Here is a 144179-nt window from a genome sequence, read left to right on the forward strand (position 1 = left end):
GTTATGTTAGGCCTTGGAAGCCTGTCTGCGGTCACTCCTTCCACTAGACTTCCACTGACCAGACCACTGCTGCCCGTGTACCCCTGGAACCAATTTAAAAGTGCCTACAGCCAGCCCAAGTTTGTTATGTTAGGCCTTGGAAGCCTGTCTGCGGTCACTCCTTCCACTAGACTTCCACTGACCAGACCACTGCTGCCCGTGTACCCCTGGAACCAATTTAAAAGTGCCTACAGCCAGCCCAAGTTTGTTATGTTAGGCCTTCTAAGCCTGTCTGCGGTCCATTCTTTCAACTACTACTACACTGACCAGGTCACTGCTGCCCGTGTACCCCTGGAACCAATTTAAAATTGCCTACAGCCAGCCCAATTTTTTTATTTTAGGCCTTCGATGCCTGTCTGCGGTCCATTCTTTCAACTACTACTACACTGACCAGGTCACTGCTGTCCGTGTACCCCTGGAACCAATTTAAAATTGCCTACAGCCATGTGTTATTATTTTAGGCCTTCGATGCCTGTCTGCGGTCACTCCTTCCACTAGGCCTCCACTGACCACACCACTGCTGTCCGTGTACCCCTGGAACCAATTTAAAATTGCCTACAGCCAGCCCAATTTTTTTATTTTAGGCCTTCGATGCCTGTCTGCGGTCCATTCTTTCAACTACTACTACACTGACCAGGTCACTGCTGTCCGTGTACCCCTGTAACCAATTTAAAATTGCCTACAGCCATGTGTTATTATTTTAGGCATTCGATGCCTGTCTGCGGTCCATTTTTTCAACTACTACTACACTGACCAGGTCACTGCTGCCCGTGTACCCCTGGAACCAATTTAAAATTGCCTACAGCCATGTGTTATTATTTTAGGCCTTCGATGCCTGTCTGCGGTCACTCCTTCCACTAGGCCTCCACTGACCACACCACTGCTGCCCGTGTACCCCTGGAACCAATTTAAAATTGCCTACAGCCAGCCCAATTTTTTTATTTTAGGCCTTCGATGCCTGTCTGCGGTCCATTCTTTCAACTACTACTACACTGACCAGGTCACTGCTGCCCGTGTACCCCTGGAACCAATTTAAAATTGCCTACAGCCATGTGTTATTATTTTAGGCCTTCGATGCCTGTCTGCGGTCACTCCTTCCACTAGGCCTCCACTGACCACACCACTGCTGTCCGTGTACCCCTGGAACCAATTTAAAATTGCCTACAGCCATGTGTTATTATTTTAGGCCTTCGATGCCTGTCTGCGGTCACTCCTTCCACTAGGCCTCCACTGACCACACCACTGCTGTCCGTGTACCCCTGGAACCAATTTAAAATTGCCTACAGCCATGTGTTATTATTTTAGGCCTTCGATGCCTGTCTGCGGTCACTCCTTCCACTAGGCCTCCACTGACCACACCACTGCTGTCCGTGTACCCCTGGAACCAATTTAAAATTGCCTACAGCCAGCCCAATTTTTTTATTTTAGGCCTTCGATGCCTGTCTGCGGTCCATTCTTTCAACTACTACTACACTGACCAGGTCACTGCTGCCCGTGTACCCCTGGAACCAATTTAAAATTGCCTACAGCCATGTGTTATTATTTTAGGCATTCGATGCCTGTCTGCGGTCCATTTTTTCAACTACTACTACACTGACCAGGTCACTGCTGCCCGTGTACCCCTGGAACCAATTTAAAATTGCCTACAGCCATGTGTTATTATTTTAGGCCTTCGATGCCTGTCTGCGGTCACTCCTTCCACTAGGCCTCCACTGACCACACCACTGCTGTCCGTGTACCCCTGGAACCAATTTAAAATTGCCTACAGCCATGTGTTATTATTTTAGGCCTTCGATGCCTGTCTGCGGTCACTCCTTCCACTAGGCCTCCACTGACCACACCACTGCTGCCCGTGTACCCCTGGAACCAATTTAAAATTGCCTACAGCCAGCCCAATTTTTTTATTTTAGGCCTTCGATGCCTGTCTGCGGTCCATTCTTTCAACTACTACTACACTGACCAGGTCACTGCTGTCCGTGTACCCCTGGAACCAATTTAAAATTGCCTACAGCCATGTGTTATTATTTTAGGCCTTCGATGCCTGTCTGCGGTCACTCCTTCCACTAGGCCTCCACTGACCACACCACTGCTGTCCGTGTACCCCTGGAACCAATTTAAAATTGCCTACAGCCATGTGTTATTATTTTAGGCCTTCGATGCCTGTCTGCGGTCACTCCTTCCACTAGGCCTCCACTGACCACACCACTGCTGTCCGTGTACCCCTGGAACCAATTTAAAATTGCCTACAGCCAGCCCAATTTTTTTATTTTAGGCCTTCGATGCCTGTCTGCGGTCCATTCTTTCAACTACTACTACACTGACCAGGTCACTGCTGTCCGTGTACCCCTGGAACCAATTTAAAATTGCCTACAGCCATGTGTTATTATTTTAGGCCTTCGATGCCTGTCTGCGGTCACTCCTTCCACTAGGCCTCCACTGACCACACCACTGCTGTCCGTGTACCCCTGGAACCAATTTAAAATTGCCTACAGCCATGTGTTATTATTTTAGGCCTTCGATGCCTGTCTGCGGTCACTCCTTCCACTAGGCCTCCACTGACCACACCACTGCTGTCCGTGTACCCCTGGAACCAATTTAAAATTGCCTACAGCCAGCCCAATTTTTTTATTTTAGGCCTTCGATGCCTGTCTGCGGTCCATTCTTTCAACTACTACTACACTGACCAGGTCACTGCTGTCCGTGTACCCCTGGAACCAATTTAAAATTGCCTACAGCCATGTGTTATTATTTTAGGCCTTCGATGCCTGTCTGCGGTCACTCCTTCCACTAGGCCTCCACTGACCACACCACTGCTGTCCGTGTACCCCTGGAACCAATTTAAAATTGCCTACAGCCATGTGTTATTATTTTAGGCCTTCGATGCCTGTCTGCGGTCACTCCTTCCACTAGGCCTCCACTGACCACACCACTGCTGTCCGTGTACCCCTGGAACCAATTTAAAATTGCCTACAGCCAGCCCAATTTTTTTATTTTAGGCCTTCGATGCCTGTCTGCGGTCCATTCTTTCAACTACTACTACACTGACCAGGTCACTGCTGTCCGTGTACCCCTGGAACCAATTTAAAATTGCCTACAGCCATGTGTTATTATTTTAGGCCTTCGATGCCTGTCTGCGGTCACTCCTTCCACTAGGCCTCCACTGACCACACCACTGCTGTCCGTGTACCCCTGGAACCAATTTAAAATTGCCTACAGCCATGTGTTATTATTTTAGGCCTTCGATGCCTGTCTGCGGTCACTCCTTCCACTAGGCCTCCACTGACCACACCACTGCTGCCCGTGTACCCCTGGAACCAATTTAAAATTGCCTACAGCCAGCCCAATTTTTTTATTTTAGGCCTTCGATGCCTGTCTGCGGTCCATTCTTTCAACTACTACTACACTGACCAGGTCACTGCTGTCCGTGTACCCCTGGAACCAATTTAAAATTGCCTACAGCCATGTGTTATTATTTTAGGCCTTCGATGCCTGTCTGCGGTCACTCCTTCCACTAGGCCTCCACTGACCACACCACTGCTGTCCGTGTACCCCTGGAACCAATTTAAAATTGCCTACAGCCATGTGTTATTATTTTAGGCCTTCGATGCCTGTCTGCGGTCACTCCTTCCACTAGGCCTCCACTGACCACACCACTGCTGTCCGTGTACCCCTGGAACCAATTTAAAATTGCCTACAGCCAGCCCAATTTTTTTATTTTAGGCCTTCGATGCCTGTCTGCGGTCCATTCTTTCAACTACTACTACACTGACCAGGTCACTGCTGTCCGTGTACCCCTGTAACCAATTTAAAATTGCCTACAGCCATGTGTTATTATTTTAGGCATTCGATGCCTGTCTGCGGTCCATTTTTTCAACTACTACTACACTGACCAGGTCACTGCTGCCCGTGTACCCCTGGAACCAATTTAAAATTGCCTACAGCCATGTGTTATTATTTTAGGCCTTCGATGCCTGTCTGCGGTCACTCCTTCCACTAGGCCTCCACTGACCACACCACTGCTGCCCGTGTACCCCTGGAACCAATTTAAAATTGCCTACAGCCAGCCCAATTTTTTTATTTTAGGCCTTCGATGCCTGTCTGCGGTCCATTCTTTCAACTACTACTACACTGACCAGGTCACTGCTGCCCGTGTACCCCTGGAACCAATTTAAAATTGCCTACAGCCATGTGTTATTATTTTAGGCCTTCGATGCCTGTCTGCGGTCACTCCTTCCACTAGGCCTCCACTGACCACACCACTGCTGTCCGTGTACCCCTGGAACCAATTTAAAATTGCCTACAGCCATGTGTTATTATTTTAGGCCTTCGATGCCTGTCTGCGGTCCATTCTTTCAACTACTACTACACTGACCAGGGCACTGCTGGCCGTGTACCCCTGGAACCAACATCAGAAAATATAAAAATAAGTATTTTGCTTATAAAAAAGAAAATACTGGTGAGATATCAAATGCAGACATTTTAACATTAAAAACAAACACACAACTCTAATCTGGTACAGTACTAAAAATGGCCACCAGCTACAATTACTTTCTCCTGCAAGTAGTTAACTGAAAGTTTTTTTAAATTGAAAACACACATATGGCATCCACCGAGTGTTGTCCTGTCGCGTCTTCTTTATATTATTGCCGAGAAGATGCAAAATAATGAAAATAATAAAATCATTAATTACCAAAATAATAGAGAAAGTCAACACCACATTGCAAATAAACATTCATTCCAAATAAAGAAGCAGGGCGCGTCCGAGGGTGAGTATATACCTAATAAGAATATAATCACCCTCGGACGCGCAATGCTTATTTCCAACAGCCTTCCTTCCTAAGAATCAGCCCTTCCGTCGTGTAGAGAGACGTTGTGTTACACTCCAAGGTGTTCCCCAGGTTGCCTTTCCTGAGCTTCGATCTTCCGGCTCTCGTTTAGTAGTTCTTGGAAACTACTCTGCATTAGGCCTTCAAATTGGGTATGGGGTGTAGAGAGATGGTGTGTTCCACTCCAAGGTGTTCCCCAGGTTGCCTTTCCTGAGCTTCGATCTTCCGGCTCTCGTTTAGTAGTTGTTGGAAACTACGCTGCATTAGGCCTTCAAATTGGGTATGGGGTGTAGCGAGAGGGTGTGTTACACTCCAAGGTGTTCCCCAGGTTGCCTTTCCTGAGCTTCGATCTTCCGGCTCTCGTTTAGTAGTTCTTGGAAACTACACTGCATTAGGCCTTCAAATTGGGTATGGGGTGTAGAGAGAGGGTGTGTTACACTCCAAGGTGTTCCCCAGGTTGCCTTTCCTGAGCTTCGATATTCCGGCTCTCGTTTAGTAGTTGTCGGAAACTACGCTGCATTAGGCCTACAAATTGGGTATGGGGCGTAGAGAGAGGGTGTGTTACACTCCAAGGTGTTCCCCAGGTTGCCTTTCCTGAGCTTCGATATTCCGGCTCTCGTTTAGTAGTTGTCGGAAACTACGCTGCATTAGGCCTACAAATTGGGTATGGGGTGTAGAGAGAGGGTGTGTTACACTCCAAGGTGTTCCCCAGGTTGCCTTTCCTGAGCTTCGATCTTCATGCTCTCGTTTAGTAGTTGTCGGAAACTACGCTGCATTAGGCCTACAAATTGGGTATGGGGTGTAGAGAGAGGGTTTGTTACACTCCAAGGTGTTCCCCAGGTTGCCTTTCCTGAGCTTCGATCTTCCGGCTCTCGTTTAGTAGTTGTTGGAAACTACGCTGCATTAGGCCTTCAAATTGGGTATGGGGTGTAGCGAGAGGGTGTGTTACACTCCAAGGTGTTCCCCAGGTTGCCTTTCCTGAGCTTCGATCTTCCGGCTCTCGTTTAGTAGTTCTTGGAAACTACACTGCATTAGGCCTTCAAATTGGGTATGGGGTGTAGAGAGAGGGTGTGTTACACTCTAAGGTGTTCCCCAGGTTTCCTTGCCATTGCTTCGGTCTTCCGACTCTCGTTTAGTAGTTGTAGAAAAGTACACTGCATTAGGCCATACAAATTGGGTATGGGGTGGAGAGAGATGGTGTGTTACACTCCAAGGTGTTCCCCAGGTTGCCTTTCCTGAGCTTCTATCTTCAGGCTCTCATTAAATTGTGGTTAAATGGAACAACTGCATTTGGCGTACTAGTTGGTTTGGGGCCTACTATCGGTGTCTGCCACTCCTTGCTGTTCTCCTCCACTGAACAAAGCTGTGCCGCCTGTTTACTACGGTTGCCAATTTTGAACTGCATTTCGACTACTTACTGATTTGGCCCTACTCTCTGTGTCAGCCTCTCATTCCAGTTGTCCTCCACTGCAATGCCCCCTGGTTATTCCTGTGTTACCAATTTTGAACTGCATTTAGCCCACTTTCTTCTTTGGGCCTATATCTGTGTTTCCACTTCATCGTGCCCATTGCCCAGCCAGTGATAGATGAGTCTGCTGGTACATTGACCCATAACGCAACATTCCCCGTGCACGCTACACAACAACATTGTGACCCTGCTGAAAGTCAGGTTGCTCTTCCCGCATACCATACCACCTTACACGGGGACAAAGAGGAAGGTGCAGATGAAAGTGCAGGTTCCTTCATCAGGTGGGGGGAGGAATACTAGTTGGCGACGTCACTGGCACAGGGCCTCTCATAGTACGCAAAAGTGTTGCTGCCGGTGGGAGGCGCCCCCGCCGTGCAAACACACCGCTGTACTTTGAGGGGCCCTGTGCCAGTGCCAATGCCAACGAGTGGGCCCCCCCTGCTTGCTCAGGTTCACAGCACTTGCAAAGTTGAAATACTTACCTCTCCCTGCTCCACTGCCGTGACGTGGTCCAGATTTCCTGGGCCCACTAATTACTTGAACCAGCCCTACCCCCCACAACTTTAGCCAAATGACCCCCAATTTCAAATGCCTTCCAATTATTATAAGGTAAATTACGCTTGACAAGCTTCATTAAGAAGAATGGATGGTTTTGACATTAAAATGGCCACTCTAGGTGTTTTCCTGGCCCCCACTCACTGCCGACTATGCTGCCCCATTGACTTGCATTGGGTTTCGTGTTTCGGTCGATCCCGACTTTACGTCATAATCGGCCGATTTCACTCGACCCGACTTTGGACATAGTCGGGTTTCGCAAAACCCGGCTCGACTCTAAAAAGGTCAAGGTCGCTCAACTCTAGTAGTTAGTATTAGGTTGGTAGTGAGGGTCAGTGAGGGACAGATAGGGGCAGGTAGGGAGAGATTGGTAGGGCTATAGGGACAGGATTTTCTCTTTTGTGTTGTTAGGGAGGGTCAGGGTGATGTGCGGTAGATTAGGGTGAGAGCCTCTGGTCTCCAGTTCCTGGTGGTGGGCTGTAACCCTCACTTACAGATTTTTGTTTTGTAATTGGTAACCTGGGTATAGGGCTTGCAAGCATTGAACTTGGGCCTGTTCTTTGGTCATGGTTAAGGTGTGTAGTGGTTATTATTATTATGTTATTATTGATATGTTATTATAAGGTTGTATATATATGTTACATGTGTATTATGATGCGTGTAGGGGGATTTAGTTTAGGTGGGGTGGGGGGTTTCTTGGGGGGTGGGGGGATGGGTTTTGGAGAATGGACGTCCGGCGGGATGCCAAGAAGAGGAAAAAAAGGCCATAAACTTTTATGGACCTTGCTGTATAGGAAAGGCCACAAACTTTGGTGGGACCTGGTGTGATAGGCCACAAACTCTCGTGGGACCTGGTGGGATAGGCCACAAACTTTCGTGGGACCTTTGGGGGAATGGTGGTGGTATAGTTTAGGAGGAAAAAAAAAAAAAATTATAAAAAAATATATAAAATAAAAAAATATATAAAAATATATGATTAAGTTCGGCCAGGTGGCCTATTTACTTTGTTTAGGGCAGTTGGCCGACTTGTTTATTTTTCTAGGGATGAATGCGTGGGTATGTGTGTATGAGGGGGAAAAAGGATATAGGTTGAGGTCTCTTCCCTTGCTGGGGGTATTAATGAAATGGAGGAACATTTTGTTTGTATAAATCTGCTGGACATTGGACTTTTTGGGGATTGTAAATAATTTGTTTTGTTATTGAGTTTGTCTGTAAGCTTTGTTTTGTACTTTTATAATAAAAAGAGATACAGGATGTAACTCAGGATCAGTAATGTATGTACACAGTGACTGCACCAGCAGAATAGTGAGTGCAGCTCTGGAGTATAATACTGGATGTATAAGATGTATACAGTGACTGGAGGCCATGTTACACGTTGTTAGTGATGCTCTGTGGTTATCAGACAGATGTCCGTGTGCCGCTATGAACTCTCCGCATAGCCCGGTCCCGACCTTGTGAATATACATTCGTGAATGGTGGTGCTGGAATATTCCGGCATGGCATCTTCCCAGGAGAGGAGCGCAGCTCAGTAATGTTCATGTTCAGAATGTGATGAATTCAATAAAGAAGCAATAACCTCAGTGAAGAGCAGAACTCCCTCCCTCCGCGCCGGAGACAAGTGGCGTGAGGCCTCCTGTATGGAGACATTCGCTGACCTCTGCTCCATTATTACCTCTTCCCATGTAAAGCACAATATAGCAGAATTATACTCCGGAGCAGGACTCCCCTGGGAGAAGTCAGCGCTGTGCCTGCACTGATGTAATAGAGACGAATGGCAGCTGTACATAGTGTGATGGGTAATCAGATCAAGGCTGCGCACGACGCACAGGAGGCGGCACATGCGCAGGGACCCTCACCGTGTGACACACATCTAATATATACGGTATATATACACAGCCATGGCCGTACATTGCCCGTGTCTCGCTACACATGATGTTTGTTTCCTCTGTGTTTATTGGAACGACACTATAAAAAAATAGAAAAAAGGACAAATTGGACATAATTTCACACAAAACCCCAGAAATGGGCCGACTCATTGCTGCCACTTCACTACTCGCCAGCGCTTTGTTTCCATCCATTTCTGGGGGCTTCTTGTACTGGGTCATTGTACTGCAACATACAGTGATGTAATAATACTGCCATAATAATGACTAAATAATACCGCCATAGTGACTGAATAACTGCAATACAGAATACCATAACTGAATGCCACCATACAGTAATAATACCACCATACAGTGATGTAATAATACTGCCATATGTTGATTAAATAATACTGCCATAATAATGACTAAATAATACTGCCATAGTGACTTAATAACTCCACTATGGAATATCGTAACTGAATACCACCATACAATAATAAAACCACCATACAGTAATTTAATAATACTGGCATATGGTGACAAAATAATGCTGCCATAATAATGACTAAATAATACCGCCATAGTGACTGAATAACTCCACTACAGAATATCGTAACTGAATGCCACCATGCAATAATAAAACCACCATACAGTGATGTAGTAATACTGCCATATGGTGACTAAATAATACTGCCATAATAATGACTAAATAATACCGCCATAGTGACTGAATAACTGCAATACAGAATACTGTAACTGAATGCCACCTTACAGTAATAATACCACCATACAGTGATGTAATAATACTGCCATATGTTGATTAAATAATACTGCCATAATAATGACTAAATAATACTGCCATAGTGACTTAATAACTCCACTATGGAATATCGTAACTGAATACCACCATACAATAATAAAACCACCATACAGTAATTTAATAATACTGGCATACGGTGACTAAATAATGCTGCCATAATAATGACTAAATAATACCGCCATAGTGACTGAATAACTCCACTACAGAATATCGTAACTGAATGCCACCATGCAATAATAAAACCACCATACAGTGATGTAGTAATACTGCCATATGGTGACTAAATAATACTGCCATAATAATGACTAAATAATACTGCCATAATAATGACTAAATAATACTGCCATAGTGACTTAATAACTCCACTACAGAATATCATAACTGAATGCCACCATGCAATAATAAAACCACCATAAAGTGATGTAATAATACTGCCATATGGAGACTAAATTATAGTGCTATAATAATAACTAAATAATACTGCCATAGTGACTGAATAACCCTACTACAGAATATCCTAACTGAATGCCACTATACAATAATAAAACCACCATACAGTGATCTAATAATACTGCCATATGGCGACTAAATTATACTGCTATAATAATAACTAAATAATACTGCCATAGTGACTTAATAACTCTACTATGGAATATCATAACTGAATGCCACCATACAATAATAACACCACCATACAGTAATTTAATAATACTGGCATACGGTGACTAAATAATGCTGCGATTATAATGACTAAATAATACCGCCATAGTGACTGAATAACCCTACTACAGAAAACCGTAACTGAATGCCACCATACAGTAATAATACCACCATACAGTGATGTAATAATACTACCATATGGTGGCTAAATACTGCCATAATAATGACTAAATAATACTGCCATAGTGACTGAATAACCCTACTGCAGAATACCGTAACTGAATGCCACCATACAGTAATAATACCACCATACAATGATGTAATAATACTGCCATATGGTGACTAAATAATACTGCCATGGTGACTGAATAACTCCACTACAGAATATCATAACTGAATGCCACCATGCAATGATAACACCAGTATACTGTGATGTAATAATACTGCCATATGGTGACTAAATAATACTGAAATAATAATTACTAAATAATACTGCCATAGTGACTGAATAACTCCACTATAAAATATCTGAATGCCACCATACAGTAATAGAACCACCATACAGTGATGTAATAATACAGTACTACTGTATGGTGACCAAATAATACTGCCATAATAATGACTACATAATACCGCCATAGTGACTGAATAACTCCACTACAGAATAACTGAATGTGACCATACAGTAATAATACCGCCATACAATGAATGAATAATTCCATTATACAAATATAAATAATGCTGCCACACAGTTAGTACTCCAATGTAATGACTGAATTATGCCACAACACAGTGATTGAATAATATGGCTAACTTGCTCATTTTAATAAAACTGCCATACAGTGACTAAAGAGTAAACCGTACAGTAAATGATTAAACATTGCTACTTTGTAATAATTAAATAATACAACCACATAGTAATTAAATAATAATGCTATACATTGCCTAAATACCACTATCATACAGTGATTTAATGACCCTGCCATGCCATACAGTGACTAAATAATACCACCATACAATAATTTAGTAATATGATTAATACACTGATTTAATAATACTGCCATACAGTGAATTATTAATATGGCAACAGAGTGTGTGCAAAAATCCACCATAGTGAGTAAATAATATGGCTATACAGCGATTAAATAATGTCAGCATACAGTACAATGAACGAATAACACTGCCATACCTTCATTTAATATTACTGCATTATGACAAATGAGTAATGCAGCCCTACAGTGTATGAATATTATGGCTATACAGAGACTGAGCAATACCGCCATATAGTGATAGAATCATACGACTATACACGTAATGAATTTCATTCCCATACAGTGATTTATTAATACTGCCATATCAAGACTGAATAATACCGTCATACAGTAATTAAATAGTAGATACATAAGTAGATAATACAGGAGTCACGTGCCCAGAATTTGACTTGTTTGTGCAGAAAAATAAAAAGCATCAACTCCAGACAATACAGAGCGAAGAAGACGAAGAAGAAGAAGAGGAAGAAGAAGGAGACGGAGAAGAAGAAGAAGAAAAAGAGCGCTGCTCCTGGATATAATGAGAAGCTAAATATAGACAAGGAAGAAAAGGAAAAACTCCATCAATGTGCAGCTCAATAATGAGACCAAGGACTCGGAGAAAACACAAGAGGAACGAGCCAGCGACTAAATGCGACCCGCCACTCACACGTTATATAGTACCGAGACTGAATCATATCAGCAACCGAACATCTGAGCCACGTGTAAGATATCGGAGCACTCACAGAGGCGATACTACTGCCAGAGTCATGTACATGGGAGCAGTATACTAGTAGTTATATTCTTGCACATAGGAGCAGTATTATAGTAGTTATATTCTTGTACATAGGGGCAGTATTATAGTAGTTATATTCTTGTACATAGGGGGCATTATTTATAGTTATATTCCTGTACATAGGAGCAGTATTATAGTAGTTATATTCTTGTATATATGAGCAGTATTATAGTAGTTATATTCTTGTACATAGGAGCAGTATTATAGTAGTTATATTCTTGTACATAGGGGCAGTATTATAGTAGTTATATTCTTGTACATAGGAGCAGTATTATAGTAGTTATATTCTTGTACATAGGGGCAGTATTATAGTAGTTATATTCTTGTACATAGGGGGCAATATTATAGTAGTTATATTCTTGTACATAGGGGGCAGTATTATAGTAGTTATATTCTTGTACATAGGGGCAGTATTATAGTAGTTATATTCTTGTACATAGGAGCAGTATTATAGTAGTTATATTCTTGTATATAGGCGCAGTATTATAGTAGTTATATTCTTGTACATAGGGGCAGTATTATAGCAGTTATATTCTTGTACATAGAGGCAGTATTATAGCAGTTATATTCTTGTACATAGGAGCAGTATTATAGCAGTTATATTCTTGTATATAGGGGGTAGTATTATAATAGTTATATTCTTGTACATAGAGGCAGTATTATAGCAGTTATATTCTTGTACATAGGGAGCAGTATTATAGTAGTTGTATTCTTGTACATAGAGGCAGTATTATAGTAGTTATATTCTTGTACATAGAGGCAGTATTATAGTAGTTATATTCTTGTACATAGGAGCAGTATTATAGTAGTTATATTCTTGTACATAGGGGCAGTATTATAGTAGTTATATTCTTGTATATAGGGGGTAGTATTATAATAGTTATATTCTTGTACATAGGAGCAGTATTATAGCAGTTATATTCTTGTACATAGGGAGCAGTATTATAGTAGTTGTATTCTTGTACATAGAGGCAGTATTATAGTAGTTATATTCTTGTACATAGAGGCAGTATTATAGTAGTTATATTTTTGTACATAGGGGGCAGTATTATAGTAGTTATATTCTTGTATATAGGAGCAGTATTATGGTAGTTATATTCTTGTACATAGGGGCAGTATTATAGTAGTTATATTCTTGTACATAGGGGCAGTATTATAGTAGTTATATTCTTGCACATAGGGGCAGTATTATAGTAGTTATATTCTTGTACATAGTGGCAGTATTATAGTAGTTATATTCTTGTACATAGGAGCAGTATTATAGTAGTTATATTCTTGTACATAGGAGCAGTATTATAGTAGTTATATTCTTGTACATAGGGGGCAGTATTATAGTAGTTATATTCTTGTACATAGGGGCAGTATTATAGTAGTTATATTCTTGTACATAGGGGCAGTATTATAGTAGTTATATTCTTGCACATAGGGGCAGTATTATAGTAGTTATATTCTTGTACATAGGAGCAGTATTATAGTAGTTATATTCTTGTACATAGGGGCAGTATTATAGTAGCTATATTATTGTACATAGGGGCAGTATTATGGTAGTGATATCCTTGTATGACAGATAACAGGACAGGCTGTGGCAGTGTTCCTCTCAGGAGTCTGTCCTGTTGCAGGTAGTTAGGTGCGGTGATTTGATGTTTCGGGCTGCGCACCCTCTCGCAGTTTTGCGCTGAGTATTCGCGTGCTCGGCTGTATCAGACATTACCTGAGATTTCACTTTGGTATCACGGAAACGTTCAGGTTGACATTCTCGACTCATGAATTTTCATATCTGCGCAGCTTGAACATCGGCTTGTAGAGAAAACAACATTAAGCCGCGCCGGCGGCCGTTACACGATGTCTCTGCTCCTGGTAAACCTGATTATATCGCTGCGTCGCTCGCACTATAACCCGGGTCCACTGCCTGTAACACGGAGAGGGGAGACGAGCTGGGGGCTGCGGAGGGAGAGGGCGGACATGACCGCGGTACAGCTGCCATATTACACGTGGCCGAAATCATAATAGGCCCTGGAAGAATACAGCCTGGACACCATCTACCTAGAGGACTACAACCCCCAGCATCACCCGACCAGCAAACATGAATGACCCTGGTGAGGGAGATTAACCACCAAACCTGAACCCAAACGTAATCCCAAGAATCCTCCTCCCGACCTGATGATCTTGATTTCTTAGGGTCACTCTCACTAAAGTATGAGAATGTCCTCTTTTCGCCGTCCTTCATTTTAACCCCATGGGTACCATTCTTTTCATCTATTATGCGGTATTTTACATTTGTAGACATCTCTTAGCAGCGAGCGGCTCCGCGACGTAATCCCACATAACAGAACAATTATCGCATCCAGCTGCGCTCATCCTCCATTATTTAGGAGACCGAGTCGCCAATTCTCACCACTTCAGGGTTACGCGGAGCACGCAGCGGCACAGGGTGACGGTCGCGGTCGCCCATATGGCAGCAGCCTCATAGATTTGACTACGTGTTTATGTGAGCCTGTTTTGTAAAGTCGTGGATCTCCGGAATATCTTCCCTCAGCCCCGGGAGGCCATTGTTAGTTCGACGGCTTCGTCAAAGCTTCTGATGAAATTATTCTGGTGCTGAAGGCTGAAAAACAAGAAACACAAAAGCCTCGGAAAGAAACAGAAAAACAAACATGGAAGCGTCTCGTCGTTATACGGCATAAAAATTGTTTTATCGCCCCCGTAAATCCTACTGTGCACACACAACCAAGCACCCACCCTCTGCGCACTCACCGACTGCGCAGTCACCCTCCACGCACTCACCCACTGCGCAGTCACCGACTGCGCACTCACCCTCCACGCACCCACCCACTGCGCACTCACCCTCCACGCACCCACCCACTGCGCACTCACCCTCCGCGCACTCACCGCGCACTCACCATCCGTGCACCCACCCACTGCGCACTCACCGACTGCACACTCACCCTCCACACTCACCCTCCGCGCACCCACCCTGCGCGCACTCACCCTCCGCGCATTCACCCACTGGGCACTCACCGACTGCGCACTCACCCTCCGCGCACTCACCGCGCACTCACCATCCGTGCACCCACCCACTGCGCACTCACCGACTGCGCACTCACCCTCCGCGCACCCACCCTCCGCGCACCCACCCTGCGCGCACTCACCCTCCGCGCACCCACCGACTGCGCACTCACCCGCCACGCACTCACCCACTGCGCACTCACCCTCCGCGCACCCACTGCGCACTCACCGACTGCGCACTCACCCTCCGCACTCACCCTCCGTGCACCCACCCTCCAAGCACTCACCCACTGCACACTCACCCTCCAAGCACTCACCCACTGCACACTCACCGACTGCGCACTCACCCTCCGCTCACTCACCCACTGTGCAGTCACCCTCCGCGCACCCACCCACTGCGCACTCACCCTCCGCGCACCCACCGCACACTCACCATCCGTGCACCCACCCACTGCGCACTCACCGACTGCGCACTCACCCTCCGCGCACCCACCCTGCGCGCACTCACCCTCCGCGCATTCACCCTCCGCGCACCCACCGACTGCGCACTCACCTGCCACGCACTCACCCACTGCGCACTCACCCTCCGCGCACCCACTGCGCACTCACCGACTGCGCACTCACCCTCCGCACTCACCCTCCGTGCACCCACCCTCCAAGCACTCACCCACTGCACACTCACCCTCAAAGCACTCACCCTCTGCACACTCACCGACTGCGCACTCACCCTCTGCTCACTCACCCACTGTGCAGTCACCCTCCGCGCACCCACCCACTGCGCACTCACCCTCCAAGCACTCACCCACTGCACACTCACCCACTGTGCACTCACCCTGCACGCACTCACCCTCTGTGCACCCACCCTCCAAGCACTCAGCCACTGCACACTCACCCTCCAAGCACTCACCCTCCATGCACCCACCCACTGCACTCACCCTCCACGCACTCACCCTCCGCACACTCACCCTCCACGCACCCACCCACTGCGCACTCACCCTCTAAGCACTCACCCACTGCGCCCTCACCCTCTGCACACCCACCCACTGCCACTCATCCTCCGCGCACCCACCCACTGCGCACTCACCCTCCGTGCACCCACCCACTGCGTACTCACCCTCCGCGCACCCAAACTCCACGCACCCTCTCACTGCGCACTCACCCTCCGTTCACCCACCCTCCACGCACCCACCCACTGCGCACTCACTCTCTGTGCACCCACCCACTGCGCACTTACCCTCCACGCGCCCACCCACTGCATACTCACCCTTTGCGCACCCATCCACTGCGCACTCACCCTCTGCGCACCCACCCTCGGTGCACCCACCCACTGCGCATCCACCCTCCGTGCACCCACCCACTGCGCACTCACCCTCCGTGCACCCACCCTCTGTGCACCTACCCACTGCGCACTCACCCTCTGGATATTCACCCTCCGCGCTCTCACCCGTCGCACACTCACCCTCCACGTATGCACCTCTCCAATCACTCACCTTCCGTACACTCTCATGCTGCGCACCAAAATAAAAGACAAATCTACAAACTTAACAAAAAACCTCCAAAATACAAGAATGTCGAAAAATAATTGAAAAAATATCCTCCGCGGGATAATTTTTTTCTTGGGACCGACCCTTGTACGTAAAGTGGCGCTAACCATGATCAGCCTGAATATGGTCACCAGCCGCAGTGTCTACTATAGAACCCAAGACCTCAGCACTTGTATTCAGATATGTTATTACTATAGCGCAGTATTATTTCCTCACTGTATGGACCTGGCATTCTGGAACCATGGTGGTCTTATTTGTATGCTTTATGGGGGTATAATCTGCATACACTATAGCACTGTTATGACCATATAGCAGCATTATTTAAGAACTGTATGGTGGTATAATTTGGGAATACTATAGAGCAGCTATTACTCTATGGCAGTATTATTTAGGCACTGTATGGCCCTTAGAATCATAGTGGTACTATTTCTATGCTGCATGGTGGTATAGCTTAGATGAACTATACCGTTGTTGCTACTGCATGGCAGTATTATTTAAGCTCTGTATGGCACTGACATTTCATTACCATGTTGGTATTATGGTGCATGGTATGGTGGTATAATTTGGAGACACTCTAGCACTGTTATTTCTATTGCGGTATTATTTAACCACTATAAGGACTTGATATTTTGGACCATGGTCGCGTATTATTAATTTTTCTTATGGCAGTATTATTTAGGCACTGCTTGGACCTGACATTTTGCAACTGTGGTGGTATTATTTTTGCACTGTTTGGTGGTATTAATTATCTACTGTGTGATGCTAAATTACTTTTGCACTGTATGTACTTTTGATGGTTTTATTTGGGAACTGTATGGTACTATATGTAGACTATGGCTGTTTTGTTTGTGCATTGCATGGTGATATTATCTGTGCCCTGTACGGTAGTAATTTTTAGTCACCGTATGGTCGTCTCGTTTGGGCATTGTTGGTATTTTTTGGGCATTGTATGAAGGTATAATTTAACCATTGCATGTTGTTCTTACCTAGGCACTATACAGTATAGTTTATTTTGTGCTCTTTATGGTGTTATTTGGTCACCTTATGGGCACAGTTTTTCACTATACGGTCGTAATTTTTGGGTACTGTGTACAGTTATATTTTCCTGTGTGGCGGTATCATTTGATATTTGTCATTATCTGGGCACTATATGGCATATTTTCTGCGCACCATATTGTTGTGTTTGGTCATTTTATGGGGTATAGTAATTGACGTTATAACTAGAGCACTGTATTATGTGGAATTATTTATGCATTGCACTGTATGGTGGAATTATATCAGCTCTGCATGGTAGAATTAATAGTGCACTTTATGGAGTTATTATTGAGGTATTTGCACTGGTGATATTGCTCTGTGTCCACTGTTTTGAGGTGTTATATATGCAGTTTACTGCAGTTTTATTTGTGCACTATATGTGTGTATTATATGTACACATTATAGTGGCATTATTTGCACCATTTTTGGTGGTATGTGTGCACTATATGAATGAAATATGTTTGTAGTTTATAGTGATTTTATTTTTACACTTTTTACACATCTACAATTTATGGCAGAATTATTTTTGCAGTGCATTATGTTATCCTGCGGAGTTTAAGGTGGTATTATTCATGAACTGTTTGGAGGTATTTTATGTGCAGTTCGTGGCAGTTTTATTTTTGCACTCTATAGCGGTATATTACAGTTCATTATGGTATGATGTGCGCATTGTATGGTAGTATTCTATATGAATTTTATGGTAGTATTATTTGTGCACTATTTGGTGGCTGTATATTGCAGTTTAATGTGGCATTATGTGTGCACTGTATAGTGGTCGTGTAAGTGACATTTATGGTGTCTTTATTTGTACACTGTGCGGTTACTATGTTTATAGTGGTATTATTCTGCACTGTATGTCTTAGTAAATGTGCAGTTTTTTGCTAATACTATATGTGTGCACTGTATGATTATTTTATGTGCTGTTCATGGTTGTATTATTTGTGCACTCTATGGTCGTATTATATGTGTACTTTCCACACAGACTTTCCTCTGCTCCTAGCATTCTCATGGTATGTTCATGCACCCAGCTCTCCAGCCTTGTCTGTCTATGAAGTGCACATAGTACATCACCCAACTTTCCACACAGACTTTCCTCTGCTCCTAGCATTCACATGGTATGCCTAACTCCTAACCCCAGCTTATCCCAGTGTTATTTATGACCTTGTTTACTCTGGCTTGATTGTCTGCATCTGGTCCACCCAGACCAAGATGAGCAGAGACCACTCCTGAATGCACTTAGTTGCACATATATTGCATAGCACAAGTCTGCAATGACTTTAGTCTGCTGTGTGATCCCTATAAGTGTGTCCTAGAAGTGTGAAGATTAATTTAGAATTGAATTGAACCAGAAGAGAACTGAAGGTAACTGGACACAGTCACTGTAAACAATGTTTCTGTTTGTTTTCACTTTCACCCCTATAATCCTTCACTTTCTGCTAACTCCTCTTCAGTCCTCCCCATCCATCTCACCTCCTCCTCTGAACTGTTCCTCAACATACAATCCTCTGTCTCGAAGCACAGACAGACCCCTCATGCCCTCTCCTGCTCCCACCTGCTAACACTTTCTCTGCTCCTTCTCACTGCTGGTGACATCTCTCCAAATCCTGGTCCTCACCACATCCCCACTGTCAGTTCTACCTCCCATCCACGCTGCATCACAAATTTCCGTAACCTCTCTAACCTTATACCCATTCGCCCAGCCCCCGCTTCCCCAGTCCATCAGGAGCTCTGTGGAACGCTCACTCTGTCTGCAACAAGCTTTCCTACATCCACGATCTTTTTGTTACTACCAAACTTTCCTTCCTCGCCATCACCGAAACCTGGCTCACCCCTTCTGACACAGCCTCTCCTGCTTCACTTTCGTATGGTGGCTTCCACCTTTCTCACACACCCCGCCCCAGCAGCAAGCATGGCGGAGGAGTTGGTTTTCTCCTGTCAGATAACTGCTCCTTCACCCCAATCACACTGCCACCCTCTGTTACCCTCCCTTCCTTTGAGGTGCACTCTGTGCGCATCTATGTCCCCATCAACCTCCAACTGGCTGTCATTTACCGCCCCCCAGGGCCAGCCACCATCTTCTTTGACCACTTCACCACCTGGCTACTTCATTTCCTTTCTGCGGACATCCCCACTATCATCATGGGTCGACTTCAACATCCCCATTGACACTTCCCCCTCAGTTGCCACTAAACTTCTATCTCTCACTTCCTCCTTCGGCCTCACTCAATGGTCTTCTGCAGCCACTCACAAAGACGGTCACACACTGGACCTCATCTTCACCCGCCTCTGCTCCCTATCTAACCTCTCTAACTCACCTCTTCCTCTTTCTGACCACAACCTACTCACATTCTCTTCCCTCTCCACTCCTTGTCTACAATCCCCACCCCACAAACTTGCACACCCTCGCAGAAATCTTAAACACCTTGATCTACACTCCCTCTCTGAATCCCTCCTCCCTCTCACAGACATAAGTTCCATACACAATGCGGATGATGCTGACGCTCTATATAGCACCACAATAGCTGCAGCTTTGGAATCTCTTGCCCCTCTCACACATACCAAAGCTTGCAAAATCAACAGACAACCCTGGCACACCAGCCTGACCAAAGAACTGAGGCGAGCTTCCAGGGCTGCAGAGCGCAGATGGAAAAGATCCCACTCCAACGAGCACTTCATCACATTCAAACAGTCCCTCACTACTTTCAAGACCACACTCGCCACAGCTAAACAAACCTACTTCTCATCTCTCATATCCTCCCTGTCTCACAACCCTAAACAGTTATTCAACACTTTTAACTCTCTCCTCTGTCCCCCAGCAACTCCTCCCTCCCCACTCATCTCAGCTGAAGACTTTTGCCTCATTTTTCAAGCAGAAGATTGACAACATCAGAGACAGTTTTAGTCGACAACCCCCAGAGCCCTTCCTCCCAACTACTCAGCCTTCCACTTCAAAAACCAACTTCTCCACCATTACAGAAGATCGACTCTCCACTCTACTCTCAAGATTGCATCTCACCACCTGTGCACTTGACCCACTCCCATCCCACTTCATCCCAAACCTCGCCACAGTCTTCATCTCAACTCTAACCCATCTCTTCAACCTATCACTAACAACTGGTGTTTTCCCCTCAAGCTTTAAACATGCCTCAATCACAACTATCCTCAGAAAGCCCTCTCTTGACCCATCCTCTGTATTTAAGTATCGCCCTATATCACTTCTCCCCTATGCCTCAAAACTACTGGAACAACACGTCCATCTTTGAACTGTCCTCCCAGCTATCTTTCTGCTCCCTCTTCGACCGCTTACAATCAGTCTTCCGGTCACACCACTCCACTGAAACTGCCCTAACTAAGGTCACCAATGACCTATTAACCACCAAGAGCAAGCGACACTACTCTGTCCTCCTCCTCCTCAACCTGTCCTCTGCCTTTGACACAGTGGACCATTCCCTATTATTACAAACCCTCTCATCCCTTGGCATCGCAGACTTGGCCCTATCCTGGATCTCGTCATACCTAACAGACCGGACATTCAGCGTCTCCCACTCACACACCACCTCCTCACCTCGCCCCCTATCTGTCGGAGTCCCACAAGGTTCAGTTCTAGGGCCCCTGCTCTTCTCCATTTACACCTTTGGCCGGGGACAGCTCATAGAATCTCATGGCTTTCAGGATCACCTCTATGCTGATGACACACAGATCTACATCTCTGGACCAGATATCACCTCCCTACTAACCAGAATCCCTCAATGTCTGTCCGTTATTTCATCCTTCTTCTCCGCTAGATTTCTGAAACTTAACATGGACAAAACCGAATTCATCATCTTTCCCCCATATCACTCGACCCCCCCAATGAACCTATCCATTACAGTAAACGGCTGCCCACTCTCCCCAGTCCCACAAGCTCGCTGCCTCTGGGTAATCTTTGATGCTGATCTCTCCTTCAAACCACATATCCAAGCCCTTTCCACTTCCTGCCGCCTTCAACTCAAAAATATTTCACGGATCCGTACATTCCTAAACCAAGAATCTGCAAAAATCCTAGTCCATGCCCTCATCATCTCCCGCCTCGACTACTGTAACCTCCTGCTCTGTGGCCTCCCCGCTAACACTCTCGCACCCCTCCAATCTATTCTAAACTCTGCTGCCCGACTAATCCACTTGTCCCCCCGCTATTCCCCGGCCTCTCCCCTCTGCCAATCCCTTCACTGGCTCCCCATTGCCCAGAGACTCCACTACAAAACCCTAACCATGACGTACAAAGCCATCCACAACCTGTCTCCTCCATACATCTGTGACCTCGTCTCCCGGTACTTACCTACATGCAACCTCCGTTCCTCACAAGATCTCCTTCTCTGCTCCCCTCTTATCTCCTCTTCCCACAATCGTATACAAGATTTCTCCCGTGCTTCCCCCCTACTCTGGAACCCTCTACCGCAACACATCAGACTCTCGTCTACCATCGAAACCTTCAAAAAGAACCTGAAGACCCACCTCTTCCGACAAGCCTACAACCTGCAGCCTACAACCTGCAGTAACCACCGATCGACCAAACCACTGCTCTATCCTCACCTACAGTATCCTCACCCGTCCCTTGTAGATTGTGAGCCCTCGCGGGCAGGGTCCTCTCTCCTCCTGTACCAGTGATGACTTGTATTGTTTAAGATTATTGTACTTGTTTTTATTATGTATACCCCTCCTCACATGTAAAGCGCCATGGAATAAATGGTGCTATCATAATAAATAATAATAATAATAATAATAAAGTTTCTGGTACTATTATTTGTGCAGTGTGGTGCTATTATATGCTTTTTGCTGGCATTACTGTTTGTGTTTGCTTTATGCTGGTGGTAATATATAAGTAGTTTATGACGGTATTATTTGTGCAGAGCGTGGTGTCAGTACAAGGGCAGGTTTTTGGTTGTACTACTGTATGTGGGTGGTAATATATAAATAGTTTATGGCAGTATTATTTGTGCACTGTATGGTGGTAGTATATGTACAGCTTTTGGCTGGCATTACTGTTTGTGTGTGCTCTATGCTGGTAACATATAAGTAGTTTATGATGGTATTATTTGTGCACTGTATGGTGGTAGTACAAGTGCAGGTTTTTTGTTGTACTACTGTATGTGGGTGCTATATGGTGGTAATATATAAATAGTTTATGGGTTTATTATATGTGCACGGTGTGGTTGTAATATATAAATAGTTTATGGCAGCATTATTTGTGTACTGTATGATGGCAGTACAAGTGCAGGTTTTTGGTTGTTCTACTGTATGTGGGTGCTATATGGTGGTAATATATAAATAGTTTATGGTGGTATTATTTGTGCACTATATGGTGGTAGTATATGTACAGCTTTTTGCTGGCATTACTGTTTGTGTGTGCTTTATGCTGGTAACATATAAGTAGTTTATGGCAGTATTATTTGTGCACGGTGTGGTGGCAGTACAAGTGCAGGTTTTTGGTTGTACTACTGTATGTAGGTGGTATATGGTGGTAATATATAAATAGTTTATGATTTTATCATTTGTGCACAGTGTGGTGGCAATATATAAGAAGTTTATGACGGTATTATTTGTGCACTGTGTGGTGGTAGTACATGGGCAGGCTTTTCTTGTATTGTTTTAAGGTGGTAATATATAAGTAGTTGGCGGTATTGTTTGTGCACAGTATGGCAGTTGTACACATGCAGTTCTTGGCGACATTGCTGTATGTTGTACAGTACGGCGGTATTATATGTGCAGCATATGGCAGTATTATTTAGATAATACATGTCTGCACTGCCACAAATAACTCTTCACATTGAGAACCGTGACTGTCAGGTAGAGACGGACATTATGTCTCTAGATTTGAGGGGGGGGGGGCAGTTTTTTTTTTTGCCTTCAATTTTGGAAAACGTTTTCCAATTTGTTGCAAAAATTGCTCTTAAAAAGCCGTAAGGAAATAAATCATCATCATGACCGAAATCGGGTAATTTAGTGATGATGGCCACAACGGCCCTAATACAAGCACGTAGAGCGGCGGTGTAACGGAGGGGGAACATAATGTGCCGCGAGTGATATAATGAGCCGTAATTTACCAGCTCTGGAGTTAAAGGGGAACCCCGCCGCTTATTGCGGAGCATTGCCGGGAGGATGAGATGTAACGCCGCCACTCACCGCACCTCATTACCGCTCACAGACGCCGCGGGAGATGGCTTTTAAGGGTCCAAAGAACTGTAAAAATGTCTCCTTTAAGGTGATTGAGCTTTCGAGGCAACGAGCAGCAATTTTCACGATGATCGCCAATCTTCCCGGATAAAGAAATGTCATCAAACAGAAAAAGTGGAAGAAACTGGAACAGTGAGAAAGTCCTTGACTCACCCTCTTAGTCAGCTGACGACCAATCTAGCAGCTTAACGACTTTCACTAAGGGTTAACTAAGTAAATAACTTGGCACTCAACAGATAATAAGTGATGAAATTAGAACAAAAGGTATTTATTACTTGAATTGCAGTCCAATTATTAAACGTTTCGGTCAAACTTTTGACCTTCTTCAGTAAGCCGACTGCTAGTTTCACGGTAGATTTAAGAAATCAAAAAAGGGGAAGGGGGCAGGTCCTATGTTGTAGTATTCTATAGACCTGTCCAACAATGGCGTAAGATCTAATAATTAGATTCAATTGTAGAACTTAGAAAGATAGTCTTATGTGCATAATTAGCAGAGGACTAAAGCGTATTTATATTATGGGAGAAAATGCCCAATGCAATACTGGTGGCGTGGAATGAATGCACTAAGATATACGCAGGCTAACAGAGCCAAAGTAGTAGTATAATGTCTAACATGGCAGACTATAAGGGAGTCTCCAAGAGAATAGGACAACTGGAAAGAATCACTCCAGTGTAGAAGAAATTGGTAGTGCGTATCAACGCGGTGTCCGCCGCTTGTTGAATTCAACAAGCGGCGGACACCGCGTTGATACGCACTACCAATTTCTTCTACACTGGAGTGATTCTTTCCAGTTGTCCTATTCTCTTGGAGACTCCCTTATAGTCTGCCATGTTAGACATTATACTACTACTTTGGCTCTGTTAGCCTGCGTATATCTTAGTGCATTCATTCCACGCCACCAGTATTGCATTGGGCATTTTCTCCCATAATATAAATACGCTTTAGTCCTCTGCTAATTATGCACATAAGACTATCTTTCTAAGTTCTACAATTGAATCTAATTATTAGATCTTACGCCATTGTTGGACAGGTCTATAGAATACTACAACATAGGACCTGCCCCCTTCCCCTTTTTTGATTTCTTAAATCTACCGTGAAACTAGCAGTCGGCTTACTGAAGAAGGTCAAAAGTTTGACCGAAACGTTTAATAATTGGACTGCAATTCAAGTAATAAATACCTTTTGTTCTAATTTCATCACTTATTATCTGTTGAGTGCCAAGTTATTTACTTAGTCTACTTACTGGTGTGGGAAACCTATCTTGAGCACCGACACAGCAGTGCCACGATATATTTCACTTTCACTAAGGGTTGTCACCCTTAACCTCCTGAATGGCGATTGTGCCCAGTTCTGCATGGATACATCTCCTAGCTCTTTAGCTTGCTGACTGTTTCCACCAGTGGGTCCCTGGTTCCAGCACGCAATCTATTAGAAAGTTGCAAAACATTTTGTTATCGAGCGATTAAGCTTCAGTTTCATAAATATGGAATATCCCTTTAAGACAACATGGGGGGCGTCTCCACCATCCCCAAAATAGCTAATCACAGGTTATCCCACTAATAATATCCCTAAGGATCAGCTGTAATCTGTGAAACCACCTGGAAGTAACAATTCAATTTCCCTACAGCTCCCCCGCAGGAGAAACGAGGTATTACACTGCTTCTGATTCACGGTAATAGGCTGTCTGTGTAATGTTGAGTCCTCCATACTGAGAGACGCTCTTTGTAGATGTTTCAGAAAGGGGAACCCTCTTCTAAAAATTTGCTTTCAGACCTGGAGACCCCCTTTAATGATATCAAGACCGATAAACCCCCACTGAAGTTAAGTGACTCAAAAAATAAGCTGATCGCATGTTATCCCGCTGCTAAAATCCTCAGCGATCGACTGGAACCTGTGATGCCGCCTGGAAGTAACAGTTCTATTTCCTTACAGCTCCCCCACAGGACATATGAAGTATTACACCACCCTAATTAAAGTTAATAGGTTGTCTATGTAATGTTCAGTCCTCCAAAGTGAGAGACGCTCTTTGTATGTGCTCCAAAATGAGGAACCCTCCTCTGAAAATTAGTTTAGTGCCCGGAGACCTCTTTTATTGATTTCATCACTGCTCAACCTCCCACTGGTGTAAAGTTAGCACGGGTTATCCCACTGCTAATATCTCCAGGGACCAGCTGCAATCTGTGACACCACCTGGAAGTAGCATTTCAATTTCCCTACAGCTCCCCCGCAGGAGATATGAGGTATTACACCATCACTGACTGAAAGTAATAGGCTGTGTAATGCTGAGTCCCCCAGAGTGAGAGTCGCTCTGTATAGTTGTTTCAGAAAGGGGAACCCTCTTCTAAAAATTAATTTTTAGACCTGGAGACCCCCTTTAATGATTTTAAGACTGGTCAACCTCAAACTCCTCTAATAATCTCATCACTGAATAACCCCCACTGGTGTGATGAGCCACAAAGGTAAACTGATAAACAGGTTATCCCCAGTGATCAGCTGGAATCTAACATTCAATCTGCAAGCAATTGTTTGATTTCCCTACAGCTCCCCCGCAGGACATATGAGGTATCACACCACCATTGATTAACGGTATTAGGCTGTCTGTGTAATGCTGAGTCCTCCAGAGTGAGAGAAGCTCTTTGTAGATGTTTCATAATGGGGAAGCAACTGTATGATTTCCCTACAGCTCCCCCGCAGGAGATATGAGGTATCACACCACCATTGAGTAAAGGTATTAGGCTGTCTGTGTAATGCTGAGTCCTCCAGAGTGAGAGAAGCTCTTTGTAGATGTTTCATAATGGGGAAGCAACTGTATGATTTCCCTACAGCTCCCCCGCAGGAGATATGAGGTATCACACCACCATTGAGTAAAGGTATTAGGCTGTCTGTGTAATGCTGAGTCCTCCAGAGTGAGAGAAGCTCTTTGTAGATGTTTCATAATGGGGAAGCAACTGTATGATTTCCCTACAGCTCCCCCGCAGGAGATATGAGGTATCACACCACCATTGAGTAAAGGTATTAGGCTGTCTGTGTAATGCTGAGTCCTCCAGAGTGAGAGAAGCTCTTTGTAGATGTTTCATAATGGGGAAGCAACTGTATGATTTCCCTACAGCTCCCCCGCAGGAGATATGAGGTATCACACCACCATTGAGTAAAGGTATTAGGCTGTCTGTGTAATGCTGAGTCCTCCAGAGTGAGAGAAGCTCTTTATAGATGTTTCATAATGGGGAAGCAACTGTATGATTTCCCTACAGCTCCCCCGCAGGAGATATGAGGTATCACACCACCATTGAGTAAAGGTATTAGGCTGTCTGTGTAATGCTGAGTCCTCCAGAGTGAGAGAAGCTCTTTGTAGATGTTTCATAATGGGGAAGCAACTGTATGATTTCCCTACAGCTCCCCCGCAGGAGATATGAGGTATCACACCACCATTGATTAAAGGTATTAGGCTGTCTGTGTAATGCTGAGTCCTCCAGAGTGAGAGAAGCTCTTTGTAGATGTTTCATAATGGGGAAGCAACTGTATGATTTCCCTACAGCTCCCCCGCAGGACATATGAGGTATTACACCATCCGCAATTAAATTTTTTTTATCAGTCTGTCTGTGTAAATGCTGAGTCGTCCAAATTGGATCTTCTCCAGAATGATGGAGTCATTAAAGGAGGAGTCCCCCTTTAATGATGGCACCCCCGATGTACCCCCTCGTGGTGATTGGTGGAGGTTAGTAAATCCCGTTCCTGCAGTTTATGGTCGCACTGTTAAAATTCACATATGACTTACATTTCGTAACGTAGCTCCCCAGAGATATCGGAGCATTACACGAGTATATTGCGAGCGCCGCGGATTTCCATGGAAATGTCTCCGCTGATGTATTTTATTATTTTGCTCTCGTGTCAGATTACAGTCGTGTAATTACACAGGGACGAGCGTCGCAGCTGCCAGCGATGGGGATCAGCGGAGTCCGCGTCTCGGGTTCATGCAGAAACGCTTCCAGTTATTACAGGGTAATTGTATATAATAATGCCGGGAACATGAGACGCTCAGGATCTGCCCCCGGGGGTCCCGTGCAGCCCCCACATGGGGAATGCTAAGAACGCGGGCATCCATCGATGCCTGTGAGAAACGGATAATGGCTCCGCCAGGCGAGGGGTCGGGTCACCTCCTAGGAAGTCAATAATTATAGGGGTCCGGGATCTGTCAGATCCGATCAGAGGACGAGGAGAAACCGCTCCCTAATCCCCCCGGCACCTATCTGACACTGATCTTATAGAAAGTGACATTGTGACGCTCCTCAGTTATTCCTCTGGGCAAAAAACTAATAATGACACTCGAGGTGCAGGATAATGACACTCGGGGTGCGGGATAATGATACTCGGGATGCAGGATAATAACACTCGGGGTGCGGGATAATGACACTCAGGGTGCAGGATAGTGACACTCAGGGTGCAGGATAGTGACACTCGGGGTGCGGGATAATGACACTCGGGGTACAGGATAATGACACTCGGGGTGCAGGATAGTGACACTCGGGGTGCAGGATAGTGACACTCGGGGTGCAGGATAATGACACTCGGGGTGCAGGATAGTGACACTCGGGGTGCAGGATAATGACACTCGGGGTGCAGGATAGTGACACTCGGGGTACAGGATAATGACACTCGGGGTGCAGGATAATGACGCTCGAGGTGCAGGATAATGACACTCGGGGTGCAGGATAATGACACTCGGGGTGCAGGATAATGACGCTCGAGGTGCAGGATAGTGACACTCGGGGTACAGGATAATGACACTCGGGGTACAGGATAGTGACACTCGGGGTACAGGATAGTGACACTCGGGGTGCGGGATAATGACACTCGGGGTGCAGGATAGTGACACTCGGGGTGCGGGATAGTGACACTCGGGTGCAGGATAATGACACTCGGGGTGCAGGATAGTGACACTCGGGGTACGGGATAATGACACTCGGGGTGCAGGATAATGACACTCGGGGTGCAGGATAATGACACTCGGGGTACAGGATAGTGACACTCGGGGTACAGGATAGTGACACTCAGGGTGCGGGATAATGACACTCGGGGTGCAGGATAGTGACACTCGGGGTGCGGGATAGTGACACTCGGGTGCAGGATAATGACACTCGGGGTGCAGGATAGTGACACTCGGGGTACGGGATAGTGACACTCGGGGTGCAGGATAATGACACTCGGGGTGCAGGATAATGACACTCGGGGTGCAGGATAGTGACACTCGGGGTACAGGATAATGACACTCGGGGTGCGGGATAATGACACTCGGGGTACAGGATAATGACATTCGGGGTGCAGGATAGTGACACTCGGGGTGCGGGATAATGACACTCGGGGTGCGGGATAATGACACTCGGGTGCAGGATAATGACACTCGGGGTGCAGGATAGTGACACTCGGGGTACATGATAGTGACACTCGGGGTGCAGGATAGTGACACTCGGGGTGCAGGATAATGACACTCGGGGTACAGGATAATGACACTGGGGAAGCGGGATAATGACACTCGGGGTACAGGGTTATGACACTCGGGGTGCGGGATAATGACACTCGGGGTGCAGGATAGTGACACTCGGGGTACAGGATAATGACACTCGGGGTGCAGGATAATGACACTCGGGGTGCAGGATAGTGACACTCGGAGTACAGGATAGTGACACTCGGGGTGCGGGATAATGACACTCGGGGTACAGGATAATGACACTGGGGAAGCGGGATAATGACACTCGGGGTACAGGGTTATGACACTCGGGGTGCGGGATAATGACACTCGGGGTGCAGGATAGTGACACTCGGGGTACAGGATAATGACACTCGGGGTGCAGGATAATGACACTCGGGGTGCAGGATAGTGACACTCGGGGTGCGGGATAATGACACTCGGGGTGCGGGATAATGACACTGGGGAAGCGGGATAATGACACTCGGGGTGCGGGATAATGACACTCGAGGTACAGGATAATGACACTCGGGGTATGGGATAGTGACACTCGGGGTGCGGGATAATGACACTCGGGGTGCGGGATAATGACACTCGGGGTGCAGGATAGTGACACTTGGGGTACAGGATAATGACACTCGAGGTACAGGATAATGACACTCGGGGTATGGGATAGTGACACTCGGGGTGCGGGATAATGACACTCGGGGTGCAGGATAGTGACACTTGGGGTACAGGATAATGACACTCGGGGTACAGGATAATGACACTCGGGGTATGGGATAGTGACACTCGGGGTGCAGGATAGTGACACTCGAGGTACGGGATAATGACACTCGGGGTACAGGATAATGACACTCGGGGTGCGGGATAATGACACTCGGGGTACAGGATAATGACACTCGGGGTGCGGGATAATGACACTTGGGGTACAGGATAGTGACACTCGGGGTACAGGATAATGACACTCGGGGTGCGGGATAATGACACTCGGGGTGCGGGATAATGACACTCGGGGTGCGGGATAATGACACTCGGGGTACAGGATAATGACACTCGGGGTGCGGGATAATGACACTCGGGGTGCGGGATAATGACACTCGGGGTGCAGGATAATGACACTCGGGGTGCAGGATAATGACACTCGGGGTACAGGATAGTGACACTCGGGGTGCAGGATAATGACACTCGAGGTACAGGATAATGACACTCGGGGTATGGGATAGTGACACTCGGGGTGCGGGATAATGACACTCGGGGTGCAGGATAATGACACTCGGGGTGCAGGATAATGACACTCGGGGTACAGGATAGTGACACTCGGGGTGCAGGATAATGACACTCGGGGTGCAGGATAATGACACTCGAGGTGCAGGATAGTGACACTCGTGGTGCGGGATAGTGACACTCGGGGTGCGGGATAATGACACTCGGGGTGCGGGATAATGACACTCGGGGTACGGGATAGTGACACTCGGGGTGCAGGATAATGACACTCGGGGTGCAGGATAGTGACACTCGGGGTGCGGGATAATGACACTCGGGGTGCGGGATAATGACACTGGGGAAGCGGGATAATGACACTCGGGGTGCGGGATAATGACACTCGGGGTGCAGGATAGTGACACTCGGGGTGCAGGATAATGACACTCGGGGTGCAGGATAATGACACTCGGGGTGCAGGATAATGACACTCGGGGTGCAGGATAATGACACTCGGGGTATGGGATAGTGACACTCGGGGTGCGGGATAATGACACTCGGGGTGCAGGATAATGACACTCGGGGTGCAGGATAATGACACTCGGGGTACAGGATAGTGACACTCGGGGTGCAGGATAATGACACTCGGGGTGCAGGATAATGACACTCGAGGTGCAGGATAGTGACACTCGTGGTGCGGGATAGTGACACTCGGGGTGCGGGATAATGACACTCGGGGTGCAGGATAATGACACTCGGGGTGCAGGATAATGACACTCGGGGTGCAGGATAGTGACACTCGGAGTACAGGATAGTGACACTCGGGGTGCGGGATAATGACACTCGGGGTACAGGATAATGACACTGGGGAAGCGGGATAATGACACTCGGGGTACAGGGTTATGACACTCGGGGTGCGGGATAATGACACTCGGGGTGCAGGATAGTGACACTCGGGGTACAGGATAATGACACTCGGGGTGCAGGATAATGACACTCGGGGTGCAGGATAGTGACACTCGGGGTGCGGGATAATGACACTCGGGGTGCGGGATAATGACACTGGGGAAGCGGGATAATGACACTCGGGGTGCGGGATAATGACACTCGAGGTACAGGATAATGACACTCGGGGTATAGGATAATGACACTCGGGGTATGGGATAGTGACACTCGGGGTGCGGGATAATGACACTCGGGGTGCGGGATAATGACACTCGGGGTGCAGGATAATGACACTCGGGGTACAGGATAATGACACTCGAGGTGCAGGATAGTGACACTCGTGGTGCGGGATAGTGACACTCGGGGTGCGGGATAATGACACTCGGGGTGCAGGATAATGACACTCGGGGTGCGGGATAATGACACTCGGGGTGCAGGATAATGACACTCGGGGTACAGGATAATGACACTCGAGGTGCAGGATAGTGACACTCGTGGTGCGGGATAGTGACACTCGGGGTGCGGGATAATGACACTCGGGGTGCGGGATAATGACACTCGGGGTGCGGGATAATGACACTCGGGGTACAGGATAATGACACTCGGGGTGCGGGATAATGACACTCGGGGTACGGGATAATGACACTCGGGGTGCGGGATAATGACACTCGGGGTGCGGGATAATGACACTCGGGGTGCGGGATAATGACACTCGGGGTGCGGGATAATGACACTTGGGGTGCAGGATAGTGACACTCGGGGTGCGGGATAATGACACTCGGGGTGCGGGATAATGACACTCGGGGTGCGGGATAATGACACTCGGGGAACAGGATAATGACACTCGGGGTGCGGGATAATGACACTCGGGGTGCGGGATAATGACACTCGGGGTGCGGGATAATGACACTCGGGGTACAGGATAATGACACTCGGGGTGCAGGATAATGACACTCGGGGTGCAGGATAGTGACACTCGGGGTGCAGGATAGTGACACTCGGGGTGTGGGATAATGACACTCGGGGTGCAGGATAGTGACACTCGGGGTGTGGGATAATGACACTCGGGGTGCAGGATAATGACACTCGGGGTGCAGGATAGTGACACTCGGGGTGTGGGATAATGACACTCGGGGTGCAGGATAGTGACACTCGGGGTGCGGGATAATGACACTCGGGGTGCAGGATAGTGACACTCGGGGTGCGGGATAGTGACACTCGGGGTACGTGATAATGACACTCGGGGTGCGGGATAATGACACTCGGGGTGCGGGATAATGACACTCGGGGTGCAGGATAATGACACTCGGGGTACAGGATAGTGACACTCGGGGTGCAGGATAATGACACTCGAGGTGCAGGATAGTGACACTCGTGGTGCGGGATAATGACACTCGGGGTACAGGATAATGACACTCGGGGTGCGGGATAATGACACTCGGGGTGCGGGATAATGACACTCGGGGTGCGGGATAATGACACTCGGGGTACAGGATAATGACACTCGGGGTGCGGGATAATGACACTCGGGGTACAGGATAATTACACTCGGGGTGCGGGATAATGACACTCGGGGTGCGGGATAATGACACTCGGGGTACAGGATAATGACACTCGGGGTGCGGGATAATGACACTCGGGGTACGGGATAATGACACTCGGGGTGCGGGATAATGACACTCGGGGTGCGGGATAATGACACTCGGGGTGCGGGATAATGACACTCGGGGTGCGGGATAATGACACTCGGGGTGCAGGATAGTGACACTCGGGGTGCGGGATAATGACACTCGGGGTGCGGGATAATGACACTCGGGGTGCGGGATAATGACACTCGGGGTACCGGATAATGACACTCGGGGTGCGGGATAATGACACTCGGGGTGCGGGATAATGACACTCGGGGTGCGGGATAATGACACTCGGGGTACAGGATAATGACACTCGGGGTGCAGGATAATGACACTCGGGGTGCAGGATAGTGACACTTGGGGTACAGGATAGTGACACTCGGGGTGCGGGATAATGACACTCGGGGTGCAGGATAATGACACTCGGGGTGCAGGATAGTGACACTCGGGGTGCAGGATAATGACACTCGGGGTGCAGGATAGTGACACTCGGGGTGCGGGATAATGACACTCGGGGTGCGGGATAGTGACACTCGGGGTGCGGGATAGTGACACTCGGGGTACAGGATAGTGACACTCGGGGTGCAGGATAGTGACACTCGGGGTGCGGGATAATGACACTCGGGGTGCAGGATAGTGACACTCGGGGTGCAGGATAGTGACACTCGGGGTGCGGGATAATGACACTCGGGGTGCGGGATAATGACACTCGGGGTGCAGGATAGTGACACTCGGGGTACAGGATAATGACACTCGGGGTGCAGGATAGTGACACTCGGGGTACAGGATAATGACACTCGGGGTGCAGGATAGTGACACTCGGGGTGCGGGATAATGACACTCGGGGTGCAGGATAATGACACTCGGGGTGCACGATAGTGACACTCGGGGTACAGGGAGCGCTGTCGTCTGCCGCCATCACAGGTGACCTCTCCCCCCGCTTCAGCGTGGACCCCTGATTATTGATTTTTTTTTTACCCCGCCAGTTAGTTGATCGTCATCGCTTCATCTGCGGCCCCTGGATCCGAGACAGAAAGTGTGACGAGAGCAGAAAATGTATTAATATTCTGAAGTCAGATGTCAGAAGCTCAGAGGGCTCCCCACACCGCCCGCGTCACCTCGTCTTAGTCACACGCATCAGTGACGTCTGAAATCGATCAGGTGGGATTGACTCATTAATTCCCATCCTGCTGCACAGTCACAATTTACAGGATAACTCGGCACAGATCCCAAAAATTCAGGGCTGATCCTATAAGAGGATTGAAAAAGTTTCTCCCAACGCTTTCTTACAAATAGGTGTACTGTCACTTTAAGGGGACCCTTTTCTATGACAAGTAGCCTAGCTATACCACGTCAGTTATCTACAGTCATGGCCAAAAGTATTGACACCCCTGCAATTCTGTCAGATAATACTCAGTTTCTTCCTGAAAATGATTGCAAACACAAATTCTTTGGTATTATTATCTTCATATAATTTGTCTTAAATGAAAAAACACAAAAATAATTGTCCTAAAGCCAAATTGGATATAATTCCACACCAAACATAAAAAGGGGGTGGACAAAAGTATTGACACTGTTCGAAAAATCATGTGATGCGTCTCTAATTTGTGTAATTAACAGCCCCTGTAACTTACCTGTGGCACCTAACAGGTGTTGGCAATAACTAAATCACACTTGCAGCCAGTTGACATGGATTAAAGTTGACTCAACCTCTGTCCTGTGTCCTTGTGTGCACCACATTGAGCATGGAGTAAAGAAAGAAGACCAAAGAACTGTCTAAGGACTTGAGAAGACAAATTGTGAGGAAGCATGAGCAATCTCAAGGCTACAAGTCCATCTCCAAAGACCTGAATGTTCCTGTGTCTACCGTGCGCAGTGTCATCAAGAAGTGTAAAGCCCATGGCACTGTGGCTAACCTCTCTAGATGTGGACGGGAAAGAAAAACCGACAAGAGATTTCAACGCAAGATTGTGCGGATGTTGGATAAAGAACCTCGACGAACATCCAAACAAGTTCAAGCTGCCCTGCAGTCCGAGGGTACAACAGTGTCAACCCGTACTATCCGTCGGCATCTGAATGAAAAGGGACTGTATGGTAGGAGACCCAGGAAGACCCCACTTCTTACCCCGAGACATAAAAAAGCCAGGCTGGAGTTTGCCAAAACTTACCTGAAAAAGCCTAAAACGTTTTGGAAGAATGTTCTCTGGTCAGATGAGACAAAAGTAGAGCTTTTTGGGCAAAGGCATCAACATAGAGTTTACAGGAAAAAAAAGAGGCATTCAAAGAAAAGAACACGGTCCCTACAGTCAAACATGGCGGAGGTTCCCTGATGTTTTGGGGTTGCTTTGCTGCCTCTGGCACTGGACTGCTTGACCGTGTGCATGGCATTATGAAGTCTGAAGACTACCAACACATTTTACAGCATAATGTAGGGCCCAGTGTGAGAAAGCTGGGTCTCCCTCAGAGGTCATGGGTCTTCCAGCAGGACAATGACCCAAAACACACTTCAAAAAGCACTAGAAAATGGTTTGAGAGAAAGCACTGGAGACTTCTAAGGAGGCCAGCAATGAGTCCAGACCTGAATCCCATAGAACACCTGTGGAGAGATCTAAAAATGGCCGTTTGGAGAAGGCGCCTTCAAATATCAGGGACCTGGAGCAGTTTGCCAAAGAAGAATGGTCTAAAATTCCAGCAGAGCATTGTAAGAAACTCATTGATGGTTACCAGAAGCGGTTGGTCGCAGTTATTTTGGCTAAAGGTTGTGCAACCAAGTATTAGGCTGAGGGTGCCAATACTTTTGTCTGGCCCATTTTTGGAGTTTTGTGTGAAATGATCAATGTTTTGCTTTTTGCTTCATTCTCTTTTGTGTTTTTTCATCTAAGACAAATTAAATGAAGATAATACCAAAGAATTTGTGTTTGCAATCATTTTCAGGAAGAAACTGAGTATTATCTGACAGAATTGCAGGGGTGTCAATACTTTTGGCCATGACTGTATATGACGGGTGGATCGCCCCTTTAAGCTTGCAATTTTGTGTACATAAGGATGAGTTTAGGGCCAGCGAGTAACTTTCTGATGGAGGTTGTTCCTAACCTCTTGGAGAACTGACCTCAGATCTTCCATGTGTAGATCCTTCTGCCTCTTCACTATTTGCTATTGCAGCTATGGCAGTTCTATAGTCAGAGGACCCTACAAACAGCTCCTCGTATATCAGATTTTCAGACATTAATGGAGTATTATAAATGGCAGAGTTACTTTAAGGGTTCTTTAAGGAGGCCTTGTCACTTGCCATAAACTTGTAATGTTTTTACCCGGTGTAAATGCCGTTGTTCTCCTGAATCCGGCGATATTTTTCTTTTGTTTCTACGCCTCTCCATTCCTGAGATATGGCCTATTTTTTTTTTAGCCTTTGGTAGGCAACCGGGTGTGGTCATAAAGAACACTCCCACAAGGAATAATTGAGTACCACCCCCGCTGAGCCAAAAAGACTGTATTTCTACAGAATGGGCCATATCTCAGGAACGGAGAGGCGCAGGAACAAAAGAAAAACAGCGCTGGATTCAGGAGAACAGCAACATTTAAACCGGGGGAACGGGGGGGAATCAGATATCAATGGCAAGTGACAGGTCTCCTTTAAGTAACCTCTTCTGGGGTGATTTATGGGTGCCCTTTTTAGGGCGGTTGTCCATTAGAATTAGAAAAAAAAAAGTTTTACAGATTTTTTTTTTTAGAGAATTGTGTAATACTTTATTTCCCCTATAGGGGAGCTGTAGGGAAATAGATCTGCTGTTGGGATCCCACAGTTGGCGGATTAACCTCCAGGACACCCTGACATTACATTTTGTTGACTGTAATAAGGGACTGAGTGTATGTGTCAACCTTTAGAACACAACATTTAGGACATTTAGATGGAAAGACAGAAAGCAGAGATCTTGAAAACCACAAAAAAATTGATAAGGAAAGAATATCGGGATGATGTTATAACTTTTTATTGAGAACAGAATATTCATCATTTGCCAAAAATGGAAAATCCCTTTAATTCTTGCATTGAATTGAAAAAAAAAAAAAAGTAAAAAATGTAATAAATCGTATGACGCGGAAACACTAAATGAAGACTAATGGACGGTGGGCGCGGCGGCCCCATCTGCAGCAATTAGCCCACCCGTGATGGATGGCCGGGGGTGATCCGCTATCGCCATCGTACACAGGACGCCCGCGGGGCGATGAATAATCTGTGGTTTCAGCGCCGGAGTTTATTACGTTGACAGAAACGTAATAGTGAAAAATGTATCAATTCTATCCGGTGCGAGATGTGAGGATCATGGGGTAACCAGTCAGGAACTGGAAGGGGGCGGGGCCACAAGTCCCAGTGCTCTGATAGTGCCGCACACAGTGCTCCGATGATAGTGCCGCACAGAGTTCTGATGATAGTGCCGCACACAGTGCTCTGATGATAGTGCCGCACAGAGTTCTGATGATAGTGCCGCACAGAGTTCTGATGATAGTGCTGCACAGTGCTCTGATGATAGTGCCGCACACAGTGCTCTGATGATAGTGCCGCACAGAGTTCTGATGATAGTGCCGCACACAGTGCTCTGATGATAGTGCCGCACAGAGTTCTGATGATAGTGCTGCACAGTGCTCTGATGATAGTGCCGCACAGAGTTCTGATGATAGTGCTGCACAGTGCTCTGATGATAGTGCCGCACACAGTGCTGATGATAATGCCGCACACAGTGCTCTGATGATAATGCCGCACACAGTGCTCTGATGATAGTGCCGCACACAGTGCTCTGATGATAGTGCCGCACACAGTGCTCTGATGATAATGCCGCACACAGTGCTCTGATGATAGTGCCACACACAGTGCTCTGATGATAGTGCCGCACACAGTGCTCTGATGATAGTGCCGCACACAGTGCTCTGATGACAGTGCCGCACACAGAGCTCTGATGATAGTGCCGCACACAGTGCTCTGATGATAGTGCCGCACACAGTGCTCTGATGATAGTGCCGCACACAGTGCTCTGATGATAGTGCCGCACACAGTGCTCTGATGATAGTGCCGCACACAGTGCTCTGATGATAATGCCGCACACAGTGCTCTGATGATAGTGCCACACACAGTGCTCTGATGATAGTGCCGCACACAGTGCTCTGATGATAGTGCCGCACACAGTGCTCTGATGATAGTGCCGCACACAGTGCTCTGATGATAGTGCCGCTCACAGTGCTCCGATGATAGTGCCGCACAAAGTGCTCTAATGATAGTGCCGCACACAGTGCTCTGATGATAGTGCCGCACATAGTGCTCTGATAGTGCCGCACACAGTGCTCTGATGACAGTGCCGCACATAGTGCTCTGATAGTGCCGCACACAGAGCTCTGATGATAGTGCCGCACACAGTGCTCTGATGATAGTGCCGCACATAGTGCTCTGATAGTGCCGCACACAGTGCTCTGATGACAGTGCCGCACATAGTGCTCTGATAGTGCCGCACACAGAGCTCTGATGACAGTGCCGCACACAGTGCTCTGATGACAGTGCCGCACACAGTGCTCTGATGATAGTGCCGCACACAGTGCTCTGATGATAGTGCCGCACACAGTGCTCTGATGATAGTGCCGCACACAGTGCTCTGATGATAATGCCGCACACAGTGCTCTGATGATAGTGCCACACACAGTGCTCTGATGATAGTGCCGCACACAGTGCTCTGATGATAGTGCCGCACACAGTGCTCTGATGATAGTGCCGCACACAGTGCTCTGATGATAGTGCCGCTCACAGTGCTCCGATGATAGTGCCGCACAAAGTGCTCTAATGATAGTGCCGCACACAGTGCTCTGATGATAGTGCCGCACATAGTGCTCTGATAGTGCCGCACACAGTGCTCTGATGACAGTGCCGCACATAGTGCTCTGATAGTGCCGCACACAGAGCTCTGATGATAGTGCCGCACACAGTGCTCTGATGATAGTGCCGCACACAGTGATCCGATGATAGTGCTGCACACAGTGCTCTGATGATAGTGCCACACACAGTGCTCTGATGATATTGCCGCACACAGTGCTCTGATGATAGTGCCGCACACAGTGCTCTGATGATAGTGCCGCACAGTGCTCTGATGATAGTGCCGCACACAGTGCTCTGATGATAGTGCCGCACACAGTGCTCTGATGATAGTGCCGCACACAGTGCTCTGATGATAGTGCCGCACACAGTGATCCGATGATAGTGCTGCACACAGTGCTCTGATGATAGTGCCGCACACAGTGCTCTGATGATAGTGCCGCACACAGTGCTCTGAGGATAGTGCCGCACACAGTGCTCTGATGATAGTGCCGCACACAGTGCTCTGAGGATAGTGCTGCACACAGTGCTCTGATGATAGTGCCGCACACAGTGCTCTGATGATAGTGCCGCACACAGTGCTCTGAGGATAGTGCCGCACACAGTGCTCTGATGATAGTGCCGCACACAGTGCTCTGATGATAGTGCCGCACACAGTGCTCTGATGATAGTGCCGCACACAGTGCTCTGATGATAGTGCCGCACTCAGTGCTCCGATGATAGTGTCGCACACAGTGCTCCGATGATAGTGCCGCACACAGTGCTCTGATGATAGTGCCGCACACAGTGCTCCGATGATAGTGCCGCACACAGTGCTCTGATGATAGTGCCGCACACAGTGCTCTGATGATAGTGCCGCACACAGTGCTCTGATGACAGTGCCGCACATAGTGCTCTGATAGTGCCGCACACAGAGCTCTGATGATAGTGCCGCACACAGTGCTCTGATGATAGTGCCGCACACAGTGATCCGATGATAGTGCTGCACACAGTGCTCTGATGATAGTGCCACACACAGTGCTCTGATGATATTGCCGCACACAGTGCTCTGATGATAGTGCCGCACACAGTGCTCTGATGATAGTGCCGCACAGTGCTCTGATGATAGTGCCGCACACAGTGCTCTGATGATAGTGCCGCACACAGTGCTCTGATGATAGTGCCGCACACAGTGCTCTGATGATAGTGCCGCACACAGTGATCCGATGATAGTGCTGCACACAGTGCTCTGATGATAGTGCCGCACACAGTGCTCTGATGATAGTGCCGCACACAGTGCTCTGAGGATAGTGCCGCACACAGTGCTCTGATGATAGTGCCGCACACAGTGCTCTGAGGATAGTGCTGCACACAGTGCTCTGATGATAGTGCCGCACACAGTGCTCTGATGATAGTGCCGCACACAGTGCTCTGAGGATAGTGCCGCACACAGTGCTCTGATGATAGTGCCGCACACAGTGCTCTGATGATAGTGCCGCACACAGTGCTCTGATGATAGTGCCGCACACAGTGCTCTGATGATAGTGCCGCACTCAGTGCTCCGATGATAGTGTCGCACACAGTGCTCCGATGATAGTGCCGCACACAGTGCTCTGATGATAGTGCCGCACACAGTGCTCCGATGATAGTGCCGCACACAGTGCTCTGATGATAGTGCCGCACACAGTGCTCTGATGATAGTGCCGCACACAGTGCTCTGATGACAGTGCCGCACATAGTGCTCTGATAGTGCCGCACACAGAGCTCTGATGATAGTGCCGCACACAGTGCTCTGATGATAGTGCCGCACACAGTGATCCGATGATAGTGCTGCACACAGTGCTCTGATGATAGTGCCACACACAGTGCTCTGATGATATTGCCGCACACAGTGCTCTGATGATAGTGCCGCACACAGTGCTCTGATGATAGTGCCGCACAGTGCTCTGATGATAGTGCCGCACACAGTGCTCTGATGATAGTGCCGCACACAGTGCTCTGATGATAGTGCCGCACACAGTGCTCTGATGATAGTGCCGCACACAGTGATCCGATGATAGTGCTGCACACAGTGCTCTGATGATAGTGCCGCACACAGTGCTCTGATGATAGTGCCGCACACAGTGCTCTGAGGATAGTGCCGCACACAGTGCTCTGATGATAGTGCCGCACACAGTGCTCTGAGGATAGTGCTGCACACAGTGCTCTGATGATAGTGCCGCACACAGTGCTCTGATGATAGTGCCGCACACAGTGCTCTGAGGATAGTGCCGCACACAGTGCTCTGATGATAGTGCCGCACACAGTGCTCTGATGATAGTGCCGCACACAGTGCTCTGATGATAGTGCCGCACACAGTGCTCTGATGATAGTGCCGCACTCAGTGCTCCGATGATAGTGTCGCACACAGTGCTCCGATGATAGTGCCGCACACAGTGCTCTGATGATAGTGCCGCACACAGTGCTCCGATGATAGTGCCGCACACAGTGCTCTGATGATAGTGCCGCACACAGTGCTCTGATGATAGTGCCGCACACAGTGCTCCGATGATAGTGCCGCACACAGTGCTCTGATGATATTGCCGCACACAGTGCTCCGATGATAGTGCCGCACACAGTGCTTTGATGATATTGCCGCACACAGTGCTCCGATGATAGTGCCGCACACAGTGCTCTGATGATAGTGTCGCACACAGTGATCTGATGATAGTGTCGCACACAGTGCTCTGATGATAGTGCCGCACACAGTGCTCTGATGATAGTGTCGCACACAGTGCTCTGATGACAGTGCCGCACACAGTGATCTGATGATAGTGCCGCACACAGTGCTCTGATGATAGTGCCACACACAGTGATCTGATGATAGTGCCGCACACAGTGCTGATGATAGTGCTGCACACAGTGCTCTGATGATAGTGCCGCACACAGTGCTCTGATGACAGTGCCGCACACAGTGATCTGATGATAGTGCCGCACACAGTGCTCTGATGATAGTGCCGCACACAGTGCTCTGATGATAGTGCCGCACACAGTGCTGATGATAGTGCTGCACACAGTGCTCTGATGATAGTGCCGCACACAGTGCTCTGATGATAGTGCCGCACACAGTGCTCTGATGATAGTGCCGCACACAGTGCTCTGATGATAGTGCCGCACACAGTTCACTGATGATAGGGCTGCACACAGTGCTCTCATGATAGTGCCGCACACAGAGCTCTGATGATAATGCCGCACACAGTGCTCTGATGATAGTGCCGCACACAGTGCTCTGATGATAGTGCCGCACACAGTGCTCTGATGATAGTGCCGCACACAGTGCTCTGATGACAGTGCCGCACACAGAGCTCTGATGATAGTGCCGCACACAGTGCTCTGATGATAGTGCCGCACACAGTGCTCTGATGATAGTGCCGCACACAGTGCTCTGATGATAGTGCCGCACACAGTGCTCTGATGATAGTGCCGCACACAGTGCTCTGATGATAGTGCCGCACACAGTGCTCTGATGACAGTGCCGCACACAGTGCTCTGATGATAGTGCCGCACAGTGCTCTGATGATAGTGCCGCACACAGTGCTCTGATGATAGTGCTGCACACACTGATCTGATGACAGTGCCGCACACAGTGCTCTGATGATAATGCCGCACACAGTGCTCTGATGATAGTGCCGCACACAGTGCTCTGATGACAGTGCCGCACACAGTGCTCCGATGATAGTTCCGCACATAGTGCTCTGATGATAGTGCCGCACTCAGTGTTCCGATGATAGTGCCGCGCACAGTGCTCTGATGATAGTGCCGCACACAATTATCCACTATGTGGGGGCCATTATACTATATGGAGGGCTATGTGGGGGCCATTATACTATATGGAGGGCAATGTGGGGGCCATTATACTATATTTAGGGCTATGTGGGGACCATTATACTATATGGAGGGCTATGTGGGGACCATTATACTATATGGAGGGCTATGTGGCGGTAATTATACTATATGGAGGGCTATGTGGGGGCCATTATACTATATGGAGGGCTATGTGGGGACCATTATACTATATGGAGGGCTATGTGGGGGCCATTATACTATATGGAGGACTATGTGGGGACCATTATACTATATGGAGGGCTATGTGGGGGCCATTATACTATATGGAGGGCTATGTGGCGGTAATTATACTATATGAAGGGCTATGTGGGGACCATTATACTATATGGAGGGCTATGTGGGGACCATTATACTATATGGAGGGCTATGTGGCGGTAATTATACTACATGGAGGACTATGTGGGGGCCATTATACTATATGGAGGGCTATGTGGGTGTCACGTTTCACACCGTGACCGTCACTCCGTCACAGATCGGGGTGACTTTAGGCCAACAGATGGCTATTACATGTGCAGGGGGGCTTATCTTAGTTATCCCTCCACTCCACAATGTGATGAAAAAACACACACAAGGCTATTGACCTCTTAGTTTACAGCAGGGGCTTATTTTAGGTATCCCACTGCTCTTCAATATACCACGAACTGCAGGGATTTATGTATATCCCGCTCACTGTTCCACTTAAAACTTGCAGCTCTCTGGCGCCCCCTTACTGTTAGGTCAGATTAGGTACTGCACCTAGGGTAATTAGTCACCAGAAAGGCTGCCTGCTATGTACTGGATATTGGGCACGCTGCAGCGACGCGATAAACTACTCCCACTCAGGCAGGAACAATAATTATCAACGCCGCAGTCGCTACAACAACACCCAGAGGCCTGCACACAGTAAGCTGCCACCAGCTTCGATTAAACGGGTCCAAAGCTAACCCAAAACAGTAGCGGAATTCCCTTCAGGAGACAGGGTACGTTTTAGAGCATGAAGAACGACTCTAGTATTAAATATTATACTCCGTCAAAAGTTTCAGGCAGTGTTTATAAAGTAAGTCATATAAAGATGTTACCATATGAGACAATTGAAAAAATATGTACAAGGTAATTATAAAATAAACAGGGATTAAATAAGAAAAGGTACAACTCACATGTTCTCAGTTCATATCAGTTCAGGCAACCAGGCTAGTGGGGTTTTCCATCTGTCCCAGTGCATTAGGTACAGCTCTTCAGGTCAGACTCACATGGCTTCCAGCAGACAGACTCCCTGCTGGAGTCTGGCCAAAAAACTTATAGCTGCAGCCTGTGACATCACAGAAAGGGGTTGGATTACCCCGTCCCTCCTACCTCTTCAGTTTAACTAACTTTACCCTAAATTTGTCTAATGTTTGTAACTCCGCTACAGAACATGTCATAGTCATAACAAACCCAGCATTCATCTCGTCTTAACATTGGCATTCTAATGAGATCAAATATGTCCTATGTGTGATGCATAATTACAGAGAAATCCCTATTTTTTTTACCTGATGGAGTTAGAAGCTCCTGTTCACAGCGGTTAACAGATCCGTCGCTGGACATAAAGAATATGTATTTTCCTTTTTTCTAGCCTAACTCATTCGCCCAATATCTTATCATATTAGAACAAAGACTCTCATGGATTCTGGAAACTTCTAAATCCAGTTTCTGCTGGAGGAAGATTTGAGCCTGGTCGTAAAAAATTCTTTTAGGAGGGGCAGGAGGGGTTTGGGAGCTGAAAGTCAGGAATTTGCAAGAAGCCATAAAAGATTTCCTAAACACACATTCACAAGGCAAGCTAAACACAGAGAGAAGGGGGGGTCGCCGCCCACCCTATATATGCTGGCAGCGAAACTACTTATATGATATTTCATACAATATCGTGACAGTGGGGACCATTATACTATATGGAGGGCTATGTGGGGGCCATTATACTATATGGAGGGCTATGTGGGGGCCATCATACTATATGGAGGGCTATGTGGGGGCCATTATACTATATGGAGGGCTATGTGGGGGTCATTATGCTATATGGAGGGCTATGTGGGAGCCATTGTACTATATGGAGGGCTATGTGAGGGCCATTATACTATATGGAGGGCTATGTGGGGGCCATTATACTATATGGAGCGCTATGTGGGGGTCATTATACTATATAGAGGGCTATGTGGGGGCCATTATACTATATGGAGGGCTTTGTGGCGGCCATTGTACTATATGGAGGGCTATGTGGGGGCCATTATACTATATGGAGGACTATGTGGGGGCCATTATAGTATATGGAGGGCTATGTGGTGACCATTATACTATATGGAGGGCTATGTGGGGACCATTATACTATATGGAGGGCTATGTGGGGGCCATTATGCTATATGGAGCGCTATGTGGTGACCATTATACTATATGGAGGGCTATGTGGGGGCCATTATGCTATATGGAGGGCTATGTGGTGACCATTATACTGTATGGAGGGCTATGTGGGGGCCATTATACTATATGGAGGACTATGTGGGGGCCATTATACTATATGGAGAGCTATGTGGGGACCATTATACTATATGGAGGACTATGTGAGGGCCATTATACTATATGGAGGGCTATGTGGTGACCATTATACTATATGGAGGGCTATGTGGGGGCCATTATACTATATGGAGGACTATGTGGGGGCCATTATACTATATGGAGGGCTATGTGGTGATCATTATACTATATGGAGGGCTATGTGGGGACCATTATACTATATGGAGGGCTATGTGAGGGCCATTATACTATATGGAGCGCTATGTGGGGGCCATTGTACTATATGGAGGGCTATGTGGGGGCCATTATACTATATGGAGCGCTATGTGGAGGCCATTATACTATATGGAGGGCTATGCGGGGGCCATTATACAATGTGGAGGGCTATGTGGGGGGCATTATACTATATGGAGGGCTATGTGGCGGCCATTATGCTATATATCACACTGTGTTGGGTCGAGGGTCTCCATACTTGGCTGGGAGGGTTGAGGTGCGGTACAGTGGGAGCATCATACTGTGTTGGGGCCGGGGGTCTCCATACTTGGCTGGGAGGGTTGAGGTGCGGTACAGTGGGAGCATCATACTGTGTTGGGGCCGGGGGTCTCCATACTTGGCTGGGAGGGTTGAGGTGCGGTACAGTGGGAGCATCATACTGTGTTGGGGCCGGGGGTCTCCATACTTGGCTGGGAGGGTTGAGGTGGGGGCATCATACTGTGTTGGGGGCACTTTTGCTGGCGCCATACTTTATGGGGGCAAAGAGAGGGGACTCTGGGGGCTTCATTAGGAGGAAAGTCACTTTGTCCGATCTGCAGTGTTGTGGGATTCGCTCTTTTTTGTGGGGGGCAATTAGAACTTGCGCTGTGGCCCCTGGTTCCCCTGCAGCCCCCCGGAGTGACACAGCTGCTTCATAACATCATGTACACGACCCCCTTATATAACGCTGCAGCCCGCTCCCTCCGGTGCCTCAGTGCTGCCTCCTGGCGGCCGTCCTCCCGCTATAAGGCGGCGCTTATTACCGGCTCCCGTGGCCGCTGTCAGTGCGCTGCGCTCCGCTGTGCCCGGCGGATGGTGCCGGCTGCTGCTCCCGCCCTAGATGACCGGGGACGGGATGAGTTTCCACAAGGAGGACGGGGTGAGCCTGTGCCAGAAGGCGCTGCAGATCGTGTCCGAGCTCTGCCTGGGGGGGCAGGTGGAGTGGGACAAGTGCACCGGCATCTTCCCCCGGAGCAACCAGGGAGCCGGCTCTGCAGGTGAGTGTGCGAGCACCGGGAGCGGGCAGACCGGGAGCGGGCAGAGCGTCACCGGGAGCGGGCAGAGTCACCGGGAGCGGGCAGAGCGACACCGGGAGCGGGCAGAGATTCACCGGGAGCGGGCAGAGAGTCACCGGGAGCGGGCAGAGCGACACCGGGAGCGGGCAGAGATTCACCGGGAGCGGGCAGAGCGACACCGGGAGCGGGCAGAGATTCACCGGGAGCGGGCAGAGAGTCACCGGGAGCGGGCAGAGCGACACCGGGAGCGGGCAGAGATTCACCGGGAGCGGGCAGAGATTCACCGGGAGCGGGCAGAGCGACACCGGGAGCGGGCAGAGATTCACCGGGAGCGGGCAGAGAGTCACCGGGAGCGGGCAGAGCGACACCGGGAGCGGGCAGAGATTCACCGGGAGCGGGCAGAGTACCACCGGGAGCGGGCAGAGATTCACCGGGAGCGGGCAGAGAGTCACCGGGAGCGGGCAGAGATTCACCGGGAGCGGGCAGAGTACCACCGGGAGCGGGCAGAGATTCACCGGGAGCGGGCAGAAAGTCCCCGGGAGCGGGCAGAGCGTCACCGGGAGCGGGCAGAGTCACCGGGAGCGGGCAGAGCGTCACCGGGAGCGGGCAGAGTCACCGGGAGCGGGCAGAGATTCACCGGGAGCGGGCAGAGCGTCACCGGGAGCGGGCAGAAAGTCACCGGGAGCGGGCAGAGCATTACCGGGAGCGGGCAGAGCGTCACCGGGAGCGGGTAGAGTCACCGGGAGCGGGCAGAGCGTCACCGGGAGCGGGCAGAGCGTCACCGGGAGCGGGCAGACCGGGAGCGGGCAGAGCGACACCGGGAGCGGGCAGAGTACCACCGGGAGCGGGCAGAAAGTCCCCGGGAGCGGGCAGAGTACCACCGGGAGCGGGCAGAGAGTCACCAGGAGCGGGCAGACCGGGAGCGGGCAGAGCGACACCGGGAGCGGGCAGAGAGTCACCGGGAGCGGGCAGAGAGTCACCGGGAGCGGGCAGAGAGTCACCGGGAGCGGGCAGAGATTCACCGGGAGCGGGCAGAGAGTCACCGGGAGCGGACAGAGTACCACCGGGAGCGGGCAGAGAGTCACCAGGAGCGGGCAGAGTCACCGGGAGCGGGCAGACCGGGAGCGGGCAGAGCGACACCGGGAGCGGGCAGAGAGTCACCGGGAGCGGGCAGAGTACCACCGGGAGCGGGCAGAGAGTCACCAGGAGCGGGCAGAGTCACCGGGAGCGGGCAGACCGGGAGCGGGCAGAGCGACACCGGGAGCGGGCAGAGAGTCACCGGGAGCGGGCAGAGAGTCACCGGGAGCGGGCAGAGATTCACCGGGAGCGGGCAGAGAGTCACCGGGAGCGGGCAGAGAGTCACCGGGAGCGGGCAGAGAGTCACCGGGAGCGGGCAGAGAGTCACCGGGAGCGGGCAGAGAGTCACCGGGAGCGGGCAGAGATTCACCGGGAGCGGGCAGAGAGTCACCGGGAGCGGGCAGAGATTCACCGGGAGCGGGCAGAGATTCACCGGGAGCGGGCAGAGCGACACCGGGAGCGGGCAGAGCGACACCGGGAGCGGGCAGAGTCACCGGGAGCGGGCAGACCGGGAGCGGGCAGAGCGACACCGGGAGCGGGCAGAGTCACCGGGAGCGGGCAGAGCGTCACCGGGAGCGGGCAGAGTACCACCGGGAGCGGGCAGAGCGACACCGGCAGCGGGCAGAGTACCACCGGGAGCGGGCAGAAAGTCCCCGGGAGCGGGCAGAGTACCACCGGGAGCGGGCAGAGAGTCACCAGGAGCGGGCAGAGTCACCGGGAGCGGGCAGACCGGGAGCGGGCAGAGCGACACCGGGAGCGGGCAGAGCGTCACCGGGAGCGGGCAGAGAGTCACCGGGAGCGGGCAGAGATTCACCGGGAGCGGGCAGAGAGTCACCGGGAGCGGGCAGAGATTCACCGGGACCGGGCAGAGAGTCACCGGGAGCGGGCAGAGATTCACCGGGAGCGGGCAGAGATTCACCGGGAGCGGGCAGAGCGACACCGGGAGCGGGCAGAGCGACACCGGGAGCGGGCAGAGTCACCGGGAGCGGGCAGACCGGGAGCGGGCAGAGCGACACCGGGAGCGGGCAGAGTCACCGGGAGCGGGCAGAGCGTCACCGGGAGCGGGCAGAGTACCACCGGGAGCGGGCAGAGCGACACCGGGAGTGGGCAGAGTACCACCGGGAGCGGGCAGAAAGTCCTCGGGAGCGGGCAGAGTACCACCGGGAGCGGGCAGAGAGTCACCAGGAGCGGGCAGAGTCACCGGGAGCGGGCAGACCGGGAGCGGGCAGAGCGACACCGGGAGCGGGCAGAGAGTCACCGGGAGCGGGCAGAGAGTCACCGGGAGCGGGCAGAGATTCACCGGGAGCGGGCAGAGAGTCACCGGGAGCGGGCAGAGAGTCACCGGGAGCGGGCAGAGAGTCACCGGGAGCGGGCAGAGAGTCACCGGGAGCGGGCAGAGATTCACCGGGAGCGGGCAGAGAGTCACCGGGAGCGGGCAGAGATTCACCGGGAGCGGGCAGAGATTCACCGGGAGCGGGCAGAGCGACACCGGGAGCGGGCAGAGCGACACCGGGAGCGGGCAGAGTCACCGGGAGCGGGCAGACCGGGAGCGGGCAGAGCGACACCGGGAGCGGGCAGAGTCACCGGGAGCGGGCAGAGCGTCACCGGGAGCGGGCAGAGTACCACCGGGAGCGGGCAGAGCGACACCGGGAGCGGGCAGAGTACCACCGGGAGCGGGCAGAAAGTCCCCGGGAGCGGGCAGAGTACCACCGGGAGCGGGCAGAGAGTCACCAGGAGCGGACAGAGTCACCGGGAGCGGGCAGACCGGGAGCGGGCAGAGCGACACCGGGAGCGGGCAGAGAGTCACCGGGAGCGGGCAGAGAGTCACCGGGAGCGGGCAGAGATTCACCGGGAGCGGGCAGAGAGTCACCGGGAGCGGGCAGAGATTCACCGGGACCGGGCAGAGAGTCACCGGGAGCGGGCAGAGATTCACCGGGAGCGGGCAGAGATTCACCGGGAGCGGGCAGAGCGACATCGGGAGCGGGCAGAGCGACACCGGGAGCGGGCAGAGTCACCGGGAGCGGGCAGACCGGGAGTGGGCAGAGCGACACCGGGAGCGGGCAGAGTCACCGGGAGCGGGCAGAGCGTCACCGGGAGCGGGCAGAGTACCACCGGGAGCGGGCAGAGCGACACCGGGAGTGGGCAGAGTACCACCGGGAGCGGGCAGAAAGTCCTCGGGAGCGGGCAGAGTACCACCGGGAGCGGGCAGAGAGTCACCAGGAGCGGGCAGAGTCACCGGGAGCGGGCAGACCGGGAGCGGGCAGAGCGACACCGGGAGCGGGCAGAGAGTCACCGGGAGCGGGCAGAGAGTCACCGGGAGCGGGCAGAGATTCACCGGGAGCGGGCAGAGATTCACCGGGAGCGGGCAGAGATTCACCGGGAGCGGGCAGAGAGTCACCGGGAGCGGGCAGAGATTCACCGGGAGCGGGCAGAGTCACCGGGAGCGGGCAGACCGGGAGCGGGCAGAGCGACACCGGGAGCGGGCAGAGTCACCGGGAGCGGGCAGAGCGTCACCGGGAGCGGGCAGAGTACCACCGGGAGCGGGCAGAGCGACACCGGGAGTGGGCAGAGTACCACCGGGAGCGGGCAGAAAGTCCCCGGGAGCGGGCAGAGTACCACCGGGAGCGGGCAGAGAGTCACCAGGAGCGGGCAGAGTCACCGGGAGCGGGCAGACCGGGAGCGGGCAGAGCGACACCGGGAGCGGGCAGAGAGTCACCGGGAGCGGGCAGAGAGTCACCGGGAGCGGGCAGAGATTCACCGGGAGCGGGCAGAGAGTCACCGGGAGCGGGCAGAGATTCACCGGGAGCGGGCAGAGAGTCACCGGGAGCGGGCAGAGCGACACCGGGAGCGGGCAGAGCGACACCGGGAGCGGGCAGAGTCACCGGGAGCGGGCAGACCGGGAGCGGGCAGAGCGACACCGGGAGCGGGCAGAGTCACCGGGAGCGGGCAGAGCGTCACCGGGAGCGGGCAGAGTACCACCGGGAGCAGGCAGAGCGACACCGGGAGTGGGCAGAGTACCACCGGGAGCGGGCAGAAAGTCCCCGGGAGCGGGCAGAGTACCACCGGGAGCGGGCAGAGAGTCACCAGGAGCGGGCAGAGTCACCGGGAGCGGGCAGACCGGGAGCGGGCAGAGCGACACCGGGAGCGGGCAGAGAGTCACCGGGAGCGGGCAGAAAGTCACCGGGAGCGGGCAGAGCATTACCGGGAGCGGGCAGAGCGTCACCGGGAGCGGGCAGAGTCACCGGGAGCGGGCAGAGCGTCACCGGGAGCGGGCAGACCGGGAGCGGGCAGAGCGACACCGGGAGCGGGCAGAGTACCACCGGGAGCGGGCAGAAAGTCCCCGGGAGCGGGCAGAGTACCACCGGGAGCGGGCAGAGAGTCACCAGGAGCGGGCAGAGTCACCGGGAGCGGGCAGACCGGGAGCGGGCAGAGCGACACCGGGAGCGGGCAGAGAGTCACCGGGAGCGGGCAGAGAGTCACCGGGAGCGGGCAGAGATTCACCGGGAGCGGGCAGAGAGTCACCGGGAGCGGGCAGAGAGTCACCGGGAGCGGGCAGAGAGTCACCGGGAGCGGGCAGAGAGTCACCGGGAGCGGGCAGAGATTCACCGGGAGCGGGCAGAGAGTCACCGGGAGCGGGCAGAGATTCACCGGGAGCGGGCAGAGATTCACCGGGAGCGGGCAGAGCGACACCGGGAGCGGGCAGAGCGACACCGGGAGCGGGCAGAGTCACCGGGAGCGGGCAGACCGGGAGCGGGCAGAGCGACACCGGGAGCGGGCAGAGTCACCGGGAGCGGGCAGAGCGTCACCGGGAGCGGGCAGAGTACCACCGGGAGCGGGCAGAGCGACACCGGGAGCGGGCAGAGTACCACCGGGAGCGGGCAGAAAGTCCCCGGGAGCGGGCAGAGTACCACCGGGAGCGGGCAGAGAGTCACCAGGAGCGGGCAGAGTCACCGGGAGCGGGCAGACCGGGAGCGGGCAGAGCGACACCGGGAGCGGGCAGAGAGTCACCGGGAGCGGGCAGAGAGTCACCGGGAGCGGGCAGAGATTCACCGGGAGCGGGCAGAGAGTCACCGGGAGCGGGCAGAGATTCACCGGGACCGGGCAGAGAGTCACCGGGAGCGGGCAGAGATTCACCGGGAGCGGGCAGAGATTCACCGGGAGCGGGCAGAGCGACACCGGGAGCGGGCAGAGCGACACCGGGAGCGGGCAGAGTCACCGGGAGCGGGCAGACCGGGAGCGGGCAGAGCGACACCGGGAGCGGGCAGAGTCACCGGGAGCGGGCAGAGCGTCACCGGGAGCGGGCAGAGTACCACCGGGAGCGGGCAGAGCGACACCGGGAGTGGGCAGAGTACCACCGGGAGCGGGCAGAAAGTCCTCGGGAGCGGGCAGAGTACCACCGGGAGCGGGCAGAGAGTCACCAGGAGCGGGCAGAGTCACCGAGAGCGGGCAGACCGGGAGCGGGCAGAGCGACACCGGGAGCGGGCAGAGAGTCACCGGGAGCGGGCAGAGAGTCACCGGGAGCGGGCAGAGATTCACCGGGAGCGGGCAGAGAGTCACCGGGAGCGGGCAGAGATTCACCGGGAGCGGGCAGAGAGTCACCGGGAGCGGGCAGAGATTCACCGGGAGCGGGCAGAGTCACCGGGAGCGGGCAGACCGGGAGCGGGCAGAGCGACACCGGGAGCGGGCAGAGTCACCGGGAGCGGGCAGAGCGTCACCGGGAGCGGGCAGAGTACCACCGGGAGCGGGCAGAGCGACACCGGGAGTGGGCAGAGTACCACCGGGAGCGGGCAGAAAGTCCCCGGGAGCGGGCAGAGTACCACCGGGAGCGGGCAGAGAGTCACCAGGAGCGGGCAGAGTCACCGGGAGCGGGCAGACCGGGAGCGGGCAGAGCGACACCGGGAGCGGGCAGAGAGTCACCGGGAGCGGGCAGAGATTCACCGGGAGCGGGCAGAGAGTCACCGGGAGCGGGCAGAGCGACACCGGGAGCGGGCAGAGCGACACCGGGAGCGGGCAGAGTCACCGGGAGCGGGCAGACCGGGAGCGGGCAGAGCGACACCGGGAGCGGGCAGAGTCACCGGGAGCGGGCAGAGCGTCACCGGGAGCGGGCAGAGTACCACCGGGAGCGGGCAGAGCGACACCGGGAGTGGGCAGAGTACCACCGGGAGCGGGCAGAAAGTCCCCGGGAGCGGGCAGAGTACCACCGGGAGCGGGCAGAGAGTCACCAGGAGCGGGCAGAGTCACCGGGAGCGGGCAGAGAGTCACCGGGAGCGGGCAGAGAGTCACCGGGAGCGGGCAGAGATTCACCGGGAGCGGGCAGAGAGTCACCGGGAGCGGGCAGAGATTCACCGGGAGCGGGCAGAGAGTCACCGGGAGCGGGCAGAGATTCACCGGGAGCGGGCAGAGATTCACCGGGAGCGGGCAGAGCGACACCGGGAGCGGGCAGAGCGACACCGGGAGCGGGCAGAGTCACCGGGAGCGGGCAGACCGGGAGCGGGCAGAGCGACACCAAGAGCGGGCAGAGTCACCGGGAGCGGGCAGAGCGTCACCGGGAGCGGGCAGAGTACCACCGGGAGCGGGCAGAGCGACACCGGGAGCGGGCAGAGTACCACCGGGAGCGGGCAGAAAGTCCCCGGGAGCGGGCAGAGTACCACCGGGAGCGGGCAGAGAGTCACCAGGAGCGGGCAGAGTCACCGGGAGCGGGCAGACCGGGAGCGGGCAGAGCGACACCGGGAGCGGGCAGAGAGTCACCGGGAGCGAGCAGAGATTCACCGGGAGCGGGCAGAGAGTCACCGGGAGCGGGCAGAGATTCACCGGGAGCGGGCAGAGATTCACCGGGAGCGGGCAGAGAGTCACCGGGAGCGGGCAGAGAGTCACCGGGAGCGGGCAGAGATTCACCGGGAGCGGGCAGAGCGACACCGGGAGCGGGCAGAGCGACACCGGGAGCGGGCAGAGTCACCGGGAGCGGGCAGACCGGGAGCGGGCAGAGCAACACCGGGAGCGGGCAGAGTCACCGGGAGCGGGCAGAGCGTCACCGGGAGCGGGCAGAGTACCACCGGGAGCGGGCAGAGCGACACCGGGAGCGGGCAGAGTACCACCGGGAGCGGGCAGAAAGTCCCCGGGAGCGGGCAGAGTACCACCGGGAGCGGGCAGAGATTCACCGGGAGCGGGCAGAGAGTCACCGGGAGCGGGCAGAGTCACCAGGAGCGGGCAGAGAGTCACCGGGAGCGGGCAGAGCGGGAGCGGGCAGAGTACCACAGAGAGCGGGCAGAGAGTCACCGGGAGCGGGCAGAGTCACCAGGAGCGGGCAGAGTACCACAGAGAGCGGGCAGAGAGTCACCGGGAGCGGGCAGAGAGTCACCGGGAGCGGGCAGAGCGTCACCGGGAGCAGGCAGAGTACCACCGGGAGCGGGCAGAAAGTCCCCGGGAGCGGGCAGAAAGTCCCCGGGAGCGGGCAGAGTACCACCGGGAGCGGGCAGAAAGTCACCGGGAGTGGGCAGAGTACCACCGGGAGCGGGCAGAAAGTCCCCGGGAGCGGGCAGAGTACCACCGGGAGCGGGCAGAGCGACACCGGGAGCGGGCAGAGTACCACCGGGAGCGGGCAGAAAGTCCCCGGGAGCGGGCAGAGTACCACCGGGAGCGGGCAGAGATTCACCGGGAGCGGGCAGAGAGTCACCGGGAGCGGGCAGAGTCACCAGGAGCGGGCAGAGAGTCACCGGGAGCGGGCAGAGCGGGAGCGGGCAGAGTACCACAGAGAGCGGGCAGAGAGTCACCGGGAGCGGGCAGAGTCACCAGGAGCGGGCAGAGTACCACAGAGAGCGGGCAGAGAGTCACCGGGAGCGGGCAGAGAGTCACCGGGAGCGGGCAGAGCGTCACCGGGAGCAGGCAGAGTACCACCGGGAGCGGGCAGAAAGTCCCCGGGAGCGGGCAGAAAGTCCCCGGGAGCGGGCAGAAAGTCCCCGGGAGCGGGCAGAGTACCACCGGGAGCGGGCAGAAAGTCACCGGGAGTGGGCAGAGTACCACCGGGAGCGGGCAGAAAGTCCCCGGGAGCGGGCAGAGTACCACCGGGAGCGGGCAGAGATTCACCGGGAGCGGGCAGAGATTCACCAGGAGCGGGCAGAGCGTCACCTGGAGCGGGCAGAGAGTCACCGGGAGCGGGCAGAGCGTCACCGGGAGCGGGCAGAGTACCACCGGGAGCGGGCAGAGCGACACCGGGAGCGGGGAGAGTACCACCGGGAGCGGGCAGAAAGTCCCCGGGAGCGGGCAGAGATTCACCGGGAGCGGGCAGAGCGACACCGGGAGCGGGCAGAGCGACACCGGGAGCGGGCAGAGTCACCGGGAGCGGGCAGACCGGGAGCGGGCAGAGCGACACCGGGAGCGGGCAGAGTCACCGGGAGCGGGCAGAGCGTCACCGGGAGCGGGCAGAGTACCACCGGGAGCGGGCAGAGCGTCACCGGGAGCGGGCAGAGTACCACCGGGAGCGGGCAGAGCGACACCGGGAGCGGGCAGAGTACCACCGGGAGCGGGCAGAAAGTCCCCGGGAGCGGGCAGAGTACCACCGGGAGCGGGCAGAGAGTCACCCGGAGCGGGCAGAGTCACCGGGAGCGGGCAGAGCGACACCGGGAGCGGGCAGAGTCACCGGGAGCGGGCAGAGCGTCACCGGGAGCGGGCAGAGTACCACCGGGAGCGGGCAGAGCGACACCGGGAGCGGGCAGAGTACCACCGGGAGCGGGCAGAAAGTCCCCGGGAGCGGGCAGAGTACCACCGGGAGCGGGCAGAGAGTCACCAGGAGCGGGCAGAGTCACCGGGAGCGGGCAGACCGGGAGCGGGCAGAGCGACACCGGGAGCGGGCAGAGAGTCACCGGGAGCGGGCAGAGATTCACCGGGAGCGGGCAGAGAGTCACCGGGAGCGGGCAGAGATTCACCGGGAGCGGGCAGAGATTCACCGGGAGCGGGCAGAGAGTCACCGGGAGCGGGCAGAGATTCACCGGGAGCGGGCAGAGCGACACCGGGAGCGGGCAGAGCGACACCGGGAGCGGGCAGAGTCACCGGGAGCGGGCAGACCGGGAGCGGGCAGAGCGACACCGGGAGCGGGCAGAGTCACCGGGAGCGGGCAGAGCGTCACCGGGAGCGGGCAGAGTACCACCGGGAGCGGGCAGAGCGACACCGGGAGCGGGCAGAGTACCACCGGGAGCGGGCAGAAAGTCCCCGGGAGCGGGCAGAGTACCACCGGGAGCGGGCAGAGAGTCACCGGGAGCGGGCAGAGAGTCACCGGGAGCGGGCAGAGTCACCAGGAGCGGGCAGAGAGTCACCGGGAGCGGGCAGAGCGGGAGCGGGCAGAGTACCACAGAGAGCGGGCAGAGAGTCACCGGGAGCGGGCAGAGTCACCAGGAGCGGGCAGAGTACCACAGAGAGCGGGCAGAGAGTCACCGGGAGCGGGCAGAGAGTCACCGGGAGCGGGCAGAGCGTCACCGGGAGCAGGCAGAGTACCACCGGGAGCGGGAGAAAGTCCCCGGGAGCGGGCAGAAAGTCCCCGGGAGCGGGCAGAGTACCACCGGGAGCGGGCAGAAAGTCACCGGGAGTGGGCAGAGTACCACCAGAAGCGGGCAGAAAGTCCCCGGGAGCGGGCAGAGTACCACCGGGAGCGGGCAGAGATTCACCGGGAGCGGGCAGAGATTCACCAGGAGCGGGCAGAGCGTCACCTGGAGCGGGCAGAGAGTCACCGGGAGCGGGCAGAGCGGGAGCGGGCAGAGTACCACAGAGAGCGGGCAGAGAGTCACCGGGAGCAGGCAGAGTCACCGGGAGCGGGAAGAGTACCACAGAGAGCGGGCAGAGAGTCACCGGGAGCGGGCAGAGAGTCACCGGGAGCGGGCAGAGAGTCACCGGGAGCGGGCAGAGAGTCACCGGGAGCGGGCAGAGAGTCACCGGGAGCGGGCAGAGAGTCACCGGGAGCGGGCAGAGCGTCACCGGGAGCGGGCAGAAAGTCACCGGGAGCGGGCAGAGTACCACCGGGAGCGGGCAGAAAGTCACCGGGAGCGGGCAGAGTACCACCGGGAGCGGGCAGAAAGTCACGGGAGCGGGCAGAGTACCACCGGGAGCGGGCAGAAAGTCCCCGGGAGCGGGCAGAGATTCACCGGGAGCGGGCAGAGATTCACCGGGAGCGGGCAGAGATTCACCGGGAGCGGGCAGAGCGACACCTGGAGCGGGCAGAGCGGGAGCGGGCAGAGTACCACAGAGAGCAGGCAGAGAGCCACTGGGAGCTGGCAGAATACCACAGAGAGCGGGCAGAGTACCACAGAGAGCGGGCAGAAAGTCACCGGGAGCGGGCAGAGCGGCATCGGGAGCGGGCAGAGTACCACAGAGAGCGGGCAGAGAGTCACCGGGAGTGGGCAGAGTGTCTCTGAGAGCGGGCAGAGCGAGCAAAGAAGTGACAGCAACAGGTCCCGGATCCCCCAGTACAGTACAGTGCAGACACTAACCGCTGCCCCCCACATCTGTGTGTGACCCCCGATATCTGCGGCTCCTGCCCCCCACATCTGTATGTGACCCCCCGATATCTGCGGCTCCTGCCCCCCACATCTGTATGTGACCCCCCGATATCTGCTGCTCCTGCCCCCACATCTGTATGTGACCCCCGATATCTGCGGCTCCAGCCCCCCACATCTGTATGTGACCCCCGATATCTGCTGCTCCTGCCCCCACATCTGTATGCGACCCCCGATATCTGCTGCTCCTGCCCCCCACATCTGTGTGTGACCCCCGATATCTGCTGCTCCTGCCCCCCACATCTGTATGTGACCCCCCGATATCTGCTGCTCCTGCCCCCCACATCTGTATGTGACCCCCGATATCTGCTGCTCCTGCCCTCCACATCTGTGTGCGACCCCCGATATCTGCTGCTCCTGCCCTCCACATCTGTGTGCGACCCCCGATATCTGCGGCTCCTGCCCCCCACATCTGTGTCTGACCCCCGATATCTGCTGCTCCTGCCCCCCACATCTGTGTGTGACCCCCGATATCTGCGGCACCTGCTCCCCACTAATGTGTGTGACCCCGATATCTGCTGCTCCTGCCCTCCACATCTGTGTGTGACCCCCGATATCTGCTGCTCCTGCCCCCCACATCTGTATGTGACCCTCCGATATCTGCGGCTCCTGCCCCCCACATCTGTATGTGACCCCCTGATATCTGCGGCTCCTGCCCCCCACATCTGTATGTGACCCCCGATATCTGCTGCTCCTGCCGCCCACATCTGTATGTGACCCCCGATATCTGCTGCTCCTGCCCTCCACATCTGTATGTGACCCCCGATATCTGCGGCTCCTGCCCCCCACATCTGTATGTGACCCCCGATATCTGCTGCTCCTGCCCTCCACATCTGTATGTGACCCCCGATATCTGCTGCTCCTGCCCCCCACATCTGTATGTGACCCCCGATATCTGCGGCTCCTGCCCCCACATCTGTGTGTGACCCCCGATATCTGCTGCTCCTGCCCTCCACATCTGTGTGTGACCCCCGATATCTGCTGCTCCTGCCCCCCACATCTGTATGTGTCACCTCTGCTTCCCAGTACCTCCTCACCTCTGCTTCCCAGTACCTCTTCACCTCTGCTTCCCAGTATCTCCTCACCTCTGCTTCCCAGTATCTCCTCACCTCTGCTTTCCAGTACCTCCTCACCTCTGCTTCCCAGTATCTCCTCACCTCTGTTTCCCAGTATCTCCTCACCTCTGCTTCCCAGTATCTCCTCACCTCTGCTTCCCAGTAGCTCCTCACCTCTGTTTCCCAGTACCTCCTCACCTCTGTTTCCCAGTATCTCCTCACCTCTGCTTCCCAGTATCTCCTCAACCTCTGCTTCCCAGTACCTCCTCACCTCTGCTTCCCAGTACCTCCTCACCTCTGCTTCCCAGTACCTCCTCACCTCTGCTTCCCAGTATCTCCTCACCTCTGCTTCCCAGTACCTCCTCACCTCTGCTTCCCAGTACCTCCTCACCTCTGCTTCCCAGTATCTCCTCACCTCTGCTTCCCAGTACCTCCTCACCTCTGCTTCCCAGTACCTCCTCACCTCTGCTTCCCAGTATCTCCTCACCTCTGCTTCCCAGTACCTCCTCACCTCTTCCCAGTACCTCCTCACCTCTGCTTCCCAGTACCTCCTCACCTCTGCTTCCCAGTATCTCCTCACTTCTGCTTCCCAGTATCTCCTCACTTCTGCTTCCCAGTATCTCCTCACCTCTGCCTCCCAGTACCTCCTCACCTCTGCCTCCCAGTACCTCCTCACCTCTGCTTCCCAGTACCTCCTCACCTCTGCTTCCCAGTACCTCCTCACCTCTGCTTCCCAGTACCTCCTCACCTCTGCTTCCCAGTACCTCCTCACCTCTGCTTCCCAGTACCTCCTCACCTCTGCTTCCCAGTATCTCCTCACCTCTGCTTCCCAGTACCTCCTCACCTCTGCTTCCCAGTATCTCCTCACCTCTGCTTCCCAGTATCTCCTCACCTATGCTTCCCAGTACCTCCTCACCTCTGCTTCCCAGTACCTCCTCACCTCTGCTTCCCAGTACCTCCTCACCTCTGCTTCCCAGTACCTCCTCACCTCTGCTTCCCAGTACCTCCTCACCTCTGCTTCCCAGTACCTCCTCACCTCTGCTTCCCAGTATCTCCTCACCTCTGCTTCCCAGTACCTCCTCACCTCTGCTTCCCAGTACCTCCTCACCTCTGCTTCCCAGTACCTCCTCACCTCTGCTTCCCAGTACCTCCTCACCTCTGCTTCCCAGTACCTCCTCACCTCTGCTTCCCAGTACCTCCTCACCTCTGCTTCCCAGTACCTCCTCACCTCTGCTTCCCAGTACCTCCTCACCTCTGCTTCCCAGTATCTTCTCACCTCTGCTTCCCAGTATCTCCTCACCTCTGCTTCCCAGTACCTCCTCACCTCTGCTTCCCAGTACCTCCTCACCTCTGCTTCCCAGTACCTCCTCACCTCTGCTTCCCAGTACCTCCTCACCTCTGCTTCCCAGTACCTCCTCACCTCTGCTTCCCAGTACCTTGTCTCCCCTGCTTCCCAGTACCTTGTTTCCCCTGCTTCTCAGCATCTTGTCTCCCCTGCTTCTCAGTATCTTGTCTCCCCTGCTTCCCAGTTTCTTGTCTCCCCTGCTTCCCAGTATCTTGTCTCCCCTGCTTCCCAGTATCTTGTCTCCCCTGCTTCCCAGTATCTTGTCTCCCCTGCTTACCAGTATCTCCTCATTATTCTCACCACTGCATCCCAGTATCTCCCCAGTATCTTCACACCATTTCTTCCCAGTATCTCCACACTGCTCCCGGTAGCTTGTCGTCCTTCTCACTACTGCTCCCTGGTATCTCCTCGTCCTTCCCTCCACTGCTCCCATGTATCTCCTCGTCCTTCCCTCCACTGCTCCCATGTATCTCCTCGTCCTCCTCAACCCTGTATTTCCTCACCATTGCTCCATGGTATCTCCTTGCCCTCCTCACCACTGTACCTCCTCACCACTGCTCCCCGGTATCTCCTCATCCTCCTCACCACTGTACCTCCTCACCACTGCTCCCCGGTATCTCCTCATCCTCCTCACCACTGTATCTTCTCACCACTGCTCTCCAATATCTCCTCGTCCTCCTCACCACTGCTCCCTGGGATCTCCTCATCATCCTCACCACTGTATATCCTCACCACTGCTCCCCAATATGTCCTCGTCCTCCTCACCACTGCTCCCCGGTATCTCCTCATCACTGTATATCCTCACCACTGCTCCCCAATATCTCCATACCACTGCTCCCTGGGATCTCCTCATCCTCCTCACCACTGTATCTCCTCACCACTGCTCCCTGGTATCTCCCCAGTTCTCGTCGCCCCTGCTCCCCGGTATCTCCTCATCCTCCTCACCACTGTATATCCTCACCACTGCTCCCCAATATCTTCTTACCACTGCTCCCCGGTATCTCCTCATCCTCCTCACCACTGTATCTTCTCACCACTGCTCCCTGGTATCTCCTCGCCCTCCTCACCACTGTATCTTCTCACCACTGCTCCCTGGTATCTCCTCGCCCTCCTCACCACTGTATCTTCTCACCACTGCTCCCCAATATCTCCTCGTCTTCCTCACCACTGTATGTTCTCACCACTGCTCCCCGGTATCTCCTCATCCTCCTCACCACTGTGTGTTCTCACCACTGCTCCCCGGTATCTCCTCATCCTCCTCACCACTGTACCTTCTCACCACTGCTCCCCAATATCTCCTTGTCCTCCTCACCACTGTACCTTCTCACCACAGCTCCCCGGTATCTCCTCGTCCTCCTCACCACTGTACTTTCTCACCACTGCTCCCCAATATCTCCTCGTCCTCCTCACCACTGTATCTTCTCACCACTGCTCCCCGGTATCTCCTCATCCTCCTCACCACTATATCTTCTCACCACTGCTCCCCGGTATCTCCTCATCCTCCTCACCACTGTATATCCTCACCACTGCTCCCCAATATCTTCTTACCACTGCTCCCCAATATCTCCTCATCCTCCTCACCACTGTATATCCTCACCACTTCTCCCCAATATGTCCTCGTCCTCCTCACCACTGCTCCCCAATATCTCCTTACCACTGCTCCCTGGGATCTCCTCATCCTCCTCACCACTGTATCTTCTCACCACTGCTCCCTGGGATCTCCTCATCCTCCTCACCACTGTATCTCCTCACCACTGCTCCCTGGTATCTCCCCAGTTCTCGTCGCCCCTGCTCCCTGGTATCTCCTCGTCCTCTTCACCACTGCTCCCTGGTATCTCCTCGTCCTCTTCACCACTGCTCCCTGGTATCTCCTCGTCCTCCTCACCACTGCTCCCTGGTATCTCCTCATCCTCCTCACCACTGCTCCCTGGTATCTCCTCATCCTCCTCACCACTGCTCCCCGGTATCTCCTCGTCCTCCTCACCACTGCTCCCCGGTATCTCCTCGTCCTCCTCACCACTGCTCCCTGGTATCTCCTCATCCTCCTCACCACTGCTCCCTGGGATCTCCTCATCCTCCTCACCACTGCTCCCTGGTATCTCCTCATCCTCCTCACCACTGCTCCCTGGTATCTCCTCGTCCTCCTCACCACTGCTCCCCGGTATCTCCTCGTCCTCCTCACCACTGCTCCCCAGTATCTCCCCAGTTCTCGTCGCCCCTGCTCCCTGGTATCTCCTCGTCCTCCTCACCACTGCTCCCTAGTATCTCCCCAGTTCTCGTCGCCCCTGCTGCCTGGTATCTCCTCGTCCTCCTCACCACTGCTCCCTGGGATCTCCTCGTCCTCCTCACCACTGCTCCCCGGTATCTCCTCGTCCTCCTCACCACTGCTCCCTGGGATCTCCCCAGTTCTCGTCGCCCATGCTCCCCAGTATCTCCCCAGTTCTTGTCGCCCCCTGCTCCCCGGTATCTCCTCGTCCTCCTCACCACTGCTCCCTGGTATCTCCTCATCCTCCTCACCACTGCTCCCTGGTATCTCCCCAGTTCTCGTCGCCCCTGCTCCCCGGTATCTCCTCGTCCTCCTCACCACTGCTCCCCGGTATCTCCTCATCCTCCTCACCACTGCTCCCCGGTATCTCCTCATCCTCCTCACCACTGTCCCCGGTATCTCCTCATCCTCCTCACCACTGCTCCCCGGTATCTCCTCGTCCTCCTCACCACTGCTCCCCGGTATCTCCTCATCCTCCTCACCACTGCTCCCCGGTATCTCCTCATCCTCCTCACCACTGCTCCCCGGTATCTCCTCGTCCTCCTCACCACTGCTCCCCGGTATCTCCTCTTCCTCCTCACCACTGCTCCCCGGTATCTCCTCATCCTCCTCACCACTGCTCCCCGGTATCTCCTCATCCTCCTCACCACTGCTCCCCGGTATCTCCTCGTCCTCCTCACCACTGCTCCCCGGTATCTCCTCGTCCTCCTCACCACTGCTCCCCGGTATCTCCTCGTCCTCCTCACCACTGCTCCCCGGTATCTCCTCATCCTCCTCACCACTGCTCCCCGGTATCTCCTCGTCCTCCTCACCACTGCTCCCCGGTATCTCCTCGTCCTCCTCACCACTGCTCCCCGGTATCTCCTCTTCCTCCTCACCACTGCTCCCCGGTATCTCCTCATCCTCCTCACCACTGCTCCCCGGTATCTCCTCATCCTCCTCACCACTACTCCCCGGTATCTCCTCATCCTCCTCACCACTGCTCCCCGTATCTCCTCGTCCTCCTCACCACTGCTCCCCGGTATCTCCTCATCCTCCTCACCACTGCTCCCCGGTATCTCCTCGTCCTCCTCACCACTGCTCCCCGGTATCTCCTCGTCCTCCTCACCACTGCTCCCCGGTATCTCCTCTTCCTCCTCACCACTGCTCCCCGGTATCTCCTCTTCCTCCTCACCACTGCTCCCCGGTATCTCCTCATCCTCCTCACCACTGCTCCCCGGTATCTCCTCATCCTCCTCACCACTGCTCCCCGGTATCTCCTCATCCTCCTCACCACTGCTCCCCGGTATCTCCTCATCCTCCTCACCACTGTCCCCGGTATCTCCTCATCCTCCTCACCACTGCTCCCCGGTATCTCCTCGTCCTCCTCACCACTGCTCCCCGGTATCTCCTCTTCCTCCTCACCACTGCTCCCCGGTATCTCCTCATCCTCCTCACCACTGCTCCCCGGTATCTCCTCATCCTCCTCACCACTGCTCCCCGGTATCTCCTCGTCCTCCTCACCACTGCTCCCCGGTATCTCCTCGTCCTCCTCACCACTGCTCCCCGGTATCTCCTCGTCCTCCTCACCACTGCTCCCCGGTATCTCCTCATCCTCCTCACCACTGCTCCCCGGTATCTCCTCGTCCTCCTCACCACTGCTCCCCGGTATCTCCTCATCCTCCTCACCACTGCTCCCCGGTATCTCCTCTTCCTCCTCACCACTGCTCCCCGGTATCTCCTCATCCTCCTCACCACTACTCCCCGGTATCTCCTCATCCTCCTCACCACTGCTCCCCGTATCTCCTCGTCCTCCTCACCACTGCTCCCCGGTATCTCCTCATCCTCCTCACCACTGCTCCCCGGTATCTCCTCGTCCTCCTCACCACTGCTCCCCGGTATCTCCTCGTCCTCCTCACCACTGCTCCCCGGTATCTCCTCATCCTCCTCACCACTGCTCCCCGGTATCTCCTCTTCCTCCTCACCACTGCTCCCCGGTATCTCCTCATCCTCCTCACCACTGCTCCCCGGTATCTCCTCATCCTCCTCACCACTGCTCCCCGGTATCTCCTCATCCTCCTCACCACTGCTCCCCGGTATCGCCTCATCCTCCTCACCACTGCTCCCTGGGATCTCCTCATCCTCCTCACCACTGCTCCCTGGGATCTCCTCATCCTCCTCACCACTGCTCCCTGGGATCTCCCCAGTTCTTGTCGCCCACTGCTCCCCGGTATCTCCTCATCCTCCTCACCACTGCTCCCCGGTATCTCCTCATCCTCCTCACCACTGCTCCCCGGTATCTCCTCATCCTCCTCACCACTGCTCCCTGGGATCTCCTCATCCTCCTCACCACTGCTCCCCGGTATCTCCTCATCCTCCTCACCACTGCTCCCCGGTATCTCCTCATCCTCCTCACCACTGCTCCCCGGTATCTCCTCATCCTCCTCACCACTGCTCCCTGGGATCTCCTCATCCTCCTCACCACTGCTCCCTGGGATCTCCTCATCCTCCTCACCACTGCTCCCCGGTATCTCCTCGTCCTCCTCACCACTGCTCCCTGGGATCTCCCCAGTTCTTGTCGCCCACTGCTCCCCGGTATCTCCTCATCCTCCTCACCACTGCTCCCCGGTATCTCCTCATCCTCCTCACCACTGCTCCCCGGTATCTCCTCATCCTCCTCACCACTGCTCCCCGGTATCTCCTCATCCTCCTCACCACTGCTCCCCGGTATCTCCTCATCCTCCTCACCACTGCTCCCCGGTATCTCCCCGCCACGGCTTTACTTCTACAGTATAATGTCTCAGTCTCCGACCTGTTGGAAGACTACAACTCCCAGCATGGCTGCTGTAGTCGTTTTGCCACAGCTTCCAATTTGCAGCCAGTTTTTGTGAATGAGCCGGGGAGCGCCTGCGGCTTTATGTATCGCAGATTTATCTCTTGTTCTGTCATAAAACATTTATGAATGGAGCGGGGGCGGTGGCGGCTCAGGGAATGCTGGGAATATCCAGCTGTGATGGGGGGCTGCTTCTTGTACTAATGAAGATGCCCAGAACTGGAGCCAGATTGTATTCAATGCCTCTACGAGCTGCAAAGGCTGCTGCAAGCGCCCAGGGTCTGCTGGGAGTTGTAGTTGTTGCACTGTCTTAAAGGGACATGTCATAATTAATGCTGTGTGTTTTGATACTCGGCTCCTCCCCTTCGTTCCATTAGCTCCTCCTCCTGTATATATTAGACTGTCACGGTTCTCGAGGAAGGCGAATCGCATGGAGCGGAGCGTGCCACAGCTGGACTTTTGGGCCTTTGTGTTTTAACCCTTTCCTGACATCCGCCATACGTGTGTCCGCGTGATATATTAGTTGTGTCAGTGACATGATTAAGCCATAATTATGTGGACAAATCCTTTAAATCTGTGTCTGGGAAAGTTAGGTGACAATATGGCCGCCGCCACTATGTTTAGGGTACAATATAGTGAAGAAAAGCTGGGTGACGATGGTTGCCCTATTGGTTGTCATCCGTCTTTTTTCTTGGTTCCATCCGTTTCTATGACAACGGGGTGACAATATGGCTCCTCTCCGGTGCGCATCGTTATGAGGGGTCATTATTTTGTGTTCATACCTCTCGGTGGATCCCCTTCGGTTGTCATGACAGCGAGAGTCAATAACGAGACCTTTACGCGGGAAGCGGCGCTCTGCGGCCATGCCGCTGTCATTTAGGGTTAACGCACGGACATTATGGGTATTTCTGACCCTGTCACCCGAACGCTGGGGCTGATCCCAAGACTGCTGCTATGGCAACGGTTATACAAGGCTCCTTCACTGCAGAGAGCCATTATCATAGGGATTTACATGGGGCTGCACCGCTATTTATTTTCCTATCTAAAGCAAAAAAGTTACAGGGGGTTAAAAATGTTGGGATGATTTGTGATTGGCTATCGATGCATTTACATATTTAAGCATGGGCGTGGCTTTCTCAACCCCTGCGGAGCTCAGCTCTGGTACTGACCCTTTATAGAGGACGTCTTGATCAGAAACGATTAGAAATTTTATACAGGTTTATTCGGGTTTTGTTTCCTTCCTCTATAAGCGGCGGCTGAGCTGTAATTTTATATATGAACATTTATCTAAATCCTCTAGAACGTAATAAAATGTCTAATTAGATCTTCTGATGACAGCGAGAAAAGGTTAGAGAAATAAACCAGCGAGAAGACGGCAAATAATTGGGAGGAAGATGTGTAAAGCCTTCAATTAGGCACTGTCTATACAGTCTGTATCATCGTCAGTAAATGGCAGTATTATAGCAGTTATATTCTTGTACATAGGAGCAATATTATAGTAGTTATATTCTTGTACATAGGGGCAGTATATAGTAGTTATATTCTTGTACATAGGAGCAATATTATAGTAGTTATATTCTTGTACATAGGGGCAGTATATAGTAGTTATATTCTTGTACATAGGGGCAGTATTATAGTAGTTATATTCTTGTACATAGGAGCAGTATTATAGCAGTTATATTCTTGTACATAGGAGCAGTATTATAGTAGTTATATTCTTGTACATAGGGGCAGTATTATAGTAGTTATATTCTTGTACATAGGAGCAGTATGATAGTAGTTATATTCTTGTACATAGGGGCAGTATTATAGTAGTTATATTCTTGTACATAGGAGCAATATTATAGTAGTTATATTCTTGTACATAGGGGCAGTATATAGTAGTTATATTCTTGTACATAGGGGCAGTATTATAGTAGTTATATTCTTGTACATAGGAGCAGTATTATAGCAGTTATATTCTTGTACATAGGAGCAGTATTATAGCAGTTATATTCTTGTACATAGGAGCAGTATTATAGTAGTTATATTCTTGTACATAGGGGCAGTATTATAGTAGTTATATTCTTGTACATAGGAGCAATATTATAGTAGTTATATTCTTGTACATAGGGGCAGTATATAGTAGTTATATTCTTGTACATAGGGGCAGTATTATAGTAGTTATATTCTTGTACATAGGAGCAGTATTATAGCAGTTATATTCTTGTACATAGGAGCAGTATTATAGTAGTTATATTCTTGTACATAGGGGCAGTATTATAGTAGTTATATTCTTGTACATAGGAGCAGTATGATAGTAGTTATATTCTTGTACATAGGGGCAGTATTATAGTAGTTATATTCTTGTACATAGGAGCAATATTATAGTAGTTATATTCTTGTACATAGGGGCAGTATATAGTAGTTATATTCTTGTACATAGGGGCAGTATTATAGTAGTTATATTCTTGTACATAGGAGCAGTATTATAGCAGTTATATTCTTGTACATAGGAGCAGTATTATAGCAGTTATATTCTTGTACATAGGAGCAGTATTATAGTAGTTATATTCTTGTACATAGGGGCAGTATTATAGTAGTTATATTCTTGTACATAGGAGCAGTATTATAGTAGTTATATTCCTGTACATAGGGGCAGTATTATAGTAGTTATATTCTTGTACATAGGGGCAGTATATAGTAGTTATATTCTTGTACATAGGGGCAGTATTATAGTAGTTATATTCTTGTACATAGGAGCAGTATTATAGCAGTTATATTCTTGTACATAGGAGCAGTATTATAGTAGTTATATTCTTGTACATAGGGGCAGTATTATAGTAGTTATATTCTTGTACATAGGAGCAGTATTATAGTAGTTATATTCTTGTACATAGGGGCAGTATTATAGTAGTTATATTCTTGTACATAGGAGCAGTATTATAGTAGTTATATTCCTGTACATAGGGGCAGTATTATAGTAGTTATATTCTTGTACATAGGGGCAGTATATAGTAGTTATATTCTTGTACATAGGGGCAGTATTATAGTAGTTATATTCTTGTACATAGGAGCAGTATTATAGCAGTTATATTCTTGTACATAGGAGCAGTATTATAGTAGTTATATTCTTGTACATAGGGGCAGTATTATAGTAGTTATATTCTTGTACATAGGAGCAGTATTATAGTAGTTATATTCCTGTACATAGGGGCAGTATTATAGTAGTTATATTCTTGTACATAGGGGCAGTATATAGTAGTTATATTCTTGTACATAGGGGCAGTATTATAGTAGTTATATTCTTGTACATAGGAGCAGTATTATAGCAGTTATATTCTTGTACATAGGAGCAGTATTATAGTAGTTATATTCTTGTACATAGGGGGCAGTATTATTGTAGTTATATTCTTGTACATATGGGGCAGTATTATAGTAGTTATATTCTTGTACATAGGGGCAGTATATAGTAGTTATATTCTTGTACATAGGGGCAGTATATAGTAGTTATATTCTTGTACATAGGGGCAGTATTATAGCAGTTATATTCTTGTACATAGGAGCAGTATTATAGCAGTTATATTCTTGTACATAGGAGCAGTATTATAGTAGTTATATTCTTGTACATAGGGGCAGTATTATAGTAGTTATATTGTTGTACATAGGGGTAGTATTGGAAACAGGAACACATGGGCTACTTGCACAGTGAACAAGTCTGTATGATCATGTTCACACACCACCAAGAAACCTGAAGACACAAAAGAGAATAGTAAAACCAAAAACACTCAGTTTGAAAAAATGTTGCAGTAATCCGCAAGTGCTAGTAAAAGATGTAAAAAACAGGGTATTTGGTTGATACGTTTTTTGCAAAACGTAAAGACTGGGGAGTTCCACCACTCCTCTTGGGTTATCTGCACAAAAGCTGTTCTACCCTGTATGCACACATGGATTTTTCCTCTCTGAACCCTGTTCACACAGGTTATATACAGATGATCAGGTTTTTAAATACATCAGATAGGGATTGCATACATTAGTTAGGACTGCTCTGATAAGGGTATACCGTGAAGATTGGTAGAGCAGCTTAGTATACATTTTTTGCAAAAAACGTATCAACCAAATACCCTGTTTTTTACATCTTTTACTAGCACTTGCGGATTACTGCAACATTTTTTCAAACTGAGTGTTTTTGGTTTTACTATTCTCTTTTGTGTCCATAGGGGCAGTATTATAGTAGTTATATTGTTGTACATAGGAGCAGTATTATAGTAGTTATATTCTTGTACATAGGGGCAGTATTATAGTAGTTATATTCTTGTACATAGGGGGCAGTATTATAGTAGTTATATTCTTGTACATAGGAGGCAGTATTATAGTAGTTATATTCTTGTACATAGGGGGCAGTATTATAGTAGTTATATTCTTGTACATAGGGGGCAGTATTATAGTAGTTATATTCTTGTACATAGGGGCAGTATTATAGTAGTTATATTCTTGTACATAGGAGCAGTATTATAGTAGTTATATTCCTGTACATAGGGGCAGTATTATAGTAGTTATATTCTTGTACATAGGAGGCAGTATTATAGTAGTTATATTCTTGTACATAGGAGGCAGTATTATAGTAGTTATATTCTTGTACATAGGGGGCAGTATTATAGCAGTTATATTCTTGTACATAGGAGCAGTATTATAGTAGTTATATTCTTGTACATAGGGGGCAGTATTATAGTAGTTATATTCTTGTACATAGGGGCAGTATTATAGTAGTTATATTCTTGTACATAGGAGCAGTATTATAGTAGTTATATTCTTGTACATAGGGGCAGTATTATAGTAGTTATATTGTTGTACATAGGGGCAGTATTATAGTAGTTATATTGTTGTACATAGGAGCAGTATTATAGTAGTTATATTCTTGTACATAGGGGCAGTATTATAGTAGTTATATTCTTGTACATAGCGAGCAGTATTATAGTAGTTATATTCTTGTACATAGGGGGCAGTATTATAGTAGTTATATTCTTGTACATAGGAGGCAGTATTATAGTAGTTATATTCTTGTACATAGGGGGCAGTATTATAGTAGTTATATTCTTGTACATAGGGGGCAGTATTATAGTAGTTATATTCTTGTACATAGGGAGCAGTATTATAGTAGTTATATTCTTGTACATAGGGGGCAGTATTATAGTAGTTATATTCTTGTACATAGGGGGCAGTATTATAGTAGTTATATTCTTGTACATAGGGAGCAGTATTATAGTAGTTATATTCTTGTACATAGGAGGCAGTATTATAGTAGTTATATTCTTGTACATAGGAGGCAGTATTATAGTGGTTATATTCTTGTACATAGGGGGCAGTATTATAGCAGTTATATTCTTGTACATAGGAGCAGTATTATAGTAGTTATATTCTTGTACATAGGGGGCAGTATTATAGTAGTTATATTCTTGTACATAGGGGGCAGTATTATAGTAGTTATATTCTTGTACATAGGGACAGTATTATAGTAGTTATATTCTTGTACATAGGGACAGTATTATAGTAGTTATATTCTTGTACATAGGAGCAGTATTATAGTAGTTATATTCTTGTACATAGGGGCAGTATTATAGTAGTTATATTCTTGTACATAGGAGCAGTATTATAGTAGTTATATTCTTGTACATAGGGGCAGTATTATAGTAGTTATATTCTTGTACATAGGAGCAGTATTATAGTAGTTATATTCTTGTACATAGGAGCAGTATTATAGTAGTTATATTATTGTACATAGGGGCAGTATTATAGTAGTTATATTCTTGTACATAGGAGCAGTATTATAGTAGTCATATTATTGTACATAGGGGCAGTATTATAGTAGTTATATTCTTGTACATAGGGGGCAGTATTATAGTGGTTATATTCTTGTACATAGGAGCAGTATTATAGTAGTTATATTCTTGTACATAGGGGCAGTATTATAGTAGTTATATTCTTGTACATAGGAGCAGTATTATAGTGGTTATATTATTGTACATAGCTGCAGTATTATAGTAGTTATATTCTTGTACATAGGGGGCAGTATTATAGTAGTTATATTCTTGTACATAGGAGCAGTATTATAGTAGTTATATTCTTGTACATAGGGGCAGTATTATAGTAGTTATATACTTGTACATAGGAGCAGTATTATAGTAGTTGTATTCCTGTACATAGGGGCAGTATTATAGTAGTTATATTTTTGTACATAGGGGCAGTATTATAGTAGTTATATTCTTGTACATAGAGGGCAGTATTATAGTAGTTATATTCTTGTATATAGGGAGCAGTATTATAGTAGTTCTATTCTTGTACATAGGAGCAGTATTATAGTAGTTATATTCTTGTACATAGGAGCAGTATTATAGTAGTTATATTCTTGTACATAGAGGGCAGTATTATAGTAGTTATATTCTTGTATATAGGGAGCAGTATTATAGTAGTTCTATTCTTGTACATAGGGGCAGTACTATAGTAGTTATATTCTTGTACATAGGAGCAGTATTATAGTAGTCATATTCTTGTACATAGGGGCAGTATTATAGTAGTTATATTCTTGTACATAGAGGGCAGTATTATAGTAGTTATATTCTTGTATATAGGGAGCAGTATTATAGTAGTTCTATTCTTGTACATAGGGGCAGTATTATAGTAGTTATATTCTTGTACATAGGAGCAGTATTATCGTAGTTATATTCTTGTACATAGGGGCAGTATTATAGTAGTTATATTCTTGTACATGGGGGCAGTATTATAGTAGTTATATACTTGTACATAGGAGCAGTATTATAGTAGTTGTATTCCTGTACATAGGGGCAGTATTATAGTAGTTATATTCTTGTACATAGGGGCAGTATTATAGTAGTTATATTCTTGTACATACAGGGCAGTATTATAGTAGTTATATTCTTGTACATAGGGGCAGTATTATAGTAGTTATATTCTTGTACATAGGAGCAGTATTATAGTAGTTATATTCTTGTACATAGGAGCAGTATTATAGTAGTTATATTCTTGTACATAGGAGCAGTATTATAGTAGTTATATTCTTGTACATAGGGGCAGTATTATAGTAGTTATATTCTTGTACATAGGAGCAGTATTATAGTAGTTATATTATTGTACATATGGGCAGTATTATAGTAGATATATTATTGTACATAGGGGCAGTAATATAGTAGTTATATTCTTGTACATAGGGGGCAGTATATAGTAGTTATATTCTTGTACATAGGAGCAATATTATAGTAGTTATATTCTTGTACATAGGGGCTGTATTATAGTAGTTATATTCTTGTACATAGGAGCAATATTATAGTAGTTATATTCTTGTACATAGGGGCAGTATTATAGTAGTTATATTCTTGTACATAGGAGCAATATTATAGTAGTTGTATTCCTGTACATAGGGGGCAGTATTATAGTAGTTATATTCTTGTACATAGGGGGCAGTATTATAGTAGTTATATTCTTGTACATAGCGGCAGTATTATAGTAGTTATATTCTTGTACATAGGAGGCAGTATTATAGTAGTTATATTCTTGTACATAGGAGCAGTATTATAGTAGTTATATTCTTGTACATAGGGGCAGTATTATAGTAGTTATATTCTTGTACATAGGAGCAGTATTATAGTAGTTATATTCTTGTACATAGGGAGCAGTATTATAGTAGTTATATTATTGTACATAGGGGCAGTATTATAGTAGTTATATTCTTCTACATAGGGGGCAGTATTATAGTAGTTATATTCTTGTACATAGGAGCAGTATTATAGTAGTTATATTCTTGTACATAGGAGCAGTATTATAGTAGTTATATTCTTGTACATAGGAGCAGTATTATAGTAGTTATATTATTGTACATAGGGGCAGTATTATAGTAGTTATATTCTTGTACATAGGGGCAGTATTATAGTAGTTATATTCTTGTACATAGGAGCAGTATTATAGTAGTTATATTATTGTACATAGGGGCAGTATTATAGTAGATATATTATTGTACATAGGGGCAGTATTATAGTAGTTATATTCTTGTACATAGGAGGCAGTATTATAGTAGTTATATTCTTGTACATAGGAGCAGTATTATAGTAGTTATATTCTTGAACATAGGAGCAGTATTATAGTAGTTATATTCTTGTACATAGGAGCAGTATTATAGTAGTTCTATTCTTGTACATAGGAGCAGTATTATAGTAGTTATATTTTTGTACATAGGGGCAGTATTATAGTAGTTATATTCTTGTACATAGGAGGCAGTATTATAGTAGTTATATTCTTGTACATAGGAGCAGTATTATAGTAGTTATATTCTTGTACATAGGAGCAGTATTATAGTAGTTATATTCTTGTACATAGGGGCAGTATTATAGTAGTTATATTCTTGTACATAGGAGCAGTATTATAGTAGTTATATTATTGTACATAGGGGCAGTATTATAGTAGATATATTATTGTACATAGGGGCAGTATTATAGTAGTTATATTCTTGTACATAGGAGGCAGTATTATAGTAGTTATATTCTTGTACATAGGAGCAGTATTATAGTAGTTTTATTCTTGAACATAGGAGCAGTATTATAGTAGTTATATTCTTGTACATAGGAGCAGTATTATAGTAGTTATATTCTTGTACATAGGAACAGTATTATAGTAGTTATATTTTTATACATAGGGGCAGTATTATAGTAGTTATATTCTTGTGCATAGGAGGCAGTATTATAGTAGTTATATTCTTGTACATAAGAGCAGTATTATAGTAGTTATATTCTTGAACATAGGAGCAGTATTATAGTAGTTATATTCTTGTACATAGGAGCAGTATTATAGTAGTTATATTCTTGTATATAGGAGCAGTATTATAGTAGTTATATTGTTGTACATAGGAGCAGTATTATAGTAGTTATATTCTTGTACATAGGGGGCAGTATTATAGTAGTTATATTCTTGTACATAGGAGCAGTATTATAGTAGTTATATTCTTGTACATAGGGGCAGTATTATAGTAGTTATATTCTTGTACATAGGGGGCAGTATTATAGTAGCTATATTCTTGTACATAGGGGCAGTATTATAGTAGTTATATTCTTGTACATAGGGGGCAGTATTATAGTAGTTATATTCTTGTACATAGGGGCAGTATTATAGTAGTTGTATTCTTGTACATAGGGGCAGTATTATAGTAGTTATATTCTTGTACACAGGGGGCAGAATTATAGTAGTTATATTCTTGTACATAGGGGCAGTATTATAGTAGTTATATTCTTGTACATAGGGGCAGTATTATAGTAGTTATATTCTTGTACATAGGAGCAGTATTATAGTAGTTATATTCTTGTACATAGAAGCAGTATTATAGTAGTTATATACTTGTACATAGGGGCAGTATTATAGTAGTTATATACTTGTACATAGGAGCAGTATTATAGTAGTTGTATTCCTGTACATAGGGGGCAGTATTATAGTAGTTGTATTCTTGTACATAGGGGCAGTATTACAGTAGTTATATTCTTGTACATAGGGGCAGTATTATAGTAGTTATATACTTGTACATAGGAGCAGTATTATAGTAGTTGTATTCCTGTACATAGGGGCAGTATTATAGTAGTTATATTTTTGTACATGGGGCAGTATTATAGTAGTTATATTCTTGTACATAGAGGGCAGTATTATAGTAGTTATATTCTTGTATATAGGGAGCAGTATTATAGTAGTTCTATTCTTGTACATAGGAGCAGTATTATAGTAGTTATATTCTTGTACATAGAGGGCAGTATTATAGTAGTTATATTCTTCTATATAGGGAGCAGTATTATAGTAGTTCTATTCTTGTACATAGGGGCAGTACTATAGTAGTTATATTCTTGTACATAGGAGCAGTATTATCGTAGTTATATTCTTGTACATAGGGGCAGTATTATAGTAGTTATATTCTTGTACATAGGGGCAGTATTATAGTAGTTATATACTTGTACATAGGAGCAGTATTATAGTAGTTATATTCTTGTACATAGTTATAGTAGTTATATTCTTGTACATAGAGGGCAGTATTATAGTAGTTATATTCTTGTATATAGGGAGCAGTATTATAGTAGTTCTATTCTTGTACATAGGGGCAGTATTATAGTAGTTATATTCTTGTACATAGGAGCAGTATTATCGTAGTTATATTCTTGTACATAGGGGCAGTATTATAGTAGTTATATTCTTGTACATAGGGGCAGTATTATAGTAGTTATATACTTGTACATAGGAGCAGTATTATAGTAGTTGTATTCCTGTACATAGGGGCAGTATTATAGTAGTTATATTCTTGTACATAGGGGCAGTATTATAGTAGTTATATTCTTGTACATAGAGGGCAGTATTATAGTAGTTATATTCTTGTATATAGGGAGCAGTATTATAGTAGTTCTATTCTTGTACATAGGGGCAGTATTATAGTAGTTATATTCTTGTATATAGGGAGCAGTATTATAGTAGTTATATTCTTGTACATAAGGACAGTATTATAGTAGTTATATTCTTGTACATAGCGGCAGTATTATAGCAGTTATATTCTTGTACATAGGGGCAGTATTATAGTAGTTATATTCTTGTACATAGGATCAGTATTATAGTAGTTATATTCTTGTACATAGGGACAGTATTATAGTAGTTATATTCTTGTACATAGGAGCAGTATTATAGTAGTTATATTCTTGTACATAGGAGCAGTATTATAGTAGTTATATTCTTGTACATAGGGGGCAGTATTATAGTAGTTATATTCTTGTACATAGGAGCAGTATTATAGTAGTTATATTCTTGTAAATAGGGGCAGTATTATAGTAGTTATATTCTAGTACATAGGGGGCAGTATTATAGTAGTTATATTCTTGTACATAGGAGCAGTATTATAGTAGTTATATTCTTGTACATAGGAGCAGTATTATAGTAGTTATATTCTTGTACATAGGGGGCAGTATTATATGATATGGATACTGATTTTCTTATTTCACCCCCCCCCCCCCCCCCAGATGTATCGGTCAGCCTCCTCGCTGTCGTGGTCAGCTTCTGTGGTTTGGCGCTTTTGGTGGTCTCGCTCTTCGTTTTCTGGAAGCTTTGCTGGCCGTGTTGGAGAAGTAAACCCGTCCTATCTGCAACCAGCGGCGTCCCACAATGTGTCCCCAGCGCCCCCCCTGAAGTGATGGAAACCAACGAGAAGAAGGAAATCAAACAGAACGGGAGGCATTCGGTGAGACTGCAGGAAGCCGCCATGAAGATCAGCCACACTTCACCCGACATCCCGGCCGAGGTGCAGAACGCACTGAAGGAACATTTAATGAAGCATGCGCGGATACAGCGCCAAATCACTGAGCCCGCGTCATCCTCGCGGTAAGGGACCAAATTGACCAATTTTCTTTCTTTATTCATTTATTTTTATATTTTTCCACCTTATATATTTGGGCAGCGCTGTCCTCACGACTGCACTGCCCGACTGCTCTCGCAGTTCAGAGTTGTCACTGAGAAGCCAGAAGGATCGAAACCTTCGTCCACCGCAATGTCGGCGTTTGACACGGTCATAGAGGGTATCACGGTGGTGACATTTTCACATTGCAAATTGCACCAGGTTGATCAAAAAGGTGCACAGGGCGGGCTATATGCGTTGTTTTGTTAAATTAGTAAGAACCGTAGCCTTTTATGTTTCTCAGGAGGCCTCCATTTTGTTTCCTTCTTAGAGTATTCAAATTTTAGGGCGGAATCTAAAGGCAAGGCTGCTGATTAGAGGAAAAGTAAACTAAGCTCCACCTTTTTTTCCCCAAGCCCTGCCCCCTAGGTTCCTGTAAAAAAGGCTGAATAGGCCTTAGGGCCTATTTTATCAAATAATGTAAGGCTCAGTTCTTGTGACAGATCGATCGAGTATAATGGGGTCTGTTAGACCTCCACTGAGAGTGCAGACAACCATTTAGAGGCCTCCAATAAAGCAAAAATGAAAAAAAAAATCTATTGAACCTACTAAATAGATTGTTGATCGGGAGCGCAAATGTCCAGGGCGCTATAAATAAAGTTGGTTGAAAATGAGAACAGAGGAAATGTAGGGTTGCATGGTGACCATTGAAATGAACTCCACTCCTGAGGTCCCGAAGAGGTGACCCTCTTGCATGGTGGCCGTATACCCTTAATCCATGATCCCTTTAATGAATTAATGGGTAAGGTACAGTGTGAGAGACCAGGTTGTATCTTCCTCCTTTTTTTCCCTTTGTTATGAGAAAAGTTTGGACTTTCCTATTTATATAAAACTCTGAAGAACATAATCCCACCCCTGAGCAACAGCATAGCCCCGCCCCCGAGGATCTGCCGCACCACTATAGCCTATATATTTGGTGTACGAGATGTATGGATGGCAGTAAAGGAAAGAAACCCCTCCTGAATGATCCCTTAATTGATGATTTCCTGACTAAGGCCCGTGATTCCCTTTTTTCCTATCGCCACGACAGCACCCACAACGAGAGAGGGGATCCGCCCACCTTCCGGACAGGAACCTACAGGTTAAAAAGGGGCGGTCCCCCTCGCCCTCCAGTTTGGGTTCCTGTCCGGACGGCGGGAGCCTACAGGTCGTTTCACCTACCCGGGTCCGCCAAGCCTCTGTGCGGTGTCCGGGTGAGAACGGCAGAGTCGGGGGCCCGGAAGCAGCGTCGGGGGAAGTCCTGTGTCCAGCTTCCCCCCTCGTCTGGCAAGGAGCGGCTGAATGCCGAAGTGGCGTTCCCAGGGGAAGGCACGCCGCCCTGGGTCGTCCACACGCGCGCGACGCTGCGGGAGCAGGTCGGCGCTTATGACCCGGAAGTGATCGATCGACTTCCGGAGGAGACCGGGAGGAGGAGCGCGGGACTTTTGAAAAGGAGCAGCGCTCAGGTGAGATGTGTGTGCGGCAACATGTCTTCGGCAGGAGACGCCGAACACCGACAGGCAGGAGAGCACAGGTCTCATAGCGGCAGCAGGATCCTGGCAAACCAGCGTCACGTCGCGCCTCACCCCCTCAAAAACCGGTACTCTACATTTTTTCAGCAGTGGTGAGTGTAATATGTAAACCGTTGCCTGATACAGCCGTTTTTCTACACTATGCTTTATTATAAGGGAAAAAGGTCTCCAAATCCAAGCATAAGCAGTGTGCTGTATGCACAGAGCCTCTACCTGACACCTATGTTAAAAAGTTATGCCAATTATGCATATGTCGTATGTTAGAAGAAGAGGCCCCTCTCCGGGTATCGGATCTGAGGGAAGTAATTAGGGAAGAAATAAAATCATCCCTTAAAACCAGACGGCATGAAAAAAGCAGTGTGGAGTTGGTGTCCGATTCCAGCCCTTCAGTACAAGAAGGCGAGTGTTCGGAAAGTTCTTCGGCATCCTCTTCAGATGAGGAGGGAAGACCTTGCTTTTCCACGGACGGTATGGAAACCTTAATTAAGGCAGTCCGTGCAACTATGGGGGTTGCAGAGAGTAAAGAACCAAAAACAACCCAGGAGATCATGTTCGCAGGGCTGAGCCAGAGAAGTCGGAAAGCTTTCCCAGTGGTGGATTCAGTTAAAGATCTGGTCAGACGGGAGTGGGACAAGCTGGATAAAGGGTTCTTACCTTCAGCGGCAAAAAGAAGGTACCCCTTTGAAGATGACACTTTGTCACAGTGGATGAAGGTTCCTAAAATAGATGCGGCAGTAGCCTCTACTTCAAATACAGCCTCACTTCCGTTAGAAGATGTAGGGCTCCTCAAGGATCCTTCAGACAGAAAGGCTGACATGCTCCTTAAAAAAACTATGGGAGTCATCATCTGGAGCCTTTAAGCCGGCTATTGCAGGCACCTGTACGGCCAGATCAATCATGGTCTGGGTGACTCAGCTGGAGGAGCAGCTTAAAGCGAAGGTACCCAGGGACAAGTTGCTGAATTCCCTGTCTCAGGTCAGAGAAGGAGCAGCTTATCTAGCGGATGCCTCAATTGATTCTCTGAAATTGGCTGCAAGATCGGCAGGTCTTTCGAATGCAGCCAGACGGGCTCTATGGCTAAAGACATGGAAGGGGGACGCCCAGGCTAAGGCCAAACTTTGTTCCATTCCATGTAGGGGTGAGTACCTATTCGGCCCGGTGCTGGATGACATCCTTGCAAAGGCAGAAGATAGGAAGAAGGGATTTCCTAAAACGTTTAATCCCACTTTTAGGAACGCCTTCCGAAGACGCATGCCCTTCAGGAGATTCCAGCCAGACCAGCAGGGGTATAATCGCGATTCGGAAACATCAGATCATAAGAAGAAAGGTGGATACTATAAGAACCCTTCATCTTTCTCAAGACGTAGACGTAACTACAGATAGAACAGATCTACCAGTAGGGGGAAGACTAAAGTTCTTCTCAGATAGATGGAAAAAGATTACTTCTAGTGCCTGGATAATGGGGGTGGTTGAGTCCGGATTAAAATTAGAATTTTTGAGAACTCCCCCAGATCATTTTGTGATAACATCACTGGACACTCCGGCCCAACAACAGGCCTTAGAATTAGAGATTCAACAATTGCTTACAAAGCGAGTTATTGAAGAAGTCCCAAAACATCAGGAGAAGACAGGCTTTTATTCTCCGCTATTCTTAATCTCTAAACCTGATGGGTCCTTTAGGACTATCATAAATTTACGTAAATTGAATAGATATCTTCAGTACCACGCTTTTAAGATGGAATCCATTAAGTCAACAACTAAGCTTTTGTTTCCTAGGTGCTACATGTCGGTCTTGGATCTAAAAGATGCGTACTACCATCTTCCAGTTCACAGAAATCACCAGCAATTCCTCAGGATGGCAGTATGGGTAAACCATCAGATTAAACATTTTCAATTTTTGGCAATGCCCTTTGGCCTGTCCATGGCACCTAGAGTTTTTACTAAGGTTGTTTCTGAAGTAATGGCCCATATTAGGGAAAGAGAAACCCTTGTGGTGCCCTATCTAGACGATTTTTTGATAGTAGGAAATTCAATTGACCAGTGTACGTCTAGGGTAAATGCCATAATATCATCCCTACAGGATCTCGGATGGATAATCAACTGGGAAAAGTCAAAACTGGAACCCACAAGACGTCAAATGTTCCTAGGAGTTCTTCTAGACTCAGAAGATCAGTCATCCTTCCTACCAGAAGACAAGAAGCGGAAGATCATTCAAAGGATCACGGCCGTAAGAAAAGCTCCAAACTTAAGTTTAAGAGACGCAATGTCTCTACTAGGATCTTTGACTGCGTGTATATCGGCGGTAAGATGGGCTCAGGCTCATACCCGAATACTTCAGTACGAAGTTCTTCGAGCAGAAAAAGATCTTCACGGTGCTCTGAGCAGAAAGTTCAAATTATCACCCGCCACTCTTCACGATCTGAGATGGTGGCTCAATCCAGCACATTTGTCAAAAGGAGTTCTCTGGACCATCACTCCGAACAATACAGTTACAACAGATGCCAGCCCGTTCGGTTGGGGAGCCCATATGGGAGACATTCTAACCCAAGGGCGATGGTCGATTCAGGAGTCCCAGAATTCCTCAAATCTAAGAGAGCTTACTGCAGTCTATCAGGCTCTTCTTTCCTTACTACCATCCCTGAGGAATATGCATGTACAGATACAAACAGACAATATGACTGTGGTAGCCTACATCAATCATCAGGGGGGGACAAGGTCTCGATCCCTGATGACCACTACAGCACAGATATTGTCCCTGGCCGAGAAACACTTACAATCCCTGTCGGCAGTACATATAAGAGGGGAACTCAATATAGAGGCGGACTACCTCAGTCGCCATTCCCTTCGTCAGGGAGAGTGGTCCCTAAACCAACAGATATTCGATAAGATAGTCAATCTGTGGGGGTTGCCGACAATAGATCTGTTTGCTACGAGGAGGAACAGGAAGGTCAGGAAGTTCGCATCCTTAAATATAACAGACCAACCATTTATAGTGGATTCCCTTCGTGTCCGTTGGGACTTCCAGCTGGCATATGCCTTTCCCCCAATGTGTCTAATTCCGATAGTTCTCAGGAAGATCAGGGAGGAAAGAGCCGGAGTGATCTTAATCGCCCCCTTCTGGCCCAGGAGGCCTTGGTTCTCTCTCCTCATGACAATGTCTGTGACCGATCCCTGGGTGTTGCCAGTGGTTCCGGAACTCCTCTCTCAGGGTCCATTTCATCATCCAAATTTGGAGACTCTTCACTTAACGGCCTGGAATTTGAGAGGGAGCTTCTGAGGGAGAGGGGGTTCTCTAACGCTTTAATAGCTACTTTATTGAAAAGTAGAAAGGAGGTCACTACAAAGATCTACTCAAAAATGTGGAAAAAATTCCTTTTGTTTCATCAGCAACCATTAGGAGATAAGGCTCCGATTTCAGCTATTTTAGAATTCCTTCAGAAAGGCTGGGAATTGGGCTTAGCGGTCAACACTCTGAGAGTTCATGTTTCAGCCTTGGGAGCTCTATATAACAGTGATGTAGCTGGTAATAGATGGGTTGCTAGATTTATTAAGGCATGTCAGCGTTCTAACCCAATCCATATTGTAAGAATACCCCCTTGGGATTTAAATTTGGTGCTTGAGGCGTTGACTGAACCTCCGTTCGAGCCATTAGACTCTATTTCAATAAAAAATTTAACCTTAAAAACAGCTCTTCTCTTAAGGCCCCTTCACATTTAGCGACGCTGCAGCGATACCGACAACGATCCGAATCGCTGCAGCGTCGCTGTTTGGTCGCTGGAGAGCTGTCACACAGACCGCTCTCCAGCGACCAACGATGCCGGTAACCAGGGTAAACATCGGGTAACTAAGCGCAGGGCCGCGCTTAGTAACCCGATGTTTACCCTGGTTACCATGCTAAAAGTAAAAAAAAACAAACAGTACATACTTACCTACAGCCGTCTGTCCTCCAGCGCTGCGCTCTGCTTCTCTGCTCTCCTCCTGTACTGTCTGGGAGCCGGAAAGCAGAGCGGTGACGTCACCGCTCTGCTTTCCGGCTCACAGCCAGTACAGGAGGAGTGCAGAGCGCAGCGCTGGAGGACAGACGGCTGTAGGTAAGTATCTAGTGTTTGTTTTTTTTTACTTTTAGCATGGTAACCAGGGTAAACATCGGGTTACTAAGCGCGGCCCTGCGCTTAGTTACCCGATGTTTACCCTGGTTACCAGTGAAGACATCGCTGGATCGGTGTCACACACGCCGATCCAGCGATGTCTCCAGGGAGTCCAGCGACCAAATAAAGTTCTGGACTTTATTCAGCGACCAACGATCTCCCAGCAGGGGCCTGATCGTTGGTCGCTGTCACACATAACGATTTCATTAACGATATCGTTGCTACGTCACAAATAGCAACGATATCGTTAACAATATCGTTATGTGTGAAGGTACCTTTAGCATTAACATCTGCCAGGAGGGTCAGTGATATACATGCGTTATCAGTAGATCCTCCCTATCTAATAATTCTCCAGGATAAGATTGTCTTAAAGCCTGATCCCGCATATTTACCAAAAGTAGCAACTAAATTTCATAGAAGTCAGGAGATTTATTTACCATCCTTCTATGAAGATCCAGGTTCAGAAGAGGAGAAAAAATATCATACCCTAGATGTAAAGAGGGCGATATTAGAATACCTGGACAGGACACAAAGCTGGAGACAGAGTAGGGCTCTGTTTGTTTCTTTCCAGAATCGGAAAAAGGGTTCTGGTGTCACGAAGAACTCTATCGCTAGATGGATTAGAGAAGCGATATGTCTTGCCTATTCTGCCAAGGGAGTAACACCACCAGAAGGCATCAGGGCGCACTCCACTCGGGCCATGGCATCATCCTGGGCGGAGAAGGCGGATGTCCCCATTGAAATGATATGTAAGGCGGCAACTTGGTCATCACCTTCCACCTTTTATAAGCACTATCGCCTTGATCTATCCGCTAATTCCAGCTTACAGTTTGGCCGTTCAGTACTTAGTGCTGTGGTCCCTCCCAGTTAAATAGTCTTTGAAAGTCTCTCGTTGTGGGTGCTGTCGTGGCGATAGGAAAACCGGTTTTTACGTACCGGTAATAGGATTTTACAGAGTCCACGACAGCACCCATACATTCCCCCCCCGTATTTAGTTTCTTATTCCTGCACTCTGTTGGAAGGTGTGCCGTAGAGTTCACTCTATAGAGGTGGTGGTATTTAGTATTGTTTAATATGATATTGTCATATACTGATTCATTGGCGGTAACCCTTGTACTCTGGAACACAAACTGGAGGGCGAGGGGGACCGCCCCTTTTTAACCTGTAGGTTCCTGTCCGGAAGGTGGGCGGATCCCCTCTCTCGTTGTGGGTGCTGTCGTGGACTCTGTAAAATCCTATTACCGGTACGTAAAAACCGGTTTCAGCGTGGGCGGGCCTGTTTCGGGCGCATTTTTAACTCCGTTATATGTAGAACTGTCCTTTAAGTGAGCTCATGACCCACTGATGTTCCATATGGTGGGGTAAAAGTTATATTAGTGGGGTCAAGGACTGCTGGAGATAGTGGAGGACTGTTCCATTTCACATTTTTGGGATTGGTAAGAGTCCCGGCGGTGGGACCCCCCCGTCGAACTGTGGATCGAGGACAAACCCTTTAAGGCTTAATTGGGTCAAGATTCCGGCTACACAAAATGGCAAAATACTCGAGTAAACACAAATCAATAGATCGGGCTAAATAACACCCATAGACAAAAGATAAACTTGGCGCCATTGTTCTGTCTGGAGAGGGAAGGACATGACTACAATCATGCCGGGTAACGAGAGATTCGTATGAAAAGTAATTACACGGAACATTCGGACCACCGGAGAACAATGGCGGCAGGTAATTTATGTTCTGCATAAGCAATTTCCTTCTGCTAATTTGACAAACAAAAGAGCAAAATTAATTGAAAGTGGAAGGATCTGTAGATGTAGGACGGAGGGGTCTCGGCGCGTCTCCTTGGCGCTGGATTCGTGCAGTCTGTTCCCACAGGTACAATAGAAGACGGGCTGTTCACTGAGTCTTTGTAATCTGGGTTCATTGGAGGTAAATGGGATCAGCGAGCAAAGGTGGCCTCAGCTGGCGAGGGAAAAATCACATGAAGAAAGATAGCAAGAAAAACATCAGAAGAATCCTGACCATGTCCAACATTCTCTGCTAAAGTTACTGGTACATAAGATTCTGTCTGCAGTCACCACTAGGGGGAGCTCCCTGTATACAGAGATACATGATAAGATCCTGTCTGCAGCCACCACTAGGGGGAGCTCCCTGTATACAGAGATACATGATAAGATCCTGTCTGCAGCCACCACTAGGGGGAGCTCCCTGTATACAGATACATGATAAGATCCTGTCTGCAGCCACCACTAGGGGGAGCTCCCTGTATACAGATACATGATAAGATCCTGTCTGCAGTCACCACTAGGGGGAGCTCCCTGTATACAGAGAACCATGATAAGATCCTGCCTGCAGCCACCACTAGGGGGAGCTCCCTGTATACAGAGATACATGATAAGGTCCTATCTGCAGCCACCACTAGGGGGAGCTCCCTGTATACAGAGATACGTGATAAGATCCTGTCTGCAGCCACCACTAGGGGGAGCTCCCTGTATACAGAGATACATGATAAGATCCTGTCTGCAGCCACCACTAGGGGGAGCTCCCTGTATACAGAGAACCATGATAAGATCCTGCCTGCAGCCACCACTAGGGGGAGCTCCCTGTATACAGAGATACATGATAAGGTCCTATCTGCAGCCACCACTAGGGGGAGCTCCCTGTATACAGAGATACGTGATAAGATCCTGTCTGCAGCCACCACTAGGGGGAGCTCCCTGTATACAGAGATACATGATAAGATCCTGTCTGCAGCCACCACTAGGGGGAGCTCCCTGTATACAGAGATACATGATAAGATCCTGTCTGCAGTCACCACTAGGGGGAGCTCCCTGTATACAGAGATACATGATAAGATCCTGTCTGCAGCCACCACTAGGGGGAGCTCCCTGTATACAGAGATACATGATAAGATCCTGTCTGCAGCCACCACTAGGGGGAGCTCCCTGTATACAGAGATACATGATAAGATCCTGTCTGCAGCCACCACTAGGGGGAGCTCCCTGTATACAGAGAACCATGATAAGATCCTGCCTGCAGCCACCACTAGGGGGAGCTCCCTGTATACAGAGAACCATGATAAGATCCTGCCTGCAGCCACCACTAGGGGGAGCTCCCTGTATACAGAGATACATGATAAGGTCCTATCTGCAGCCACCACTAGGGGGAGCTCCCTGTATACAGAGATACGTGATAAGATCCTGTCTGCAGCCACCACTAGGGGGAGCTCCCTGTATACAGAGATACATGATAAGATCCTGTCTGCAGCCACCACTAGGGGGAGCTCCCTGTATACAGAGATACATGATAAGATCCTGTCTGCAGTCACCACTAGGGGGAGCTCCCTGTATACAGAGATACATGATAAGATCCTGTCTGCAGCCACCACTAGGGGGAGCTCCCTGTATACAGAGATACATGATAAGATCCTGTCTGCAGCCACCACTAGGGGGAGCTCCCTGTATACAGAGATACATGATAAGATCCTGTCTGCAGTCACCACTAGGGGGAGCTCCCTGTATACAGAGATACGTGATAAGATCCTGTCTGCAGCCACCACTAGGGGGAGCTCCCTGTATACAGAGATACATGATAAGAGCCTCTCTGCAGCTACCACTAGGGGGAGCTCCCTGTATACAGAGATACATGATAAGATCCTGTCTGCAGCCACCACTAGGAGGAGCTCCCTGTATACAGAGATACATGATAAGATCCTGTCTGCAGCTACCACTAGGGGGAGCTCCCTGTATACAGAGATACATGATAAGATCCTGTCTGCAGCCACCACTAGGGGGAGCTCCCTGTATACAGAGATACATGATAAGATCCTGTCTGCAGTCACCACTAGGGGAGCTCCCTTTATACAGAGATACATGATAAGATCCTGTCTGCAGCCACCACTAGGGGGAGCTCCCTGTATACAGAGATACATGATAAGATCCTGTCTGCAGCCTCCACTAGGGGGAGCTCCCTGTATACAGAGATACATGATAAGATCCTGTCTGCAGCCTCCACTAGGGGGAGCTCCCTGTATACAGAGATACATGATAAGATCCTGTCTGCAGTCACCACTAGGGGGAGCTCCCTGTATACAGAGATACATGATAAGATCCTGTCTGCAGCCACCACTAGGGGGAGCTCCCTGTATACAAAGAAGTAGAGGGTAGAGAGAAATTTGCTGAACGTTGCATTGTAGGAGGCGCATTCTCCAGCAGAGCAGAGCATTTAAGGAGATGAGTGAGCTTGAATAACTAGAAGATAAGGGAGGGGAGTCTTGTTCTTTCTAAATTTTATACACAAAGCAGACAGATATAAAAGAAATCCCACTTTTTAAAATCGTATACATATATTTTTTTACTTTTATTTTCCTCGCAGACACAATTCCTTCAGGAGACATTTACCAAGACAAATGCAAGTGTCCAGCGTAGACTTCAGCATGGGCGTGGAACCCCTACAAAGAGGCGAGACCACCACCAGCATCGGCAGGATCAAGCCCGAGTTGTACAAGCAAAAGTCCGTAGACTCCGAAGACAACAAGAAGGAAGACGTCAAGACGTGCGGGAAGCTCAACTTCGCCCTCCTGTACGACTACGAAAACGAACTGCTCATTGTCAAGATCCTGAAAGCCTTGGAGCTGCCGGCTAAGGACTTGTGTGGGACCTCTGATCCCTACGTCAAGATCTATCTCCTCCCCGACAGGAAGAAGAAGTTTCAGACCCGGGTTCACAGGAAGACTCTTAACCCCATGTTTGATGAGACTTTCCAGTTCCCGGTGGCTTACGAGCAGCTCAGCAATAGGAAACTACATTTTAGTGTGTACGACTTTGACCGTTTCTCCAGACATGACATGATCGGGGAAGTTATCCTTGACAATTTATTTGAGGTCTCGGATCTCTCCAGAGAAGCCACAGTGTGGAAGGACATCTACTGTGCCACAACCGTAAGTTCCAGCAGTATTCTCTTGTATCATTCGTTTTATTTTACGGGTGATTGAATGTTAGTTAATGCCGACCAGCACTTTTTGGTTATGGCTACCTTCATGGGACTCTACAAAGTGTAATATTTTGTAAAAATCCATGATAAGTCACAATAGTGGGCAAAAAATCCGACCCAGGCGGAGTGTGAGAGGCGTATATTTTAAGGAGACGTTCAGTATAAGATATACTTCGTTTATACATGAGACTTATGCCTTTATCATCGCTAGAACTGAAAAGACCAAAAATCTCCCAAGATCCAGGTCCACGTATGATCTGTGAAGGTACAAGGGCTAATCAGATGGGCAACTACTCAAATTTTTTAGGAGAACATAGAAACCATCCTTAATGTGAAGGATGGAGAGCACTTATTCTCGGATTAGTGAAAGGGGTGATAACTTGAAGAAAAGTTCCTTATACCATTAGCAGGGACTAGTAGCTTCCCCTTCCCCTTTCTTCTGTTGTACGTCCTTCCTTTTCCTTTACAGACCTATTAATGATTCCCTGCCTCTTACTCACAGAATAATGCTCTGATCAGAGATTACATATTCTGTCTGATTAGCAAGAGGGGTGATACCAGGAAGGAAGAGGAAGAGTTCTTTTATCACATGTAGCTCTCGCCTCCCAAAATAAAAGTAGCCCCCCGACACTCTGACTTTAAATGCTCACATCCTCCATGAGTTGTAAATGGAGGTAATAACCTGAAGAAAAGATCCTGCATAATTTTCCAGGGTTCGCAAGATAAGGGATTAGTGATAGCATGAAGAAAAGTTCCTGTATCACTTCTCAGGGCTCATTAGTTAAGAGGTGGATGATAACATGGAGAAATGTTCCCGCAACACTTCTCAGGACTCACTAGGTAAGGGGTGGGTTATAACATGTGTAACATTTCCAGTATCACTTCTCAGAGATCACTAGTTAAGGGTGTGTGATAGCAAGGAGAAAAGTTCCTCTGTTACTTCTTCGGGCTTACAAGGTTAGAGATGGGTTAAATTATGAAGAAAAGTTCCTATATCACTTTTCAGGGTGCACTAGTTAACGGGTGGCTGATAACTTGAAGAAAAGTTTCGGCATCATTTACCAGAGCTCAGTGGATAAGAGGTGGATGGTAACATGGAGAAAAGTTCCTGCAACACTTCTCAGGGCTCACTGGGTAAGGGGTGGGTTATAACATGTGTAACATTTCCAGTATCACTTCTCAGAGATCACTGGTTAAGGGGTGGGTGATAACAAGGAGAAAAGTTCCTCTGTTACTTCCTCGGGCTTACAACGTTAGAGATGGGTTAAATTATGAAGAAAAGTTCTTGTATCACTTCTCAGGGTTCATTAGTGATAAGAAGGAGAAAAGTTCCACAATTACTTCTCTGGGCTTACAAGGTTAGAGATGGGTGAAAACATGATGAAAAGTTCCTGCATCACTTCCCAAAGCTCACTAGGTAAGAGGTGGATGAAAACATGGAGAAAAGTTCCCGCAACACTTCTCAGGACTCACTAGGTAAGGGGTGGGTTATAACATGTGTAAAATTTCCAGTATCACTTCTCAGAGATCACTAGTTAAGGGGTGGGTGATGGCAAGGAGAAAAGTTCCTCTGTTACTTCTTCGGGCTTACAAGGTTAGAGATGGGTTAAATTATGAAGAAAAGTTCCTATATCACTTCTCAGGGTTCACTAGTTAAATGGTGGCTGATAACTTGAAGAAGAGTTCCTGCATCACTTCCCAGAGCTCACTAGATAAGAGGTGGATGGTAACACGGGGAAAAGTTCCTGCATCACTTCTCAGGGCTCACTGGGTAAGGGGTGGATTATAACATGAGTAACAGTTCCAGCGTCTCTTCTCGGAGATCGGTAGATAAGAGGTGGGTTAAAAGATGAATACAACGTTCTATATCACGTCTCAGGGCTTCCTAGGTAAGGGGTGGGTGATAACATGGAGAAACGTTCCTGATCATTGTTTGAGAGGGGGCCATCTCTTTTAGCTCCCTCTTCTTCGTCCTGCTGTCCCCTATAGTCCTCTCCTCCATTATAGACACAGTAAAACGTTTCATCCTTCTCCCTGAATTCCATCTTGGACTTTAATGTGGCGCCAAGATCTAAGCGCTTAGAGTCGAGTGGAAATCAAGTCAAGACAAATTACTGATCTGTCAGTCTGTGAATTGGACTAAGACCGCAAAAACTTGTTTTTTTGTATGGTGACGAAGCTTTGTACTGTACGTATAATATGGGTTTCAAATCTGGGAGTGTGACATTCTCCTCGGGGGTGGGCACAATGATGAAGGGGTGTGGCTACGTGTTATATCTCCTCGGGGGTGGGCACAATGATGAAGGGGTGTGGCTACGTGTTATAGCATTCCAACTGGAATTTCAGGGGACTGGTGGCTACCTAGAAGAATATGAATGAAACATCTCCTCTCCTGGGTACAACGAAGAGAATTCCAGGGGCCACAGCATAAAACTTATCTATGTGACACGTGACTTCTTCTCATTCGATTTTTTTTTCTTCTTTTTGTTTTTTAACCTTTTTTTAATATTTATTATATTTACCTATTTAAAAAAAATAGGAAAAATCTTAAAGCCATATTAAGCAGATTTTTTGTAAAGATTCTCTTTTTTTAATTTGTTTTTTTTTTTTAAATATTTTATTACATTTACCTATTTGAAAAAAAAATCTTACAGCCATATTAATCAGATTTTATTTTTCAATTGTTTTGGCTTTTTTTTTTTTTAAACCTTTTTTCTCTAATGTTTATTATACTTACGGTACCTATCAACAAAAAGAGAAAAAATCTGATTAATAAGGCGAAAGGAAATTCTTCTCTTTTCCCAGTCTTGATGCAGCCAAGAACCCAGTATGGTGGATTTTTTTTCTTTTTTGCTCTGTTAAACACTTAGGCCGGTTTCACACGTCCAGATAATTCCGGTACCGGAGAAATCGGTACCGGAGTTATCCGTGTCCGTGTGCCCACGTGGCACATCAGTATGGCACACGTGCGGCAGCCGTCTGCCGACTGAGGACCACACGGACCGTGCAGGAGACAGCGCTACAGTTAAGCGCTGTCCCCTGCTTTTGGTGCTGAAGCCGGCATTCATTCCTTCTCCCCAGCAGCGTTCGCTGGAGAGAAGGAATGAAAAATCAAGGTTTTTTTTTTTTTGTTAAAAATAAAGTTTGGGGGTCACCTCCCGCCTCCCATCCCCCGTGCACCCGCCTGCTTGCCGAGAAATACTCACCCAGCTCCTGCGATGTCTGTTCTCAGCGCCGGCAGCTTGTCCTGTGTGAGCGGTCACGTGGTACCGCTCATTACAGTGATGAATATGCGCATATTCATCACTGTAATGAGTGGTACCACGTGACCGCTCACACAAGACAGGCTGCCGGCGCTGAGAGGAGACATCGCAGGAGCTGGGTGAGTATTTCTCTGCAAGCGGGCGGGCGCACGGGGGATGGGAGGCGGGAGGTGACCCCCAAACTTTATTTTTAACACAAACAAAAAAAAACCTTGATTTTTCATCTCTTCTCTCCTGCAGGGGACAAGAGATGAATGCCACTTTCAGCACCACACGCAGTGGGGACAGCGCTTACTGTAGCGCTGTCTCTCCTGCGGGCGGTACGTGCACACGGAGGAGAGTGCACAGTGTTCTCCGTGTGCGGGACATATTGCGGTACGTGCTGCCGGAGAAAAGCGGACATGCCTCCACGTTTTGCACACGGACACACGGTCTGTGAAAAGACGGAGACATGTGCAAAGACCCATTCATTTGAATGGGTCTACGTGTGTCAGTGTCTCCGGTACGTGAGAAAACTGTCAGTACACGTACCGGAGACACTGACGTGTGAAAGAGGCCTTAATCTGTAAGAATAAGAAAGATCTGATTAATAACGCAGGAGGACGTGTGATGTGACTGTTATCCTGCTGTTTACTCCTTCTCTGCTGGGTACACGCTCCCACTCCAGCTTTTATCAATTTCACTTTGACCTAGTTGTATTTAAGAAAGGTGGTGAGGAACTTGTGAATTTGTCAAATAAGACTTTCTACCTTTATTAGTCAGCTTTTTTTCTTTTTTTTTTTTTTTTTTTTAATGCAAAATCCCTTTAATATCCCAGAACCCACCTGAAGTATCCTCCTTTCTTCTCACGCCTTTCCTTTCCAAGCAGAGCCGGTTTTTAGACAAAATGAGACCCTGGGCAAAAGTGAAAGGTTTGGCCCTAAATACTCACATATTGCACCATCACACACAAAGATTTCAGTTGTATTCATATGCACTCAGTTCTGACCATTAAATGGGCGCGATCGACAATATTGTAGTCATAGGATTGTTACATAATTAATTTGCATTTATTGCAGGAAATAAGTATTTGATACAATAGAAATCAGAATCTAATATTTGGTCCAGAAACCTTTGTTTGCAGTTACAGAGGTCGGACGTTTCCTGTGGTTCTTGACCAGATTTGCACACAGCAGGGATATTGGCCCCCTCCCCCATACAGATCTTCTCCAGATCTTTCAGGTTTTGGGGCTGTCGCTGGGTAACATTGAATTTCAGCTCCTCTAAAGATTTTCTATTGGGTTCAGGTCTGGAGACTGTCTAGGCCTCTACAGGACCATGAAATGCTTCTTACAGAGCCGCTCCTTAGCTGCCCCGGCTGTGTGTTTTGGGTCGTTGTCATGCTGGAAGACCCAGCTGCGACCCTTCTTCAATGCTGTTACTAAGGGAAGGAGGTTGTTGGCTAAAATCTTGCAATACATGACCCCATCCTCTCCCCTTTGCAGAAAAGCACCACAAAGAATTATATTTCCCCCACCATGCTTCACGGTTGGGATGCTGTTATTGGGGTTGTACTCATCCTTCTTCTTCTTCCTACAAACATGGCGAGTGGAGTTGATGCCAAAAAGTTCTGTTTTGGTCTCATCTGACCACATGACGTTCTCCCATGCCTCCTCTGGATCATCCAGATGGTCATTGGTAAACTTCAAACAGGCCTGGACATGTGCTGCCGTGAGCAGGGGGACCTTGTGTGACGGCAAAGTGTGTCACTAACGGTAACATGTGAGACTGTGGCCCCAGCTTTCTTCAGGCCATTGACCAGGTCCTCCCGTGTAGTTCTGGGCTGATTCCTGATCTTTCTCAGAATCATCCTTGCCCCACAAGGCGAGATCTTACATGGAGCCCCAGACCAAGGAAGATTGACCGTCATCTTGTGTTTCTTCCATTCTCTACTATAAATGTACGGTAGTTTCTGCAGTAAACAATGGGGGCCCCCGTGGGAGTGGCGTCCCTGGGCAATTGCCCAATTTGCTTCCCGCCTCCCAACGCCATTCGTAACTCTAATCCTCTTTGGCGGCCACCTACTTCGCCCTCCCCCGCTGTCCGACCTGATGGGCCCTAAGTGCCAGAGGAGAGGAAACAATGTGTGTTGAGAGAGCACAAGATTTGGGAGGGAGTCATATGTGGCTTTTTTATTTTAGGGTATCAAATATATGTAATTTGTCATTATTTTTGAGGAAAATCATCAAGATCCGCTGGTGGCAGCTCCAGTGTAATCATCGACCTTTGACGTCTAAGATTTGCTCAATGGGAAACAAGTCCGGAGAGGCTGCAACCATGGTAGTACATTTCGGTCATGCAGGCTGCTCACAGTAGTATGAGGAACATGTGGCCTACAAAGCCATCCACAACCTGTCCCCTCCCTATATCTCTGAACTAATCTCCCAATATCTTCCCTCACGTAATCTTCGATCCTCCCAAGACCTCCTACTCTCCTCCACACTTATTTGTTCCTCACACAACCACCTCCAAGACTTCTGGACATTCCCCATCTGGAATTCCACGCCTCAACACGTCCGACTATCCACCACCCTTGGATCCTTCAGATGGAACCTGAAAACCCATCTCTTCAGGAAAGCCTACAGCCTACAATAACCAAGCCGCCGCCTCACCACCACCCGAGCTGCCGTCTCACCACCACCGGAGCTGCCGCCTCACCACCACCCGAGCTGCTGCCTCACCACCACCCGAGCTGCTGCCTCACCACCACCCGAGCTGCCGCCTCACCACCACCCGAGCTGCCACCTCTCCACCACCCGAGCTGCCGCACCCCCGACCTTCTGTCTCTTCCCCATTATCCCATAGAACGTAAGCCCGCAAGGACAGGGTCCTCTCCCCTCTGTACCGGTCTGTCATTGTAAATTTGTTTACTGTAAACGATATCTATAACCCTGTATATAACCCCTTTCTGATGTACAGCACCATGGAAATAATGGTGCTATATAAATAAATAATAATAATGTGACCGGATGTTGTCATGTTGTAAGTCGACTCTTGGGACACTGGAGAAATGGTCGCACTGCTGGTTCTACCACTTCAAAATGGGTCCTGTAACCATACATTATGCCACTCCCATACCATAATCCTTTGAGTAGGACCAAGGTGACCTTTCCTCATGAAGGCCTCTTCATGGTGTCTCCAGACCAATCTCCAACCATCATTGTCTCTAAGACTGAAGCTCAAGAAGGAGGATAGACCTCCATTGCCATCTTGAGTGCTGTGGTGTGAGGACATGGGACACCTGTAGTCGGACGTCCAGCTCGTAGACCATTGTCGTGATGACACCTTCTGATGGTTTGTGTAGACCATCAGAATCTCTGTGTGATGTCTATGGATCAGCAAAGTGGCCAATTCTCCAAAGTGTCCCAGGAGCCATCTATCAGCAGGACAAGTCCCAGCCACGTTGTGTCGTGCTACAGAGAGCAGCCGGCATCTTAGGTTCTTCTCTCTTTTCTTGTTCTTGGTTCTTTCCTGATGGACGACTGAATTAGTGTGACGTCGAGCAGAAGTTTTTGATTTCTCTGTGCTCCGAGGGTTCGGTCCACTGCGGGGAACGGAGCCATGAATTCCAGGAGGAGATCCTGGTCTTTCCTTACCAACGTGTAGAGATTGTATTTAGAAGTCGTCCATATGTTTCCTTCGGTGTTTGCTGATAATTTATGCCCAGACTTCGCTATTTTCGAGCTTCTTAGGAAATTATGAAAGTTCCAGGAGGCGCGGAGACGACAGCTGTCACCAAATCTCCGGTACTGCTCTTTTTACTTGTGCTGTAAAATGTTATCTCAGGTTTTGTAGAGAAGTACCTGAGTTTAAAGGGGAATCTCTGGTCTCCAGACTCCATTCACTATATTCATAATACCACAAGGGATTCCATGACACCTACAGTTAGGGCCAGAAATATTTGGACAGTGACACAATTTTCGCGAGTTGGGCTCTGCATGCCACCACATTGGATTTGAAATGAAACCTCTACAACAGAATTCAAGTGCAGATTGTAACATTTAATTTGAAGGGTTGAACAAAAATATCTGATAGAAAATGTAGGAATTGTACACATTTCTTTACAAACACTCCACATTTTAGGAGGTCAAAAGTAATTGGACAAATAAACATAACCCAAACAAAATATTTTTATTTTCAATATTTTGTTGCAAATCCTTTGGAGGCAATCACTGCCTTATGTCTGGAACCCATGGACATCACCAAACGCTGGGTTTCCTCCTTCGTAATGCTTTGCCAGGCCTTTACAGCCGCAGCCTTCAGGTCTTGCTTGTTTGTGGGTCTTTCCGTCTTAAGTCTGGATTTGAGCAAGTGAAATGCATGCTCAATTGGGTTTAGATCTGGAGATTGACTTGGCCATTGCAGAATGTTCCACTTTTTGGCACTCATGAACTCCTGGGTAGCTTTGGCTGTATGCTTGGGGTCATTGTCCATCTGTACTATGAAGCGCCGTCCAATCAACTTTGCAGCATTTGGCTGAATCTGGGCTGAAAGTATATCCCGGTCCACTTCAGAATTCATCCGGCTACTCTTGTCTGCTCTTATGTCATCAATAAACACAAGTGACCCAGTGCCATTGAAAGCCATGCATGCCCATGCCATCACGTTGCCTCCACCATGTTTTACAGAGGATGTGGTGTGCCTTGGATCATGTGCCGTTCCCTTTCTTCTCCCCATCATTCTGGTACAGGTTGATCTTTGTCTCATCTGTCCATAGAATACTTTTCCAGAACTGAGCTGGCTTCTTGAGGTGTTTTTCTGCAAATTTAACTCTGGCCTGTCTATTTTTGGTATTGATGAATGGTTTGCATCTAGATGTGAACCCTTTGTATTTACTGTCATGGAGTCTTCTCTTTACTGTTGACTTAGAGACAGATACACCTACTTCACTGAGAGTGTTCTGGACTTCAGTTGATGTTGTGAACGGGTTCTTCTTCACCAAATTAAGTATGCGGCGATCATCCACCACTGTTGTCATCCGTGGACGCCCAGGCCTTTTTGAGTTCCCAAGCTCACCAGTCAATTCCTTTTTTCTCAGAATGTACCCAACTGTTGATTTTGCTACTCCAAGCATGTCTGCTATCTCTCTGATGGATTTTTTCTTTTTTTTCAGCCTCAGGATGTTCTGCTTCACCTCAATTGAGAGTTCCTTTGACCGCATGTTGTCTGCTCACAGCAACAGCTTCCAAATGCAAAACCACACACCTGGAATCCACCCCTGACCTTTTAACTACTTCATTGATTACAGGTTAACGAGGGAGACGCCTTCAGAGTTAATTGCAGCCCTTAGAGTCCATTGTCCAATTACTTTTGGTCCCTTGAAAAAGAGGACGCTATGCATTACAGAGCTATGATTCCTAAACCCTTTCTCCGATTTGGATGTGGAAACTATCATATTGCAGCTGGGAGTGTGCACTTTCAGCCCATATTATATATATAATTGTATTTCTGAACATGTTTTTGTAAACAGCTAAAATAACAAAACTTGTGTCACTGTCCAAATATTTCTGGCCCTAACTGTATGTCAAGCCTGATGGGTCATAATTAAAGGTTTTTTTTTGGCATGATGAGCAAGGCTGTGGTGTCGCGGAGTCAGTCGAAGCCCATTTTAGTGAAGTCGGAGTCATGGAAACTGAGGAGTCAGAAGTTTGGCTTTCCGACTCCACAGCCCTGGCATGGTTATGGAGTTGGAGCCCATTTTGGTGGCGTCTGAGTCAAAGGTTTGGCTTACCGACTCCACAGCCCTGATGATGAGACATGGGGTACCAAATGTCTCCTTATGGCAGTATTAATGAATAATGGTGTAATTTCCAAATTATTATACACCTATAACAGCCTCCTGCTCGTTACAGGGCCATTGTTATCTGGTAATGATTCTTGGTTAGAAACCTCCTACCATTGTGTCTATGCAGCTTGCATGCTCTATGTGTCTCCATGGTAACAGACTACGAACAAATCCTGCGTAGTCAGATCCTGAAATCCTACTTTGCTACCTAAAAAATATGTTAGTTATTGAGTGATGGATGGTAGGGATTGGACTGCAGGATATGACTACAAAGAGTTTGTTTGTAGTCTGTTACCATGGAGATGCATAGTTATGTATAGGAGTTATGTATGTAATATATAAAGTGCCTTGAAAAGTCTTCATACCCCATGAAAATTTCCATTTTTTTTTTTCCACGTTGCACCCACAAACTTAAATGTATGGTAATTTATTTGGATTTTATGCGATACCAACACAAAGTAACAAGTATTTGTGACCTGTCAAGGAGATTATACATGGTTTTAAAAATATAAATCTGATAATTGTGAGGTGCATTTGTCTTCAGCCCCCTGAGTCACTACTTTGTAGGACCACTTTCCCTGTAATTGTATCTCTGGCAGGATGTTTAGGGTCATTGTCCTCTTGGAAGGTGAAGCTACACCCCAATCTCAACTCTTTTGCAGCCTCTAGCAGGTTTTCCTCCAGGATTGTCCTGTATTTAGCTCCAGCCATCTCCCATCAACTCTGACCAGCTTCCCTGCCTCTGCTGACGAAAAGCGTCCTCACAGCGTGATGGTGCCACCACCGTGTGTGACGGTGGGGATGGTGTTTTCAGGCTGATGTCCAACATTAGTTTTCAAAAAGTTCTTTTTTTTGGTCGCACCTTCTTCCACATACTCGCTGTGACCCTAGATGGCATTGGAACAAGAAAAATGATGGTAAAGCTACACAGATATAAAATTCCAGAAATATGTATCTCTACTTGCTTGGTAGGTTTTTAGGTGAAACGGTTTACGGTTCCGCTCTCGCTTCTTCCCCTGACCGGCACTTTGGGGATTATTCAGTGGATGTGCTTCTTTTTTTATTAGCGCGGGTGCCCGGGCAGAGTGCCAGGATCCCTTCTGGGCACAGAACAGAACAATCGAGATCCAGCAGAATATTGAATCTATGAAGCATCCGGGGAGCGATGAGCAGATATTGCCGAGCGGCAGCGCTGAGACAATTTCGGAGTGGCGAAAGACTGTAGTCGTCTGTCCTAGATATAGTCAGTTTGTCCCCTGCCTGAAATGGCTGATAACAGAGAGTAATTGGTTATATTAATCTGTCGCCAGCTAGACGTGGCTGCTCACAGGGAACAATGGTTATTAATCGGAATATTAGTCTATTACTCTTTCCTATTAACCATTTGAGGCTAGAAAGAGGCCGACTGTGTGGAGCATAGATATAATAGATTGCTCTCTGTTATCAGCCATTTCAGCCTCTCTGTGGAAGCCTCCCCCCTCCCACTATGAATTATTCTCCATCCGTACATTGCAGGTGTTATACACTGATAATATAATGGCTGGATGTGACTGACACAACGCAAAGTAAGCAGAACCCGGCGGAGGCCATTTACCCTCCATATAAACCCACATTATAGCGGAAGTAATTATCCCGCATTCAGAGACGCTGCAGCAAAGTAACAGGTGCAACTATGGAGTGTACTAATGGTCCTGGTCCCGGGGGGAGGGGCGCGGAGAATGTCAGGAGCCGGTAGTGTCTTCTTAGAAAAGTTCATTGTCGTAAAACTACAATGTTCCAAAGTTTCCAGAAGGACATGAAAGGATTAGTAAACGTTTTATTGTTCAACCAGTATTATAGTAGTTATATTCTTGTACATAGGAGCAGTATTATAGTAGTTATATTCTTGTACATAGGAGCAGTATTATAGTAGTTATATTCTTGTACATAGGAGCAGTATTATAGTAGTTATATTCTTGTACATAGGGGCAGTATTATAGTAGTTATATTCTTGTACATAGGAGCAGTATTATAGTAGTTATATTCTTGTACATAGGAGCAGTATTATAGTAGTTATATTCTTGTACATAGGGGGCAGTATTATAGTAGTTATATTCTTGTACATAGGGGCAGTATTATAGTAGTTATATTCTTGTATATAGAAGCAGTATTATAGTAGTTATATTCTTGTACATAGGGGCAGTATTATAGTAGTTATATTCTTGTACATAGGAGCAGTATTATAGTAGTTATATTCTTGTACATAGGGGGCAGTATTATAGTAGTTATATTCTTGTACATAGGGGCAGTATTATAGTAGTTATATTCTTGTACATAGTAGCAGTATTATAGTAGTTATATTCTTGTACATAGGGGGCAGTATTATAGTAGTTATATTCTTGTACATAGGGGCAGTATTATAGTAGTTATATTCTTGTACATAGGAGCAGTATTATAGTAGTTATATTCTTATATAGGGGCAGTATTATAGTAGTTATATTCTTGTCTATAGGGAGCAGTATTATAGTAGTTATATTCTTGTACATAGGAGCAGTATTATAGTAGTTATATTCTTGTACATAGGGAGCAGTATTATAGTAGTTATATTCTTGTACATAGGAGCAGTATTATAGTTGTTATATTCTTGTCTATAGGGAGCAGTATTATAGTAGTTATATTCTTGTACATAGGAGCAGTATTATAGTAGTTATATTCTTGTACATAGGGAGCAGTATTATAGTAGTTATATTCTTGTACATAGGAGCAGTATTATAGTAGTTATAGTCTTGTACATAGGGGGCAGTATTATAGTAGTTATATTCTTGTACATAGGGGGCAGTATTATAGTAGTTATATTCCTGTACATAGGAGCAGTATTATAGTAGTTATATTCTTGTATATAGGGGCAGTATTATAGTAGTTATAGTCTTGTACATAGGGGGCAGTATTATAGTAGTTATATTCTTGTACATAGGGGGCAGTATTATAGTAGTTATATTGTTGTACATAGGGGCAGTATTATAGTAGTTATACTCTTGTACATAGGGGCAGTATTATCTATAATATAACGCTGGGAGCGTCACTCTGTCCGAAGCCTTTATAGACTGCGCAGGCGCAAGCGCCTGCGCAGTCTGGGCCTCACAGAGTGACGCTCCCGGGAGATCGCGGTATGCGTTCACACTGAATGCACACCGCGATCTCCAACAGAGAAGCAGGGACCACCAGGAGGGTGAGTATCGGCCATATTCACCTGTCCTGCGTTCCATCGCTGAGCGCCGCCATCTTCCCGGTCTTCGCCCTGTAACCTTCAGTTCAGAAGGCGCGATGACGCGCTTAATGCGCGCCGGCGCCGCCCTCTGACTGAACAGTCACAGCCAGGAGACCGGGAAGATGGCGGCGCTCAGCGATGGAACGCAGGACAGGTGAATATAGTAAGTGCTGGGGAGCCTGAGCTGGCGGCGATACCGGCACCTGACCCCCACAGCGTGCCGGTGTCCCCGCCTGCTCAGGCCCCCGGATGGATGCAGCACATACCAGGAAGGGGACGCAGGATGGGGACGCAGGATGGGGACGTAGCACATACCAGGATGGGGACGCAGGATGGGGACGCAGCACATACCAGGATGGGGAAGCAGGATGGAGACGCAGCACATACCAGGATGGGGACGCAGGATGGGGACGCAGCACATACCAGGATGGGGAAGCAGGATGGGGACGCAGCACATACCAGGATGGGGACGCAGGATGGGGACGCAGGATGGGGACGCAGCACATACCAGGATGGGGACGCAGGATGAGGACGCAGCACATACCAGGATGGGGACGCAGGATGGGTGCAGCACATGACAGGATGGGGACGCAGGATGGGGACGCAGGATGGGAGCAGCGCATCACAGGATGGGGACGCAGGATGGGAGCAGCACATCACAGGATGGGGACGCAGGATGGGGACGCAGCACATACCAGGATGGGGACGCAGGATGGGTGCAGCACATGACAGGATGGGGACGCAGGATGGGTGCAGCACATGACAGGATGGGGATGCAGGATGGGTGCAGCACATGACAGGATGGGGACGCAGGATGGGGACGCAGGATGGGTGCAGCACATACCAGGATGGGGACGCAGGATGGGTGAAGCACATGACAGGATGGGGACGCAGGATGGGTGCAGCACATGACAGAATTGGGGCGCAGGATGGAGCAGCACATGACAGGATGGGGATGCAGGATGGGAGCAGCACATGACAGGATGGATGGGGATGCAGGATGGGAGCAGCACATGACAGGATCGGGACGCAGGATGGGTGCAGCACATGACAGGATGGGGACGCAGGATGGGTGCAGCACATGACAGGATGGGGACGGAGGATGGGTGCAGCACTTGACAGGATGGGGACGCAGGATGGAGCAGCACATACAAGGATGGAGACCATATACCAATATAAATGCTCGCCACCCGGGCTAGAACGGGTTCAATAGCTAGTAGTAGTTATATTCTTGTACATAGGGGGCAGTATTATAGTAGTTATATTCTTGTACATAGGGGGCAGTATTATAGTAGTTATATTCTTGTACATAGGGGGCAGTATTATAGTAGTTATATTCCTGTACATAGGGGCAGTATTATAGTAGTTATAATCTTGTACATAGGGACAGTATTATAGTAGTTATATTCTTGTACATAGGAGCAGTATTATAGTAGTTATATTCTTGTACATAGGGGGCAGTATTATAGTAGTTATATTCTTGTACATAGAGGACAGTATTATAGTAGTTATATTCCTGTACATAGGGACAGTATTATAGTAGTTATATTCTTGTACATAGGAGCAGTATTATAGTAGTTATATTCTTGTACATAGGGACAGTATTATAGTAGTTATATTCTTGTACATAGGAGCAGTATTATAGTAGTTATATTCTTGTACATAGGAGCAGTATTATAGTAGTTATATTCTTGTACATAGGGGGCAGTATTATAGTAGTTATATTCTTGTACATAGAGGACAGTATTATAGTAGTTATATTCCTGTACATAGGGACAGTATTATAGTAGTTATATTCTTGTACATAGGGGCAGTATTATAGTAGTTATATTCGTGTACATAGGGGCAGTATTATAGTAGTTATATTCCTGTACATAGGGGCAGTATTATAGTAGTTATATTCTTGTACATAGGAGGAGTATTATAGTAGTTATATTCTTGTACATAGGGGCAGTATTATAGTAGTTATATTCTTGTACATAGGAGCAGTATTATAGTAGTTATATTCTTGTACATAGGGGCAGTATTATAGTAGTTATATTCTTGTACATAGGGGCAGTATTATAGTTATTATTTCCCATGGGTCCAGATACTAATGATGTGAGTGTTATGTGACGGTGACATCTTTCTTTGTGGCTCAGTACAGATTTGATTCCCCGGGATTGTCAGGAGTGGCGGTATAATTACCTTTGGTGCAGGATGTGGTGTTGTGATGACAGCCGGCGGTGACGGATATCTGCTGTCGGTTGAGGTTTCTCTCTTGACTCTCGTGCAGTTTCCATATTTAGTTCTGATACTTTCCACTGTATTGCAGGGTTATTAATTAACATTACTTCGTGTAGTTGGATGATGGCTCTGGCAGAAGACAATGACTTTCTGATTACTCTGCAGACTCTTTTTTTTTTTTAAGATTCCGCCTGGGGGCAAAATAAAGCCTGAACTTTGGAAGGAAGATATAGGAATGGAAAACGTGAGATTTTTCGCTTTCTAACTTTTTGGGTTATTTAAGAGACGCCTGACCGATATAGCTGTGACTGTAATCCCTGGGTCGGACGAGCGGCCGGTGCTGGATATTAGTTATTCTGTGTTCGGAGGAGTTTTTATGACAGCTACTGTCATCCTTGTGGCTGCTTGTGGTATTACATCTAGTCATTTTCCCTCATAGTGCCTTGAAAAAGTCTTCATACCCCATGAACTTTTCCACATGGATGGAAGGGATTGGCCTGCAGGATCCGACTACGTAGTTTGTTTGTAGTCTGTTACCATGGAGATGCAGAGTTACATCAGATCTTTATACATAAAATGGTATTACATATACAGTGCCTTTAATAAGTATTCATACCCCGAGAACTTTTCCACATGTTCACGTTACACCCACAAACACCCACAAACGGAAATAGATTTTATTGGGATTTTCTGTGATACGAAACCAAAATATCGACTGTGACATGTAAAGGAAATTATGAATGGTTTGAATGGGGTATGAATACTTTTTCAAGGCACTGTAAAAACAAAAAAAATCTTATATAGTTATGGTTGAATCTTTAAAGTCAAATCATTATATATTTAAAATATTTTTTTTTTACTATACTGTCTTAATTTTTTTTAAAACTTTTTTGTAATCCTTTTCCAAATGTTGCTTGTTTCAATCTTTTAATTGTTTAACATTTCATTCCTATTAATTTAACCATTTTATTTATTATAATTTTATTACTATTATTATCATTTTATTTATTATTATTATTTTATGTATTTATTTCTTATTATAATTTATTTTTTATTTTACTTAATATTTTTTGTTTGTTTTATTTGTTTGAATATATCAGTACAGACCAAAAGTTTGGACACACCTTCTCATTTAAAGATTTTTCTGTATTTTCATGACTATGAAAATTGTACATTCACACTGAAGGCATCAAAACTATGAATTATCACATGTGGAATTATATACTTAACAAAAAAGTGTGAAACAACTGAAAATATGTCTTATATTCTAGGTTCTTCAAAGTAGCCACATTTTGCTTTGATGACTGCTTTGCACACTCTTGGCATTCTCTTGATGATCTTCTAGAGGTAGTCACCGGGAATGGTCTTCCAACAATCTTGAAGGAGTTCCCAGAGATGCTTAGCACTTGTTGGCCCTTTTGCCTTCACTCTGCGGTCCAGCTCACCCCAAACCATCTCGGTTGGGTTCAGGTCTGGTGACTGTGGAGGCCAGGTCATCTGGCGTAGCACCCCATCACTCTCCTTCTTGGTCAAATAGCCCTTACACAGCCTGGAGGTGTTTGGGGTCATTGTCCTGTTGAAAAATAAATGATGGTCCAACTAAACGCAAACCGGATGGAATAGCATGCCGCTGCAAGATGCTGTGGTAGCCATGCAGGTTCAGTATGCCTTCAATTTTCAATAATTCCCCAACAGTGTCACCAGCAAAGCCCCCCACACCATCCCACCTCCTCCTCCATGCTTCACGGTGGGAACCAGGCATGTAGAGTCCATCCGTTCACCTTTTCTGCGTCGCACAAAGACACGGTGGTGGGAACCAAAGATCTCAAATTTGGACTCATCAGACCAAAGCACAGATTTCCACTGGTCTAATGTCCACTCCTTGTGTTCTTTAGCCCAAACAAGTCTCTTCTGCTTGTTGCCTGTCCTTAGCAGTGGTTTCCTACCAGCTATTTTACCATGAAGGCCTGCTGCACAAAGTCTCCTCTTAACAGTTGTTGTAGAGATGTGTCTGCTGCTAGAACTCTGTGTGGCATTGACCTGGTCTCTAATCTGAGCTGCTGTTAACCTGCGATTTCTGAGGCTGCTGACTCGGATAAACTTATCCTCAGAAGCAGAGGTGACTCTTGTTCTTCCTTTCCTGGGGCGGTCCTCATGTGAACCAGTTTCTTTTTAGCGCTTGATGGTTTTTGCCACTGCACTTGGGGACACGTTCAAAGTTTTCCCAATTTTTCGGACGGACTGACCTTCATTTCTTAAAGTAATGATGGCCACTCGTTTTTCTTTACTTAGCTGCTTTTTTCTTACCATAATACAAATTCTAACAGTCTATTCAGTAGGACTATCAGCTGTGTATCCACCAGACTTCTGCACAACACAACTGATGGTCCCAACCCCATTTATAAGGCAAGAAATCCCACTTATTAAACCTGACAGGGCACACCTGTGAAGTGAAAACCATTCCCGGTGACTACCTCTTGAAGCTCATCAAGAGAATGCCAAGAGTGTGCAAAGCAGTCATCAAAGCAAAAGGTGGCTACTTTGAAGAACCTAGAATATAAGACATAATTTCAGTTGTTTCACACTTTTTTGTTAAATATATAATTCCACATGTGTTAATTCATAGTTTTGATGCCTTCAGTGTGAACGTACAATTTTCATAGTCATGAAAATACAGAAAAATCTTTAAATGAGAAGGTGTGTCCAAACTTTTGGTCTGTACTGTGTGTGTATATATATATTAGAATTTTATTTATTTTCTTATTGTTTTAAGTGTGGCTAGAGTTAACCTTGGTCATAAGAAGAGGTGGCAGTGGATCCCAGTAGGTACGAGGAGGCTCGCAAGCTCTGGCCCGGTGGCCCGCAGACCAACCATGTGGTCCTGCCAATCTTTTTGCTTAAGTTTAATTTTCTTTTTTGATTTGTAGGGGTCTGACTTCTAAGACCTCTGACGATCATTTAGACCCCCTGAGAGGCCCACACAGTGGTGCATAAAATGAACCCTTTATCTCTGTGGTTTGAGTAATTGTTGGAGGTCAAAAGACCCAAAACCCCGCCTGTCATCAGAACCCCACCAGACACCAGCACTTTAAAGGGACGACCATATATGATGTTTTTTAGTTTATATGATTTATACCTTTTGTCCATTTCTGATATATTGTTATCATTCCTGCCCAGATCTAATAATCCGTCACCGTTCTGAATTCCCCCTGATCGGTGTAAACATCTTTCTACATAGAGAGATTATTTCCCGCAGTGAACTGACCTGCGCGGCCGTAAATCACCATGTAATCAGAGTTGAATTACCGACTCCGCGGTGCGACGCTCCCTGATTAATGGATCCGCTGATTGCTGCTGTCAGCTGATTGGACGGCCGAGAAGCCCGCTGATTAGCATACTGCATAATTTCCCCTTAATGTCTTTGGGAATTTCATCAAATGATCTCGATTTATCTCTTTATTACAAGTCTGTGGTAAAAGCCATAAAGCCCTGTGGGGGGTCGTTTGTGTTCCAGTTTTCCCATATTCGGCGTCACCAGGGCCCTCGTGAGTCGCCGGCATTAATGTGATGTGCTGCTCAGTGATTGTGGTTTTTTTGGGGAATTTTTTCCAGGAAAGTGTGGACCTCGGGGAGATCATGTATTCCCTGTGTTACCTCCCGACTGCCGGCAGGATGACGCTGACGGTGATCAAGTGTCGGAATCTGAAGGCGATGGACATCACGGGATCCTCCGGTACGTTCCCCGCAGAGACGGAAGATGACGATGTCTGGGACCAATTTATGCACCAATGTCGGTATCCGGCACTAAAAATAAGAAAAGTTTTATCATCTTTTCACAGCCTGTCCATTCACAGTCTTTATTTGTCATTACTTTATTTTTTTTTCTTCAGTGTTTCTTTGCTCCATCCTGCCCACTATGTTTCCTACACTTCCTGGTCTCTGTTCATTTCTTTTTGTTTCCTTCCTTACTTTTACCCTTTTTTACCCTTTTTTTTCTTTTCGTTCTTCTTTTCCAATTTCCATTCCCTCCTTCCTTTTCCTCCTTTGTTGCTGTCTTCCTTTTCCTGTCTTGCTTTTTCCTTGCTTCCTTCCTTTTCCATCCATCATCTTTCCTTCATTCTTTCTTCATCGTTCATGACTCTTTCATGATAGCCATCTTTCCTTCCTTCCTCTTTTTTTGTACTTTCCTTTTACTTCCCCCTTCCCTGTTTCATTCCCAGTTTTCTTCCTTCCTACCTTCTTTCTTTTCTTTTCCGTTCCTTCCTTTCCTCCTTTCCTTTTCCATCCATCATCTTTCCTTCTTTCGTTTGTTCCTTCCTTTTACCCTCTTTTTTTTGCTTTTCTTCATTCTTTTTCCATTTCATTACCATTTTTCTTCCTTCATTCCCTTTCCTTCTCCCTTCTCCTCCTTCCTTGTTTCCTTCCTTCCTTTTCCTTTCATTCTTCCTGCTTTCCTTTTCCATCCATCATGCTTCCTGCTTTCCTTCATTCCTCTTCCCTGTTACATTAGCACTTTTCTTCTTTCCTTCCTTACGTTTTCCTTGCCCTTATTCCCCAGCCAGCTTTCCTTCCTTACCTTTCCCTTATTCCCCAGCCAGCTTTCCTTCCTTCCTTATGTTTCCCTTGCCCTTATTCCCCAGCCAGCTTTTCTTTCTTCCTTACATTTTCCTTGCCCTTATTCCCCAGCCAGCTTTCCTTCCTTACCTTTCCCTTATTCCCCAGCCAGCTTTCCTTCCTTCCTTACGTTTCCCTTGCCCTTATTCCCCAGCCAGCTTTTCTTTCTTCCTTACATTTTCCTTGCCCTTATTCCCCAGCCAGCTTTCCTTCCTTACATTTTCCTTGCCCTTATTCCCCAGCCAGCTTTACTTCCTTAACTTTTCCTTTCCCTTATTCCCCAGCCAGCTTTACTTCCTTACTTTTCCCTTGTCCTTATTCCCCAGCCAGCTTTCCTTCCTTACCTTTCCCTTATTCCCCAGCCAGCTTTCCTTCCTTCCTTACGTTTCCCTTGCCCTTATTCCCCAGCCAGCTTTACTTCCTTAACTTTTCCTTGCCCTTATTCCCCAGCCAGCTTTCCTTCCTTACCTTTCCCTTGCCCTTATTCTCCAGCCAGCGTTCCTTCCTTCCTTACGTTTCCCTTCCTCAATCCCTTCTCCTGATTATTTTGTCATCTTCCCCTTTCTTTTCTTTTACATTTTCTCCTTTTCTATTCTAGTTTTCTTTGATTCCTTTTTCCCTCTGCCTCTTTTTCTTCTTTCCTTCTTCCACCATTCACTTCCTCCTCTTACTTTCTTCAGTATTAATAGGAATTGCTGTAAATGTTGGTCTAATCCCAGGGACGCTCCAGTCATAGGAAAAAACATGGTGGACTTCCATGGTTTCCCCGCACAGTTATCAGAAAACGGATGTGGCCTTCTCACATCCAGGAATAAAGCGCTCGGGAACTTCCATTTCTGGATCTGCTGGACCCACTGATCCCATTTACGGCACTTTCTACGGCATGAGACATGTTTGTCTCGTGGTGCTCTCTGTGGTTTTACTGCAGAGCTCACGGTTGGCAGGAAGGTTCAGCCGGGGACGGACAGGACTCCTACTGCATATGGCCGGGGAGGCACGGGACCCAACAATGGTACAAGTTCCAGGGGCCAGCATTTTGGAAAAGACGGCAGAAAGCAAAACGAAAGGCAACCATAAATCAGAGCGGAACAAAACACTGATTAGTGATGAGTGAATGTGGTATTATATGGCGTTATCATGCTCATTGCTACTTGGGTGTCTCCGGTGCGCTCGAGAAATATGTTTGAGTCCCTGCTGCTGTATTTATCGTGGCTGTATACAAGAATATAACTACTATAATACTGCCCCTATGTACAAGAATATAACTACTATAATACTGCCCCTATGTACAAGAATATAACTACTATAATACTGCTCTTATATACAAGAATATAACTACTATAATACTGCCCCTATATACAAGAATATAACTACTATAATACTGCCCCTATATACAAGAATATAACTACTATAATACTGCCCCTATGTATAAGAATATATCTACTATAATACTGCCCCCTATATACAAGAATATAACTACTATAATACTGACCCTATGTACAAGAATATAACTACTATAATACTGCTCCTATATACAAGAATATAACTACTATAATACTGCCCCCTATGTACAAGAATATAACTACTATAATACTGCCCCTATATACAAGAATATAACTACTATAATACTGCCCCCTATGTACAAGAATATAACTACTATAATACTGACCCTATGTACAAGAATATAACTACTATAATACTGCCCCTATATGCAAGAATATAACTACTATAATACTGCCCCCTATGTACAAGAATATAACTACTATAATACTGCCCCTATGTACAAGAATATAACTACTATAATACTGCCCCTATATACAAGAATATAACTACTATAATACTGTCCACTATGTACAAGAATATAACTACTATAATACTGCTCCTATGTACAAGGATATAACTACTATAATACTGCCCCTATTTACAAGAATATACTATAATACTGCTCCTATCTACAAGAATATAACTACTATAATACTGCTCCTATGTACAAGAATATAACTACTATAATACTGCCCCTATGTACAAGAATATAACTACTATAATAGGGCTCCCTATGTACAAGAATATAACTACTATAATACTGCCCCTATGTATAAGAATATATCTACTATAATACTGCGCCTATGTATAAGAATATATCTACTATAATACTGCTCCTATGTACAAGAATATAGCTACTATAATACTGCCCCCTATGTACAAGAATATAACTACTATAATACTGCCCCTATGTACAAGAATATAACTACTATAATACTGCTCCTATGTATAAGAATATATCTACTATAATACTGCGCCTATGTATAAGAATATATCTACTATAATACTGCTCCTATGTACAAGAATATAGCTACTATAATACTGCCCCCTATGTACAAGAATATAACTACTATAATACTGCCCCTATGTACAAGAATATAACTACTATAATACTGCCCCTATGTACAAGAATATAACTACTATAATACTGCCCCTATGTATAAGAATATATCTACTATAATAATGCTCCTATGTACAAGAATATAGCTACTATAATACTGCCCCCTATGTACAAGAATATAACTACTATAATACTGCCCCCTATGTACAAGAATATAACTACTATAATACTGCCTCCTATGTACAAGAATATAACTACTATAATACTGCTCCTATGTACAAGAATATAACTATTATAATACTGCTCCTATGTACAAGAATATAACTACTATAATACTGCTCCTATGTACAAGAATATAACTACTATAATACTGCCCCTATGTACAAGAATATAACTACTATAATACTGCTCCTAAGTACAATAATATAACTACTATAATACTGCTCCTAAGTACAAGAATATAACTATTATAATACTGCTCCTATGTACAAGAATATAACTACTATAATACTGCTCCTAAGTACAAGAATATAACTACTATAATACTGCCCCTATATACAAGAATATAACTACTATAATACTGCCCCCTATGTACAAGAATATAACTACTATAATACTGCCTCTATCTACAAGAATATAACTACTATAATACTGCTCCCTATGTACAAGAATATAACTACTATAATACTGCTCCTATGTACAAGAATATAACTATTATAATACTGCCCCTATGTACAAGGATATAACTACTATAATACTGCTCCTATCTACAAGAATATAACTACTATAATACTGCCCCCTATGTACAAGAATATACTATAATACTGCTCCTATCTACAAGAATATAACTACTATAATACTGCTCCTATGTACAAGAATATAACTACTATAATACTGCCCCTATCTTCAAGAATATAACTACTATAATACTGCCCCTATGTACAAGAATATAACTACTATAATAGGGCTCCCTATGTACAAGAATATAACTACTATAATACTGCCCCTATGTATAAGAATATATCTACTATAATACTGCTCCTAAGTACAATAATATAACTACTATAATACTGCTCCTAAGTACAAGACTATAACTATTATAATACTGCTCCTATGTACAAGAATATAACTACTATAATACTGCTCCTAAGTACAAGAATATAACTACTATAATACTGCCCCTATATACAAGAATATAACTACTATAATACTGCCCCCTATGTACAAGAATATAACTACTATAATACTGCCTCTATCTACAAGAATATAACTACTATAATACTGCTCCCTATGTACAAGAATATAACTACTATAATACTGCTCCTATGTACAAGAATATAACTATTATAATACTGCCCCTATGTACAAGGATATAACTACTATAATACTGCTCCTATCTACAAGAATATAACTACTATAATACTGCCCCCTATGTACAAGAATATACTATAATACTGCTCCTATCTACAAGAATATAACTACTATAATACTGCTCCTATGTACAAGAATATAACTACTATAATACTGCCCCTATCTTCAAGAATATAACTACTATAATACTGCCCCTATGTACAAGAATATAACTACTATAATAGGGCTCCCTATGTACAAGAATATAACTACTATAATACTGCCCCTATGTATAAGAATATATCTACTATAATACTGCGCCTATGTACAAGAATATAGCTACTATAATACTGCCCCCTATGTACAAGAATATAACTACTATAATACTGCCCCTATGTACAAGAATATAACTACTATAATACTGCTCCTATGTATAAGAATATATCTACTATAATACTGCGCCTATGTATAAGAATATATCTACTATAATACTGCTCCTATGTACAAGAATATAACTACTATAATACTGCCCCTATGTACAAGAATATAACTACTATAATACTGCCCCTATGTACAAGAATATAACTACTATAATACTGCCCCTATGTATAAGAATATATCTACTATAATAATGCTCCTATGTACAAGAATATAGCTACTATAATACTGCCCCCTATGTACAAGAATATAACTACTATAATACTGCTCCTATGTACAAGAATATAACTATTATAATACTGCTCCTATGTACAAGAATATAACTACTATAATACTGCTCCTATGTACAAGAATATAACTACTATAATACTGCCCCTATGTACAAGAATATAACTACTATAATACTGCTCCTAAGTACAAGAATATAACTACTATAATACTGCTCCTATGTACAAGAATATAACTACTATAATACTGTCCCTATGTACAAGAATATAACTACTATAATACTGCTCCTATGTAGAAGAATATAGCTACTATAATACTGCCCACTATGTACAAGAATATAACTACTATAATACTGCTCCTATGTACAAGAATATAACTACTATAATACTGCCCCTATGTACAAGAATATAACTACTATAATACTGCCCCTATGTACAAGAATATAACTACTATAATACTGCCCCTATGTACAAGAATATAACTGCTATAATACTGCCCCTATGTACAATAATATAACTACTATAATACTGCCCCTATGTACAAGAATATAACTACTATAATACTGCCCCTATGTACAAGAATATAACTACTATAATACTGCCCCTATGTACAAGAATATAACTGCTATAATACTGCCCCTATGTACAATAATATAACTACTATAATACTGCTCCTATGTACAAGAATATAACTACTATAATACTGCCCCCTATGTACAAGAATATAACTACTATAATACTGCCCCCTATGTACAAGAATATAACTACTATAATACTGCTCCTATGTACAAGAATATAACTACTATAATACTGCCCCTATGTACAAGAATATAACTACTATAATACTGCCCCTATGTACAAGAATATAACTACTATAATACTGCCCCCTATGTACAAGAATATAACTACTATAATACTGCCCCCTATGTACAAGAATATAACTACTATAATACTGCTCCTATGTACAAGAATATAACTACTATAATACTGCCCCTATGTACAAGAATATAACTACTATAATACTGCTCCTATGTACAGAATATAACTACTATAATACTGCTCCTATGTACAAGAATATAACTACTATAATACTGCCTCCTATGTACAAGAATATAACTACTATAATACTGCTCCTATGTACAAGAATATAACTACTATAATACTGCTCCTATGTACAGAATATAACTACTATAATACTGCCCCTATGTACAAGAATATAACTACTATAATACTGCCCTCTATGTACAAGAATATAACTACTATAATACTGCTCCTATGTACAGAATATAACTACTATAATACTGCCCCTATGTACAAGAATATAACTACTATAATACTGCCCTCTATGTACAAGAATATAACTACTATAATACTGCTCCTATGTACAAGAATATAACTACTATAATACTGCTCCTATGTACAAGAATATAACTACTATAATACTGCTCCTATATACAAGAATATAACTACTATAATACTGCCCCCTATGTACAAGAATATAACTACTATAATACTGCTCCTATGTACAAGAATATAACTACTATAATACTGCCCTCTATGTACAAGAATATAACTACTATAATACTGCTCCTATGTACAAGAATATAACTACTATAATACTGCTCCTATGTACAAGAATATAACTACTATAATACTGCTCCTATATACAAGAATATAACTACTATAATACTGCCCCCTATGTACAAGAATATAACTACTATAATACTGCTCCTATGTACAGAATATAACTGCTATAATCCCTTTCTCTGTGTTTTTCTTACCTTCTCGCTCTCCTCCTAGATCCGTATGTGAAGGTGTCACTGATGTGTGATGGTCGTAGGTTGAAGAAGCGCAAAACCACCACAAAAAAGAACACCTTAAATCCGGTCTACAACGAGGCCATCATATTTGACATCCCTCCGGAGAACATGGACCAAGTCAGCTTGTCTATCGCCGTCATGGATTATGATCGGTATTAGCTTTGTTATTGGAAATGAAGCGATATTTCACTTTTATTTCTAGAGATCCCCTCTAATCCTTTGTTTTGCTCCTGTCTCCCAGGGGATTAGTCTCGGGAGGATGAAGGTTTTGGCTGCGGATTTTCATTCTTGTGATAAACAGATGTGACTTTTCCTTACAGGGTGGGACACAATGAAGTCATTGGGGTGTGCCGAACTGGAGTGGATGCCGAGGGGCTTGGCAGAGACCACTGGAACGAGATGTTGGCCTACCCAAGAAAGCCAATTACCCACTGGCACGCATTGGTGGAGGTAACGAGACGTCAACTTTTTTTCATCCCCGACACATTTAATCTTTCCATTTTCTTGACTTTGCGGTGCCAAAGAAAAATAGAACCGATGCCCGTGGACCCCCTAAGATTGATCCTATAGGTCCAAAATTGGCGGAAAAATTAAATCTGAAATCTGATTGGCTGATATTTGCTACTAGTTAAAAATAAGTAGACTGTGTGGTATTAAAACTTTAACTTTACCTAAACTTTTTTTCCCACTAAATAGTTCAGAACCATTAGGGACGGTACTTCTAGGTAGAAAGGTATATTTACTTACATGTTTTATTATTTTAATTTATTTATTTTGTTTTTATAAATTTTTGGATTTAAGGATTAGGATTAAATATAAATTTCTTCCTATTTTAAGAACTTCTGTCACTGCATCTGTATATATATAATAATTATTGTTTTTATTATTAATACTTTTTTTGTTTATTTTATATATATACAGAACTTTTTTTTATTTTGGGCAAAGGCTTAAAATTGAACATTTTTAAATTAAATAAAAAATTCCCTAATAATATTTATTCATATCCTAATTCTTATTGATTTAAATATTAAGTTTTAAGGATTTATCAAAAATGAAATAAAGGAAGAAATGTAAATCTAATTTTTTTTTCTTATATCAAGACCTTTTTGTTTTTGCAGCTGGATATAAAAAAAAATGTAAATTTTGTTTTGTAATTTTTCATTTAAATAATATTATAATAAAAATAAAAAAACTAACTAAGCATATACAACGTTCTTCCAATATCAAAAAGTTCTGTCTCTCTGTCCGGATATATAAAGTAATCATTTTTTTCTTGGCTAAAACTCAAGGATAACAGTGTTAATTTGAAAAAAAAAAAAAATAATAATAATAAAATAAAACGTTTATCAATTTTATTTTATATATTCGTATGCAGGGCCAGAACTGATTGATACAGGGAACAAAATTCTATTTAAATAGATTAATAGAAGGCAAAGCTTCAAGGATTAAGGTTTAATTTAAAAAAATTAAATTATAAACACTTTTTTAAAACTGTTCTATAGATATTATGTAAGCAGCTAGAACTGACTAATATAGGAATAAAATTCAATTTGAATAGATTTTTAATTTTTTTTGTACATTTTTTTTTTTTGGGGGGGCTAAGTCTCACATTCCATAATAGCTCAGTGTGTTATTAGGTTGATTCCCAAAAGAAAAGTCATTGGTTCGAATCAAGGCGCTGTGATGAAAACGATTTCCCAAGGAAAGAGAAACTGCATCATCCAGCTCATCGATAGCCGTCTCTCGCCAAACTCCATTATATGAGCGCCATGACTGGTTGAAGAATACAAAACTGTCCATCCATTCAGAAGCCAAGAGGTAGACGTCCAGGCAAAATATCGGAATCAACAAGTTGGGCCATCTCTCGGCCAAGAAAATTGCCAAACTCCATTAAATGAGCGCCATGCCAGGTTGAAGAATACGAGATGAAGTCCGTCCAGCCATTCAGAAGCCAAGAGGTGGACGTCCAGGCAAAATATCGGAATCAACAAGTGGGGCCATCTCTCGGCCAAGAAAATTGCCAAACTCCATTATATGAGCGCCATGACTGGTTGAAGAATACAAAACTGTCCATCCATTCAGAAGCCAAGAGGTAGACGTCCAGGCAAAATATCGGAATCAACAAGTTGGGCCATCTCTCGGCCAAGAAAATTGCCAAACTCCATTAAATGAGCGCCATGCCAGGTTGAAGAATACGAGATGAAGTCCGTCCATCCATTCAGAAGCCAAGAGGTGGACGTCCAGGCAAAATATCAGAATCAACAAGTCAGGTCGTCTCTCGGCCAAGAAAATTGCCAAACTCCATTAAATGAGCGCCATGCCAGGTTGAAGAATACGAGATGAAATCCGTTCATCCATTCAGAAGCCAAGAGGTGGACGTCCAGGCAAAATATCGGAGTCAACAAGTTGGCTCATCACAAGGTCTATCAGTTCTGGGGCAGCAAACGCAGCAGTGGAGGTTTCTCGTATGTTTCATTATAGTGAGGTCACAGATGTCCATGTAAGCACCTTGCGACGTGTGTTACATAAGTCTGGAATGGTGGCCCACAAAAGGTGAAGAAGCCTCGACTTCAATATCATCTTAACAAGCATCGGCACAAAACTAGGAAGAGTGGACAGTAGAAGATTGGAAATGGGTGATTTGGAGCAATGAGATGAAAGTCAATAGACTAGGCTCTGATGGGTGCAAATGGGTCTGGAAGAAACAAGGGAAAAATGGGTCAACGGATCGAGAAATTGAAGGAACTTTTGAAGTTCGGTGGAGGTGGCCTGGTGATATGGAATTGTTTCACAGCCAAAGGAATTGGATACTTGACCAGGATCAATGATCTCAATACTGAGCTATATGTGAGTGTCCTACAAGACGAGTTACTTCATACACTCAAGTACTATGGTGATGAAAAGGACGACAGTGTCCAGCAGGAGAACGACCTGAAGCAAAGGTCGAGATTGGTGAAGAAATGGTTCAATAACAATGAAGTAGAGATGCTAGATTGGCCAGACAGTCTCCAGACCTCAACCCAATCCAACACATGTGGGTAGAGGAGAAGAGAAAGCTGTATAATGACCCAAGTGAGGCGACCAGTATGCACCAACTCTGGGAACTCGCAGAAGAGACCTGGGATCAGGTTTTGGTTGAGACTTGTTTGAATCTGAGCAGCCCAGAAGGATTCAGGCCGTGGTGGAAGCCGAAGTTGGATTTACAAAATAATAAAATTAAAGTTTAGATTTTTAGGAACCAAACAGAATCTGCATAACTAATCATATGCTAATTAGCTGCAAGTCAAATATATGTATGAGATAGCCAAGATGATATTCTACAAGATGATGGTAGTCTCAGGTTAGAAGCTGTAGTGGATGGTGAGATATGGAGCCTCCAAGAAAAAAGGTTCAAAACATTGTTACCCTTTTGCTCGTCACTATATATCTGGATGCAGCCAGAACTGACAGTGGGTAAAAAAAATTCTATTTAAATAGATTTTTGTTTTAAATTTTTTGAACAAAACCTCAATACGTAAAAATGTAATAAATTCTGTATTTCCAGATGCCGGGCAGAGCTACCAGTTTTGACAGTCAAGGATCTTGTTCTTCTCCAAAGCCTCCGTTGACACCTTAGAACCACCGGTACGAGGTCTTACACGTCAACCACTTGCCTAAAACACATACGTGGCCCCATCCAGGAGCTCGGTGCACAGCAGCCAATCAGAAGTGAGTTTATATTGCATCGTGCCAACACTCATCGTCTCCAGCAGGAGCACTCACAGTCCCGCCGAAAAAACGGGAACCGGATCTTACACCGACACAAGAATTGTGAGGGCATTTTCATTGTTCCTTGTGGTGGGTCTCCCTGAAATGTGTTGTACTGAACACAAACGCACTCAGGAGTAATATTTCTATGTCTTTTTTTTGTTGTTGTTGTTTAATATATATATCGTCATCTCTAACCGAACGACAGAAAGCAGTGCATTCTGGGTGTAGGGCTCCGCCCATTTATGACTCCGCCTACATCCATTTGGGCTTAACCATCAAACCAGCGGTAAAACTTTGACCACATCGAATGAAAGCTCAGTCTTTAAGTAAAGTCTCTCCAAATTTTACGCAGAATTATTTCTAGCCACATTTTTTTTTTGTAAAATTTCCATTCCACACAATATTAGTTGGGCTCCGAGGGGAAATGTTTAGCTGGAGATAATATTTGGAGATTTTTTTTTTTCAGGTAGGAGGGGTTCTAAAAGTTGAATTTGTTTTCTCCGGAGGCGAAATTCAGGAATGTAATTATGAAAAAAATATCTAACATTTTTCATCGGATTTTTAGGAGCCACTTAGGGGTTAGGGCGACATCGTTATAGGAGTTTTATGTCCATGAGTAAAACCATTGGAAATGAAAAATTAAAAAATTGGCATGAGAGGTTGACTGACCGGTCGGGCATTTTGCCAATCTGTTTAGGCCAATTTTGGCATTATTTTTGGTGCTAAGTACCTTATGGACTCACTAAGTACCCTTTATTAAAGGAGTCGTCTAAATTATTTATTTTTAAAGGGAAGACTTTCTTCTAATTTACGAACTCGAAAAGTTGTGCGAGTCTACAGAAGCCAATCAGAACTTTGCCATCATTACATTACCGGCACGTCCTGATTGGCTCCTATGGTTCAGTTGGAATTTTTTACCCAAAATGTTAAGCTAATTAACTGTAAGTCCATGTTGGCTTTCTTAAAAATATTTATATTAGGCCAAATTTAGTTTTTAATTTGAAATTCTGTCTTAATGTTGCCATGTTGTTGAGTTACTGGGCAGGAACCTTCCTGTGCTTACACTAAATGTTTCCCCCAGTGTAATCAGTTCTACTCGAAAACCAACGTAGTAACGGTTCCTTATAAACACTCTTTTTTTAATGTACTGTTCCTTTAAGTACAGATACAGGGAGTTCCGTTTGGCTTAGATCAAAAAGTAGAACAAGAAATTACGCCTTCTCGATATTCTTACACAGAGTCGATAGTTTTGGTCTTACATTGGTTTTTCGGGACTTGGTCTTACACAATACCATTGACTTTTTTTCTGGTGCTGCCAGTCTTGAGATACATTGACGATCTATCCATGGTGATGTCATGCCACTTCGTTATCTAATGAAGGCCTCAGTGAACATTACATGTAAGTTGCTTGCATAGGACTAGTGGATCCTACCAAGGGATGTGGAGAGTTCAAAATGTAATTTTTTTTTTTTTTTACATTTTGGAAAAATTTTACAAATTGGAAAAATCCCTAAGTTTTAGAATTTTACAAATGTATCCTATGGGAAGGGTTTAAAAATATTTTTGTTCCCGACTTACGAACACCTGACTTACATACGACTCGGTTACAAACCTAAGATGTGAAAAAAAAAAAGAAAACTTATAGTCCTCTCATCGCCGATCTCTCCGGCCTACCCTCTGCTCACCGCCCACCTGCCGTCCAGTCCTCTTCTTTCTGCTGTCATGCCTGAGAAGCTGGGATGTGGCCAGAAGTTCTGGCTTGGAATGAAAATTCCAGAGATGCAGTTCGTGATGATAAAAGAAGGACCAGATGGCGGGCAGCGAGCAGTACTTAGCAACAGTAGCAAACATCTGCGGAAAATGGGTAAAATACATTTTTTGGAACACTATAACCAGGGATGAGGAACCTTTTTTCTGCCAAGGGCTATTTGATTGTTTATACCGTCCTTCGGGGGCCGTACAATCAGTATGCTAACTCCGCCCACAAGGTACATCTTGGCAATGGCGCCAGGATGTAATATTTCATTGCACCCATCTCAGTGTACAGTAGACCATGCAGCGCGTGCCCACGGAGGAAGAAGAAATTAAAGGGCCGGTGGCAGTCAAAACACAGCTGCCGGATTGAGCACCTCGGTCTCTGGCATTCTGCCCAGGGGCCAGATAAAAGGTAATCTCCAGCCTAAGGTTCCCCAACCCTGTTGGTTGAAAAATGCTAAATTGAGCTCAACTTGCTGATCATTGGGGGTCCGAACGTAGTGACCGCCTCCAATCTTAGAACAGGACTCTAAGGATGGAACGGTAGAGGAGATACCAGATCTCCATCCTAACCGGGCATTTCTGAGCCCTGTTTTGTAGATGGGTGAGTTGGGGTAATCCCATATAAAAGGCCCATCTCTAAATCTGTGTCATGCAGAATGTGCTACAGTGCCTTATCCTTTTAAGAAAAAAAAATTCAAACGTGGATAAAAGTATTTTTTTATTAGTTTTTTTTTCCTAGATACATACTGCAGATCAATTTGCAGAAATAAATGCAGTATTTCCAGAGAGATGACTGATCACTTCCCTGAATAAATAGGGACTATTATTAGCAGTCGCCCCTGACCTTACCATTTTCTGGCACATGCCTGGGGAGTCCATTAGACCCATCGCCTATTATAATGTTGATGAAAGAGCCAATTAACACAGGGGCTGTCTGTTGCCATGACACGGGCCATTCAATGCCTGCGCAGACAGTCGTGCTCGCATACAAAGAGCCGCCGCGTCCCTGCTCTGTGCAGCAGCGGAAATATTTTTATAGACAAGGGGAAAAAAAATCTAAAAGGAAATCAGATACTGAAACAAATCTATAAATATTAGATTATATTCTTTTGGGAAAAAAAATGTTTTTGAACATTTTGGCAAACAATCCTCCTCAAGATGTTTGAAGATGATTGGGCAAGGATTCACTGTTTTCCGCCACCTATCATTAACTATGTCCTTTGGTCCCTTGTGGCCCACTTTGATTTGAATTCTGCCATTTAGAATTAGTCACCTGAACAATAGTGTCTAATTTTGTTGTTATTTTATTCCCACTGTTCCCCAGAGTATTCAGTTTTTTTCCTTTTTCAAATCCGACTTACGGTTCCAGAGATATGAGCTTTTTTTTATTTTTATGGTCTTCAAGGGTGGAGCTCACTAAAGACACGCCCCAGAGGATCTTGTGAGAGAGGCTCTCATTGGTGAAGATCATAAAAAGGCCAATATCTTTGGAACTGTATGCCGGATTGAAAAAAAAGTAAGTACTCCGCAGAGCAGAGAGTAATATCTGGTCACTTTTAACCTGGTGTCAGATCTGCCTTAATTTGGGACTTTTACAAACATTTTTTTAAAATTTATACAAAATTTAAAATTTGGGCTGTAAATTTTAAAATAGCTAAAATTTAATAATTTTTTTCAATTCCCAAAATGAAGGGACTTGTTGACACTGATTTTTTTATTTTTTTTTGTGAAGCATTTTATTTTTGCTCCGTTCCTGTCTTGGCAGCAACCTGGCAACATTTTAGGAATTTGGACAAGTTGTAAAATTGTATTATTTCACCAATGAATTGACACTTTTTCCTACCTACTAGTGCCAAAAATTAAGTTAAAAAAAATTCCAATGGTTTGACTTACACAATTTTGGGAAGATTAATCCAGCGAAGCAAAAAAAATATGTTTTATTGTTTTTCATTTTGTTGATTATTGTTTTTTTTATTTGTTAAATTCCCCAAGTCATCAACGAAGGACGCAGATTAGTAAACTCCTCTTCTTTTTCACTTGATTCCTGCCTGTGACACTTTATTTGAATGTACTTTTATGTGGTGCCTGTGTAGAGTTGTGTGTTTTTCGAGCATCACGATACACTGTAGCAGCAATATCTCGAGACTGTTATACATCAATTCCAGGTAGTATGGTTTGATATTTACCAATACAAGTATTAACTTCAAATCTAAATAGACGTTTATGCTTCGAAGAGGCCATTTTGGCTAAAAGGGAATTTTATCAAAGAAAAAAAAAAAGCACAATTTTTATTTTTGAATTATTTTCTGTATTTATGGATCATTTAAAAAAAAAAATTCAGATGATCTAAAGTTGTAGATTTTACAAAGTTGAATTCTCAAACATATTAGAATGTGATTTATACAATTTTAATTTTACTTTAATTTTATTTGATTTTATTACTTTTGTTTTTTTTTTACTTATTTCCACACTTATTGGATATTAAAATGTGATGTAAGCCTGCCATGTTTTTTAATAGCAGATGTCTATTAACAGATTTATTAGATTAGTGATGAAATTGGCTTAAAGTACAGGTCATGTTAAAGACTTGAGTGTGACGTCCGGTCTCGCAAATCACCGGCATGCTGTACACAGTTATGGTGTAAAACGCAAGGCCTGTCAAAGTGGACGTGCTCATTAGTCTTGGGTTGGCTGAGTCCACCGATGAATATGTCCCAGTCATGACCAAATTAATTCTTTTGGCGGTTCTCTTTGTGAGAATCCAGAAAGTTTATGGCCGGTGTTCTGGATTGTAGAAACCTGGGAAAGAGGTTAAAAAAAATAAATAAAAATGGTACACTAAACTTGGCCACGCTTTGTCCTGCTGCCTCAACTTTCCACCCTATCCTCCGTTGACCAGCAAGCATAAGAAGCTCCTTATTGTCCCTCCTTTTTGCTGGCAAATCTCCATCCACCTAACCTAACTGACAAGCTCCTCAGTGTCCCTCTTCCCTACTACTGCTGAACCTCCACCCAACTAGCCTGACTGACAAGCTCCTCAGTGTCCCTCCTCTCTACTACTGCTGAACTTCCACCCAACTAGCCTGACTGACAAGCTCCTCAGTGTCCCTCCTCCCTACTACTGCTGAACCCCCACCCAACTAGCCTGACTGACAAGCTCTTCAGTGTCCCTCCTCCCTGCTAATGCTGAACCTCCACCCAACTAGCCTGACTGACAAGCTCCTCAGTGTCCCTCCTCCCTACTACTGCTGAACCTCCACCCAACTAGCCTGACTGACAAGCTCCTCAGTGTCCCTCCTCCCTGCTAATGCTGAACCTCCACCCAACTAGCCTGACTGACAAGCTCCTCAGTGTCCCTCCTCCCTATTACTGCTGAACCCCCACCCAACTAGCCTGACTGACAAGCTCCTCAGTGTCCCTCCTCCCTGCTAATGCTGAACCTCCACCCAACTAGCCTGACTGACAAGCTCCTCAGTGTCCCTCCTCCCTGTTACTTCTGAACCTGCACCCATCTAGCCTGACTGACAAGCTCCTCACAGTTCAGCCTGAGCATTCCCTTTCCTGCTACTGCTGTATCTCTGTCCGCCTAGCTTGAAAACCAAGCTCATCTGTGTCCCTCCTTCCTGCTGATTAATATCCATCTATATAGCCTGATTCACAGCTTCTCAATGTCCCTCCTTCTTGCTACTGCTGAACCTCAAACCAACTAGGCTAACTGACAAGCTCCTCAGAGTTCAGCCTCCCTGCTTCTGGATCTCTGCCACCTAAAATAGCAGGCTCCTCAGTGTCCCTCCTCTTTGCTGCTGCTGAAGCCTTCTACACCTAGCCTGACTGACAATCTCTGCAGTGTGCCCTTCCCTGCTACTGCTTTATCTCTGTCCACTTAGCCTGAATGACAAGCTCATTAGTGTTCCTCCTCCCTGCGGCTTAATCTCCATCTACGTCTCACTACTCTAGTCGAGTGTCCCGGGATCAGGGGCTCTTTCAGTGTCCCTAACATTAGAGGCGCTCTAGCTCACCCTGTCCCCGGATTACTTCTGATGGCGATGACACCAGGGCCACCTTGTCTTAGGTATCTTGCCTTACCTCCTTAATCCGCCCTCAGTCTGTACCCTTCCCCCACCCTGGAAAAAGGAAAGTAGTAGCGAACCGTAATACACCAACCAGACTAACCAGGTAATACGAACAGGGATAAAGGAAAATACCAAACATACAAATATACACACACACAAACAGAGGTAAACATTGGGGAGTGGAGGATGGGGAAAAACCAAAGTAGGAGAAGAAAGCGAATTAACACACACTCAAAACCTAGCAACAGTCACAGATAAATCTACCAAATGCCTTCTCCAATAACCACGAGCAACAACCTCCATGCATCCAGCATAAGCTAGCTCTGACAATGAGTGCTAGCCAGGGCCCAGATTATATAGGAGATCGGAGTGGCTAACAGTGCACAGCTGAGCCTTAACTCTCCTGGAGCTCTCAACTGAGCAGATTAACCCCTACACTGCACACCATTTAATACGAAGGTGAAGTACTTCTACCAGTGCAGGAGTAGGAGAAATCAGACACTGCGGTCTTCTGGCTCCTCTCTGTCGTGACCCTATGTAGTCTGAGAGCCCCTCAATGTCCCTCCCTCCACCCACCTAGCCTGACTGACAAGCCGGACACTTCACATGCTCATTTTAACATCCGGATTGAACCCCCATCGATTCTAAAATAGTAAGTCTACCAGCCTCATCAAGATCTGCTGTAAAATGACACAGTGAAAAATTACTTTTAAGTTGAAATGCATTACATTTTTAATATTATTAACGGTGAGACTGGAAAAGAAGAGAAGCCATTGTAGTAAACGGGGAACGTGGGCGAATTCTTAGATGATGTCCTTTCAAGCTAAATTGATACCTGTCAGATAAATGCAGACATTTACAGATAAGATGAGAAATCAAGCTGCCGCGCTCCTCAGCGACAAGTTACATAATGGGATTTCTTCTACAGACAGCAGCAAAGAAAGAAAATGGTTTATATATATATATATATATATATACATATATATATATATGAGGCATTGTGATTACTCGCTAATACTGCCCCCTGCACAGTAGCTCCGCCCCCCACCACATCACCACACACAATCCCGCCCCCACACATTACCACACGATGCTCCGTCCTCACACATTACCACACGATGCTCCGTCCTCACACATTACCACACGAGCCTCCGTCCCCACACATTACCACACGACGTCCCCACACATTACCACACGATGCTCCGTCCTCACACATTACCACACGATGCTCCGTCCTCACACATTACCACACAAGCCTCCGTCCCCACACATTACCACACGACGTCCCCACACATTACCACACGAGGCTCCGTCCTCACACATTACCACACGAGGCTCCGTCCCCACACATTACCACACGAGGCTCCGTCCTCACACATTACCACACGAGGCTCCGTCCCCACACATTACCACACGAGGCTGCGTCCCCACACATTACCACACGAGGCTCCGTCCCCACACATTACCACACGAGGCTCCGTCCCCACACATTACCACACGAGGCTCCGTCCCCACACATTACCACACGAGGCTCCGTCCCCACACATTACCACACGAGGCTCCGTCCCCACACATTACCACATGAGGCTCCGTCCCCACACATTACCACACGAGGCTCCGTCCACACACATTACCACACGAGGCTCCGTCCCCACACATTACCACACGAGGCTCCATCCTCACACACTACCACACGAGGCTCCGTCCCCACACATTACCACACGAGGCTCCGTCCACACACATTACCACACGAGGCTCCGTCCCCACACATTACCACACGTTAATTTACCACCTGCGTAAGCGCTATTGAATGTTGTAATTATTTACTTTAGTTTAATCACCAGCAGCGTTAATTAGATAGCAATGAGCGTGCCGAGCGTTAGCTGGCTGGAAACATCTAGTATATACCATATAAATGGTATTATTTTATCATTATTAATGAGTTCATTGAAATTTTTTTTTATTATTATTATTAAATCTAATTTTATTAGATCATCCGTGTAAAATTCTGATAAATTTACATCAAAATTAAAAAAAAAAAAAAATTTAGGGATTTTTTATTTTTTTTTATTTGAATGCAAATGTTAACCCCTTAAAAAAAAAAATTCTCACAAACTTCCCAAAAATGTTTTTATCCCTTTAAATAAAAAATCCCTACATGTGTTTGGTGTCTGGGATCTCGTACTGACCTGGAGAATCATAAGGGCAGCCATGGTAACTATATACAGGTCCTTCTCAAAAAATTAGCATATAGTGTTAAATTTCATTATTTACCATAATGTAATGATTACAATTAAACTTTCATATATTATAGATTCATTATCCACCAACTGAAATTTGTCAGGTCTTTTGTTGTTTTAATACTGATGATTTTGGCATACAACTCCTGATAACCCAAAAAACCTGTCTCAATAAATTAGCATATCAAGAAAAGGTTCTCTAAACGACCTATTACCCTAATCTTCTGAATCAACTAATTAACTCTAAACACATGCAAAAGATACCTGAGGCTTTTATAAACTCCCTGCCTGGTTCATTACTCAAAACCCCCATCATGGGTAAGACTAGCGACCTGACAGATGTCAAGAAGGCCATCATTGACACCCTCAAGCAAGAGGGTAAGACCCAGAAAGAAATTTCTCAACAAATAGGCTGTTCCCAGAGTGCTGTATCAAGGCACCTCAATGGTAAGTCTGTTGGAAGGAAACAATGTGGCAGAAAACGCTGTACAACGAGAAGAGGAGACCGGACCCTGAGGAAGATTGTGGAGAAGGACCGATTCCAGACCTTGGGGAACCTGAGGAAGCAGTGGACTGAGTCTGGTGTGGAAACATCCAGAGCCACCGTGCACAGGCGTGTGCAGGAAATGGGCTACAGGTGCCGCATTCCCCAGGTAAAGCCACTTTTGAACCATAAACAGCGGCAGAGGCGCCTGACCTGGGCTACAGAGAAGCAGCACTGGACTGTTGCTAAGTGGTCCCAAGTACTTTTTTCTGATGAAAGCAAATTTTGCATGTCATTCGGAAATCAAGGTGCCAGAGTCTGGAGGAAGACTGGGGAGAAGGAAATGCCAAAATGCCTGAAGTCCAGTGTCAAGTACCCACAGTCAGTGATGGTGTGGGGTGCCATGTCAGCTGCTGGTGTTGGTCCACTGTGTTTCATCAAGGGCAGGGTCAATGCAGCTAGCTATCAGGAGATTTTGGAGCACTTCATGCTTCCATCGGCTGAAATGCTTTATGGAGATGAAGATTTCATTTTTCAGCACGACCTGGCACCTGCTCACAGTGCCAAAACCACTGGTAAATGGTTTACTGACCATGGTATTACTGTGCTCAATTGGCCTGCCAACTCTCCTGACCTGAACCCCATAGAGAATCTGTGGGATATTGTGAAGAGAAAGTTGAGAGACGCAAGACCCAACACTGTGGATGAGCTTAAGGCCGCTATTGAAGCATCCTGGGCCTCCATAACATCTCAGCAGTGTCACAGGCTGATTGCCTCCATGCCACGCCGCATTGAAGCAGTCATTTCTGCCAAAGGATTCACGACCAAGTACTGAGTGCATAACTGAACATTATTATTTGTTGGTTTTTTTGTTTGTTATTAAAAAACACTTTTATTTGATTGGATGGGTGAAATATGCTAATTTATTGAGACAGGTTTTTTGGGTTATCAGGAGTTGTATGCCAAAATCATCAGTATTAAAACAATAAAAGACCTGACAAATTTCAGTTGGTGGATAATGAATCTATAATATATGAAAGTTTAATTGTAATCATTACATTATGGGAAATAATGAAATTTAACACTATATGCTAATTTTTTGAGAAGGACCTGTATATATATATAAAAAAAAAAAAATTGTAAAATTCCACCTTAAACTGCCAGGGGAGCAATAATATTCTCTACATTACCTTAAACCACAAAGCAAGTTAATATTAATCCCTCCAGACCACCAGGGGCGCAAATAAAAAACCCTGCAGCACCCTAGACCACGAAGAAAGGCAAACCTCAACCAATCCATAATCTTATACAACCAAGGAAGCAAATAACACCTCCGTTAACGTAGACCACCCATCAACTATCCTAGACCACCAGGGGAGTAAATAATAATCCTTCCAGTACCCTAGATCGCAAGGGAAGGAGGCATTAACCCCTTTATAACCTTAGAGCACCAGGAAAACAAAAAATTTATCCTGTGATAATACCATAGACCACAAGGAAAAGAAAATATTAACCCTCTCCATAACACTAGACCACCAGGGAAGCAAATATTAATCCTTTCATTCTTGACTATTACACACTGTGTACAGCATACCGATGACTGGAAATCAATAAAATAGTCCTCACATGACCACGGAAAAACCAAAGTGTGTGGTTTTTTTTTTTTTGTTTTTGTTTTTTTTTTGGGGGGGGGGGGTAATTTTTTTTATCAATTTTACTCGAACATGTATATTATTTGTAAATCTCACTGGTATTTCCTTATGGTTGAGGGGTGAATTTACAGGAATAGTTTTAGTAATTCCCCCCCCCCAAATATCAATTGCATCAGGAAAGTCTGCAGCTAAAAAAGACAAAAAATCTAAAACAGATTAAGAGTAAGATTCTAGTAACATATAATACACAATTAAAATAAAAAAAAATCACAAAATATTTCACAATAAATAACCTTTTTTCCTGGTATTTTTACAAAGCGGAGCAACTCCTCAGATCCTTGCTTGCAGAGGTATAGGCGGGAGAGGGAGCAGTTGCACATGGGCCCTGGTGCACCGGTGTTTATAAATCGTAGGTCCCCATTATAGATTATGCATTGGGGCCCGGAAGCTTCCGTAATGTCTACTTAGATGAACCTTTTATCCGTGCCTCAGTATTCCGTTTTTTTTTTTTTTTAAGAGAAATAACCGGTTATTTGTACAGCGACCACTTTCCAACAAAAACGTACCTGAGAACAAACCGCGTTTCTGAATATCGGAAATTGTTCCTTTCGAATGTAGCATTCTAGAAATATATATTTATTTAATTTAATTTTTTTTTTTTAAATTACCGGACGTGTTTGTTGTGTTCGAGTTGTACAGATTTCATTTTTGCAAATTAAATTATTGGGGAATTTTTTATTTAATAAAATCTTCGAATGAAATGTGCAGAGATCAGTGGTCTGGAAAAAAAACAATAAAAAATTAGTGCAGCCATGTAATCTGGCCAATAAACGCACAGGCGAAAAAGAAATACCTAAATAATAATAATAATAAAAAAATTTATAGACTCCTTTTTAATTAGGCCGTATATGGGATTTTTTAAAAAAAATTATTTAATTTGTATTTTTTTTTCATTTGTCTCTTGTTTAGTTAGTATTAAAATATTTGTTTTCTATATAGTAAAAAACGGTCACTTATGTATCACAAATATACGTAGAGTTAAAGAAGTGTTTTCGTTTAAAAAAAAGTAGAAAAAACCTTATTTTAATAAGTGAAGTTTCATAATGTGAACAATATAATAAAAAAAATATAGTAATCATTTATTTCACCAAGTACCATAAACATAAAAAATATATGGGTTCTATAGGATTAAAACAAAAAAAATATGCAATTTTGAAAATAAAAATATTGGGCAAAAATAATTTATGCAAAAATGTGTTCGTCACACAATTATGCAATTTTTTTGAAAATGTATTCCAGAATAAAAATGATAATAATAATTTCATTCATTGTAATTCAAAAGGCCTTTTCTTAAACTTGTAAATTATTATTTCTCCTAAAAAAAAATAAAAGTAGGTTAATCAGATAGGAAGTTAGGGTTGGGGATAGGATGTCGGGGTTAAGAGTATGGGATGGATGTTCAGAATGGGGTAAATGCTGGGGATAGGGAGGGTGTTGGGGGATAGACAGGATATTGGGGATAGGATGATGTTGGGGGATACAATGTTGGGGATGGGATGAATGTTGAGGGATAGAGGATGTTAGGGATAGGATGGATGTTAAGGGATGGGATGAATGTTGGGGGATATAATGTTCGGGAATAGGACGGATATTGGGGATAGGCTGGATGTTGGGCCATGGGATGGATGTTGAGGGATAGGATGGATGTTGGGGGATATGATGGATGTTGGGGGATTGGGAGGATGTTGGGGGATAGGGAAGATTTGGGGAATATTGAGGATGTTGAGGGGTTAGGCTGGATGTTGGGGGGATAGGGAGGGTGTTATGGGATAGGATGGATGTTGAGGTGTAGAGAGAATGTTGGGGGATAGGATGGATGTTGAGGGGTTAGGATGCATTTTGGGGGATAGGATGGATGTTGAGGGGTTAGGATGGATGTTGGGGGATAGGGAAGATGTTGAGGGGTTAGGCTTGATGTATGGGGATAGGGAGTGTGTTGTAGGATAGGATGGATGTTGGGGATAGGATGGATGTTGCGGATGAGATGGATGTTCAGGGATAGGGAGGGTGTTGGGGGATAGAAAGAATTTGGCGGATAGGATGGATGTTGGGGGATACAATGTTGGGGGAGAGGGAGGATGTTGGGGATAGGGAAGATTTTGGAAGATAGGGAAGATTATGTGGGATAGGGAGAATGTTGAGGGGGTTAGGCTGGATGTTGGGGGATAGGGAGGGTGTTCGGGGATAGGATGGATGTTGAGGGATAGAATGGATGTTGGGTGATACAATGGATGTTGAGGGGTTAGGATGGATGTTGAGGATGGGGAGGGTGTTGGGGGATAGGATGGATGTTGAGGGATAGAATGGATATTGGGTGATACAATGGATGTTGAGGGGTTAGGATGGATGTTGAGGATGGGGAGGGTGTTGGGGGATAGGATGGATGGTGAGGTGTAGAGAGGATGTTGAGGGATAGAATGGATGTTGGGGGATACGATGGATGTTGAGGGGTTAGGATGGATGTTGGGAATATGGAGGGTTTGGGGGATAGGATGGATGTTGAGACGTAGAGAGTAAGTTGAGGGATAGAATGGATGTTGGGGGATATGATGGATGTTGAGGGGTTAGGATGGATGTTGGGGATAGGGAGGGTGTTGGGGGATAGGATGGAGGTTGGGGTATAGGATGGAGGATTTTGAGGGATAGTGAGGATTTTAGGGGATAGTGAGGATTTTGGGGGATAGTGAGGATGTGTGAGGGATAGGATGTTAGGGGAATGGTTGTTGGGGATAGGATGGACATTGGGGGATACGACGGATGTTTTGGGATACGACGGATGTTGGGGATAGAATTTTAGAGATAGGAAGTTAACTTAACAGTTGTGGGGGTTAGGATGGATGTTGAGGGATAGGGAGTTATGGGATAGGGTGCTAAGGTTAAGGCATTAGTGTTAGGAGATTGGATGTTAGAGAAGTGGTTTTTGGGGATAGGATGATGGGGTAATAGGGGATAGGATGGATGTTGGGGATAGGGTGCTAATGTTAGGGCATTTGTGATAGGGGATAGCATGTTAGGGTTTTCCCCAACCCTATTTTTTTTTCACTCTTTCCTAACCAAGGAAAAATAGCGAGATAGAGAGTTTGCCAGGTTACAATGCTGCACTTTACGACGTAGTGATTTTTTTTTTCTAGTTGTTTTTGTGTATATTTCATAAGCCTCTATTTATAGTGGAATTTTTAAGTACATTTAATAAATGAGCTCTATGGAAAGATACATTGGTCAAAAAAAAAAAAATCTCTTGCAGGATGTCAATTATTTGTGCTAAATGTCGTTGGCTGACTTACAATACTTGAGCGTTTTGTACACTTTTACTTGTGTCCAGCAAAATGTGAATTTTTAATGGGGTTTGTGATTTGATACTTGCCTATTGTTGAAGTCAATATCTCCAGCTTCTGTACTATTTAAGATGAAGACAAACTTTTTGGAAAAATTGTGTATCTGGCTTTTTGTACGCGCTGACTCTAATGTTTGTGAAATTTTGAGCTACAAGAGAGTATTTACCTATATATCAGAATCTATTTATTGTACGACCTTCGATCTATGTTTTTTGTTTTTTTTCTTCTTTTATTCCATTGATTTGCACTGGTCTGGAAAAGATGTATCGCATTTCAGTATTTTCAAAAATCGTCTGCTCTGGAAAAATGTGCAAAAATGTTTGTCATTACAGATGAGTACTGTAACAGCAAAACCTCAACATTATTTGTCATGGAGTGTACAGTTTGTGATAATTTTCTAAAAAAAAAGTAAAAAAAAATGTAATAAAGTAAAAAAAAAAGAGATATTAAAGATATTAAATATAATTTTGATCTGTTTCATATGTATTTTAAAAGAATAAAGATATTCTAAATTCACGATTTAGAGGTTGTGTTTATTTGGTATCCATTTTTAAAATTTGCTTTATATATTTTTTTTTTCCATTTTTTGGATTACTGTGGCATTTTATAATTTTTTTTTTTATTTCTTTGTTTTAACCGCTTTGAATTTTTTAATTTTGAAATAGTTTGACATTCTTAAAAAAAACTTAATTTTTTTTTAGTTTTTAAATTTTTTATTTTTCAACCAAAAAAACAACAAAATCAAATATGCAATAGGCGATGCCATTAGACACACTAATGTTAAGCAAAAACGAAAAGGACCCACGTATAAGGGCAAAAATACGTTATTATCCTGTCTTGTAATCTATATAATCGTCTAAGTGGTACTTCCGTCTGTTTGTCTGTCTGTGTTTCTGTCCGTTTGTCTGTAACGGAAATCCCGCGTCGCTGATTGGTCGCGAATTGACCCCTCCCTACTCCCCTCCAGTCAGCGCCAGTGTGTCGCCCCATCCCGGACCAAATTTTTACTATTGATGATGCATATGCAGCATCAATAGTAAAAAGATATAATGTTAAAAATAATTTAAAAAAATAAAAAATTGTGCTATTCTCACCTTCCGACGTCCACCGATGCGAGCGATGCTGCCACCAGCTTCCGTTCCCAGTGATGCTTTGCGAAATTACACAGATGACTTAGCGGTCTCGCGAGACCGCTAAGTCATCTGGGTAATTTCGCAATGCATCTCTGGGAACAGAAGATGGCTGCCGCATCGTGCGCGTTGAAACAGCTTTGGTGGACTACGGAGGGTGAGTATATAACTATTTTTTATTTTAATTTTTTTTTAAACAGGGATATGGTGCCCACACTGCGATATACTACGTGGGCTGTGTTATATACTGCGTGGGCTGTGTTATATAATGCGTGGGATGTGTTATACACTACGTGGGCGGTGCTATATATTACGTGGGCTATGTTATATACTACGTGGGCTGTGTTATAGACTGCGTGGGCTGTGTTATATAATGCGTGGGATGTGTTATACACTACGTGGGCGGTGCTATATATTACGTGGGCTATGTTATATACTACGTGGACTGTGTTATATATTGCGTGGGCTGTGTTATATACTGCGTGGGCTGTGTTATATACTGTGTGGGCAGTGTTATATACTACGTGCCTGTGTTATATACTACGTGGGCTGTGTTATATACTGCGTGGGCTGTGTAATATACTGCCTGGGCTGTGTTATATACTTCGTGGGCTATTATATACTACGTGGGCTGTGCTATATATGACGTGGGCTGTGTTATATACATCGTGGGCTGTGCTATATTTTTTACGTGGGCTGTGTTATATACTGCCTGGCTGCTACATACTACGTGGGCAGTGTTATATACTGCGTGGGCTATGTTATATACTACGTGGCCTGTGTTATATACTGCGTGGGCTGTTATATACTACGTGGCTGCTATATACTACGTGGCTGTGCTATATACTACGTGGCTGTCTGTTACGTGAGCTGTACTATATACTATGTGGCTGCTATATACTATGTGGCTGCTATATACTACGTGGCTGTCCTATATACTACGCGGCTGTCTGTGTTATATACTACATGGCTGTGCTAAGCACGACATACATACATACATAGATATTCTAGAATACCTGATGCGTTCGAATCGGGCCACCATCTAGTATTATATAGTTTGGATTTTATCCTTATATTTTTTCCAAGTGCATTTTGTGCTCTTGCATGCTTTTAACTTCTTTTTCTACACTCACTGTGCTTGGGACTGTAGCTACCTTACAGACCAAAAGTTTAGACACACCTTCTCATTTAAAGATTTTTCTGTATTTTCATGACTATGAAAATTGTACATTCACACTGAAGGCATCAAAACTATGAATTAACACATGTGGAATTATACACTTAACAAAAAAGTGTGAAACATCTGAAATTATGTCTTATATTCTAGGTTCTTCAAAGTAGCCACCTTTTGCTTTGATGACTGCTTTGCACACTCTTGGCATTCTCTTGATGAGCTTCAAAAGGTAGTCACCGGGAATGGTCTTCCAACAATCTTGAAGGAGTTCCCAGAGATGCTTAGCACTTGTTGGCCTTTTTGCCTTCACTCTGCGGTCCAGCTCACCCCAAACCATCTCGATTGGGTTCAGGTCTGGTGACTGTGAAGGCCGGGTCATCTGGCGTAGCACCCCATCACTCTCCTTCTTGGTCAAATAGCCCTTACACAGCCTGGAGGTGTTTGGGGTCATCGTCCTGTTGAAAAATAAATGATGGTCCAACTAAACGCAAACCGGACGGAATAGCATGCCGCTGCAAGATGCTGTGGTAGCCATGTTGGTTCAGTATGCCTTCAATTTTGAATAAATCCCCAACAGTGTCACCAGCAAAGCCCCCCACACCATCCCACCTCCTCCTCCATGCTTCACGGTGGGAACCAGGCATGTAGAGTCCATCCGTTCACCTTTTCTGCGTCGCACAAAGACACGGTGGTGGGAACCAAAGATCTCAAATTTGGACTCATCAGAGCAAAGCACAGATTTCCACTGGTCTAATGTCCATTCCTTGTGTTCTTTAGCCCAAACAAGTCCATTCTGCTTGTTGCCTGTCCTTAGCAGTGGTTTCCTAGCAGCTATTTTACCATGAAGGCCTGCTGCACAAAGTCTCCTCTTAACAGTTGTCAAGACAAACCCAACAAAAAATTTGGCGACATTGCAGATATCAAGTGATATCATTACAGATACATATAGTCATAATGTCCCCAATAATAGGACAAATTTAAAGGCCAATCATCTATTTCACATAGAGCATACAACTAAAGAACAAAGGATGATAAATAGGCCAATATAAATATGAAAATAGAAAAAACTTTATTGGAATATAGTACATAGAACAAAATGGGTAGAAGGGTGGATAGAACCACAGTGCATATAAACAAACAGCACGGGACATGGGGACCCTGGCTAGTAAAGTCCAAATAGTATATAGAAGATAATAGATGGTAAAATCGTGGATAAAAATCTTACTGATGGCCCCAGAATGTAAACATAGGTACACTGGCCTAGAACTAAATGCATAATAGTGGCATGAAATAGTCTTCAAAATAGTATAGCATACCCAAGTATAGGTCCAGTGAATCACCGAAATTAGTCAGAAGGGAGCACAACAGGAGGCCACGGATCACCACATCACCCCTGGGGATGGAGATCCCCGATGGACATTTTAACAGCGTCCTGAGCCTGGTGTTCGGGCCAGATACCATGGAGAAAGCTTGGTCTTCCAACATCACAAGGTCGGTGGACATGGAGTTACATGAGGGGCAGGTAGCCGGAGTCGGGTGCACTGCCGCAGTGGACAACGAATCCCTGGGGCTGATGGAGTCAGTGGGCTTGGGGGTAGTCCAGCATGAACAGGTGGTAGAACAGAAGAGTTGTCCTAAGGAGGAAGGAAGGGTGAATTGCTGTGCCGTATCCCACCTGCATCCACCTGATGGACTTTGTGTGCGGCAACTACTGATGACGGAAGCCTGGAGGCAGTGGAGTCCTGCGGCCCACAAGTGAGTGTGATGCACCCCACATCCTACAGCACATTGGGACTGGGACATCCCTTGTCTGTAAAGTGCCAGAGCCAAACCGGACAGCAGCTCGGTCCAGACTACCCCTCTCCAGCACTTTACACTAGCACTGCAGGGCTTGATTAGGAGTCCACCTGAAGTGTTCTGCTAAGAACCAGTCCATGGGTTCAGCTTGTGTTCGCTGGTGAACCAGCAGAGACGATTGTGTAAGCTCATGAGTGACCAGCCAAGATGTGAGCTGTAGCTAGGAGAGAGACAGCTCTCTGAATGGAGTGACTGGGGAGTCAGCTGAGGAGCTGAGCGGCCTTTGGTCATAGTACTCCTACCTCAAGCACTGGCTGAGCGAAACCCTACAACGGGTATACTAAGTAATGTATCCTAAGCGTTGTGGCCTCTTTGCGACACAGAGTCAAATCAACGCAGCGCAAAGGTGGGCACCAGGAAATAATACTTTTTATATAATGGGATTGAGTGTTGAATGTGAGCCTAACAAAGATATCCCCAATCTATGGGATATTGGAACATTTTCACACCCCATATAGACCTGGTTGTGATATACAGTTTTTTTCTGCGTTTCTTTTAATTACCCATAAGCCCCATGCAGATAATAGAATTTGTTGGAATTATCACAATCTGATGAGAAATTAATAATTGAAGACACTTTCCATGGAGGTTTTTCAGCCGCCTGCACTTACACACCATCCACATCTAACAGCACTGAAATAACTCGGCAGCGGCTCCTCATCAATCTTCACGAGTCACCGGCACTGACACCAGACAAATAGATTATCTTCCCCATCCGTGTCATCTCTGATTGTGCAGGCCGGAAAATCAATGCAGCAAATAAGTTGCTTGTCTTTTCTGTCTGTCAACAGAATTGAATGAAATGACTGAAGAGAAGAAGTATCTGGTGTGCAAAATATCACGGAAAACTCTGCCTGTACGAGGGTTCGATGGTACCGGGTGGCCCTTGCCCCTAAATACGATGGATGGCACCTGGATACATTGACTTTCGTTGTGATTCTTGCCCATGATGCCAAAAAACAAACTCTTTTTGAATATGAAAAACACATTCTTGTTGACTTTCTATTGTCCGTTGATGGGTAGATGGTTTTGCGCCTTTGTCCCTGGAGCTCGGCCACCCACATCGGAAAAACTGGTAGCTTGACAGAACTCTCTCTGTCCACAGTGTCCAGGATCACCAACCTGGAAACCACAAGAAAAAGTCCCAGGAGAAGACCATCGAGGTGGTATGGAATCATCCAATAATGTTTATCGGTGTCAAACTGGCTCATGAAAGACTCGCTCATCCTCTTTATGACATAATTGTTCTGTGGATATCAAAGCACCCGTGCCCCACTCTCTTTATCATTTCATTTAATGACGGGTTTCTTGACATAGAAATGTGGCAGCTGTAGCGTCTCATTAGTGTCTCTCATCCCCAGGGACGAAGGGTTTCTAGACATAGAAAAATGGCAGCTGTAGCTTCTCACTAGTGTCTCCCATCCCCAGGGACGAAGGGTTTCTAGACATAGAAAAATGGCAGCTGTAGCGTCTCACCTCCCCATGGAAGAAGGGTTTCTAGACGTAGAAAAATGGCAGCTGTAGCGTCTCACTAGTGTCTTTCATCCCCATGGAAGAAGGGTTTCTAGACATAGAAAAATGGCAGCTGTAGCTTCTCACTAGTGTCTCCCATCCCCAGGGACGAAGGGTTTCTAGACAAGAAAAATGGCAGTTGTAGCGTCTCACCTCCCCACGGAAGAAGGGTTTCTAGACGTAGAAAAATGGCAGCTGTAGCGTCTCACTAGTGTCTCCCATCCCCATGGAGGAAGGGATTCTGGACATAGAAAAATGGCAGCTGTAGCGTCTCACTAGTGTCTTTCATCCCCATGGAAGAAGGGTTTCTAGACATAGAAAAATGGCAGCTGTAGCGTCTCACTAGTGTCTCATCCCCAGGGACGAAGGGTTTCTAGACGTAGAAAAATGGCAGCTGTAGCGTCTCACTAGTGTCTCTCATCCCCGTGGAAGAAGGGTTTCTAGACGTAGAAAAATGGCAGCTGTAGCGTCTCACTAGTGTCTTTCATCCCCATGGAAGAAGGGTTTCTAGACATAGAAAAATGGCAGCTGTAGCGTCTCACTAGTGTCTCATCCCCAGGGACGAAGGGTTTCTAGACGTAGAAAAATGGCAGCTGTAGCGTCTCACTAGTGTCTCTCATCCCCGTGGAAGAAGGGTTTCTAGACGTAGAAAAATGGCAGCTGTAGCGTCTCACTAGTGTCTCATCCCCATGGAAGAAGGGTTTCTAGACATAGAAAAATGGCAGCTGTAGCGTCTCACTAGTGTCTCATCCCCATGGACGAAGGGTTTCTAGACATAGAAAATGGCAGCTGTAGCGTCTCACTAGTGTCTTTCATCCCCATGGAAGAAGGGTTTCTAGACAGAGAAAAATGGCAGCTGTAGCGTCTCACTAGTGTCTCATCCCCATGGACGAAGGGTTTCTAGACATAGAAAATGGCAGCTGTAGCGCCTCACTAGTGTCTCATCCCCAGGGACGAAGGGTTTCTAGACATAGAAAATGGCAGCTGTAGCGTCTCACTAGTGTCTTTCATCCCCATGGAAGAAGGGTTTCTAGACGTAGAAAAATGGCAGCTGTAGCGTCTCACTAGTGTCTCATCCCCATGGAAGAAGGGTTTCTAGACATAGAAAAATGGCAGCTGTAGCGTCTCACTAGTGTCTCATCCCCATGGAAGAAGGGTTTCTAGACATAGAAAAATGGCAGCTGTAGCGTCTCACTAGTGTCTCATCCCCATGGACGAAGGGTTTCTAGACATAGAAAATGGCAGCTGTAGCGTCTCACTAGTGTCTTTCATCCCCATGGAAGAAGGGTTTCTAGACAGAGAAAAATGGCAGCTGTAGCGTCTCACTAGTGTCTCATCCCCATGGACGAAGGGTTTCTAGACATAGAAAATGGCAGCTGTAGCGCCTCACTAGTGTCTCATCCCCAGGGACGAAGGGTTTCTAGACATAGAAAATGGCAGCTGTAGCGTCTCACTAGTGTCTTTCATCCCCATGGAAGAAGGGTTTCTAGACGTAGAAAAATGGCAGCTGTAGCGTCTCACTAGTGTCTCATCCCCATGGAAGAAGGGTTTCTAGACATAGAAAAATGGCAGCTGTAGCGTCTCACTAGTGTCTCTCATCCCCATGGAAGAAGGATTTCTAGACACAGAAAAATGGCAGCTGTTTTTGTTTTTTAATGGACCAATAATAAAGTATCCAATTTTTATACTACTAACGGAAGGATGTGCAGAACTTACTTTCAATTGTCATCTACTAAGTCGTTGACTTCCCACAGGGCTGAAGTTCTCACATAGCACACATCACATTACAAAATCACACCCACAGTCCACATGGACTTCCCTATTCTCAGGGCTAAAGGTAATTACAGCCCGCTACTTTATAGAGCTGACCCTGTGTTTCTTGAGAAGACTTCTGGGCCATGCGACATGATAGCAATAGATAACCACACTGTTTTATGTAATTTTGTGATGGTATTACCTACCCAACTCTGGACTGCCCCAATCCTACACAGAAACTCTCATTTTTGGGTGAGGTTTGTGTAAACTCCACCGCTTTTCAGTTACATATAAATTTGTTGAGACTGTTTCTGAAAAATTTGGGCAATTCTGGAAAATCCACGACTGTTGGCAACTACAGGTTCTCTGTTCCTCTGGGTCACCATAGAAATCATCCACTGCACCATGAACCTCATCACTCGCTCCAGATTTCAGTCTCTCATTATGGATAATGCTGCTCAAGTCTCCAGCCAACCAACTTTTTCATCATCAACAAGTCTGTTCCGTCTCCAACTCACCAACTTTTTTATGATGGACAAGTCTAACAACTGTTTCATGATGGACAAGTCTATTCCAGTTTCCAGCCTATTAACTCTCAACTCTCTCATGATGGAGAAGTCTACTCCAGACTGCAGCCCACAAACCATTTCATCATAAATATAATCTACTCCAGTCTCCAGTCCACTAACTTTCTCATTATGGAGAAGTCTATTCCATCTTTAGCTTCCAAAACATGGACAACTCTACTCTAGTCTTCAGCCCACCAACTCATTCAGGATGGACAACGCTACTATAGTCTCCAGCCACCCAACCCTTTCATGATGGACAAGTCTACTTCAGTCAACAGTCCACTAACTCCCTCATTATGGACAAATCTAATCTAGGTTGCAGCCAACCAGCTCTCATAATGGAAAAGTCTACTATAGTCTCCAGCCATTCAACCCTTTCATGATGAACAATGTAATCACATTCCCTACAGCGCCTCTACAGGCAAAATAAAGCGTTACACAACTCTCAATGAAATCAATGCAATGTCTGTGCGATGTATAGATACTTTTGGACCTCCAGGGCAAAAGAAGTTGTTTAAATCACAGTAAATAGACATTCGTACAACTACAAGTCTAAGCGTGCCCCATTTCTGTCAAAATATAACTCCTATCCTCCACAGCCAGGGCCAATAAATGATGCATCTATAATGAATGCTAGCAGAACCTATAAATGAATGGTGATTCCTCTTAATCTTTGGCAGAAATTACATTTATTACTCCTGGGAGAAAAGCGTGAAAAATAAACAGATTAAATTAATGGGATAATTTACATGAATTAAATTAGGTGTCACTTTTTCCCCCATGGCGATGACAGCAGCGCGGGTTATGGCCTTCGAAGTATCTGGAGGAAAAAATGCAAATATTAATTTATTTATGGTAATGAAGAGCGGAGAAGGCAATTTACTACAGATGTTTTTATAATTAAAGGAGAGTTCCACATCTGTTTTCCATTATACTGTAGCTGTATAATAACTCGAGATCATGGCTGTGCATCCTACATTCATTACCATCCATTATACTGTAGCTGTATAATAACTCGAGATCATGGCTGTGCATCCTACATTCATCACCATCCATTATACTGTAGCTATATAATAACCCGGGATCATGGCTGTGCATCCTACATTGATCACCATCCATTATACTGTAGCTATATAATAACTCGGGATCATGGCTGTGCATCCTACATTCATTACCATCCATTATACTGTAGCTGTATAATAACTCGGGATCATGGCTGTGCATCCTACATTCATTACCATCCATTATACTGTAGCTGCATAATAACTCAGGATCATGGCTGTGCATCCTACATTCATCACCATCCATTATACTGTAGCTATGTAATAACTCAGGATCATGGCTGTGCATCCTACATTCATTACTATCCATTATACTGTAGCTGCATAATAACTCAAGATCATGGCTGTGCATCCTACATTCATCACCATCCATTGTACTGTAGCTATATAATAACTCGGGATCATGGCTGTGCATCCTACATTCATCACCATCCATTATACTGTAGCTATATAATAACTCGGGATCATGGCTGTGCATCCTACATTCCTCACCATCCATTATACTGTAGCTATATAATAACTCAGGATCATGGCTGTGCATCCTACGTTCATCACCATCCATTATACTGTAGCTGTATAATAACTCGGGATCATGGCTGTGCATCCTACATTCATTACCATCCATTATACTGTAGCTGTATAATAACTCGGGATCATGGCTGTGCATCCTACATTCATTACCATCCATTATACTGTAGCTGTATAATAACTCGAGATCATAGCTGTGCATCCTACATTCATCACCACCCATTATACTGTAGCTGTATAATAACTTGAGATCATGGCTATGCATCCTACATTCATCACCTTCCATTATACTGTAGCTATATAATAACTCTGGATCATGGCTGTGCATCCTACATTCATTACCATCCATTATACTGTAGCTGTATAATAACTCAGGATCATGGCTGTGCATCCTACATTCATCACCTTCCATTATACTGTAGCTATATAATAACTCGGGATCATGGCTGTGCATCCTACATTCATCCCCATCCATTATACTGTAGCTATATAATAAATCGGGATCATGGCTGTGCATCCTACATTCATCCCCATCCATTATACTGTAGCTATATAATAACTCGGGATCATGGCTGTGCATCCTACATTCATCACCTTCCATTATACTGTAGCTATATAATAACTCGGGATCATGGCTGTGCATCCTACATTCATCCCCATCCATTATACTGTAGCTATATAATAACTCGGGATCATGGCTGTGCATCCTACATTCATTACCATCCATTATACTGTAGCTGTATAATAACTCAGGATCATGGCTGTGCATCCTACATTCATCACCATCCATTATAGTATAGCTATACAATAACTCGGGATCATGGCTGTGCATCCTACATTCATTACCATCCATTACACTGTAGCTATATAATAACTCGGGATCATGGCTGTGCATCCTACATTCATCACCATTCATTGTACTGTAGCTGTATAATAACTCGGGATCATGGCTGTGCATCATACATTCATTACCATCCATTATACTGTAGCTGTATAATAACTTGGGATCATGGCTGTGCATCCTACATTCATCACCATCCATTATTCTGTAGCTATATAATAACTCGGGATCATGGCTGTGCATCCTACATTCATTACCATCCATTATTCTGTAGCTATATGGCTGTGCATCCTACATTCATTACCATACATTACACTGTAGCTGTATAATAACTCGGGATCATGGCTGTGCATCCTACATTCATTACCATCCATTACACTGTAGCTGTATAATAACTCGGGATCATGGCTGTGCATCCTACATTCATCACCATCCATTATACTGTAGCTGTATAATATCTCGGGATCATGGCTGTGCATCCTACATTCATCACCATCCATTATTCTGTAGCTATCTAATAACTCGGGATCATGGCTGTGCTTCCTACATTCACCACCATCCATTATACTGTAGCTATATAATAACTCAGGATCATGGCTGTGCATCCTACATTCATCACCATCCATTATACTGTAGCTGTATAATAACTCGGGATCATGGCTGTGCATCCTACATTCATTACCATCCATTATACTGTAGCTGTATAATAACTCGGGATCATGGCTGTGCATCCTACATTTATCACCATCCATTATGCTTTAGCTATGTAATAACTCGGAATCATTGCTGTGCTTCCTACATTCACCACCATCCATTATACTGTAGCTATATAATAACTCAAGATCATGGCTGTGCATCCTTCATTCATCACCATCCATTATACTGTAGCTGTATAATAACTCGGGATCATGGCTGTGCATCCTACATTTATTACCATGCATTATACTGTAGCTGTATAATAACTCGGGATCATGGCTGTGCATCCTACATTCATCACCATCCATTATACTGTAGCCATATAATAACTCTGGATCATGGCTGTGCATCCTACATTCATTACCATCCATTATACTGTAGCTGTATAATAACTCGAGATCATGGCTGTGCATCCTACATTCATTGCCATCCATTATACTGTAGCTGTATAACAACTCGGGATCATGGCTGTGCATCCTACATTCATCACCATCCATTATACTGTAGCTATATAATAACTCGGGATCATGGCTGTGCATCCTACATTCATTACCATCCATTATACTGTAGCTGAATAATAACTCAGGATCATGGCTGTGCATCCTACATTCATTACCATCCATTATACTGTAGCTGTATAATAACTCGGGATCATGGCTGTGCATCCTACATTCATTACCATCCATTATACTGTAGCTGTATAATAACTCGAGATCATGGCTGTGCATCCTACATTTATCACCATCCATTATACTGTAGCTATATAATAACTCGGGATCATGGCTGTGCATCCTACATTCATCACCATCCATTATACTGTAGCTATATAATAACTCAGGATCATGGCTGTGCATCCTACAGTCATCACCTTCCATTATACTGCAGCTATATATTAACTCGGGATCATGGCTGTGCATCCTACATTCATCACCATCCATTATACTGTAGCTATATAATAACTCGGGATCATGGCTGTGCATCCTACATTCATCACCATCCATTATACTGTAGCTGTATAATAACTCGGGATCATGGCTGTGCATCCTACATTCATTACCATCCATTACACTGTAGCTGTATAATAACTCAGGATCATGGCTGTGCATCCTACATTCAGCACCATCCATTATACTGTAGCTGTATAATAACTCGAGATTATGGCTGTGCATTCTATATGCATCACAATCCATTATACTGTAGCTATATAATAACTTGGGATCATGGCTGTGCATCCTACATGCACCACCGTCCATTACACTGTATCTGTATAATAACTCGGGATCATGGCTGTGCATCCTACATTCATCCCCATCCATTATACTGTAGCTATATAATAACTCGGGATCATGGCTGTGCATCCTACATTCATTACCATCCATTATAATGTAGCTATATAATAACTCAGGATCATGGCTGTGCATCCTACAGTCATCACCTTCCATTATACTGTAGCTATATATTAACTCGGGATCATGGCTGTGCATCCTACATTCATTACCATCCATTATACTGTAGCTGTATAATAACTCGAGATCATGGCTGTGCATCCTACATTCATCACCATCCATTATACTGTAGCTATATAATAACTCGGGATCATGGCTGTGCATCCTACATTCATCACCATCCATTATACTGTAGCTATATAATAACTCAGGATCATGGCTGTGCATCCTACAGTCATCACCTTCCATTATACTGTAGCTATATATTAACTCGGGATCATGGCTGTGCATCCTACATTCATCACCATCCATTATACTGTAGCTGTATAATAACTCGGGATCATGGCTGTGCATCCTACATTCATTACCATCCATTACACTGTAGCTGTATAATAACTCGGGATCATAGCTGTGCATCCTACATTCATCCCCATCCATTATACTGTAGCTATATAATAACTCAGGATCATGGCTGTGCATCCTACATTCATCACCATCCATTATACTGTAGCTGTATAATAACTCGGGATCATGGCTGTGCATCCTACATTCATCACCTTCCATTATACTGTAGCTGTATAATAACTCGGGATCATGGCTGTGCATCCTACATTCATCCCCATCCATTATACTGTAGCTGTATAATAACTTGGGATCATGGCTGTGCATCCTACATTCATCACCATCCATTATTCTGTAGCTATATAATAACTCGGGATCATGGCTGTGCATCCTACATTCATTACCATCCATTATTCTGTAGCTATATGGCTGTGCATCCTACATTCATTACCATCCATTATACTGTAGCTGTATAATAACTCGGGATCATGGCTGTGCATCCTACATTCATTACCATCCATTATACTGTAGCTGTATAATAACTCGAGATCATGGCTATGCATCCTACATTCATCCCCATCCATTATACTGTAGCTATATAATAACTCGGGATCATGGCTGTGCATCCTACATTCAGCACCATCCATTATACTGTAGCTGTATAATAACTCGAGATTATGGCTGTGCATTCTATATGCATCCCCATCCATTATACTGTAGCTATATAATAACTTGGGATCATGGCTGTGCATCCTACATGCACCACCGTCCATTACACTGTATCTGTATAATAACTCGGGATCATGGCTGTGCATCCTACATTCATCCCCATCCATTATACTGTAGCTATATAATAACTCGGGATCATGGCTGTGCATCCTACATTCATTACCATCCATTATAATGTAGCTATATAATAACTCAGGATCATGGCTGTGCATCCTACAGTCATCACCTTCCATTATACTGTAGCTATATATTAACTCGGGATCATGGCTGTGCATCCTACATTCATTACCATTCATTATACTGTAGCTGTATAATAACTCGAGATCATGGCTGTGCATCCTACATTCATCACCATCCATTATACTGTAGCTATATAATAACTCGGGATCATGGCTGTGCATCCTACATTCATCACCATCCATTATACTGTAGCTATATAATAACTCAGGATCATGGCTGTGCATCCTACAGTCATCACCTTCCATTATACTGTAGCTATATATTAACTCGGGATCATGGCTGTGCATCCTACATTCATCACCATCCATTATACTGTAGCTGTATAATAACTCGGGATCATGGCTGTGCATCCTACATTCATTACCATCCATTACACTGTAGCTGTATAATAACTCGGGATCATAGCTGTGCATCCTACATTCATCCCCATCCATTATACTGTAGCTATATAATAACTCAGGATCATGGCTGTGCATCCTACATTCATCACCATCCATTATACTGTAGCTGTATAATAACTCGGGATCATGGCTGTGCATCCTACATTCATCCCCATCCATTATACTGTAGCTATATAGTAACTCGGGATCATGGCTGTGCATTCTACATTCATCACCATCCATTATACTGTAGCTATATAATAACTCAGGATCATGGCTGTGCATCCTACAGTCATCACCTTCCATTATACTGTAGCTATATAATAACTCAGGATCATGGCTGTGCATCCTACATTCATCACCTTCC

The 144179-nt window shown here is 46.1% G+C and overlaps 1 protein-coding gene across 1 annotated transcript; it reads left to right on the plus strand.

Annotated features, from left to right (window-relative positions):
• Positions 1-46366: 46366 nt before the first annotated feature.
• On the plus strand, positions 46367-119973 carry SYT10 (synaptotagmin 10). Its single transcript, XM_069763042.1, has 7 exons — positions 46367-46590; positions 75733-76090; positions 86192-86756; positions 104982-105102; positions 112182-112353; positions 112522-112651; positions 115746-119973. Exons 1-7 carry the CDS (start codon positions 46434-46436, stop codon positions 115815-115817), a joined length of 1575 nt encoding a protein of 524 aa, XP_069619143.1. The 5' UTR covers positions 46367-46433; the 3' UTR covers positions 115818-119973.
• Positions 119974-144179: the final 24206 nt, after the last annotated feature.

This window comes from Ranitomeya imitator, chromosome 4 (assembly GCF_032444005.1).
Source record: "Ranitomeya imitator isolate aRanImi1 chromosome 4, aRanImi1.pri, whole genome shotgun sequence".
Lineage (NCBI taxonomy): Eukaryota > Metazoa > Chordata > Amphibia > Anura > Dendrobatidae > Ranitomeya > Ranitomeya imitator.

Bases quoted from the DNA above. Each gene is read 5' to 3' on its own strand.
- SYT10 (XM_069763042.1), top strand. From the start codon at position 46,434: ATGACCGGGGACGGGATGAGTTTCCACAAGGAGGACGGGGTGAGCCTG. The intron at 46,591-75,732 runs GTGAGTGTGCGA...CCCCCCCCCCAG, and splicing joins CCAGGGAGCCGGCTCTGCAG to ATGTATCGGTCAGCCTCCTC. The intron at 86,757-104,981 runs GTAAGTTCCAGC...AATTTTTTCCAG, and splicing joins ACATCTACTGTGCCACAACC to GAAAGTGTGGACCTCGGGGA.